Source organism: Amphibalanus amphitrite, unplaced genomic scaffold (genome assembly GCF_019059575.1).
Source record: "Amphibalanus amphitrite isolate SeventyFive unplaced genomic scaffold, NRLGWU_Aamphi_draft 000587F_arrow, whole genome shotgun sequence".
NCBI classification, from domain to species: domain Eukaryota; kingdom Metazoa; phylum Arthropoda; class Thecostraca; order Balanomorpha; family Balanidae; genus Amphibalanus; species Amphibalanus amphitrite.
Window position 1 is genome coordinate 1 of NW_024882081.1, and position 143,163 is coordinate 143,163.

Below are 143,163 nucleotides of genomic sequence, written 5' to 3' on the forward strand. Positions count from 1 at the left end.
TCTCTCTCTCTCTCTCTCTCTCTCTCTCTCTCTCTCTCTGCTCTCTCTATCTCTCTCTCTCTTCTCTCTCTGTCTCTCTGCTCTCTCTCTATCTCTCTCCTCTCTCTCTCTCTTCTCTCTCTCTCTCTCTCTCTCTCTCTCTCTCTCTCTCTCTCTCTCTCTCGCTCTCTCTCTGCAGCAATGTCTCAACACTCTGCGGCAACACGTCATGTGTAGTGTCCAGCGTTGTGATCCAAGTGCAGGCGGTCTAATCGCCTGGCGGCCAATTGAAGAGGCCAGTACTAGTAGGATACAGGCTGACCGAAAACCACCCGTGGCGCCGTCAGTCCCGACTGTTCCGTCGGCCTCACAGGCGCCCTTACAAATCATACGATCTAACAGGCTCCTTACAAACCACACGGCCCCACAGGCTCCTTACAAATCACACGGCCTCATAGGCTCCTTACAAATCACACGGCTCCACACTCCACAAGCTCCAGTCCTTACAATTGTTAGCTACGCTCACCAGTGAAATAATACATTTACCTTGTTGCGTTATAAGAAGAAAGAACAGTTTCTGGGGATGGCAGACCGACATTTGACTTTGCCGGTGCTCTGACCCGCTTTGGCGACTTTCCTCCTCCTAATTTCCTAGTCCAGCCGCTGTGCGACGTCCGACCATCCGCGGGGTCGGTGGAGGAGGCACCTCCGCCCGCGCCGTCCCCCGTCTGCTAGCCACTATACACTGTTCGGCGTCCACAGTCCACCGTCCACCGCCCACCGTCCACTCACCGTCCACCGTCCACCCACCGTCCGCCGTCCACCGTCCACCGTCCACCGTCCACAGTCCACCGTCCACCGTCCACCGTCCACCCACCGTCCACCGTCCACCTACCGTCCACCGTCCACCGTCCACCCACCGTCCACCGTCCACCCATCGTCCAGTGTCCATCGTCCACTGTCCACCGTCCGCCCACCGTCCACCCACCGTCCACCGTCCACCGTCCACCGTCTGCCGTCCACCGTCCGTTCCACTGTCCCCGCTACCGATCCTCTCCCGGGAAGTGCCATCGGCGGACGGTTCCCGTGGTTCTCGGCGCCGGTTCCCATGGTTCTCGGCCCAGCCAAATAGGGAAACACGGCCGGCGACGGACAATGGTAGGTAGGCCGCGCCTCGGCCGGCGTTTTCCGGCGCCCGGTCCCCCCTCCGACGTCACTGGGGGCGGCCGTGCCGAAGACGAGCCGCACTCTATATAAGAGTCCGGCAGAGGTCCGGGGGCCGCCAGTGGCTGGCACAAAGCCACCGAGACGGGTACGGCGCACAGTGACCACATTGGGTGAGACAACTGAGTGAGTGAGACGGCTGGGTCGGCTTCCGCTAACGGGGACTCGTGCGACAGAGTCACGGGGCTGGGAACTGAGAGACCCTTGCTAACAAAGGCCGAAGCAAGGAGTTAGGGAGTAAGGCAGTTCGGTGGCAGTTAGTGAGTGAAGGAGTGAGTGAGTGAGTGAGTGAGTGAGTGAGTGAGTGAGTGAGTGAGTGAGTGAGTGAGCGGGCGAGCGACGGGTCCCGGTGCTGAGAGGGTGTCGGTGTCCCCTCTCCAGCGCTCGGTGACAGCGTCGGCCCTCAGATCCGGTCCTCCCCGATGTTGGAGGCCCTCAGATCCGGTCCTCCCCGATGTTGGATGCCCTCAGATCCGTGCCTTCCCGATGTTGGAGATCCACAGATGTATCTCATCAGTCATCAGTCCACGACTGCCTCTGAGGGGAGCGGGACTGTCTCTGTGGGGAGCGGGACTGTCTCTGAGGGTAGCGGGACTGCCTCTGAGGGGAGCGGGACTGTCTCTGTGGGGAGCGGGACTGTCTCTGAGGGTAGCGGGACTGCCTCTGAGGGGAGCGGGACTGTCTCTGAGGGGGGCGGGACTGTATCTGAGGGGAGCGGGACTGTATCTCAGGGGAGGGGGACTGTCTCTGAGGGGGGAGGAGAAGCACTGTCGTCCTGTGTTGGCTAGTTCCTGTTATTTGTGGAGTTGCGCTTGTCTTACATACCTAATATGCCCGCTTCCCTAATCGTCCAGCCACCTACTCTGCAAATTCTAGAGGTTCTTGTGCTGAATGTAGGTAACTGTATGAGCACAGAGCACTCTCTGCTGAGGCACAGGTATTTGGCTACCGTTTGTGCTTCTGCTTGAACTTGTATGAAAGAATACGTTAAGTAAAAAAGGAGATGGAAGAGAAATGTGAAGCCTGCTGTGTGTGTAAGAGAACAGGAAGGGAGAACCCAAGTGTCATGCTACTCGAGAGTGACACATTGTTAAGAACTACATGCAGTCATTGACGGATCCAGAGAGCTTGTCCTTGGCGCTGCGCGAAGGGGTACCTATACCTAGGTAACCTAGGTATCTTTCTCCCCCCCCCCCCCGGAAAAAAATCCTAAAAGTTATGAAAAAATTGAATCACTTCCTTTTACTTTGCAGTGGAAGTAGGTACAAACAATTTGTCTGGTAAAACTTCCTTAGTTTATTGATTACTTTATATTTTAGGGAACAGGCAAATTTTCATCAATTTCTGCGACGTAGCTGCTGCCATAAATAAATACGTCCTCCCTTGTATCCGACAGTGGCTGCGTGCAGTGACTAAAAGTGTTACTGAGAGTTCCGTTTTCTGTCGTCAGATGGCAGTGTGATCTACCGGCACCCCCAGTCGCGGCTGCTCGGTAAAATGGCGAGTCTGGTCGGATTCAAGTCTCCGGCGCCCCAGCTGCAGGCGGACCCCGTAGCAGGTGAGTGAGCGGCTGCGACTGCAGTGGACTCGCTGTGCTGTCTCAGTAGGCGTCCCAGGTCAGTGAGCGGCTGCGACTGCAGTGGACTCCCCGTGCGGTCAGCAGTGCAAACGGGTATTGTTGGGTGCGACCTACATATGATCAGTTGGGCTGTCCCGACCGACGTCACTCAGGGTATAGGTATAGTCAGTACCTAGTAGCCACAGGGGTGGTAGGTGGGCGCTGACCTTTGCTGACCTTATGGGTAATCTCTGCTAACCTCTCTTAATCTCTGTTGACCCCTGCTGATCTCTGTTGACCCTTGCTGACCTCTGTTGACCTGCAGTGCTGGATCATAAGCTGGACCAGGAGGAGCGGACGATGAAGAAGGATAACCGACGGTGGCGCGTCATCATCTACTTCACCGTCACCGTGTGCCTCATCATCTTCGGACTGGTGGTGAGAGAGCCAGAGGGGAGGGGGAGGGAGGGAGGGAGGGGGAGAGGCGCGTCATCATCTACTTCACCGTCACCGTGTGCCTCATCATCTTTGGACTGGTGGTGAGAGAGCCAGAGGGGAGGGGGAGGGAGGGAGGGAGGGGGAGAGGCGCGCCATCATCTACTTCACCGTCACCGTGTGCCTCATCATCTTTGGACTGGTGGTGAGAGAGCCAGAGGAGAGGGGGAGAGGGGAGGGTGATAATGGCGGCGAGAGACTGGAGAGACGGTATAAACAGTAGTTTGGGAAATATGGATGTAGTCAAATCTGACGCCACGCTGCGTCCAGCTTTCGCTCCCCTCCGACTGACACCGTCTCCTCCAAGTGTAAACCCTCCTATTCCCACAAACTGACGCTCCGCCCGGCCCCATCATCTGACACCCCGCCCCCGTCCGGCAGCTGGCGCAGGTCATCTCGTCGGTGACGTCATCGGGCGGTCAGCTGCCCAATGTTGACGTCACGGAGGCGGCGGCGGCGCTGGACGCGCCGCGTCACGAGCCGCTGCTGGCCGGCCTCGGCGGCGCCGACGGTCGGCAGCGCTCCCCGGCGCAGCCAAAGGCGGGCGGCGACCCGAGCGACACCTATACGGCCGACTCGGGCGACATCTATGTGACGGTGCCGGGCGGCCGCGCCGAGGACGACTACGTGCTGACGGTGGCGCGCACGGCCGGCGGTCAGCTGGACATGGCCGTTAAGGCAGAGGGAGCCGGCTCCGCCGCGCACGCCGCCGCCATCGAGAGCGCCCTCCAGGAGGCCATTGTGCTGGGCGAGCGGCAGCAGGCCGAGGCCGTGGCCGTGGCCGAGGCGGAGGCGGCGGAGGCGGAGGCGGTAGCGGAGGCGGAGGCAGAGGCCGAGGCGGAGGCGGAGGCGGCTCTGCAGCCCGAGGCGCGGGCCGGGTACGTCGCCTACGTCCCCGTTCCGCTCGGCGGCGAGGAGACGCCCACCACGGCGACCACCTCGACCACGCGCCGGCCGGAGCCGCAGCCGCAGCCACGCCGGCCGCTCTTCGTGCCGGTGATGTTCCAGGAGCGGCAGGCGGCGGGCCGGCCCCAGTTTGTGCGCCGGCCGTCGCCGGTGCTGACTGCGCCGCGGCCGTCGCTGCTGCGGCCGCCGCCGCTGCCCTCCGGACAGACGGTGCAGCGGCCGAGCCTGCCGCCGCCGGCCGGCCACTCGGCGCGGCCGCAGCTGGCGCTGCTGCTGCGGCGGCCCGGCGCCGGGTTCCCGGCCGGATTCAACGCCCACCAGGAGGCCAACCTGGTGCGCCGTCCGGTACCGATCGGCCCGCTGCCGCTCAGCGTCCAGGGGCGCACCGGTGACCTGGTGACCTCTGCGCGCCCTCTGACTTCCGTGCCGCCCACCCTGCCCAGCTCTGTGGCGCTGAGCAGGCTGCTCGGGCCGCGCTTCCCGCCGCGCCGACCCGTGACCCCCGCCGGGCTGCGGCCAGGCCCCTTCCGTCCGCCAATCAGCGTGGCCCCGCCGCACCAGCCGGCCAATCAGCGTCCGCCTCACTCCAGTCGCCGTCCGTTCCCGCCGCCACCAGCCAATCACCGCCCGTTCCCGCCGCCGCCGACCAATCAGCGCCCGTTCGCGCCTCCGCCGACCAATCAGCGCCCGTTCGCGCCTCCGCGGTCGCACGGTGTCCCAGTGGGACCGAGTCCGGCCGGCCGCCGGTTCCCGTCCGCTGCCTCGGTGCCGCTGGTGGGGAACCCCCAGTACAGCTACCCGCGGACGGCCACCGGCATCCAGGACATCCTGAGCTACATCAGCGGCGACGCGGCGCGCAACGGCCACGGCGCCTACGGCCGGTTCAGCAGCGGGCCCGTGTCGTCGGCCGGGCAGCGCCGCGACGGCCCCGTGTACCCGGCCGGGTACCGCCGGGACCGGCTGGCGCTCGGCTCGGCCGGCCGGCCGCTGCAGCTGATGCTGGACGTGTACCCGGTGGATAACTCGGACAGGTACGGACAGCAGCCGGCGGCGCCCACCGTCTCCAAGGTGGTGTTCCACCAGTACCCCGACGGTACGCTCGCGCCGGCGTCTGACCAACAGGTGGCGGGTCAGGGCAGCTGGCCGCAGGTCCCGCAGCCTCCCCAGCACCGGACCGGACCCTCCCCGGCCGTGGGAATCCCCGCCAGGGTCTCTAAGGTGGTGTACCACGAGTACCCAGGTGATCGGTCCGGCATGCAGTACCTGCCTGGACCCCTGGGCGGGGCTCAGTACCTCCCCGGGCCCCTGGGCGGGGCGCAGCTCCTCTCTCGATCCAGGGTTGGGCCGCAGTTCACCGTTGGGTCTCAGGGTGGGCCTCAGTTTCTATCTCGATCCATGGTTGGGCCACAGATTACCATGGGGCCTCAGAGTGGTGCTCAGTTCCTTTCTCGATCTCTAGGCCTGCCACAGTTTACCATGGGTCCTAAGAGTGGTTCTCAGTTCCTTTCTCGGTCCCTGGGTGGGCCTCAGTTTGCCGTTGGACCACTGGGCGGGCTCCCGTTTATTCCCTCACCCCTGGGAAGGCCCCACCCTATGGAGGTTCTGATGCTGATGGGATCCTCCGCGCCCCTGACATCGCAAAACCTAGTGAGGGGATCCCAGACCCACCTCCCCACTATTTCCAAAGTCGTTTTTCACGAATACCTTGATAACAAGGAGGAGCCTGCCTCCGAGGAAGCTCAGGTGACACAGACACCTACCGCCCAGGCCCAGGCTGAAGCTCAAGCTCAGGCCCAGGCTGAAGCTCTAGCTCAGGCCCAGGCCCAAGCACAGGCCCAAGCACAGGCTCAAGCCGAGGCCCAGGCACAGGCACGGGCCCAGGCTGAAGCACAGGCCCAGGCCCAGGCCCATGCTCAAGCCCAAACCCAAGCCCAGGCACAGGCACAGGCACAGGCCGCCCAGGCTAAAGCCCAGGCACAGGCCGCTCAGGCTCAGGCTCAGGCCGCCCAGGCAAGAGCTCAAGCTCAGGCTGAGGCCCAGGCCCAGGCCAGAGCTCAAGCTCAGGCTGAAGCCCAGGCTCATGCACAGGCCCAGGCCAGAGCTCAAGCTCAAGCTGAGGCCCAGGCACAAGCCCAGGCCAGAGCTCAAGCTCAGGCTGAAGCCCAGGCTCATGCACAGGCCCAGGCCAGAGCTCAAGCTCAAGCTGAGGCCCAGGCACAAGCCCAGGCCAGAGCTCAAGCTCAGGCTGAAGCCCAGGCTCATGCACAGGCCCAGGCCAGAGCTCAAGCTCAGGCTGAGGCCCAGGCTCAAGCCCAGGCCCAGGCCAGAGCTCAAGCTCATGCTGAGGCCCAGGCTCATGCTCAGACCCAGGCCAGAGCTCAAGCTCAAGCTGAGGCCCAGGCTCACGCCCAGGCCCAGGCTCAAGCCCATCCCCATCCCCATCCCAATCCTCATCCCCATTCCCAGGTCCAGGCCCACGCCCATCCCCAGGCGTAGGCCCAGTGCCCCCAATCATCTGGCGGCGATGTCTCGGAGTTGTCGGGGCGGCCCACAATCCCCGGATGGAGAGTGTCCGTCCACTGATCAGCACGGGCTAGCGCATGTGGTGGCAGGCGGTAATATCACGCGACAGGACAGGCCCACTGGCGCTGTGTTTGCGTTGGAAACAGGTGGCTGGCTCGGCGCATCACGTGACCATTGGCACGGGTGCCGTGCTGGTCGGCGTTTTAGCCACGTGACCGTTCGTTTTTATCTTCCGGTCCCGTTGTGACGGTTGGTCTGTCCCACTGTGATGGTTTGGCTGTCCCGCTGTGATCTTTTGGCTGTTACCCAAAGTGTAACCAAAGGTTCCAGTACCGCCCGTTCTCCCGTGGTAGACAGTGTTGGGAGAGCCGGGCGCACAATCCTACCATATAAACGCGCACTGACTCGCACAACGTGGTGCCTTCTCGATCAAACTGTCCGCGTTATACTGTCCGCCCGAGCTGAACCGTGCTGTCCGAACTGACGGCTCTCTTCTGTGCCTCTATCGGAATGTAGAACCAATACACGAAACCGGCGACCCCGTCTTCCATCTGTCTGTCTGTCTGTCTGTCTGTCTGTCTCACTGAACGGCGGGATGGCAGCGCGACTGGCTGCGTCTCACTGAACGGCGGGATGGCAGCGCGACTGGCTGCTTCTGTCTGTCTGTCTCACTGAACGGCGGGATGGCAGCGCGACTGGCTGCGTCTCACTGAACGGCGGGATGGCAGCGCGACTGGCTGCGTCTCACTGAACGGCGGGATGGCAGCGCGACTGGCTGCTTGCATGGTCGAGCGTCTATTGGGAGGCTGGGTCACACATCAGGGACACGGTCCGGCCGGCCACGTGGCAAGCAGGACACCTCGCACCACCAGGTACACGTGTCACCTCACACTGGGGCCCCAGCACCGGTCCTGACATGTCACGCCGGATCCGGTACTCCACGCAACCTTCTGCCGGACACCGGCTGCGTCCCTCTTCACACTGACTGAGCTGCGCCCTCTGCCGAGCACGGAGAGGTCTGCCCCTCCATACACTGCATCTTCTACCGGGCACTTTCCCGTCTATACACTACACCTTCTACAGCACACTTGTCCCTCTATAATATACGAGTATATCTTCTACCGGACATTTATCCCTTTATAAACACTGCATCTTCTACCGGACGCTTTGCCGTCAATAGATACACTACACCTTCTACAGGACATTTGCCCCTCTATATGTAGGTAGGTAATATATATCTTCTGCCGGACATTTGTCCCTTTATAAACACTGCATCTTCTACCGGACGTTTTGCCGTCAATAGGTACACTAAACCTTCTACAGGACATTTGCCCCTCTATAACCCGGCCGGGCCCGGGGGGTAATCCCAACCACCGCAGCCCGGGGGGGGCCTTTTTCGCCCCCCCCCCTGTCTAACTCCGGAAATAAGGGAGCTACGGAAACAAAAGCGATACCAAACGAAAGGTCCTTACGAGACGATTCTAATGCACCTAAAATTTTTGACCTCAGGTCAATTTTCAAGGTCAGAAGTCAAGGTCAAAGGCCAAAACCGGCACATGTGTAGTGATCTCAAAGTAAGCCTTCTAGAGGACGGCAGGCTGCATCAAACCGACAAAATTGGGTGTCAAACGAAAGAAGAGAATCTGAGGATTCTGAAAATGTGCTCCAAATCAAAGGTCAAGGTCAAGGTCACGCTCAAAATTGACCTCAAACTTCAAACAAAAAACCTCAAACTTGGCACTTTTTCGCACATCTTGCGTGCTAACTTCCAAGATGTTTTGAAATGTTTTGAGGCTTATCAGTTCCCTATTTGTGGTTCATCTTACGATACAAGGCTGCTCAAAGGTCAAGGTCACAGAAGAGTATCCCTGCTAGAGGCTATTTTACTGATTCAAGTTAGTAATAATAAATAAGACAATTTTGCCATCCGGAAGCTCTAAATGAAGGCTTAGAGGAAAATAGATGCCAGATTCGTGATCAGCGGGTACAAATCCATCATAAACGACCTTTCATGTGTCAAGGTCAACCAGAGGTCATTCGAGGTCACATGAGGTCAACATGAAACTTGACCTTTTCCGAACAAAATATATATCATTCGACGCGGCTTGACAAGGCGAATGCGATGGTACCACTGCCGTAGCTCTAGGACCATTTTTGTCGAAGTTATTTGCGAAAAACTAAAACCACATTTCGGGGTCGTTGACCTGACCTCTGACCTCAGGTCACCAAAACTATTTTTCTATTTTTCTCTAGGTCAAACGCTACACAGCCGTGCTCGTAATTTGTCTTTATCTCTAAAACTCTATTTTTAGCAGCTATTTGAAGTTTGCGTCTGTGACCCCGAAGTTTGCCGTGCAGGGGTCTAGAAAAAATGGACCTTGTGACGTCATCAAGGGGGCTAGGTCCAAATTTTTTTTATTTCAGAAGATGTCAAATTGATGGGAGAAAAGGTACTGAAAGTTTCGCCTTCCTATCCCTAAGCGTTCGGGAGTTATCGCAAATATTCGCCAGGGGGGGGGCGAAAAACGCCCCCCCCCCCGGGCCCGCGAGGGATAATATATATCTTCTGCCGGACATTTGTCCCTTTTTAAACACTGCATCTTCTACCAGACGCTCTGCCGTCAATAGGTACACTACACCTTCTACAGGACATTTGCCCCTCTATATGTAGGTAGGTAATATATATCTTCTGCCGGACATTTGTCCCTTTATAAACACTGCATCTTCTACCGGACGTTTTGCCGTCAATAGGTACACTACACCTTCTACAGGACATTTGCCCCTCTATAATATATATGTTCTGCCGGACATTTGTCCCTTTATAAACACTGCATCTTCTACCGGACGTTTTGCCGTCAATAGGTACACTACACCTTCTACAAAACATTTGCCCCTCTATAATATATATCTTCTGCCGGACATTTGTCCCTTTATAAACACTGCATCTTCTACCGGACGTTTTGCCGTCAATAGGTACACTACACCTTCTACAGGACATTTGCCCCTCTATAATATATATGTTCTGCCGGAAATTTGTCCCTTTATAAACACTGCATCTTCTACCAGACGCTCTGCCGTCAATAGGTACACTACACCTTCTACAGGACATTTGCCCCTCTATATGTAGGTAGGTAATATATATCTTCTGCCGGACATTTGTCCCTTTATAAACACTGCATCTTCTACCGGACGTTTTGCCGTCAATAGGTACACTACACCTTCTACAGGACATTTGCCCCTCTATAATATATATGTTCTGCCGGACATTTGTCCCTTTATAAACACTGCATCTTCTACCGGACGTTTTGCCGTCAATAGGTACACTACACCTTCTACAAAACATTTGCCCCTCTATAATATATATCTTCTGCCGGACATTTGTCCCTTTATAAACACTGCATCTTCTACCGGACGTTTTGCCGTCAATAGGTACACTACACCTTCTACAGGACATTTGCCCCTCTATAATATATATCTTCTGCCGGACATTTGTCCCTTTATATACATATACACTACATCTTCGCTCGGACACTTACACGCTCGGACCTCTATACACTGCACCTTCCACTGGGCACACGATTAGGTGCACTTCCTTCCCCCATCGCGCAGTGATCACTGTGTAAGGTACTGTGTAGGCCTGTTTCTGGCCAATGCACTCACAGCACTTACTATCCACTACAGTTTGAAGTAGTCTGTTTCCGATCAGTGCTCGCAAAACTCGGTATCCAGTACTGTATAAATGATTCTGTTTCCGGCTCGCACGAGTCAGTGCCATTATATTCGCACCCGTATGCTAAAGTTTCATGGAGTTTTCAGTGAGACAGGGGTGTTTTTGAGAGTAGCTGCGCAGGTTTTCATCGAGCTCTGAGGGAGTGGAGCTGACTTTTTCTCCCAAGTCCCAGGGCATGGCTGTGACACATATTAGGCCCACGCCGCCTTCCCTTGGTATGACCCACACGGCTGCATGCGAAGAAGCCCACATGGGACCAGCATGGGTTTTGAAATTCCACTATAACCCAGCTGGTGCTCCTTCGCGGCCTGTACGAGAGTCGCAGTGGAATGCCAAAACCTCTACCTGTTTTCAAACGACTAGACCTGTATGAAAGAGTGTGTCCTAGCCATCTGCACCTTCTCTGTAGTCTGTACATCGTTATCGTGTACATATAAGCAGGCCGGTGTCTACAGACATCCCTACCATGGGTGTAGGAGCGCCAAAAATATTGGTGAAGGATGTCACCTGAACCTTCGGAGAAGGTACAGGACCTTGCCGCAGTGGAGGGGGGGGGGGGAGAGAATTTCGCAAACCCCTCCCGTTTTTTTTTTCTTCTCGCAAACATGTCTCACGCCATTATCATCTAATTAACCCTCGCCGGCCGAGGGGGGGCGGGTGCCGCCCCCCCCCCATAGGGTTTTTTCGCGATAGCTCCGAACACGCTGGCGATAGAGAGCTGAAACTTGGCATACCTGACCTTTGATCCAAGCCGCATCTTTTGACACCAACCGCATTTTTGGGTCAGGTCAGGTCACTGACCTATGACGTCATAAGTGAACCTCTGCACGGTCTTCAGATGTCGCAACTTCGCAACGCCCTCACTGCCAGAGGAGATGTCACAGGGAAATGAAACTTGCAGGATCTAGTATCCATTATGAGTCTCACAACTTGTATATCTCGGATTTTTCCTAAAGGTCATATGAGGTCAGGTCATTTTCGTGACCTCACCATTATAAGTCAATGGGGAAAAATTCAAACTGCTATTCTGGCGCCGGGAACGATCTCCAACTATCTCAAGCACACAGAATCGTGATTTTATGCACTCCTTGCAAGGTTAGATGCGTCACTTTTGCAATGTTGACCTTGCGTGACGTCATTTATGACGTCATCAAGGTCATATTAGTTTTTCGTCAATAACTCTTGATCAAATTGAGCTAGCGAGCCGGGAAAGCCACCAATGGACTCAGGAAGACCTGCCGAATCGAATGATATGCGACATGATCCCTTTCGACGAACTTCGTGACCTTGGGGTGCTGACCTGACCTTGACCTGAGGTCAACACCCCAAGTTGACCTGACCCGGACAAAAAGTATATCATTCGACGCGCCTGAGCGAGACGAACACGATGCTGCCAAAATCGGCGCTCTGCGGCCGTTTTTTGCGAAGTTATTCACCAAAAACTGAACCGTACCTTGGGGCACTTGACCTGATCTCAGAGGTCACCGGTTGACCTAGGACCTTAAAATCGGGTACCAATCTCTGCGTCTCGTAACGGCGCACACGCTCGTTTTTTCCGCGACGCGCTAGCTCCACCAGGGGCGAAACGGCGAGGGGGGGGGGTCGTACCCGCCCCCCCCCCTCGGCCGGCGCGTATGTAGAAAACCAATAGGTCCGGCGAGGGTTAAAGGGACCCTCGCACCTTCAAAAAAAAGTTAATGAAATGGCATGAAAGTGATGTCGCTCGGTTCAGAAAGAGCAAAAACGAATATCTACCAAATTTCACCGAAAAATATTCACCAGTTTTCAAGATATTAGACTTTTACTTTTGTTTACATTTTTAGGATCTTCGCTGTTCCTAGCGACTTCATTTTGGAAGTGCGGCGTTCGCGGCAGATGTTGCGCGCAAATAGCATATACCACCACTGCTTTACAAAGATGTTAGTATAAGGTTTTAAAATCGCTAGATCACCGCTGACGTCACAAATTCTGAGGGGGCATCTTAATGCATTAGCCCCTTAGAATCCAAAAAATGCAAGTTTAAAATTTCATACCTCCGAATTAAAGCATTTTTCGATGTTGTAAGTGCCCACACCGGTATTTGCAGGCCATGGCCACCAATTTGGCTATCTCAACTCAAAACTAATGTTAAGCTGAGATGGTCACTTTAACGTCCAATTTTCAGTACATGCCTAAAATTGAATTTTTAGGTATCCAAGCATACCTTTGGATACCTACCAAAGGTATCCAAGCATACCTTTGGAACCTAGGCTAAAGGTATGCTCCACTGCTCTTTTTATTCGTGACCAAAGGCTTACAAATTTCCCACGAGTAAAAATAAGCCAATTTATTTTTATATTCACGGCATTTACTGAGGTAAATTTACACGTTTACCAACTTCAATACAGTTTTCGGCTTTACCTATAGCCTATAGGTACTAGGTAGTAGGTACCTAAAGCCGAAAACTGTATTGAAGTTGGTAAAACTTAATTGAATTTTGTATCATTTATTAAATGGCGTGAATTGTGAAGAAGGTGGGCATAACGCTTCATAAATGAAAGGATGGGCTAATTGGGTACCTGTTGCCGTTTTAGCCTTTTTGTGCATCCCATTCGGCATTGCTTTTCTTTTTTTAACGTTAGATCCGAGATCGACCGTCGAACCCAGTCGTTCTAGCATTGGTAAAGACCCTCACCTGCATTGCTCAAGATTGGTGAAGGATCCTTCACCAACAGGGACGGCGCCACGGATTTTGCCTTGCGGGGGCAGGTTTTCAGAAAAAGGGCCCAAACAAGATGGGGGCCCAAACTTTCCGAAATATCGTCAATACCGTCAATACTATGCAAGCCTTTATTTGTACCTTGACCTACCATTCCCACCACCGTTGCCTTCTACACAATAACTTTTGTGTTAAAAGACACACTCTTAACCCTCGCACGACCAGGCCATTTCTCATAACACGAACGACCAGGGGGGGGGGGGGGTTGTTACGACCCCCCCCCCCTGGCGTTTCGAAACGGAAGGTCGTAGAGCTTAGCGGAAAAAACCAACGGATTGCTCTCAACGAGATCTCGCGATTGGTGGTATATTTTTTGGTCCTAGGTCAACATTTGACCTACTTTTGACCGGTCAAAGGTCAAATTTTCGGAAAAATAGACTTTTTTCAACTTTCGGCGGCGATTGCGGCAAAACGGTGGGAGATATCGACTTGAAACCTTCATTATCGTGTTCCTTGATCATTTCTCTATCGTTTGGTATGTATTTCGTTTCCCTAGCTCAAAAAATGGCGCGTTGGGAGCGCCGGAAGTCGGCAAGGTCACAGTCGGCGGCAGAAATTCGAAAAATCAAAATTTATATTTTTGAAATCTGATTGTATTTTTGGATTTGAGAGGTCCATTTGCTCCCTATAGAAGCTAATATTGCTGCATATTCCCATTGAGGTGACAAGAATTAGCAAAATAGTGGTTCGGGCGCTTTTCAAAAATAGTACCGGACGCTGTTCCTCTTGTGACGTCATAGCTCCGTGACCTGACCTGACCCGGTCAAATTTCTTATACCATATGATAGCCAATACTTGCCCCAACATGCATGGGAAGTTTCATCACGATCCATCAACCGATGTCCGTACCACCGGCAGGAAACCTCGGGCGTTGGCACTCAGTTTGTGAAAATCCGGCCGGAGGCTGTACCTCTTATGACGTCATAACTCCGTGACCTGACATGACCCGATCAATTTTTTCGGCAAAAGATGCGCAAAGGTTGCCCCAGAGGGCATTGAAAATTTCAGCCCGCTACGACAAGCCGTTTAGCGTGCACTTCGAAAAAACCTCAGGGGGGGGGGTTGATACAACCCCCCCCCCTAGGCGTTCTAGGGTTAACCCTCGCCCGTATTGGTGTTTTTCTAGCCACGAACGTATGGGCGGGAGTCCGTTGCCCCCCTTGCCGTTTCGCCCCTGATCAAGCTAGACCTTCGCAGAAAAAAACGAGCGTGCTGCCCGTGACGAAAGGAAGCCGATGATACCCAATTTTAAGGTCCTTGGTCATCGGGTAACCTTCCAGGTCAGGCCAATGACCCAAAAGTCGGGAAAATCGGGACATGTTAGAACGTCGTAAAGGATGGCTGCTATGGTTTTTTCGAGGTGATGATCACGAATATCATGTAAGTGATGAACCTAGACGATATCTTCATGCATTTATTTAGGCCAGGTCGGGTCAGGTCAAGTCAGCTCAACCAGTAAGGGGTTTGCCGCGTATTCGAAGTAGGTGGCAACCGCCTATGACAGCTTCGTAACATGTTACGAAAGCACCAAAATTACTTCGTAAATGTTCAAATGGCTGCTAAATTTGAATTCAGCTCAAAAAACTAGCCTATAAACATGTAAAACTCGAACAAAGTGAACCGAGGTCATCAAAGGTCAATGAGCTGACCTGACCTTCCGGTGACCTTGTCACCCACCCTAATTCATGGAAGCAGCATCATATCCCATGTTTGAACGCTTGAAACCACGAAAAGACTGCAAACGCGCGGCTCATGCGAGCCGACATACGCTGAATCGCGATTCCAGCCAAACATGGTCTAAAAAAGTAGGTCACAGGTTAAAGTTCATTAGGGTCAGGATCATTAAATCTTTAGGATAGGTGTAAAATTGATCAACGCGAAGGTATTGAAAGTTCCGTCTCGATCAGCCGCTCTTTACGCGAGTTATTCGCGAAAAACCGAGGGGGTCCGTTCGACAACAGGCAAGACATTGTTCGTGTGGTAACATGAATAGGTAACTGTATTTAGGGCCTTGTAGGTAACCTTTTTTGTTGGAAGCTGTTTACTATCCTGACCAACGAATTCCACGTAAACAACCTGAATCAGCCTGAGCAGCCAAAATTCTGAACAAAAGCGTGTTTTCAATACTCGAGTTTATCATGCCCCGCCTCCCGGCTGGAAAGTGACTCGGACGGACAGAGTGGCTCAAACAGGAGCTCGGCTCGACAGGGCCGGCCCAAAAACACCGTTACACACATGACACAGGAGCGGCGCCTGGGGTAATGCGATTAGGTTGACCTTAAAGGGACCCTCCCACCTTCAAAAAAGTTAATGAATTGGCATGAAAGTGATGTCGCTCGGTTCAGAAAGGGCAAAAACGAATATCTACCAAATTTCATCGAAAAATATTGACCGGTTTTCAAGATATTAGACTTTTACTTCTGTTTACTTTTTGGGATCTCCGCTGTTCCTAGCGACTTTATTTGAAAGTGCGGCATTTGTTGCGCGCAAAGCAGCATATACCACCGCGTGCTACAAAACGTTTTAGTCAAACATTTAACGGACGTTCGAAAGCCTGATACGTCATCAGATTCCCGTAATGGTTGAGAGATAGGGACCACGCTGGTCCCACCCTGCAAGTAAAGGGAAGAAATTTCTTGAACACCATAAAGCTGCGGGGGTTGCGACCAGGGTAAATGGTGGTTTCTGAGCCTGGCCGCAAACTTGGCTATCTCAACTCAAAACTAATGTTAAGGTGGGAGTGTCCCTTTAAGGCCCTCGCATGAGTGGTATGGGCCCTCTCAAGTATGGTACGGTTGACCCCGAAGGTTGACCGGCGGTCAGGGTTTAGTGCGGCGTACTCGCGGGCGATTTCGATATCATAGGGACCCTATGAGGCCTAGTTTCTATGTTCCCCCGAGACTGGATATGGGCCCTCTGAGGTCTTGAATGGGCATTCAGAGACCTGTTACGCCCCATTAGGCCTAGTATGGACAATCTGAAGCCTGGTATAGGCACTTTGTGGCCTGGTCCCCATTAAGTCTATTATGAACCTTCTAAGGCCTAGTAGAGGTCTCAGAGACCTGGCTTGGCCCCTTGAGACCTGATATGGTCCTTCTGAAGCCTAGTTGGGGCCCCTGAGGTCTGGTATGGGCCTTCTGAAGTTCGGTAGATCCTCAGTTTGGCATGGCCATTGGAGCCCGGTAAAGGCCCTTTTTTGACTGGTAGGGACCCTCAGAGGCTTGATATGGGTCTTTTTATACTACTAGGGGGCTCCTGAGGCGGCCTGCTATGTACCCTCTCAGACATTCTAAGGACCTTACCAGACCTTTTAATGGCCCTCTCAGTACTGCTGCACTCTGCAGGCCCTCGCATGAGTGGTATGGGCCCTCTCAGGTATGGTGCGGGCCCTCCTAGTCATTGCAACAGTCCTCTCAATACTGCTGGGGGCCCTTCCATGATTGTCATTGACTGACATAACCCTCAGTAATATGTCAAGGTACGGGCCCTCACATTACTTGCGATGGCCCCCTCAGTACTGTTATGGGCCCTCTCAGTACTGATATGGGCCCTGTCACGGCTGGTATGGGCCCTCTCAGGCATTTTACAGGCTCTCGCACTCCTTCCAAGGGCCATCTGAGCACCGCTGCGGGCCCTGTCATGACTGGTATGGGCCCTCCCCTTCTCAGACATAATATGTTACTTACCTCCCAGACCTTGCCTGGGCCCTTTCAATATTGAATGGGCCCTCTCAGACGTGGCATGGGCCCTCTTTGGCCCGGGCCGTTTCTACAGCCTGGGAAGATAGGACAGGGCCACAATCACCCAAGATACAAAATAAATGATTTTCTTTCACTTTTTTGTGCTTAATTGGGCCCTTTTCCAAAAACATGGGCCAAAGCCCGTAAGTTTTATCTTGGCGGCGGCACCTTGAGAAGGCCCCTTTTGGCTTAATTCCCCACTCCTGAAGTCATTTCTACAGCTCTGCCCAGAAGTCTTCTTTCTGCACAGTCAGAGAGTATTCCGCCCATACCTGACCTGCTGGCTGAAAGAGGGCCCCAGTGTTCAGAGTTGGGGGGCGGCTGCCCCCTCTGCCCCCCCTGTGGCGCCGTCCCTGTTCACCAATCTAAAACTTTGGTGAAAGGTATCCTTCACCAAAGAGATACGTTGCTACACCTATGATCCCTACTGATTTGCCATAGTGCAGACTTCCGTGCACTCGACATACTGCCGGGGCACAGACCGCGTCACTGAAAGTTAGTCACGGTGCGGTCGGAGCCTGGACTATGTAGACTAGAGCCTATAGCTCGTTTTTAACTTCGACACTCATTGTAAAAATAGCTTTGAACATAGCACGAGAATTGCTAGCTTAAGCTAAATTAGGTACTGAGAAAACTGACTAGCGCACATTGTTTGGAGATGTGATTTATTTGCTTATATAAAAATCAAAATGTCTGTACGTATGTATGTATGTAACGCGTCAGTTCCCTTTGGCGGGCTGTTGCGGGGCGACGGCGCGGGTTGCGGGGCTGAAATTTTCGCGCCGAGTCGGGCACGTGCAACCATTTGTCGTATTAAATTTTGGAGGGGGTGGGCTCGCCGGTTTGCACGTGGCGGGTGCATCTTTGCGAAATTTTGGCCGCGGCCGGCTTCGAGCAGAGAGCACGTGCCGTAGGCTAAGTTTCTTCGCTTGCAAAACTGAGCGATATCAGAGCCGGCAGGTCATTGACCTTTGGCAACGAACACCGGCGCAGGGCACCACCGGCCAGGAGTCACCAAATTTATTCTGGCAATAACTCAGCCGCAACTGGGCCGATTTGAATGAAAATGGATTTATTACGCTGCGCGTAATGCTGGAAACCTAGTTTGCCTATATAAAAATCAAAACGTCTGTACGTATGTATGTATGTAACGCGTCAGTTCCCTTTGGTGGGCTGTTGCTCCGGAACGGTGCGGGCTGCGGGGGTGAAATTTTGGCGCCGAGTCGGGCGCGTGCAACCATTTGTCGTATTAAATTTTGGTGGGGGTGCGCTCGCCGGTTTCCACGTGGCGGGTGCATCTTTGCGGCATTTTGGGCCGCGGCCGGCGCCGATCAGAGAGCACGTGCCGTAAGCTCAGTTTCTTCGCTTGCAAAACTGAGCGAAATCAGAGCCAGCAGATCGTTGACCTTTGACAATGAGCACCGGCGCAGGGCACCGCCGGCCAGGAGGAGTCGCCAAATTTATTCTTGCAATAACTCAGTCGCTACTGCCTACTGGGCCGATTTTAATGAAAATTGATGCATTACGCTGCGCGTAGGGGAGAGTGGGGTAATTTGGCCGGTGGTGTAGGTAAATTGGCCGCCCCCACCTGTACGAAAGCTGATAAAAGTGAATGAAATAACTTAGTCTCTATTCATTTGTCATCGGCAGAAATAGCTCGAGAACAAATGTCAAAACTTTCCCCCTCTCAGTTTTATTCAAAATTAATAAAACGTGAATTTCGTTAGAAAATGGTAACTTTTACTTCCGTTTAAAAGTTTGTATAACATGTAGTATTTGGGCTGTAAGTAAATTCCAACATTATAGCGCCATTCTTGAGGGTGTTCAGCGGTTCCAAGAGCAATTTCATCTAGTTCTGTACAGCCATGACGACTTTATAGACAAACATTTTCAGAATGGCAATGTGGGGTTATTTGGCCGGGACTAGCGGGGCAACTTGGCCGGTGCGCTCAGAGTCACTATGCTGGGACGGCCGAGTTGTCACGGTCAATTATACCATAAAGGACATAATTCATGACCAACGTTGACTACCTTCATGCCATATTTCCTATTGGACAGCTGTAACGACATGTGACGTCATCAACGGTTACCTAACGTCTTTTTTTTGCTAATAAATACTTACAGAAAAAAGATACAGCCGCGCAAGTGGTCTCATTGTGTTCAGCTCGTCAAGGCGCATCGAATGATATACATGATGACCTTGAACTCACGTAACCTTGCGGTCAAGCGACCTGAGGTAACGTGACCTGAAGCCAACATTTGACCTTGACCTTTCGAGGTCAACACATACATGTTTCGATGCGGAATGACGAGAGTATCACGATGGTACTTTTAGTTTTGGCCTATCTTGATTACTTCAAAAGCTATTCGTAAAAAAACTGTCATCGCATTTAGAGCCGCTTTTTTTACTATTTTCGACCCCTGTGACGGCTGAGTCAACCTCCAAAATGCTTCAAATGCGTCGTAGGTCACGCGTCATTGCTGAATGTGAAGCTGACTCGCCGATAACAAAAATCATGGCCTCAAACTAACACCGGCCAAATTGCCCCACACCCCCGGCCAAATAATCCTGCTAGTGGGGCAATTTGGCCGCTTTGCAGACCTTTGTAATACGTCACAATTTCAATATAAGTATTCACCCTATCATTTTAAGTTTACTGTCCAGGAAAGTAAAATGTATGCCACACCTGTCAGCGTTGAGAAAATGCAGAAAGGTGTTGTCGATTTTTAGTTACATCGTTTTCTAAAAAAAAGCGGCCAAATTACCCCACTCTCCCCTAATGCTGTCCCTCTAGTTACTCTTATAAAATTCAAAATGTCTGTCTCTGTATGTATGAAACGCGTCAGTTCCCTTTGGCGGGCTGTTGCTCCAGGTTGGTGCGGGCTACGGGGTTGAAACTTTGGCGCCGAGTCGGACGCGTGCAACCATTTGTCGTATTAACACGCGCACCGACGGGGGGGGGCGGATATCCGCCCCCCGTCATAATCATTTTCGTGATTTTTAGGCACTTCTAAACATCGCATGTAGGTAAACAAAAATGGCAGCATTATATTCCTGGGACAAAGCTCGTCTAGAAAAGTGCATTATATGTAAAAAATGAAAAATAAATAAAAATGACTTTTCGTAGCCCTGTCTTGGTTATGTGTACCTAGTAGGCTGATGTGTATTTCGGTACCTATAAACGATTTTTTTTATGTCGTTTCAATACACACTAATGACCAGGACAGTAGTGAAGTAGCGATGTCAATTATGGAAAATCGTGATAACGATACCAAACCAAATACCAACAATACCCATGGAAAAATACCGAAACCGAACCGACTTGGGAATATGAGGGGAATACCAACTTTTTACCAAATCCTCAGCCTCTTTTACATTAGTGGGGATTCATAATACCAACAAAATAATAAAGGCAAATACCAAGGGGTCATCACTTCCAGTCCATCTGAGCCCCAGTTGGGATGGCTCGCTGCCCCGGGAGCAGTGCTTTGGTGGCTCCACAGCCGCTGTGAGCTCCTGAAGGACTCCTAACTGAGGGAAACGCCTCCCTGCAGCTGGGAAACAGACTGTGACTGCAGAGAGGTGGCCTCATGGAACTACAGACGGCTGACCTGATCTGATGGCCACTGACCTGATCTGATAACCGATAAGCCTACCCATGACTTCTGAGCTGACTGATAAGCCCTGAGTTAGCCTGATGAAGGTCGACCTGACCCGGTGACCTCTCAGCTGACTGGTGACTTCTGACCTGCTGGCCACTGACCTGACGTGATGGCCACTGACCTGACCTGATGGCCACTGACCTGACCTGATGGTCACTGACCTGACCTGATGGCCACTGACCTGACCTGATGACCACTGACCTGACCTGATGGCCACTGACCTGACCTGATGACCACTGACCTGACCTGATGACCACTGACCTGACCTGATGGCCACTGACCTGACTTGATGACCACTGACCTGACCTGATGGCCACTGACCTGACCTGATGGCCACTGACCTGACCTGATGACCACTGACCTGACCTGATGACCGCTGATCTGACCTGTTGACCACTGACCTGACCTGATTGCCACTGACCTGACCTGATGACCACTGACCTGACCTGATGACCGCTGACCTGACCTCATGACCCTATTCTCGGTACTCGTCCGCAGGTATCAGTCGTCCAACTTCTACCTCGGTTCAGGTCACCGGGGCCGGAACCGGTTCGACAGACAGAACCGCGACGACCATACCGTGTACAACAATCACCACAACAATGACAATAGCTACAACAATGACAACAAGTACAACAGCCAGGAGAATAACAATTACCGTAACAGCTACAACAGAAACGATAACAACAGGTATAACAGCTACAACAACAATTATAATAGCGATTTTAATTATTACAACAATGACGGCTATCGAAACTCAGACAATAGGGAGAACGACTTCCATAATGATAGACACCGTTATCAATCCAACAATAACGGCCACGCCAACAATGGTGACTACTACGATAACGGCGGCTACTCTAACAATAACGGCTACTCCAACAACAATAACGGCTACTCCAACAATAACGGTTACTCCAACAACAATAACGGTTACTCCAACAACAATAACGGTTACTCCAACAACAATAACGGCTACATCAACAACAATAACGGTTACTCCAACAATAACGGCTACACCAACAATGGTGGCTACTCCAACAATAACGGCTACTACGACAACAGCGGCGGCCACTCGGGCGCCGGCGGCACGCCGGGTGGGCCCGGCGGACAGCACCGGTTCAGCCCCAGCTACCTCGAGGACACGGGCAGCCAACGGGGGAGCCGGCGGGACGGCTACCCGGGGAGCCGGTCGGACGGCGGAGAGGGCGGCTTCGGCGGCAGCCAGGACGACCTGCACAAGGTGAGTGCTGACGAACCGCCGCGCCGAACCGAAACCGAGACAAAACAAATGTGTACTTTATAGCCAGCGTCACCGACAAATTAGCTAGAGGGTGGTAAACATAAGAAATATTTATTTAACACGCAGGAGACATTGATGCGCGCATCTTTACATTGTCAAGAACGCTTTTTAACAAAATTCTACAGATGTTCAGAGAAGTCACATCTAAACCAAATAACTGATTGCAATGATCCAAATACGTGCAGAGTGCAGACTGACTATTTCAGGCTCTTTTGATGAGTTCAGGTTTGCTCTACTAGAAAATTGGACGAAGTCTAAGAAGTAGAGAAAATCGCGGAACCCTTTGAATTGGGCTGTTTCTGTTTCTTTTACCTTCTTTTTGTTCACAGATTGTACTGCACCTGAACATCTACTCCCAGCGGCCGGAGCAATACGGGGGACACACGTCCAGCAGCAGGTACGGGGACAGTAATACGGACAGTACGGGGACAGTACGGGGACAGTATACGGAGGACAGTACGGGGACAGTATACGGAGGACAGTACGGGGTCAGTACGGGGACAGTATACGGAGGACAGCACGGGGACAGTACGGGGACAGTACGGGGACAGTACGGGAACAGTACGGGGACAGTACGGGGACAGTACGGGGACAGTACGGGGACAGTACGGAGACAGTACGGGGACAGTACACGGGGACAGTACGGGGACAGTACGGGGACAGTACGGGGACAGTATACGGACAGTACGGGGACAGTATACGGGGACAGTACGGGAACAGTATATAGGGACAGTACGGGGACAGTACGGAGGACAGTACGGGGACAGTACGGGGACAGTACGGGGACAGTACGGGGACAGTATACGGGGACATTACGGGGACAGTACGGGGACAGTACGGGGACAGTACACGGAGGACAGTACGGGGACAGTACGGGGACAGTACGGGGACAGTACGGGGACAGTACGGGGACAGTATACGGAGGACAGTACGGGGACAGTACGGGGACAGTACGGGGACAGTACGGGGACAGTACGGGAACAGTACGGGGACAGTACGGGGACAGTACGGGGACAGTACGGGGACAGTATACGGAGGACATTACGGGGACAGTACGGGGACAGTACGGGGACAGTACGGGGACAGTACGGGGACAGTACGGGGACAGTACGGGGACAGTACGGGGACAGTACGGGGACAGTATACGGAGGACAGTACGGGGACAGTACGAGGACAGTACGGGGACAGTATACGGGGACAGTACGGGGACAGTACGGGGACAGTACGGGGACAGTACGGGGACAGTATACGGAGGACATTACGGGGACAGTACGGGGACAGTACGGGGACAGTACGGAGGTCAGTATACGCAGGACAGTACGGGGAGAGTACGGAGCACAGTACGGAGGTCAGTATACGGAGGACAGTACGGAGGACACAGTCCAGCAGCAGGTCAGAGTACGGAGGTCAGAAACCGAAGGTCGGGTGTCAGGTGTAAGAGAATAGAGAGCAGCCGGCAGAGGACAGAAATCACAACCACGAGCGGAAGGAGATGTGAAAAGGAGGAGTGAAAGAGGTAAGATTGGACTTTCTAACTGAACTGGGATGCAAACATGAACATCTCTTAAAAAGGTAATTGTTCATTTTCCTTTTTTAGACCTAGTTACCCTTAATTGCTGTTAGCACTGTTTTGAGAGACATGTTTAAACATATAATCAAGTAAAGTAACCGTAGGTACTCTCATAGTTAATATCCAAAATCGTAAGAAAAAGGCCTGATGATTCCGAGGAGCTTTCGGCTTACGCCTTCTTCAACTCACTCTGCTTTATTTTCCTTTTTGGCGCAAACACATTGAAATTCAAATCGATAGCAGCTGCAGTTAGGCACAGGCACTTCTCCTAAGGGTTTCATAACATTACATAGGAGTATTATAAAACAATTATATAATATATTACCAAATATAATAGATACAATTACAAAATATTTCCTTACATAGGCTGCAGAGTACAAATATATACATTTACAATGAAACTAATACTGCCTGATTAACCCACGCGGGGCTGGGGTCTCCAGCCGAACGCGCGGGGCCGGGGGTGGGTAAATTTTACTCCCCCCCCCCGTTATCTCCCGAACTAATGGTCCGATTTGGAAAATCCAAACGCCAATCGAAAGATCTCATCACGAACAACTAAAAACATGTACTTAATTTAGAGTTTGAGTTCAAGGTCAAGGTCAGGTCAAGGGTACAAATTGCAAGTTTCTACAGTATCAGTATCGGCCTTGCACAGTAGTTGCCGAAGAATGGACTGAGACTGATTGCCCAAAACATGTTCTTTTTTTCACAAATATATTTACATAACTGACAATTACATAGCAGTACATAAAGTACACAGAACCGGACACCTGTCGCACGCCCGGCCAGCGGACCGGTCCCAGGTAAAACCTCAGGGGCGGTCACGGATGGGAACGGGCGGGGTGAAAATCTGGCGACAGCTCAGCGTCCGAACCTCGCCCGCCCTATATGTCCTGTTATTACGCTCGTTGTCCCTGTTGGTGAGATGTGTAGCTAATGAGACAAAGTTTTTGATGCACCTCTACCTTCTTCTTTTCTGTATCGGCCATGCCCACTCGCATATTACCAAACTCTGCCCTTGTCATAAAATCACAGAATGAAAACATATCAGCTATTCCTATACCATGCTGTGCCACTTTTGTTCTGTAAATATAATATTTCCCTAGCAAAAACAGTCCCTGAATAGCAGCTGCAGCATCAGCCATATGAAATGTCTCATTTTCCTCGAATCCAACAATTATTGCACGTTTGCTTAGAACAACATTGTAATGCAATCGCTCCCTGACCCTGCTCACCATTGCTCTCCAAACACATTGTACCTGTTCGCACTCAGCAAAAAAGATGCAGAAGCGTCTCTCTATCTGCATTGCAGAATGTACACAATGGACTTTCTTCAGTGAATTTTGACACGAAAACGTTTGTCGTTAATATTCTGTGTACTAATCTATCCTGGAACCATCTAAGAGTATTATTTTTAGTACAGCTCGCAAATCTGTTGTAAATGAGGTCCCATTCTAGCTGACACTGTAGATCATTATTCCATTTTATTTGTGATTTTAAACCATCCCGTGTTTTAAAGTACTTATGCTGTAGCATTGTCTTATAGTATATCCTACATCCTCCCTTACATCCTAAGAGAGTTGCCAACGCTGGCTGCATTTTAGGTCCAATGTCATGAGGTGGCAACTCCCCCGTATATGCTGTCCTTATTACTCTAACAATGCCCGCGAATTCAAGCTGTTGGAGACGCAAGCCATAAGTGTTGTTTATTTCAGCAATATTCATAAACCTTCTTTCATCCGTCGAAATGTCACCTACATTGGTAAAACCAGCTCTGTATAGACGGCCATCCCACATAACTTTGTGATTACGCTTGAAGAAGGAGGACAAAAACAAAGGTTGCGTCTTAACATTTTCCGGTAAGACTTCAAAACACTTTTTGAAGGCATCCCATTTACTAAAAACCTCCCGCCAGAACGGACAAAACATGTTCTTAGGCTACCAAGAAAATATTCGTTGCAAACAATATCATTCAGAGGTCAAGGTCAAGGTCAGGTCAGGTCAGGTCACCAAAAACAAAATATAGAAAAGGGCATGTGCGACACATGTTTTATGGGTAATTTTATTCATATAATTCAATAGGCACACTCAATAGGTGATATGGACCACATCTGGATGAATTTCAGGTCGAGGTCAGGTCAAGGTCAGGTCAAGTGAAGTCAAATTTTGAGTTGGTTGTTAAGGCCTAAAAAGGTGGCTATCTGATGCAGTTTTTCACGGCGAAACGAATGGTGCTATTTTTGCTTCCATACGAGGTCTAGAACTTAAAAAAAATCATTTTTTAATTGTTTGTCGTGACGTCATAAAATTTTGAATAACTCCCACATTTTTGAACCGATTCTTCTAAAAATTGGTATGTACCATTTCTCTGACATATATTCTGTTTTTTTTTCGATACACGGAAAATTTTGGATTTTTTAATTATTTTCCCAAAAAAGTCAGTTTTTTGACGACCCCCCCCCCCTCGCCGTTTCGCCCCTGGTGGAGCTTGCGCGTCACGGAAAAAACGAACGTGTGCGCCGTTACGAGACGCAGTGGTTGGTAGGTATCCGTTTTAAGGTCCTAGGTCAACCAGTGACCTCTGAGGTCAGGTCAAGTGCCCCAAGGTACGGTTCGGTTTTTGGTGAATTACTTTGCAAAAAACGGCCGCAGAGCCGCGATTTTGTCAGCATCGTGTTCGCCTCGCTCAGGCGCGTCGAATGATTTACTTTTTGTTTGGGTCGGGTCAACTTAGGGTGTTGACCTCAGGTCACGGTCAGGTCAGCGCCCCCAGGTCACGAAGTTGGTCGAAAGAGGACATGCCGCATATCATTCGACTCGGCAGGTCTTCCTGAGTCCATTGATGGCTTTGCCGACTCGCTAGCTCAATGTGATCGGGAGTTATTGACGAAAAGTAACATGACCTTGATGACGTCATAAATGACGTCATAAATGACGTCACGCAAGGTCAACATTGCAAAAGTGAAGCATCTGACCTTGCAAAGAGTGCATCAAATCACAATTCTGTGTGCTTGAGATAGTTGGAGATCGTTCCCGGTGCCAGAATAGCAGTTCTCATTTTTCCCCATTGACTTATACCTACCTAATGGTGAGGTCACGAAAATGACCTGACCTCATATGACCTTTAGGAAGAATCCGAGATATACAAGTTGTGAGACTCGTGATGGATACTAGATCCTGCAAGTTTTATTTCTCTGTGAAAGCTCCTCTGGCAGTGAGGGCGTTGCGATGCTGCGACATCTGAAGGCCGTGCAGAGGTTCACTTATGACGTTATAGGTCAGTGACCTGACCTGAAAATGCGGTTGGTGTCAAAAGATCCGGCTTGAATCAAAAGTCAGGTATGCCAAGTTTCGGCTCTCTATCGCCAGCGTGTTCGAAGCTATCGCGAAAAAACCTATGGGGGGGGGGGGGTGGCACCCGCCTCCCCCCTCGGAAGATGCAATCGACTTGTTGGTTCACAAGCCGGCCATGATCGTGTAAAATGGCTTCATCGTAGATCGATTAGTTTCTGAGATATAACCGGAAATGTAAGAGTGCAAAACCTACCTACCGCTTAATCTCGCGAGAGCCGTACTTGTTTGCTTACTTCTGTTTCTTTCGAATCTAATTAAGATCTTTAGACGCTTCTGTTATTTGTCGACCTCACCACGCTGACCAGTGACCCGTCTCCGGCACCTGACCCCCCCCCCCCCCCCCTCCTTCCCCGCAGCCGCCGACTCAGTCTCGACATTCCCCTGAGGCGCCAACAGCTGACGGCGCACGCGCTCTACGACGCCATCTTGGCAGGAAAATGGCTGCCACCGGACGACCAGCCGCACTTTGAGTTTCTACAAGGTCAGACTCCGCCAGCGGGGCAGTCAGACTCCGCCAGCGGGGCAGTGGCAGTCGGTGGCGGATCCGGCAGTGCCTACCTGTTAGACGCTGACTGTCAGCGGGATAGGCCTACTCACTTATTAACCCTCGCACGACCAGGCCATTTCTCATAACACGAACGACCGAGGGGGGGTTGTTACGACCCCCCCTGGCGTTTCGAAACGGAAGGTCGTAGAGCTTAGCGGAAAAACCAACGGATTGCTCTCAACGAGATCTCGCGATTAGTGGTATATTTTTTGGTCCTAGGTCAACATTTGACCTACTTATGACCGGTCAAAGGTCAAATTTTCCGAAAAAAATCAAACTTTTTCAACTTTCCGCGGCGATTGCGGCAAAACGGTGGGAGATATCGACTTGAAACCTTCACTATCGTGTTCCTTGATCAATTCTCTATCGTTTGGTATGTATTTCGTTTCCCTAGCTCTAAAAATGGCACGTTGGGAGCGCCGGAAGTCGGCAAGGTCACAGTCGGCGGCAGAAATTCGAAAAATCAAAATTTAAATTTTTGAAATCTGATTGTATTTTTGGATTTGGGAGGTCCATTTGCTCCCTATAGAAGCTAATATTGCTGCATATTCCCATTGAGGTGACAAGAATTAGCAAAATAGTGGTTCGGGCGCTTTTCAAAAATAGTACCGGACGCTGTTCCTCTTGTGACGTCATAGCTCCGTGACCTGACCTGACCCGGTCAATTTTCTTGCACCACACGATAGCCAATGCTTGCCCCAACATGCATGGGAAGTTTCATCATGATCCATCAAACAATGTGGGTATCACCGGCAGAAAACCTAGGGATTCGGCGCACACGTTTGGTAACTGTCGGCCGGAGGCTGTACCTCTTATGACGTCATAACCCGTGAGTTGCTGGGGGGGGGGCGTTAAACGCCCCCACTTTTTTCGCCGGGCCATAGCATAAAAACGGCGCGCCGCAGGCGCGCCAAATTTTGGGTACCTGTAGGGAATTGATTGAAGTTTATTGTGACAAAGTTTCAAAAAAATTCGGTCGGAAATTTTTTGAGATATCGAGGTTTTAGTGACGTCATGATTTCTGAGTTTTCGACCAAAAACGGCATATATTCAAAAAATCATATAAAATCACAGAATAGACATACAGACATGCCGTAAACGCCATTAGACTGCCAATACCATGATCAATCAAATACCTAGCTATCTTCGATTATTGATTATTGTTCCGCATTTTCCATAATCTTGAACTGAATCTTAGCAATTTTTCGTGACTACTTCACGACCATGATACATGCATTTCCTAAATTGAACTTTTTGAGCCAAACACGTACACATATGATAAAATGAATGTCACCATCGTGTTCTACGCCCCAAATTAGGTACCTATAAAACATGTGTCACAGGCTGCGAATATCAGTTTTGATTTTCGGGGATATGTGCCTACCTGGTTGACCTGACCTTGACCCTGACCTATGCTTGACTGACCTCTACATGGAGCTGACACTTTTGTAGGCCTTATAAGATGGATTGTGCACCGTTTTGACAGAGTTTATGGCGAGAGGCGCCCATTGCGAAGTCCTGAGGTCCACGCTACTGAAAGCCCGATTTCAGGTGTTTGACCTGACCTTGACCCGACCTGTGACCTCAAAATTCAATTTTAACGTACTCATCTAAAGCGTCTCGTCGCGCTCTTTCGTTTGCCGCCTCGTGCGTTTCGCTGCGCCTATTGGTTCTCGAGTTATCGGCTGGGGGCGTTTAACGCCCCCCCCCCCCCCCAGCAAACGGTGGGTGGCGAAATACCCCAGCAACTGCCGGGATAACTCCGTGACCTGACATGACCCGATCAATTTTTTTTCGGCAAAAGATGCGCAAAGGTTGCCCCAGAGGGTATTGAAAATTTCAGCCCGCTACGACAAGCCGTTTAGCGTGCACTTCGAAAAAACCTCGGGGGGGGGGGGTTGATACACCCCCCCCTAGGCGTTCTAGGGTTAACCCTCGCCCGTATTGGTGTTTTTCCAGCCGCGAACGTATAAGGGGGGGGGGGGGTCCGTTGGACCCCCCCTTGCCGTTTCGCCCCTGATCGAGCTAGAGCTTCGCGGAAAAAACGAGCGTGTTGCCCGTGACGAGAGGAAGCCGATGATACCTAATTTTAAGGTCCTAAGTCATTGGTTGACCTTGCAGGTCAGGTCAATGACCCCAAAGTTGGGAAAATCGGGACCTGTTAGAACGTCGTAAAATGTGGCTGCTATGGGTTTTTTCGGGGCGCTAATCACGAATATCATGTTAGTTTTGATCACAGATGATGTCTTTATGCATTAAGTCCAGGTCGGGTCAGGTCAGGTCAGGTCAACCAGTAGGGGTCCTGCCGGGTATTCCTAGTAGGTGTCAACCGCCTCTGATAGCTTCGTAACATGTTACGAAGGTACCAAAACTACTTCGTAAACGTTCATATGGCTGCTAAATTCGAATTCAGCTCCAAAAACTAGCCTAGAAACATGTAAAACTCGAAAAAGTGAACCGTGGTCACCAAAGGTCAATGACCTGACCTGACCTTCAGGTGACCTTGACACCCACCCTAATGCATGGGGGCAACATCATATCACATGTTTGAACGCTTGAAACCACGAAAAGACTGCAAACGCGCGGCTAATGCGAGCCGACATACGCCGAATCGCGATTCCGGCCAAACATGGTCTCGAAAAGTAGGTCACAGGTCAAAGGTCATTGGGGTCAGGGTCATGAAATTTTCAGGGTAGGTGTAAAATTGATTAACGCGAGGGTACTGAAAGTTTTGTCGCGATTGGCCGCTTTTTACGCGAGTTATTCGCGAAAAATCATGGGGGGGGGTCCGTTCGACCCCCCCCCCCCTATACGGGCGAGGGTTAAAGCATTTCCAGATCCAAAGAGGTGGTAGGTATTGAACTCATTGGACGCTGCAAGAGAGATATAGGTACCTACTACCTACCTAGGTACCTACCTAAAAATATTTGCCAATCACCATAAAATGTTTCTCAACTTGTGCCCTACTCTGCGTTGCCTTGTAGCGCACTATGCAATGCAAATTACAACATTTCTTATTCTCCGTGAAGTTGGTACCTATTGAGTTGTAAAAAAAACAAACAATATAAATAAATAGGTACCATAGCTGCAGACAAAAATCGAAATTCACTAGAAAAACGCGTCTTCCACATTATCGTAATCATCAATCAGCATTTGAGTGTGCGGCGCGGTGCATGACGAGTGCCGCCGCGCCCTCTTCATCCGCTACCTGCTGCTCTGTGGGCGGCTGCCTTCCCTGCTCCCCTCCCTCTTCCACTCCTCCGCAGAGCCGGGCGCCAGCGGGCGGACCTCTGCCGACCCCTCCCTCACCCTCTGTGTCACAGCCGACCCTTCCCTCACCCTCTGTATCACAGCCGACCCCTCCCTCACCCTCTGTATCACAGCCAACCCTTCCCTCGCCCTCTGTATCACAGCCGACCCCTCCCTCACCCTCTGTATCACAGCCGACCCTTCCCTCACCCTCTGTATCACAGCCGACCCCTCCCTCACCCTCTGTATCACAGCCGACCCTTCCCTCACCCTCTGTATCACAGCCGACCCCTCCCTCACCCTCTGTATCACAGCCGAGCCTTCCCTCACCCTCTGTATCACAGCCGACCCCTCCCTCACCCTCTGTATCACAGCCGACCCTTCCCTCACCCTCTGTATCACAGCCGACCCCTCCCTCACCCTCTGTATCACAGCCGACCCTTCCCTCACCCTCTGTATCACAGCCGACCCTTCCCCCACCCTGTGTATCACAGCCGAGCCTTCCCTCACCCTCTGTGTCACAGCGGACGCCTCCCTCACCCTCTGTGTCACAGCCGACCCCTCCCTCACCCTCTGTATCACAGCCGACTCTTCCCTCACCGTCTGTATCACAGCCAAGCCTTCCCTCACCCTCTGTATCACAGCCGACCCTTCCCTCACCCTGTGTCACAGCCGACCCCTCCCTCACCCTCTGTATCACAGCTGACCCCTCCCTCACCCTCTGTATCACAGCCGACCCCTCCCTCACCCTCTGTATCACAGCTGACCCCTCCCTCACCCTCTGTATCACAGCCGACCCTTCCCTCGCCCTCTGTATCACAGCCGACCCATCCCCCACCCTCTGTATCACAGCTGACCCTTCCCTCACCCTCTGTATCACAGCCGACCCTTCCCTCACCCTCTGTATCACAGTATCACAGCCGACCCTTCCCTCACCCTCTGTATCACAGCCGACCCTTCCCTCACCCTCTGTATCACAGCCGACCCTTCCCTCACCCTCTGTATCACAGTATCACAGCCGACCCTTCCCTCACCCTCTGTATCACAGCCGACCCTTCCCTCACCCTCTGTATCACAGCCGACCCTTCCCTCACCGTCTGTATCACAGCCGACCCTTCCCTCACCCTCTGTATCACAGTATCACAGCCGACCCTTCCCTCACCCTCTGTATCACAGCCGACCCTTCCCTCACCCTCTGTATCACAGTATCACAGCCGACCCTTCCCTCACCCTCTGTATCACAGCCGACCCCTCCGTCACCCTCTGTATCACAGCCGATCCTTCCCTCACCCTCTGTATCACAGCCGACCCCTCCCTCACCCTCTGTATCACAGAGCCGGGCGCCAGCGGACGGACCTCTGCCGAGCCCTCCCTGGAGGAGGAGCTGCCCAAGATCCTGGCGGCGCTGCGGCGCCGGCTGGAGGAGGCGCCGCAGACGCTGCTGGAGCTGCAGCCGCCCGCCGGGGAGGACGGCCACGGAGGACACGACGGGGACCGCTGGGACGAGGAGGCACTCTGGAGAGAGGACCACCGACACGCAGGGGACTATCAACACGGAGAGGAGCACCGAGCTAGAGAGGAACATCAATACGGAGAAGACCACCGACACATTATATGGGACCAGCAGTACGGACAGGACCACCGACCTGGAGAGGAACACCGGCACGGAGAGGCCTCGTGGGACCACGGGAGGTGGCAGGACCACCACTCCACGGCGGACCCCGGGCAGCCCGCCCCCGGCGGACAGTATGACGTCAGCGCGGCCCCCGGCGGCGGACAGTATGACGTCAGAGCGGCCCCCGGCGGACCGCGTGAGCAGCCCGGTCCGGGCCACGGCGGACCGCGTGAGCAGCCCGGTCCGGGTCACGGCGAGGAACAACGGGGCAGCGAGAACCACATCAGGTGAGGATGGAACACATAGGTCTGGGACTGGGACTGGGTCCGGGGACTGGGTCAGAGAGGACGGTGTATGAGAGGACGGTGCTAGTGGAGGCTGGATTAGGAGATGGGATCGGAGAGGACTGGGCTAGGCGACTGGATTAGAGGGATGGGGACTGGGTCTGGGAGGACTATTTATAGTCACCGTGGTAGGACTAAGACTAGGGACTGGGTCTAAAAGGGGACTCATCGAGAGCCAGTGGTCGCTGAAGCTACATTAGATCACCGATTCCTTTCCCTCTGCCGGCAGCTGGACCTCAGTTCAAAAGATCAACGACCTCACGGAGGGTTACCTGCGGCCTGACCAGGTCACCCGGCCGCCGGTGACGTCACGGCCTACCCTGGTGACGTCACTGGCGGCGGCGGCCACCCACGAGCCGCTGCCGACGCCGCTGGCCAGTCGGCGGCGGCCGCCGTCTGCAGATGGCGCTGGCGACCAGGCTACGAGTGGGAAAGAGGGCGCTGGTAGCGCTGGTACGGACAGCGGTCACGGCAGCATGCTGGCGAGCCCGACCGCGTAATGAGGGGACATCGGCAGTCAGTCGGGTTTTCGTTACTGCTATGCGGATAAAACCTCGCTGGTGAGGACGTACTTGAATTATATGCTCCGCTGTTATCCACGTTAGAGTGAGGGGGGCAAGACTTTCGAATAAAACGAAAAAAGACGTGTCCGAAAATCATAAATTAGTGTCTCCAGCACGAAGGTCCCGTCAGTGAAACAAATGTCATGCATCATGCAGTTACCGTCGATTGATTGATCAGTATCAAGTATGTATATGTCAGATGTGTTGGACGCGCTTCACGCTCGTTCCTGTGCCCGAGTGCTGTGTGTGATCGGCCGAGGCTGACCGCTGGGCAGTGTGTCGTCAAAGGTCACACTCACTCCATCTGTATGGTAAAATACACCGAAATCGGGATTTAAGAATAGCCCGGTGTACTGCCTCTGCCAGCGAATCATACGAAACTGATTAAAACCGGTATTAATGACGTAGACGATATATTGAACATGACACAGCTGAGACACACGCACATAACTGAACCATTTCATTACAAAGTGGCTACAGCTGCCATGTGACGTTCTGCCCTTCGCAGCGGTGAATTGTAGCGGCCAGCGCATTACCAAAGTACACAACAACCCCACTGCCGAGCCTAGGGACTGTCACAGCCGACCGGACATCACAGAGCAGTGGTGACAGCACAGCCCTGGCTGCGGCACACCGCCCACCTACAGCACAGCCCTGGCTGCGGCACACCGCTCACCTACAGCACAGTGGCCGCAGCACACCGCCTACCTACAGCACAGTGGTCACAGCACAGCCCTGGCTGCGGCACACCGCCCACCTACAGCACAGTGGCCGCAGCACACCGCCTACCTACAGCACAGTGGTCACAGCACAGCCCTGGCTGCGGCACACCGCCCACCTACAGCACAGTGGTCACAGCACAGCCCTGGCTCCTAGCTGCGGCACACCACCCACCTACAGCACAGCCCTGGCCGCAGCGCACCGCCCACCTACAGCACAGTGGTCACAGCACAGCCCTGGCCGCGGCACACGGCCGCCGGAGTTCACAGCACGCAGTGGCCGCAGTGCCGCCCCCTGCAGTCGGCACAGCTGCTCTCTCACCGCAGTGCCGACCCCTGCAGTCGGCAGTCCTCTCGGCGCGGCGGCACACGCTGCGCGCGCAGCAGGCGCGAGCTAGGACCGGAGCGCCGGCGGCCGTCCGCCACCGGCTCCAGTCTCCGGTCTCCGGCAGGCGCCAGCTCGGACCCGTCTGGAAGACAGGGAGGCGCCGTCAGCCGGACTCGGGGCGGACAGGGCCGGCGGACGGACCCGCCCCGTCAGCAGTCGACTGTCGTCACAGCGCCTCAGTAGCAGAACTGACTGGTGGAAATCATCACAGCGGAGGTACAGAGATCAACAACGGCGCCACACATCGTCCGGTGCTCATTGAACATAACAAGCAAATAGCTCACCCTTACGTTTGCTGATTTCATCTGCACCATTCTAAAATACAAAACAATGCGTTCAAGGTTAAGATGGCAGCTAAGTAATGTCGCCCTTCAATCTTCAATACGGCGCGGCTCGCCGCTGCCGAAGGTAGTACGTACCCGAGTTAACGCGGCAGTCAGACGAGCCGATAGGTCCGCCCGGCGCCCGGCGGGTCCTCCAGGGTAGCATCCATCGGCCCCTAGTGGCAGCAGTACAGGGCCGGTGTGGCCTCCGCCGCGGCTGGCAGCCTCTGCCCGGTCCCTCCGGGGCCGATGTAGCCTCTGCCGCGGTGTCTGCAGGGAGGGCCGCAGAGAGGGGGACGGGTCAGACGGGCCGACCAACGGTCGGGGACACCGGGACCACTGGGCGACATCAGGAGTCGGGCGTCGTCAAAGCGATCAGTAGCAGAACTGACTGGGTAAGTCATCACTGAGACTACACAGGAGGGCCGCGGCCGCTCCGCGCGGCGAGTGTCGTACCTGCGTCACCGCGCGGCTGGGTCGGCGGCCGGACGACATCCTCAGAGCGTCAGCGGGGACAGACGCAGTTCAGCCGTCTGCAGACCGCGGACAGACGCAGTTCAGCCGTCTGCAGACCGCGGACAGACGCAGTTCAGCCGTCTGCAGACCGCGGACAGTGTGTTCAACCGTCTGCAGACTGCGGACAGACGCAGTTCAGCCGTCTGCAGACCGCGGACAGACGCAGTTCAGCCGTCTGCAGACCGCGGACAGACGCAGTTCAGCCGTCTGCAGACCGCGGACAGACGCAGTTCAGCCGTCTGCAGACCGCGGACAGACGCAGTTCAGCCGTCTGCAGACCGCGGACAGACGCAGTTCAGCCGTCGGCAGACCGCTGACAGACGCAGTTCAGTCGTCTGCAGACCGCGGACAGACGCAGTTCAGCCGTCTGCAGACCGCGGACAGACGCTGCCCGGCCGTCTCTGCAGACTGCTCCGTCCGTGCCAATTCTGCTCTGGTGGCGAACAGTCCATCTGCGGGGGTGCCAAACACAGTCAGTGAGGTAGAGTGCGGTAGGAGACAGCCCTCCGGCCACAGCACAGCCATCAGAAGTTGAGTGTCTTCAGAGCAGTCAGTAGCAGAACTGACTAAATGACTCATGTGAAACACAGCAGCTTAGAACAATAAAAGGTCGATATTCAGAAGTCCGATTCACTTTCCAGACATAAATTTTGTATATTCTTACAGTATGGCACCCTGCATCCAGATGATACATGTGGCGCCTCATGGAGGTGCTTTTGGGACATCAGACAGTGTCCAAAGCTTTTTCAACCTGGTCCGGCCTGGGCATAGAACAACACTATATAGGTGGTAGTGAAGGCTACAGGCTACCTTTCAGCACAATCAAGCTTTTCTCATGTATTATGTGTTAACCCTCGCCCACAAATGGCGGGGGGGGGGTTGCCACCCCCCCCCCCCCCCGGTAGTCTTTCTGCTCTGCACTGCACTCAACATTTTTAGAGCTAGAAGCCTGATTTTTGGTATAGCTGCTCCTCTATCCTTTCTTGATGTCAACTGAAAATTTCAAGTTTCTGTGGTTTTTGATTTCAGAGATATGACCTTGTTTTCCAGGTCATGTCATGACCCAAATGACCAATTCTCAACATCTTGCTTTGGCTATGGGCCTTGTGAGCTTTTGACACCTTGATTTCGGCCTTTTTTGCCAGTCTTACCTCCCACCTATCATGGAACATGTTGTTTGACGACGTACAGATGTCAAGGTCAGGGTCAAGGTCAACCTAGGTCATCTAAAATAATTTCGTTTTAGGCAAGCTGAATTTACTTTTTGTGAAGTTTTTATTTACTGCATTTTTGGTAAAAGCTTGTCAGATCATGATTTCATGTAATATGGACACATAAACACTGGGTGCACACATCAGTATACACACAGACACACACAGACATACAAACACATATCATATAATCTTTTAACAATTTTCTTTCAAAACACAAATCCATTTATTGAATGGCCAACTAATTGTGACGCCCAGAACCTGCAGAAAAGGGTAAAAGCATGGATGAAAGAAACTGGATAGGAAACTCCTATTCCTTCAACATTACGGGCAGCGTTCCGGGCGATCGACCTGCCACCTAGCGTTCGGTAAGTATCGGGACTGGAAACTCCCGCCGTTCAGCATTACGGCCTATGGGGGACGCGGGGCGGCATGTTTTGAAACGGGTATTAGACCGCAATGCGGATTTATTTTTAGGTTTAGAAGCTATTTACGACAGACAAAATTGATCAGGCTATCGAATGATACCAAAACTATTATTGTCCGTTCCGCACAAAAGTCGTACACGAGGGCCGAATACAGGCGACCTTGAAAAAGGGGGCCATTTCTAGTGTTTTTCTCTTACGCGGCACCGGTGAACGCTTACGCGGCGCCAGTGAATGCGCGGCAGACGCGGCTCCCGCTGCCGCCGCGCGTGCCCTCGGGCACTTACCGAAGGGAACGCAATCAGCTGTTAGTTTCCAATCCAGGTTCTCCTTCATCCATGGTAAAAGTATACATTGAGCCAGAGTGACTGTTATATAAAAGATAAAATTTTCATATTCTTACATTATTTGACATCCTGAATCCAAAAATGATACTTATGTCTTGCAAAGAAAAAGAGAAAAACATAATCAAACCTGACCTAACCTTACCTATTTACCTACAACCTACCAACCTACAACCTAAAAACCTAAAATCTACAAACCTACCAACCTAAAACCTACAACCTAACCTAACCTAAAACCTAAAATTTTTGCTGTTACATATTTGTATCAACAGCGTCACAATTATCCACTAGGGCCTAATATATACTAATACCCAGAAAAGCAGTTTTCCTATCACCTTTTTTTGTCAATTAGCTGAATTTAATCAAATCACACTAATTCCTAGTGGAAAATGGAAGCCTTTTCTTTCCGATAAGTGAACGTGATACCGCAAGTACCAGCTTGTGATACCGTTTTTAGCCCTTAGTAGTGGGGCCGCAGTTATGCCCATATATGGTCATCAAAAGTCCATTCACTGACCAATCTATTTTTTATGTTCGCCTTGTAGTTTCCCCAACTGAGTAGCGAGGGCTGCCCATATATGATGATCAAAAGTCTATTTGTTGACCAATCAATTTTAAGATCTTCGCCTCGTAGTTTCCCAAACTGATCTCTGGAAACAAACAAAAACAACTCACCGAAACAACTCAATAATTTAAGTTACCTCTGGCTCTGAGAGGAATCTAGCCTTGGCTAGGCCCAAATAACAAAATACTGAAGGAGGGGGAGCGGACCCACCCTCCACCGCGACGCGCTGCCGGAAATAGGATGTTTGGAGACTCTGAGGCGCTGTCTTTGATCAAAAACACTTTTTGCATTTAACTTGAAAAATGGTAAAAAAGGTAAAAAATTTGAAAAATATAAATATTGAAAAATGATTCACAATAAGATAAAACGATTTAAATGTTATCTTCATTGGTAAACAAAATATTTTTTAGTGTTTGTGATTAGAGCAGCCACTTTCCAAAATAGCGAGCCAAAGAACCGGAAGTATTTTGTTATTGATTTGCTGCAGAGCATTCCTGATTAGATTCCGCCCGCTCCTGCATGCACAATACTTCACTCAGACTTTTTGGGTCAGAAAACGCCACAAAATCGCCACAAAAACGCCGTGACTCGAAGTCTCGCTCGCTTATGATTTTACTGATTGTAAATAAAGGAGTTATGGTCCTAAAATCCATGAAAAATGGCATGTCTAATTCAAGGATTATCAGGGACTATAATTTTTGTTGTTGTTTTTTTGTTTTAAATTTGCTTGATCAGATTTTAAAACATTATAACAGTTTTAAAAATTCAGGCAATTTCTTCAAAAAGTTGGATCGATTTATATTTACATTTACAGAAACTGCGCACAAAAGTCGTCACATGTTATATTCGCTACAACAAATACGCAGCTGTAACAGTAGTGGCGCAGTAGCTGACCGTATTTGTTGCTGTTTACGTTGTTTCGGAGGCGGGTCTGTCGTGTTTCAGGTCGCCCCTCGCGATTTTGCGTTGCTGTGCTGATTTTACGTGCATTAGGTCGCCGTTCCTGTGGAGCAGAGACCGCCGACCGCCCAGGCTGTGAGCCCGCTGTGAGACACGTCGCTGTCGCTGGTCGCCGCTGATTCGTCTGCAAAATGTCTGCCTCTCCGATGGCCCGCCAGTCGATGAGCCAAAACATCCCCACGAGGAGCGTGCAGCTGGGCCACGTCAGCGAGCTGCCGCACGACTACAGCTCCACGCCCGGCGGCACCATCTTCTCCACCACGCCCGGAGGTGAGCGCGCCGCACCCTTGAGGGCTGAGGCTGTACTGGCACCCTGCGGGCCGCACTGGGTCTGAGCGAGCCCCTCACCCGTGCCGGGGACTGCAGCCTGTTCCCTGTGCCACTGGGCACTTCTCTGTACTAGTACTGGCAGCATGTTGTAGGGAGTAGACTCCTGGCTGTGACACCACCTTACTGGATGCTGTAGCATAGGCATCCTGTACTGGTAGCGTTACGAATCATGCCACAGGGTGTCATACCATGTACTGGGTCTAAGCAAGCAGCCCTTTGTCATATTGGACTGAAGCACACTGTTTGGCACTAGAACCTGAATCTGATCCTGCTGCTCGATTCTGTTCGTATTCTCAGGAGTAGGAGAGCTTTCTTTAGTTGCAGTCATATGGTGGCAACAATGGATGTGACTCATGAGAAGGAAGCCACTCTGCATCACACTTTTACCAGCATAATGCTGGCACATATGATGACAATGGGACATGCTGTATTTGTTAAGCTGTCATTAAAATTATTGAATTTTATGCTGGTATGCACTATGCACCAGAGTAGGTACCTAATGCACAATGCCTTATTCCTGTCTGGATAATTGATGGGTCACCTCTTACCTTATCTAGACATGACCTGTGGGAAGGGCAGGCATACCGCAGACCATGCTAGGCTGAATAACACTGATGTTATAGGATTTTTTGGCAGGTTTTACTGTTAGGTACTCCTTACAGTTAAATTGCTCAATAGTTAGGTACCTACTGTTAGTGTTTTTGCCTTTGAAACTAATAGTTAAAAATTTCATGTAGGCATATACCCTTGATTTGATTTTCCATGTGTTGGTATTGCTTTGAAGTGGTAGCTTGATTTGACCATAAAATTACCAATGCTGGGTTCATTGATAGTGTTGAGTTGTGTTAGCAGAATGGGAGGGGCAGCACTTGGCAAAATGCCTACTTCTTTCTGTACTGTTTTTTGGCTGGGGCTTTACTGCACCTGCAGGAATCATTCATTAACTTACTTGCTAGAACTGTTTGAAACAGGGCTCATTTTTTGTGCAGAAATAAATAATATTCGTTTTTCACACCATCAGTTGTTGCTGTGATTTTTGCATAAAGCTTAAGCCCATTCGCGAACCAAAACATATGGAAACACGGGTTGATCATACAAGGAAACGCTGCATCTCAGGCCATATTTTTGGGGCTCACAGAGTGATCACAATTAATCTTGAAAATACCTATTATCTGAGGATGGACTCTGGAGATACATGCACCATACCCCCGGGCGATGATCCAGCATTGTTCGGGCGCCGCTCCCCACCCGTTCTGCCCCCCCCCCCCATCAACTGCGCCTTCCGTCGGACTTGTTCCGTCGTCCCGGCCGACAGTCGGTGTGCCGCGCGGCGGCTCCCCCCCCCCCCGGGTCCATGACGTCAGAGGGGGGGGCGTGTTGACGCCGCCGCTCAAGGTCATGGGGAGGACCCGGGCAGCGCCGGTGAAGGAGGGGGATGGAGGTGGGAGGAAAGGGCACATTACGAGACTCTTAATCATCTTCCCCTCTTCTGAATGCTTGAGACGAGGTGTTAGTATCACTGATGTTAGTTGTCGGACTTTCGTCCCCGTCTTGAGTTGAGATGTTAGTTTCACTAACTAGCTGGGCCACATTACCAGAATGTGAAACTAACATCTCAACTCAAGACTGGGACGAAAGTCCGACAACTAACATCAGTGATATTACCTTGTTGTGTTGTCTCTGTTCCAGAATGATATCCCGGGTCTCCCCTATCCCGGCAGTTGCTGGGGTATTTCGCCACCCACCGTTTGCTGGGGGGGGGGGGGCGTTAAACGCCCCCAGCCGATAACTCGAGAACCAATAGGCGCAGCGAAACGCACGAGGCGGCAAACGAAAGAACGCGACGAGACGCTTCAGATGAGTACTTTAAAGTTGAATTTTGAGGTCACAGGTCGGGTCAAGGTCAGGTCAAACACCTGAAATCGGGCTTTCAGTAGCATGGACTTCAGGACTTCGCTATGGGCGCCTCTCGTCATAAACTCTGTCAAAACGGTGCACAATCCATCATATAAGGCCTACAAGAGTGTCGGCTCCATGTAGGGGTCAGTCAAGCATAGGTCAGGGTCAAGGTCAGGTCAACCGGGTAGGCACATATCCCCGAAAATCAAAACTGATATTTGCAGCCCGTGACACATGTTTTATGGGTAATTTGGGGCGTAGAACACGATGGTGGCATTCATTTTATCATATGTGTACGTGTTTGGCTCAAAAAGTTCAATTCAAAAAATCTTCCCCTCTTTTCTCCTTAAATATTTTCTTCCCTCCTGTCGTCTCCCCTCTCCTTTGCTCTCTCTCTCTCTCTCTCTCTCTCTCTCTCTCTCTCTCTCTCTCTCTCTCTCTCTCTCTCTCTCTCTCTCTCTCTCTCTCTCTCTGTCTCTGTCTCTGTCTCTGTCTCTGTCTCTGTCTCTGTCTCTGTCTCTGTCTCTGTCTCTGTCTCTGTCTCTGTCTCTGTCTCTGTCTCTGTCTCTGTCTCTGTCTCTGTCTCTGTCTCTCTCTCTCTCTCTCTCTCTCTCTCTCTCTCTCTCTCTCTCTCTCTCTCTCTCTCTCTCTCTCTCTCTCTCTCTCTCTCTCTCTGTCTCTCTCTCTCTGTCTCTCTCTCTCTCTCTCTCTCTCTCTCTCTCTCTCTCTCTCTCTCTCTCTCTCTCTCTCTCTCTCTCTCTCTCTCTCTTCCTCCCCTTCTCCCCTTTCCCTGTCTCTTCTTCCCTCTTTCTGTCCTGCTCCGGGGAATGCTATTTTGTGCGTAGGCCGTAGTGTCACCACTGCCCGGTCACTAGTGTGGTTTGTTACTGTGGTTCTCGCTGCTGATCGCTGTGGCCGGTCACATCACGGGGACATGCCCAACAGGACACACATCTCCTCCCCGCGTGTGCAACTGTCCCACAGACCCCACCCCGTCCGACCTGCCGTACCTGTCCCACCTGCCGTGTCTGTCCCACCCTTATCCCACCTGTCCCACCCCTATCCCACCCCTGTCCCACCTGTCCCACCCCCTATCCCACCTGCCGTACCTGTCCCACCTGCCGTACCTGTCCCACCCCCTGTCCCACCTGTCCCACCTGCCGTACTTGTCCCCCCTGTCCCACATGTCCCAACCCCCCTGTCCCAACCCGTCTCACCTGCCCCACCTGCCGTACCTGTCCCCCCTGTCCGTACCTGTCCCACCTGCCGTACCTGTCCCACCTGCCGTACCTGTCCCACCTGCCGTACCTGTCCCACCTGTCCCACCTGTCCCACCCGTCTCACCTGCCGTACCTGTCCGACCTGTCCCAGATACTGCCCTACCCGCACTCCATGCCATCAGCCCCCCCCCCCCCTGCAAACAGCTGCCCCCCGGACATACATACTGACCCACTTCTGGGCTACTCGCGGCTGGCAACCCGTCTGGCAACAACTGGCAACCCGTCTGACAGCTGATCCCACCGGCGACTCCGCTGCCAGGCCAGAGGTGCCAGTTTCGCGGAATTGTTGACCGATGGCTGCCCTGCCAGAGGTGCCAGTCTTGGGAAATTGCTGACCCAGGGCTACCCTCTTTGACGGAGCCTTGCGGCATCAGTTTTGGAGGGTACACTTCAGACGCTGCCGTGTGATCGTCCGATGTCCAGTCCACTGTTTACCCTCTACATAGGTTTTCTGCAGGAGTCCCTCCCCGACGTCCCCAGCGTCCCTCTGCATCTGCCCAGCGGCCCTCCGGGACCCTCCGTCTCTGCCCAGCGGCCCTCCGGGACCCTCCGTCTCTGCCCAGCGGCCCTCCGGGACCCTCCGTCTCTGCCCAGCGGCCCTTCGGGACCCTCCGTCTCTGCCCAGCGGCCCTCCGGGACCCTCCGTCTCTGCCCAGCGGCCCTCCGGTACCCTCCGTCTCTGCCCAGCGGCCCTCCGGGACCCTCCGTCTCTGCCCAGCGGCCCTCCGGGACCCTCCGTCTCTGCCCAGCGGCCCTCCGGGACCCTCCGTCTCTGCCCAGCGGCCCTCCGGGACCCTCCGTCTCTGCCCAGCGGCCCTCCGGGACCCTCCGTCTCTGCCCAGCGGCCCTCCGGGACCCTCCGTCTCTGCCCAGCGGCCCTTCGGGACCCTCCGTCTCTGCCCAGCGGCCCTCCGGGACCCTCCGTCTCTGCCCAGCGGCCCTCCGGTACCCTCCGTCTCTGCCCAGCGGCCCTCCGGGACCCTCCGTCTCTGCCCAGCGGCCCTCCGGGACCCTCCGTCTCTGCCCAGCGGCCCTCCGGGACCCTCCGTCTCTGCCCAGCGGCCCTCCGGGACCCTCCGTCTCTGCCCAGCGGCCCTTCGGGACCCTCCGTCTCTGCCCAGCGGCCCTTCGGGACCCTCCGTCTCTGCCCAGCGGCCCTCCGGGACCCTCCGTCTCTGCCCAGCGGCCCTCCGGTACCCTCCGTCTCTGCCCAGCGGCCCTCCGGGACCCTCCGTCTCTGCCCAGCGGCCCTCCGGGACCCTCCGTCTCTGCCCAGCGGCCCTCCGGGACCCTCCGTCTCTGCCCAGCGGCCCTCCGGGACCCTCCGTCTCTGCCCAGCGGCCCTCCGGGACCCTCCGTCTCTGCCCAGCGGCCCTCCGGGACCCTCCGTCTCTGCCCAGCGGCCCTTCGGGACCCTCCGTCTCTGCCCAGCGGCCCTCCGGGACCCTCCGTCTCTGCCCAGCGGCCCTCCGGTACCCTCCGTCTCTGCCCAGCGGCCCTCCGGGACCCTCCGTCTCTGCCCAGCGGCCCTCCGGGACCCTCCGTCTCTGCCCAGCGGCCCTCCGGGACCCTCCGTCTCTGCCCAGCGGCCCTCCGGGACCCTCCGTCTCTGCCCAGCGGCCCTCCGGGACCCTCCGTCTCTGCCCAGCGGCCCTCCGGGACCCTCCGTCTCTGCCCAGCGGCCCTCCGGGACCCTCCGTCTCTGCCCAGCGGCCCTCCGGGACCCTCCGTCTCTGCCCAGCGGCCCTCCGGGACCCTCCGTCTCTGCCCAGCGGCCCTCCGGGACCCTCCGTCTCTGCCCAGCGGCCCTCCGGGACCCTCCGTCTCTGCCCAGCGGCCCTCCGGGACCCTCCGTCTCTGCCCAGCGGCCCTCCGGGACCCTCCGTCTCTGCCCAGCGGCCCTCCGGGACCCTCCGTCTCTGCCCAGCGGCCCTCCGGGACCCTCCGTCTCTGCCCAGCGGCCCTCCGGGACCCTCCGTCTCTGCCCAGCGGCCCTCCGGGACCCTCCGTCTCTGCCCAGCGGCCCTCCGGGACCCTCCGTCTCTGCCCAGCGGCCCTCCGGGACCCTCCGTTGCCTGCCCAGCGGCCCTCCGGGACCCTCCGTTGCCTGCCCAGCGGCCCTCCGGGACCCTCCGTCTCTGCCCAGCGGCCCTCCACGGCGAGTCGAGGTGCCGCGACTCGGGAACGGCCGAGGAGGATTCCTGGTCCGTCAACAGGGGAGCGGGGACCGCTGAATAGGTCACCCCTAAACAGGGACCTTTGAGCAGGTCAGCCCGGGCCGCGGGGTCCGTATCCTGTACCGCCAGGTCTCGCCGACCTCCGCGGCTCCGCCGGGCACTGCTCGCAGTGCCGGGGCGGCGTCTGTCCGAGAGCAGAGCCGGGGCGGCGTCTGTCTGAGAGCAGAGCAGGGGCGGCGTCTGTCCGAGAGCAGAGCAGGGGCTTCGTCTGTCCGAGAGCAGAGCCGGGGCGGCGTCTGTCCGAGAGCAGAGCCGGGGGGCGTCTGTCCGAGAGCAGAGCCGGGGCGGCGTCTGTCCGAGAGCAGAGCCCAGGGCGGCTTCTGTCCGAGAGCAGAGCCCAGGGCGGCGTCTGTCCGAGAGCAGAGCAGGGGCGGCGTCTGCCGGGTCTCATCAGGGGGCTGCACACTGCACACAGTGCACATCACCACATTTGCAGACTGGGAGGGGGGGGGCGGTACCGGCGGCCGTGGAGGGGGCGTCTGCAGCGGGGAGGAGGGGGGGGGTGAAGACAGCACTAGTCCCAGCAGCACTGGTAGCCCGTCCCTCCCGGAGAGCCGGCGGAGGGCGCTCAAGGACGACTCTGGTAGCCAGGGGTCGCGGCCGGAGCGGCGGCAGTCGGTGCCGCGCTGGGCCCGGCCGGGGCGCGCTGCGGGCCGCCCGGGACCAGGCCGCGCTGCCGCCACTATCCACTCTGCCACCAGCTGCCGTTACCCTCGGGCACAGCACGAGCGACTCCGGTTAGGGTCGCGGGATGTCCCTCATACTCCAGCATCCATTCTCAGTGTACCCGAGACGGCAGTGCGGGTTGAAATGCACTGAGCTCCGCTCCGGGCCGGCAGGAGGGACGCTGCACGCGCGGCAGAGGCGCGCCGGCCCGCCCGCCAGGTCGAGCATTCTGCTCTTACGACCACCGCGGCAGGCTGGGCGACCTTTGTGTGCCACGTGACGCACGCCGGCCGCTCAGGCCGTGCGCACGGCCCGGTCACGTGATAGGCGATACACCTGCGCCGGCCGCTGCCACGTGACTGACTCCGGAGCGGGGGGGGGGGGGACCTGCGGTCTGGGATCAGCTCCCTGTCGCGGACGGCGCAGTAGGAAGCACCCCCGGCCGTCGGTTCGGCTGGGCCGAGCGTGCAGACTGAGCTATCCGCTCTAATAAACTGGACTTGACCCTCGCCGGACCTAACGGTTTTCGCTTTTCTACATACGCGCCGTCCGAGGGGGAGGGGTTGGTACGACCCCACTCGCCGTTTCGCCCCTGATGAAGCTAGAGCATCGCGAAAAAAACGAGCGTGTGCGCCGTTACGAGACGCAGTGACTGATTTTAAGGTCTCAGGTCAACCGATGACCTCTGATGTAAGGTCAAGTGGCCCATGGCTCGGGCTCGGTTTTTGATAAATAACCGCAGTGGCCGCAGAGCCGCGATTTTGGCACCATCACGTTCGTCTCGCTCAGGCGCGTCGAATGGTATGCTTTTTGTTTGGGTGAGGTTAAGTTGAGATGTTGACATCGGGTCAAGATCAGGTCAGAGCCTCCAGGTCATGAAGTTGGTTGAATGGGGTCATATCGCATATCATTCGATTAGGCAGGTCTTCCCGAGTCCATTGGTTGCTTTCCCGACTCCCTAGCTCAATTTGATCGGGAGATATTGACGAAAAACTAATGACCCTAGTGACGGTCAAAAATGCAAGAATTAAGCATCTGACCTTGCAAGTGACGTCATAAATGACGTCATGGAAGGTCAGCAATGCAAAAGTGAAGCATTGGACTTTGCAAGGAGTGCATGGAATCACGATTCTGTGTGCTTGAGATAGTATGAGATCGGTCACGGCGCCAAAATAACAGTTTTCATTTTTCCCCATTGACTTATAATGGTGAGAATGATATCACGTGACCGACCTGACCTCATGTGACTTTTAGGAAAAATCCGAGATGTACAAGTTTTGAGACCCATGGAGAATACTAGAACCTGTAAGTGCCATCTTTTTGTGAGAGCTGCTCTGGCGCTGAGGGCGTTACGAAGTTGCGGCATCTGAGGAGGCCGTGCAGAGGCTCACTTATGACGTCATAGGTCATTGACCTGATGTGACCTGAAAATGCGTTTAGTGTCACAAGATCCGGCATGAATCAAAGATCAGGTATCTCAGGTTTCAGCTTTCTATCGCCAGCGCGTTCGGAGCTGTCGCGAAAAAAGCAATGGGGAAGGGGAGGCGGCATCCGCCCCCCCCCCCTCGGCCGGCCAGGACTAATTTCCACTCCTACTGAGCCATTCCGGCCGGCCCATTCCGCGGCGGCGCCAGAGCGGCCGTGGTGGCGGCCGTTGGCGGAGTGACGCCGACCACTCCGTGACGAGTGCTCACAGTCCACAGGCCACCCGTGGGGAGGCGATCCGTTCACAGTCCACAGGCCGCCCGTGGGGAGGCGATCCGTCCACATTCCACAGGCCACCCGTGGGGAGGCGATCGGTCCGCCCGTCTGCAGACGCCGGTGGGCGGCTCGCCAGGCTGACCGGCGGCACGGTTTGCACGCTCCGTGACGACTGTGGCGCAGCAGTCAGCTGCTGTGACGGTGGTGGCGCAGCAGCCAGCTGCTGTGACTATCTGGGATCGCAAATCACCGAGTTTGCGCTTTGGGGCGTGAACACATTCATAGAAAACTATGTTAGAGTGAAGAGGGGTTGGCGATCCGATCCGATGCTGCAGTCCGTTGTAGCTAAGCAGACAAGTGATGGTAGGACAGTCAAGCGCTGAACTGGGTTAGGCCACTCAGAGTCGAGTCCCGGAAAGTCCAGAGTCAGAACTGGGAAACATGAGACCGGTGAGAGTTCAGCGGGGACCGGGGCTGCCCGTCGGAAAAGTTCCGAGTAAACGCTCGTCCCGAGGCCAAGTCCAGCGTAATTATCTACTCTGCTTTTTTCGTCTTCAATTTCTGTTTCTTGTTCATGATGAACCGGTTCGAGGGCCAGTGAGTTTGCTAATTGGATACTAATAAGCGCAATGTTTCCTCAAATCTCGCGATAATCATGTGGGGTGCAGCAGAGATTTATAAGCTTTGTTGCCTGTTCTGCTGACATGTCTTCTGATGTAATCTCGCGTCACCCAGTACATTTTTCCAGCGGCCAGCGCCACGCCCATAGCGCCTATTCCCTCTGTTTGCAGCAGAGTACACTGTAAACCAAATCTACAAGTTGGCTCCTTGTTACAAGTTTGGTTCCAATTCGCATAGGCGTCACCTTGTCGATTCACCAGCCCCAGGCTTGTTGGCTAACAAACTAACAGTTTGTCTACAAGTTTGGTTCCAATTCGCATAGGCGTCACCTTGTCGATTCACCAGCCCCAGGCTTGTTGGCCAACAAACTAACAGTTTGTCTACAAGTTTGGTTCCAATTCGCATAGGCGTCACCTTGTCGATTCACCAACCCCAGGCGTGTTGGCCAACAAACTAACAGTTTGTCTACAAGTTTGGTTCCAATTCGCATAGGCGTCACCTTGTTGAGTACTAGTCTGGGCCTTGTGAACCTACCAACTTCTGGATAGGCATAGCCGTTTCCTTGTCGGTTCAACAACCCCTGGTTTGTTGATGAACTAGCCTTTGACTGGGCATTGCTAGTTTACAAATTGTCAACAAGTAAGTGTACTAACGCTCAGTTCGAACTTGTTCTTCCTTACAATCGCTTTGTTTGCGTTGATAACCTTAAGAACTTACGATTCGCGTTCGTTTTCAATTGCCACGATACTGATTCAGGAAATATTTTCTATACGGACAGGTCATTTTTTGGCTGGAAGTGGTGCACAAAATCATGACTGGCATCAGTTATTGCTCAAAGGCTTGTGCTGACAAGAAACGAAATACTGATGGGTTATATAATCGATGAATGCATACACCACATCCATTCGGAAGTTTCTGGAATCATTAGTATTTATTACGGTCACGTACCTACATCACGTAGTATGTAATTAATACTATTGACTGGAGACAATTCCAAGTGCATATTTTCGAATGGATGTGGTAAATGCATGAGGTATAAGGTATACCTATCGTGCACCGTCAGCATATAAGTCTTTGAAGCAAGAACTGCTGCGTATGTGGAAGAACATGGTTTTGTGCATCGCATCAAGCCAGAAGTATAACATGCCCGTATGACGAATATTTCCACATTGACCATAACAATCATGGCAGTTGCACGATCACGCAGATAATTCGAATAAAGCATGATCGCCAACCAGATTAGCTTTTACAGCCTATATATGTCCATCAGTTAAGTTAAAAATACAAAGAGTTGAATTAAAGGCAAATAAATGTATTTATATATAAAAAACACCGACCGCAAAACATCTGCTCACATGTGCATGCAAAGGTCTGACCCACTTACATTGCGCGCGCAGGGGAAGGGAGGCGTCTCGACCGCGGGTATAGGCACGATTAGTGCGTCCCGCAGGCCAGAGCGGGCCTCACTCACAGCACGAACACCACAGTTCACATATTTCACTTTTTACTGCACAAATGCTGGAACAGCCCTCGTCGCTGATCCATGCTGCACGGCGGCCGCGCGACAACTGCTGGTTTGAACGGTTTGAAACCGCCGCGCCGGGGCCGGACGGCGACCGCTGATTGGTCCGCCAAGTCTGACGTCACGGGCGCAGCTGACCATGTGTATGCTGACCAGCTGACCAGTACAAGTTAGGCGCCGGTTAAATAACCATGCGGCAACAAGTTTCCAAAACTGGTTAAGAAACAAACGTTGAAACAAATGTAGAGTTGGTCTGGATACTGAGAAGTTGGTGTGCATAGTAACTATTGACTCGTAGTTGTCATCTGACAAGCAATGCACCAGACAACGGCTTGTTTGAAAAGTATCAGTTGGTAAACATACCAAGAGATGATTGGTTATATTACACAAGACTTGTCAATTTGGTTTACAGTGTAGTCGGGACCAAGGCTATAGAACTTCGTCGGGACAAGATCCAGTTTATCACAGGGTAATCGGGCGCGATCCCGCCGCCACGCCTCCAATGACGTCATGCCGGCGTGCCGTGACGTCAGTGGGGTCGGTAGGAGCGACTCCTCCAAGGTCGCAGCGCGGCTGGTCGTCTCTGTACCGACGGGGTGGCAGGTGACAGCGGGGGCGGCCAGGAGTTGTCGACAGGGGTGGCAGGTGACAGACGCAGATCACGGAGCTGCCACTGCCTCGGGCTGAGGATGGCGGGAGCTCCACTGGGCGCTAAGCTATAGATCCAGAGACTCAAACGTTACAAAGGATGCGGGGAGGACAGCGACTAATGGCGCGTTGTTCGGCCAAAACTCTGGCTCCGTCACACCTCCCCACCCAGTGCACGCGTCCAGGCCTCCTAGAACGTGTGCACTGGATGGTGAGGACCAGACAGACCAGACCGATGCAGAATTTAGAGGTTCGGAGGTTCAGCGCTCCACACTCACAGTGTGACGCCTGCATATCATCAACAGTGGATTGCACGTCCTCTGCCTGACCCCGCGGGAGGGGCCTTTATGAGCCAAAAACACCCGCCCGAAACCCCAGTAACAACACGCATTCAGGGGGGTGGCTCCCCAACCCCCAATAACATACTGTCAGGGGATGGCTCCCCAACCCCCAATAGCACACTGCCAGGGGATGGCTCCCCAACCTCCAGTAACACACTGCCAGGGGATTGCTCCCCAACCCCAATAGCATACTGTCAGGGGATGGCTCCCCAACCCCCAATAGCACACTGCCAGGGGATGGCTCCCTAAACCCCAATAACACACTGCCAGGGGATGGCTTCCCAAACCCCAGTAACACATAGTCAGGGGATGGCTCCCCAAACCCCAGTAACACATAGTCAGGGGAAGTTGCTCCCTAAAACCCAGTAATACATAGTCAGGGGAGGTTGCTCCCTAAAACCCAGTAACACATAGTCAGGGGAGGTTGCTCCCTAAAACCCATTAACACATAGGGGAGGTTGCTCCCTAAACCCCAGTAACGCACAGTCTGGGGAGGTTGCTCCCTAAAACCCAGTAACACTCAGCCAGAAGGAGGGCTCCCCGAACCCCCGGTAGCAGGTGCCCGGGGGAAGAGTTTGGCACACGGAGCGCCGCCTCGTCCCGACCCGGCCGGCTATACGAGTGTTAAGCCGCCGTCCGACCGTCCCTCAGCCGTCCCTGTAGCCGTCCCTGTGGCTGTCCCTGTGGCCGCCCCTGTGACTGTCCCTCAGCCGTCCCTCAGCCGTCTTTGTGGCTGTCCCTCATCCGTCGCTGTAGCCGTCCCTCAGCCGTCCCTGTGGCCGCCCCTGTGGTTGTCCCTCAGCCGTCCCTGTTCCCGTCCCTCAGCCGTCCCTGTGGCCGTCCCTCAGCCGTCCCTCAGCCGTCCCTGTGGCTGTCCCTCATCCGTCGCTGTAGCCGTCCCTCAGCCGTCCCTGTGGCTGTCCCTCATCCGTCGCTGTAGCCGTCCCTCAGCCGTCCCTGTGGCTGTCCGTCATCCGTCCCTCAGCCGTCCCTGTGACTGTCCGCCATCCGTCCCTCAGCCGTCCCTGTTCCCGTCCCTCAGCTGTCCCTCAGCCGTCCCTGTGGCTGTCCCTCATCCGTCCCTGTTACCGTCCCTCATCCGTCGCTGTGGCTGTCCGTCCGGGGCCGCATAGAGCCGTCAGCCCTCAGTCTACGCCCGGATACAGCCGTGTCTGTGGCCCGGATAGAGCCGTGTCTGTGGCCCTGATAGAGCCGTGTCTGTGGCCCGGATAGAGCCGTGTGTGTGGCCCGGATAGAGCCGTGTCTGTGGCCCGGATAGAGCCGTGTCTGTGGCCCGGATAGAGCCGTGTCTGTGGCCCGGATAGAGCCGTGTCTGTGGCCTGGATAGAGCCGTGTCTGTGGCCCGGATAGAGCCGTGTCTGTGGCCGGATAGAGCCGTGTCTTTGGCCCGGATAGAGCCGTCCCTGTGCCCAGATACAGCTGTGTCTGTGGCCCGGATAGAGCCGTGTCTGTGGCCCGGATAGAGCCGTCCCTGTGGCCCGGATAGAGCCGTCCCTGTGCCCGGATACAGCTGTGTCTGTGGCCCGGATAGAGCCGTGTCTGTGGCCCGGATAGAGCCGTGTCTGTGGCCCGGGTAGAGCCGTGTCCATGGCCCGGATAGAGCCGTGTCTGTGGCCCGGATAGAGCCGTGTGTGTGGCCCGGATAGAGCCGTCCCTGTGGCCCGGATAGAGCCGTGTCTGTGGGCCGGGTAGAGCCGTCCCTGTGCCCGGATAGAGCCGTGTCTGTGGCCCGGATAGAGCCGTGTCCATGGCCCGGATAGAGCAGTGTCTGTGGTCGGATAGAGCCGTGTGTGTGTGGCCCGGATAGAGCCGTGTCTACTGTCTGTGCCCGGATAGAGCCGTCCCTGTGCCCGGATAGAGCCGTGTCTGTGACCTGGATAGCGCCGTGTCTGTGGCCCTGATAGAGCCGTGTCTGTGGCCCGGATAGAGCCGTGTCTGTGGCCCGGATAGAGCCGTATCTGTGGCCCGGATAGAGCCGTGTCTGTGGCCGGATAGAGCCGTGTCTGTGGCCCGGATAGAGCCGTCCCTGTGCGCGGATAGAGCCGTGTCTGTGGCCCGGATAGAGCCGTGTCTGTGGCCCTGATAGAGCCGTGTCTGTGGCCCGGATAGAGCCGTGTCTGTGGCCCGGATAGAGCCGTGTCTGTGGCCCGGATAGAGCCGTATCTGTGGCCGGATAGAGCCGTGTCTGTGGCCCGGATAGAGCCGTCCCTGTGCGCGGATAGAGCCGTGTCTGTTGCCCGGATGGAGCCGTGTCTGTGGCCCGGATAGAGCCGTGTCTGTGGCCCGGATAGAGCCGTGTGTGTGGCCCGGATAGAGCTGTGTCTGTGGCCGGGATAGAGCCGTGTCTGTGGCCTGGATAGAGCCGTGTCTGTGGCCCGGATAGAGCCGTGTCTGTGGCCCGGATAGAGCCGTGTCTGTGGCCCGGATAGAGCCGTGTCTGTGGCCCGGATAGAGCCGTGTCTGTGGCCGGATAGAGCCGTGTCTGTGGCCGGATAGAGCCGTGTCTGTGGCCCTGATAGAGCCGTGTCTGTGGCCCGGATAGAGCCGTCCCTGTGGCCCGGATAGAGCCGTGTCTGTGGCCGGATAGAGCCGTGTCTGTGGCCCGGATAGAGCCGTGTCTGTGGCCGGATAGAGCCGTGTCTGTGGCCCGGAGCCGACCCGCCGCCACGCTCCGTCTGTTGCCAGGGGCTCCCCCTCCTTCCCGCCCTCCCTCCCGGTGTCTGCAATCTGCATCTCATGCATGGCGGCGGGGCAACAACGCGAACGGACCGGAGGACGGGACACTGACACCGGACACTGGGACACCGGGACACCGGGACACTGGGACACCGGGACACCGGGACACTGGCACCGGGACACTAAGACAGGGAGACTGGGACCACCGGGATACTGGGACAGGGACACTGGGACAGGGACCCGGCACCCTGGGAGCCTTCATATCCCCCAAATTAAATGTGCCACGTAAATGCCACAGCAGAAATTTAGTCGGTTGTAGGTAAGGTTACGTCAGGTAAGGTTATGTTTTGTTCTGTATTAACTGGAAATACATTAGTGGCGCTCGTGGGACGTTGATTTCGTGGCATATTTATGTGTATTGTTTTTTTTTTTTTGCTCCGCCAGCCTAAAGCCAGTCTGGAGCCGGGGGTCATTACATCTGGCAATTTTGGCCAGGAACAAAGTTTTACGTTAAGCCGGTTTATGTGAACCCGGAAGCAATAGCAACGTGGGAGCCTATCCTTAGTGTGTGTGAGCAAATCTAATGGGGGAACTTACTTTTGCCGAAGTGCCGAAAAAGCCGGAACAAAACACAGATGAAGAAACGGTAACATTTATTTACATCACATATTCATACACTTGTGTAAGGTGTCAGTGTACTGGTGTGGGGTGTATTGGTCCGCGCAAAGTGACGGTGGATCCATCAAGCCTGACCGAGAGAGGGGCTGCTTTAATTTGAAAGTCACCGACCAACTGACCTAGGGAATGGACGAGGATGTTAATTGCTTTGGTGACCCAAATTTAGCAGGCCCTTCCTCAATCAGGCTCGATGGATCCACCGTCACTAGGGTTGTTCAAAAAAACCTAATTTTGGAAAAGTATATGGGCTCATGGCTCATGTGGTGCGGTATTCTTTTCTGAGACCAATGATGCCATTTTTACTGAAAAGTATTAACTGTTAGGGGCTCCTCAAACGGCTTAAAGAGGACCATGTTACGCCCGCCGACCGACCGGTGTCAATAAGGGCGAGAGTTCGACGCCGCACTGCGGCGGCAGCGCCTTATCGGCACCGCGCGCCACGACATCTGCCGGGCGGCCGGCTGGGCGGTGGGAAGTTATAAGTGCGTGGTCTTATTGCACACGATCGGGGTGAGCTATCCCATGTTTTCGGGGCGGAAAGTTTCAGTGCAGCATCGGTGCGTCTGCCACGGTGGTCTGTGTCGATGGTATAGAAAATAACTCAAGCAGAGCTCAGAAAAGAATGAATGATTCCGGGTAGTTGCCTCGAAACAATCCGTTTCAAGAATACAGCTGCCTTCTTTACGTACCGTATCACTTGTTAATTCTTCAAAAAGCAAACTCTGAGCAATAACACACCTCTTTGCGTTGCTGTTGACAATTTACGTTAGTTTTTGACGGTGGCTCGCACCCCCAATATGCTGCCGCGCAACTTTATTCCAACGGCGAAACGGCAACTTCGCGAGAATCGAAAATTCACGATATACGTACAGCAGGGGCTGGCAATGCAGTATGCACAAGGACAGAATATGGAGGAGACCCGACAGTCATCGGCCCAAGTTTGGGGGTGGCTTTGACGAGCATATGCGTCACCAATGTCATTATTCAGATACGTTGATGTCAGATGCTGGGGCAACAGAATCGACGCCAGGTGTAACTTAGATTAGCGGGTCGAAAGAAAACATAACATGTCTGGGAATGACAGAGTGGCCACCCTGACAGTGTGACGAAGTAAGACATGAGTAGAGACATTAGCCGGAGTACCTACTCATATAAATCAAGCGCCGTTTATCCAATCCTTCGAGCATAAGCGACGCCGGCAGTCCGGCCAGGGCGGCCGTGCCCACCGATGCCGATCAAGACCCGAATCCAGACCCGGCATAGAACACAGCTCTGCCCTGACGTGACACATTACCCCGGTGTGTCACTCATGACGGATAGACCAATGCAGGAGCCTTGCCAGCTCCTGTTGTACCTACTTCGTTAAATTTTCGATTCTCGCTAAGTTGCCGTTTCGTCGTTGGAATAGAGTTACGCGGCAGCATATTGGGGCTGCGAGCCACCGTCCAAAAGCAACTTAAATTGTCAACAGCAATGCAAAGAAGTCTGTTATTGCTCAGAGCTTGCTTTTTGAAGAATTAACAAGTGATACAGGCAGCTGACCTGTATTCTTGAAACGGATTATTTCGAGGCAACTACCCGGAATCATTCATTCTTTTCTGAGCTCTGCTTGAGTTATTTTCTATACCATCGACACAGACCACCGTGGCAGACGCACCGATACTGCACTGAAACTTTCCGCCCCGAAAACATGGGATAGCTCACCCCGATCGTGTGCAATAAGACCACGCACTTATAACTTCCCACCGCCCAGCCGGCCGCCCGGCAGATGTCGTGGCGCGCGGTGCCGATAAGGCGCTGCTGCCGCCGTGCGGCGTCGAATTCTCGCCCTTATTGACACCGGCCGGTCGGCGGGCGTAACATGGTCCTCTTTAAGCCGTTTGAGCAGCGCCTAGCAGTAATACTTTTCGGAAAAAAGGGTATCATTGGACTCAGAAAAGAATACCGCACCACATGAGCCATGAGCCCATATACTTTTCCAAAATTCGGTTTTTTTGAACAACCCTAACCGTCACTTTGCGCGGTACTTTTAAGACAGACTGTACAGTATAACTATACACCCGTCGGCTCGGAGTTGTGGCCCTGATCGGACGGTAGAAGTGGCAGCTCCTATTGATCATGCATCTCGAGCATTGGCGGCCCAGCGCGGTGACCGGCCGCGCCGCTGTTGCCGTGCGTGTCTGTGTGTGTTGACCGGTCGGGCCACGGTCGGGTGCACGGGCACCGGGCCGGCGCAGCTCAGACGCCGAACGGTCACGCGCAGTAAAACGCGGCGCAGTGGCGTCCCCGTCGCAGATACAGTCTGCGCATCACAGTCGCTGATTTGTGTGCAGGGAAAAGTGCCAATAATTAGAGCAATGAAGATGTGAAACTTGGTGATGAGGAATGCGCTAGATATGCGTCACATGTTTAGTGTATAATTTCTCCGGTAACCCGGCCACGTGCGCCGTGTATCTCCTGTCGGCCGTCGGCCGTTCCGACGCCTCAACGCTGGCCGCTCGGAGCCCGCGAGCGTCCGACGCCATGGCTTCAAGGTCACCCAGAGGGGCGGGGAGGGAGGCGGGGCGGGGCCGGCCGGGCCGCGCACCACGCCGCCGCCGCGCTGACGGGGACCCGAGTCTCGGAAACGAGCGCGGCTCGCCGGTGGTCATGGCGGATAAATGATGTCGTGTTGGTCTATGCGAAGGGCATGCTTCCCTGAAAGGGTCTCTAACTGTGGACGCTGTGGGATGGACGAGTGCCCCGGATTTCCCTGGGATTCGTCAGTGGAGGGGTTTCCGGTGGTGGATTGGAACGAGCCGAGATTCCCGGCCCGAATCAGACAGACATCCAGCACCTGCCCGATTTCCACATCAGGTGGCTCGGTGGAATTTGGCGACGGAGTCGTGCAGAGCAAAAGAGACGATAATCAACAAAGAATTATTCAACTAACTTAGCCTGAATGAATAAATTGAAACTCCCGCCTGGAGCCACCACGCGCATACGCTAAAAGACAGGATGTGGACAGGCCACTAGATAAGGTCCTGCATTTCGGGCTGCGTGACCTGCCCAGCGGCGACGTCTCGTCTTCCTGCTCTGTGGGGCTGCGCTACCTGGGGCTGCGCTAGCTGGGGCTGCGCTAGCTGGGGCTGCGCTAGCTGGGGCTGCGCTAGCTGGGGTCACTTTCCATCAGCCTGCGGCTCGGGCTGCCTCAGCCGCCAGCCTCCATTGGTGGCTCGAGAAGACGTCTCGGGCTGCCGCCAGTCTCCACCTCCATTGGTGGCTCGAGAAGACGTCTCGGGCTGCCGCCAGCCTCCATTGGTGGCTCGAGAAGACGTCTCGGGCTGCCGCCCACCTCCACCTCCATTGGTGGCTCGAGAAGACGTATCGGGCTGCCTCAGCCGCCAGCCTCCATTGGTGGCTCGAGAAGACGTCTCGGGCTGCCCACCTCCACCTACCTCCATTGGTGGGTCGAGAAGACGTCTCGGGCTGCCGCCCACCTCCACCTCCATTGGTGGCTCGAGAAGACGTCTCGGGCTGCCTCAGCCGCCAGCCTCCACCTCCATTGGTGGCTCGAGAAGACGTCTTGGGCTGCCTCAGCCGCCAGCCTCCATTGGTGGCTCGAGAAGACGTCTCGGGCTGCCTCAGCCTCCACCTCCATTGGTGGCTCGAGAAGACGTCTCGGGCTGCCTCAGCCGCCCGCCTCCATTGGTGGCTCGAGAAGACGTCTCGGGCTGCCTCAGCCGCCAGCCTCCATTGGTGGCTCGAGAAGACGTCTCGGGCTGCCTCAGCCGCCAGCCTCCATTGGTGGCTCGAGAAGACGTCTCGGGCTGCCTCAGCCGCCAGCCTCCATTGGTGGCTCGAGAAGACGTCTCGGGCTGCCTCAGCCGCCAGCCTCCATTGGTGGCTCGAGAAGACGTCTCGGGCTGCCTCAGCCGCCCACCTCCATTGGTGGCTCGAGAAGACGTATCAGCTCTGCGTGGCTTACCCACACAGAGCCTCTGGAAGGATGATTGTTTGTCGTTGTTGTAGTAAGTTGGCCAATTTTTACTTGGCACTCGACAGTTTACTCGAGACTAGACAGTTTTCTTTGGATTGTGCAGAAACGGAAAAAGGAGAGGCGTAATCGGAGGGTTTCCGATGGAAGCTGTAGAGTTCCAGTGGGGAGTATGTGCCTGTGGCTGTAAGCCCGCCTGGCTGGATCCGTCAGAATCTGCTCCAGGAGGAGGGCGCCGCGCCGATCAGCGTGGCTGCCGAGATGGCACCGTGCCAGGGCGGCCATGTTTGTGTGGCGCACGCGCTGTGACGTCACTCAGCCCGCCGGCAGCGCGGGGGGGGGGGGGCGGTGGAGCGCGAACCAGCCTAAAGTTCAGGCTGCGCTCTCAGCGTTTTTTTCGGTTTCTGCGGGATTTCGGTTTCCGCGTCCTTTCGGTTTCTGCGTTTTTTCGTTTCGGGCGGCCTCCGCGTGGACGGTGTTGTTTATAGCATAATTATGGAGAAGTGATCAAATTGTTTGATTAATGATTATTCATGATAAATATTATCGTGTTTTTGCAAAATTTTTATGAATTAATTGCTTAAATATTTTTTTTTTAACAAATAACAAGAATTTATTTTCGATCATAATCATTTGTCAGCCTAAATACAATTATAGTATTTGAAGTAGAATGAAAAGTTTTGAAACACATCTTGTCTTTTTTATTCATGATTTACACCATTGTCATTATTTTCATTTGAAAATCTTCCATCGTCACAATATCATAAGCAACAAGCACTTCTAATAATTCATCACTAAAACGAAATCCCGCAGAAACCGAAAAAGTGCACAGCTCTGAACTTTTTTTTCGGTTCCGACTCGTCGGTTTTTGCGGGTTTTCGTTCCACGGGAAGCCAGACTGGCAGTGTAGCTTGTGCAATGCATTCGCTATGAGGCGAACTACACGACGCGAACCGAAATCGCGCAGAAACCGAAAAAAAAACGTCGGAATTCATGCTAGTGTAGCTTACCCCGCGTTCGATATCTCTTGGACGACGAAGATTCTACGCCGTCCGGCCAATCACGTTCCATAACCGCAGCCGGGCCCCCGCTGGCCTTGGACGGGATTGGCCGGACGACGTAGAATCTTCGTCGTCCGAGAGACATCGAACGCGGGATAGGCTTTAGGAGTTCGGACCGGACGGCCGGGGAGGACGGGTCCAAGATACCTAGGGCGGATCGGCCACGTGCGGAACACAGGACAACATTGAGTGGTCATATAACACAGGACAACATTGAGTGGTCATGTAACACAGGACAACATTGAGTGGTCATGTAACACAGGACAATATTGAGTGGTCATATAACACAGGACAACATTGAGTGGTCATATAACACAGGACAACATTAAGTGGTCATAAAACACCGGACAACATTGGGTGGTCATATAACACAGGACAACATTGAGTGGTCATATAACACAGGACAACATTAAGTGGTCATGTAACACAGGACAATATTGGGTGGCCATGTAACACAGGACAACATTGAGTGGTCATATAACACAGGACAACATTGAGTGGTCATATAACACAGGACAACAGTGAGTGGTCATGCAATACACTCAGGACAACATTGAGTGGTCGCGCAGCACAGGACAACATTGAGTGGTCATATAACACAGGACAACATTGAGTGGTCATATAACACAGGACAACATTGAGTGGCCAGGTAACACAGGACAACATTGAGTCGTCATGTATCACAGGATAACATTGAGTGGCCACTGACCATCTACCTAGCACAGGACAACATTGAGTGTTCACGGTGGTCCTCAGAAGTGAAAGGCGGTCAAATACCACTCCACAGACCTACGCACCCATGCTCTGTTGTAGTATAGGGCTGGTATATAGGGCCTTGTGTTGTAGTACGGTCGTGAACATCCCATGCTCTGTTGTAGTAGGGTAGTGTGGGGTAATTTGAACATATTTTTACGTCTTCTCCGTTGTACCAAATTCCATTTCAACCCTGGATGAAGAAAAACTGCTTCAGTAGCGCAAGTGTCACTTGCTTTCACCATGCAAGCCTCATTTTTGGACGAGCTGAGCATACCTTGAATAGCATAGCCTCACTTCTCCACCAAGTCACGGTGTGTTCAAATTGCCCTACCGTGGGGTAATTTGAACATACTGCCTTTACCTGTCATAAAAACGATAGTCTCGCCAGCACCGATGTTGTTTGACCCATAAACAAATAGGCAGAACAATTCTAAACATACCTTCACTTGAAAAATCAACACAACAGCAAAAATAACAGTTGCAGAGTATCAATATCTGCACGCTGCACACCGGTCAGTTGACAGAATTCGCCCCTCTTCAATTAACAGAACGTCTATCATTTTTGTTCGATAAAAACTCTCCCAACCGTACTACATCTGTTTAAGTGGTGCCAATCGAAACCTGGACATTTGGAGTTCTGATTTCGTCCAATGTCCAATTCGGAATTGGTTGGACAAAGGTAGCAGACTGGACAACATTGGACGATGGCTTGCTACACTTCAGCGCTTTTTATAAAGTAATCGTGCATAGCATTGATTCGACGAATGGAAAGCTTGTTAAGCTCTCAATATAATGAACACTTCTCGGCTGGTAAAATTACATGATAAGCAATATAAATGACGGTTTTGCGTGTTGATAGCTGCATAATTTTCGGACATATTTGGACAAATAGTTGACTTTAACATTTTTGGACGGAAAATCAACAAAAATGCCGGACATTAGACGGATATTAGACGTAAATTTTCTAAAACTGGCATCACTTATCTGCTACTGCCTTGGGTCGAAAATATTGGCAAAAAAAAACTGGGAGCGCTGTTTTTTCGGAGCTATCCCTGTCTTCATTCAACTTCTCACACTATGTTCAAATTACCCCACGCTAAAAGTTATTTTGCCATTTTAAAAAACAGGGTTCAAAAGCAAATTTCTTGGATTGAAGGCACTGATTAGGTCATTATACAACAAAAGCCGTTGCGTATTAGGCGCTAGCATTGCAAGATTTTGCGCTGCAATGAAGTTGCAATGACGTGTTGTTAGGCGTTTTTCCTTGCGAAATTGATTTTTTACACTGTGCGTCAACATCTTCATTCCCTGAAACTTTAAACCCCCTTCATATGATAGCCCTTTTAGTTACGATAATTTCTCTCATTGGTCTTATTGTCATGCCACTTATGGATTTTCCGTAATTTTCTGTTATTCACACTATGTTCAATTTGCCCCACATGTTCAAATTACCCCACCCTACCCTATAGGGCTGGTATATAGGGCCTTGTGTTATAGTACGGTCGTGAACATCGCCGTCGGGATGGGACCGTTTGCTATAACAGTATAACGAAGAGCTGGGGACCAAGTGGCCCGGTTCGGGTGCCCTCGGGCCGCGTCACGCAGACCTGTCTCCCGGCGCAGTTCCGCTTCCCCCGCCGCGGCGCCTGTGTCTGACGTCTGTGTGGAGTGTGGAGGGTGGACCCAGCCGCCCCCAGACACCACTCCGTGCCCTTGTGTGCCCTCGGGCGGCCGCCCGTGGCGCAGTTCTGTACGCAGTTCAGTGCGCGTGAGTCGGCCCGGGGGAGGGGAGGAGGGTCGATGCGGCGTGGTCCGCGCTGAGGGACCAGGGCTGACTGGGCGCTGGTCCAGTCGCTGGGCGGCCTCTGTTTAACCGGCTTACCGGTGCTATGCGATTATCGCGGAGGGGCCACCCATGTTGCCGGAATTCCTATAGCCCACACCAGAGCTGGGCATTGCGCAACTAAGTCCGCAACTCCGCAACTCCGCAACTTGCGGACTACCCTCTTGGTAGCGGAGTTACGGATCGGCTACCGAGCCCAAAAAAGTTGCGGAGTTGCGAGTTGCGGAAGCGAAAAATTCTAAAGCGCAACCGCTACCGGGGCCTGACCGGGGCCGCCACCGCTGGTGGGGGCGCCACTGTACTCTTTGCACTCCACTGCACACTGCACGTGTTTCCAGGCTAATTTTTGAAGCTGATTTCGAATTTAATGACCGTTTGAACATTTACGAAGTAGTTTTAGTGCCTTAGTAACATGTTACGAGGCTTTCAGTGGTGGTAAACACTGGATAGGCGGTAGGACGCCTACTGGTTGACCTGACCTGACCTGACCCGACCAGGCCCAAATGCATGAAGACGTCATCTTTGATCAAAACCAACATGAAATTTGTTATCAGCGCCCCCCCCCAAAAGCATATAAGCTTCACTTTACGAAGTTCTAGCAGGTCCGATTTTCCCGACTTTTGGGTCATTGACCTGGCCTGGAAGGTCAACCAATGACCTATGACCTTAAAATTGGGTATCATCGGCTTCCTCTCGTCACGGGCAACACGCTCGTTTTTTTCCCGCGAAGAGCTCTAGCTCGATCAGGGGTCGAACGGCAGGGGGGAGGGGGTCCAACCGACGTACACGTTAGACGCTGTAAAACACCGCACACAGCGAGGGTTAAAAAGGAAATAGTTCACTTTCACGAAATTATTTTTTTTGCAACGGATTTATGATTTTTTATGTTCAAAATAATCAGCAAAGAAAATAAAACCTTTTTATAACAAAATATTATTTTCTATATTTTGATATAGGAAGAACTTTTCAGTTTCTGTAAGGCACACGCGATCCAGTATGAAAAGAGCATGGGTCCCGAAAATTCTTCAGAAACAGAGAAATTATCGCAGCCACCGGCATTTGGGCGATCTGCTCGATCTGATAATGTTCCCCTGAATGTCCTAATTGATCAGTACGAGAATTTCTCTCGAGTTCTCGTAGATAATTTCTCTAGTTTCTGAAGAATTTTCGGGACCCATGCTCTTTTCATACTGGATGGAAATATATGCAAGGCACACATCCTCAACGCAAGACACCTTTTTCGGGACGAGAAATAGAATATCTTTGCCTAGGGTGATCGTTGGGCTGTAAAAGCTCCTGATTTATGCTCGTCTCAGCCCAAGCTACGGAACTGCTATTCCAGTTCAAAACCCATGTTAAAAAGTGAACTATTTCCTTTAAAGGGACCCTCCCACCTTAACATTAGTTTTGAGTTGAGATAGCCAAGTTTGCGGCCAGGCTCAGAAACCACCATTTATCCTGGTCGCAACCCCCGCAGCTTTATGGTGTTCAAGAAATTTCTTCCCTTTACTTGCAGGGTGGGACCAGCGTGGTCCCTATCTCTTAACCATTACGGGAGTCTGATGACGTCATCAGGCTTTCGAACGTCCGTTAAATGTTTGACTAAAACGTTTTGTAGCACGCGGTGGTATATGCTGCTTTGCGCGCAACAAATGCCGCACTTTCAAATAAAGTCGCTAGGAACAGCGGAGATCCCAAAAAGTAAACAAAAGTAAAAGTCTAATATCTTGAAAACCGGTGAATATTTTTCGATGAAATTTGGTAGATATTCGTTTTTGCTCTTTCTGAACCGAGCGACATCACTTTCATGTCAATTCATTAACTTTTTTGAAGGTGGGAGGGTCCCTTTAAGTCAAATGTTATGGTCGCCAGCACGGGGCCGGGGGCGGGGGGGAGGGTGTTTGGACACCCCTCCGTAAGGTTTTCCGCAAATATATAAAAAAGGCGGTGGCAGCGCGGCTGTTTTCGACACTGCTATTAACACATCCTTTTCACACATTGTATCAACATGTCAGACCCAGGTCACCTCAGGTCAGGTCACCAGGTCAAGTCAAGGGACCCAATCTCCGAAAAAAAATTAAACACCCGCCCTAGCAATACAGGACAATAGGTATAGCAATATAGATACACCTATTGACCGATCACTTTGAAACTGTCTGCATGTGACAAGGGTAACAAGATATAGATACAAAGTGTATTGTCTCATATTTTTTTTATATTTGTGACTTAAGGTAAGGTCAACTGTGTGACCTCTCCATTATAAGTACCTAAATGGGATGAAAATACAACTCGTCCGGATTTGCGGCAAAATGATCCTTAACAACTAAAACATGCAAAGAGTAGCACTGGCAGGTCATTTACGTCGACTGGTGTCGCAATGACTTGCGCATTGAGCATTATAGGTCACGTGACGTCATCAGATGTCACCAACAGTCAGGTCAGTCACCAACAGAGGTCAACCAAAGGTACTACCTGTCAGACATAACACTGCACAGGACTAAAACTGATAAAACATAGGAACCTAATAGAGGTTGGTAGCGGAGTTGCGGAGTTGCGGAGTTGCGAGTTGCGGTTTTACGATCTGCAAAATAGTTTCGGAGTTGCGATTGCGCTTTGGGTATCTTAGGTTGCGGAAGGTAGCGGTAGCGGTTTCCAAATTTCGGTAGCGATGCCCACCTCTGGCCCACACTTACTGTTCCCATGGAGCGGGCCGTGAGAATATGATTTCATTTCATGTCGGCTGTCACGCTGCGGGTGGCGGCGCGCGCTTCTGCATGGTATTCCGCGTATCCACCATGACCTGACACCATGGTCCGCGCCGGCGTCACCGCGCGCGGGACTCGACTCGCCGCCGCCGCCGTGTCACCGCGCGCACCCCCCGCCCCCGGGCGGCACGGTGGGCAGGTCCCGGGAGCGTGGTCCCTTCCCTCTGGGTGACTAGCTACCGTCGCTGTCTTCCATGGGATTCGGCAGGGTGGGATCTTCATTCAAGGTCACTGCCGAATGCGTACATAGATAGAAACGAAAAACATTTGAAATAGTGTGACACTGAGCTACGAGGGTGTGCAGTTTTATGAAATCGTTTTCATCGTGGGTGCTATTACATCCATTCAGAGCGTACAGAAATAGTGGCGCCGCTGAACCAGGTCTGTCAGTCGGTCGGCGCGGCGCCGACCGACGGAGGGATCTCGGCGCCGGCTCACAGCGGCCGAGCGGCGGCGGCGGGCCACGTGGGAACCTGCTGCGTAGATTCCTCCCCCCCCCCCCTCCCCCCCCCGACTCCTGTCAGCGGCCAGCTGTTCGCAGAGGTCCTCAACCCTCGCCCGGCGGTGGTCCCCAACCCTGGCCGGTGCGGCAGGGCTCTTGATATGTGCCGCCAGAATCGACATCAAGCGTTACAGAAATGTCGCCCGCCTCATGAAATGTGGTCGTTACCGGTCCTCGTTCCAGTTGTTTCGTTTTCTACTCTGTTGCGGAAAACTGGATCTTGCCAACAAATGGGCGACGGTTCCACACCGCCACAGTGACAGATAACACTGTTGAGTCATTGTGACTGTGTCTGCGTGTGAGCGTGGTTCATGGTCAGCTGATCCGTAACAAATCACCATGTGACGTCATCATCAGATAATTTAGGTAGATAGTGATTGTATATGTTTGACTATGAATCTGCGATTCGCCCACTGCACGACTTCTGCTGGGTCGGGGGCTGCTGGTGCCGCCGGCTGTCCGGCGCCCCGCCCGCGCTGGGGTCGGGGGCTGCAGGTGGGGCCTGCTGTCCGGCGCCCCGCCCGCGCTGGGGTCGGGGGCTGCAGGTGGGGCCTGCTGTCCGGCGCCCCGCCCGCGCCGGCGGAGCTCAGAGCCGGGGTCGGGGCTGACTCAGATCTGACTCGAGTCGTCGGCCGCGGCCACTGCCTCGTAGCCAGCTGCTGTGATGGGGGTGTACACTGTAAAAAAATATTGACTAGCCCCTCGTCAAATGATTCGCAACGCTAAATGTCGGGGGTACAGACTAGTTTTGCATCCTACTTTTGACACACGCTGCGAGCCCCTGGCTTGTTTTGTGTTCGTCAGATGACAGTTACCAGGTGTCGGTTAGTTTTTACCACGTCCCAAAAATAGCTGGAGTGTGTCTGCCTTGTTTTAGAAGCAGGTCCTCGTTAATGCTGTGTATGATAACAAAGTACCTAGTAACAATAATAACGAAAAACAATGTCAAAACGAGGGCGGCTTGTTTAGTGACGATGTTCAAAAGAAGCATCGTCTTGTTCCTACTTAACGAATGAAGCTCAAACTAGGTCAAAACTAGGGGCCCAACTAGGCCCTAATCAACCCATAGTCAGATGACCAGCAGATCCTACGCCGCCCAATCCAGTCATCGAATTTGCCAGCGAATTCGTTTGAAGACCATCATATTATTAAATATCGGTTGTCTTCAAATGAAATCCTTTACCAGTTTGATGACGAATTCATCCGGCCCATTCCAAAAACGCTCAAGATAAAATGAAAGTGTATTTCTGAAATAATGTGCTTTCTTGCAATGCACCTTTCGTATATCAAGCGAACCTTTCACTTCCAGCGCCCGTTTACAGTTATCAATCGAATCAGAAGCATGCACATACCTATCGATAGATCTGAACCTAAGAACACAGAAGACATTTTGTAGAGTACCTGTCTGAGCCTATGCAGTGGAGCCCGTGAGCCGCCCAACCGCAGCTGCCTCATGAACTTGATGATAGGTCTGAACCTCAGATTGGCCAGAGCTTGGCCGTCAATAACCAGCTTATTTATATCCACAGTTGTAGTGACTTAGGGTTTGGAATTTGCCAAACCTAAGTTTTGATTACCAAGAGAAGTTTTGTGCTTCTTGCACTTGCCTTTTCTTCATAACTTTGGCGGAAATCGTCGTAGTGAAACTTCAGTGTTCCGTTAGCTGTCGGTTCTTGAGAGAGTTGGCCAGGCCGGACACCGGGGGCGGCTCCACAACTTTCGAAAAATTAAACCTAAGTCCTATTGCACTGCATGGAGAGCATTCATTTAAAATCGCTCTTGTCCCCCCCCCCCCTCGCAACTTTGCAAACGTCTCTGCGCGATTTGGTTGAGAATAATGGCTTATGGCAAGTTATTGAATCAGAACGTCGATCATTGCAGGTCATATATCGGCAAGCAATTCTTCATAACTAGACACTGCACAAATGGAAACGATACAGGTTTGCCCAGTGATAAACACTCGCACTTCACAGACGCGCGCACCCCCGACCGAACGCGGCACGGCACAGCGCAACTGGCGCCGGGAAGCCGGGAACGCATTAAGTGAAGGTTTCACAGGTGCGCAACTTTATTGCGAACAATAAAAACCTACCGCAAACGATTAAAAAAAAGGTTTTAGGGCAATCGGAAATACAAATGTATTGACTTATAGAAATAAAATTGTCATTCACCATCCAAATAACCCAACAATTTATTTGCCGTAAAAAGTGTCTGGAAATGGAAAGTTGCAAACATGATTCAGCAAGTAGGGAAACGCAGCAGCTACCTGGCGAATAATCTCAGGCTGGTTTAGTGACGAGTGCATTGCTACGGCTTGTTCCTCACCCTTCACAGATTACTATGACAAAACTACCCCTAGTATTTTGATCATCCTGAGGCTGGTTTTCACCTAATAATTTGATGAGGGTCTTCCTCGTTTCGGATTGAGGCGAAAACAAACGTCAAACAACCTTAATAGTTAATTCAGCACTTCAAAACAAAGGTACACCTAGGGTATCATTACAATACCGGATCATAACGATCTGGATAGTTCTCAGCCTGTAAGCTAACTAAGCGGTAACTAGTCAAGTGGTAGGTACCGGAAGCATTGACAACCTGGTGACTGTTTCGAGACCCTTGTTTTGACACATAGCTCGTCAATATTTTTTACAGTGTACTCTCACTCGTCTGCCAGCCGAACGGCCCCCGCTGCCGCTTCAGCCGCGCGGCTCCGCGGAATCGCCCCCGTGTCACTCTGCAGGTCGCCGGAATCGCCCCCGTGTCACTCTGGGTCGCCGGTGATGATGATGATGATTTGGAGTGACAGGGCGCACCAGCTGCGAGGCTATATCGCGCCCATTTCTTATTTGACTTCCTCAGTGTCGGGCGTTAAAAATCACCTGAAGGCCAGAGGCCGCAATAAACGAAAAGAGGCGAGAAGAGTCAAGCAAAGAGGACTCGTCACCTAAGACTGCTCTCAAAGAAAGTTGGGCTCCGCGCAGGCCCAGAAACTTCAGCCGCTCAGCTTCCAGTCTTGGACACTCCAGAAAAACGTGTCGGACGGAAAGTCTGTCGCCACATCTCGCACAAACAGGTCTTGGGCCGACGCCAATAAGGTGTCCATGGGTACCGAAAGTGTGTCCTGTGCGAAGCCGACAGAGGATGACCTCCTCTCGACGCGACTTGCGTGACGCAGACAGCCAGGTTGCCAAACCCGGTTTGATGCGTAGCAGCTTGTTTGTCTGACATTTGCTCCAAGCCTCCTGCCACTTTCCGCGGAAGAATGAGCTCACCGTAGGGAAAAAGTCCCTGGCCGGTAGAGGGAACCGGCGGGAGCAGGGCTGCCGCGCCGCATGGTTCGCAGCACGGTCCGCCCGCTCATTGATGATGATGATTTGGAGTGACAGGGCGCACCAGCTGCGAGGCTATATCGCGCCCATTTCTTATTTGACTTCCTCAGTGTCGGGCGTTAAAAATCACCTGAAGGCCAGAGGCCGCAATAAACGAAAAGAGGCGAGAAGAGTCAAGCAAAGAGGACTCGTCACCTAAGACTGCTCTCAAAGAAAGTTGGGCTCCGCGCAGGCCCAGAAACTTCAGCCGCTCAGCTTCCAGTCTTGGACACTCCAGAAAAACGTGTCGGACGGAAAGTCTGTCGCCACATCTCGCACAAACAGGTCTTGGGCCGACGCCAATAAGGTGTCCATGGGTACCGAAAGTGTGTCCTGTGCGAAGCCGACAGAGGATGACCTCCTCTCGACGCGACTTGCGTGACGCAGACAGCCAGGTTGCCAAACCCGGTTTGATGCGTAGCAGCTTGTTTGTCTGACATTTGCTCCAAGCCTCCTGCCACTTTCCGCGGAAGAATGAGCTCACCGTAGGGAAAAAGTCCCTGGCCGGTAGAGGGAACCGGCGGGAGCAGGGCTGCCGCGCCGCATGGTTCGCAGCACGGTCCGCCCGCTCATTGCCAGCTATACCAACATGGCTGGGAATCCAGCAAAAAGTCACTGAGGTACCCTCTCGGTCGAGAGCCGTCAAACGGAGAAGAATCTCCTGTACGAGGGGGTCAAGTGGATAGAATTGTGTCAAGGACTGGAGTCCGCTCAATGAGTCGGAGAGGACAAGATATGACCGAGCGGGATGAATCTGGATAAAACATAGAAGGTTATCGCCCCCGTGTCACTCTGCAGGTCGCCGGAATCGGTCCCCCCGGCTGTGTCCTCGGTCACCCGGGTAACACTCTGGCAGCTGTGTCATAGCTGGCTCCCTCGCTAAACCAGCCACATTCCCTGAAAAAGGGTGAACGCTATAGGGGACAGAGATGGTAACTGAGTACTGACTCCCCAGGCCTGTGAGATAAGGAGGCTGATGTTCAGAACACATCGTACTCGTACCGCGCCTGGAACTGCGGACTGCACACATCGTACTTATACCGCGCCTTGGACTGCGGACATTGTACTTGTACTGCGCCTGGGACAGCGGACATTGTACTTGTACCGCGCCTGCCACAGCGGAGTTTTGCGGTCTGCGTGGCCTAGTCGCCCGCTGACCACAGTTTCCCCCACTGGAGTCGCCCGCTGACCACAGTTTCCCCCACTGGAGTCGCCCGCTGACCCGCTGGCCGAGGCGCTTCGGCGAGCGCCGGCATCCGCGGCGGTGGCTACTGCTTCTATCAGACATACGCAGTGGTAGCTAGTAGCTACTGCTTCTACCAGACATACGCAGTGGCAGCTAGTAGCTACTGCTTCTACCAGACATACGCAGTGGCAGCTAGTAGCTACTGCTTCTACCAGACATATGCAGTGGCAGCTAGTAGCTACTGCTTCTACCAGACATATGCAGTGGCAGCTACTGCTTCTACCAGACATACGCAGTGGCAGCTACTGCTTCTACCAGACATACGCAGTGGCAGCTACTGCTTCTACCAGACATACGCAGTGGCAGCTACTGCTTCTACCAGACACACGCAGTGGCAGCTACTGCTTCTACCAGCCATTTACTGTGAGATCCGCAGTAGCAGCTGTCCCCATGCCAGACATTTACTGAACATTCTGCGGGCCATTGTTCCGGCATTGAGCAACCCTGACTTTAATATAGATGTATATCATTATTCGGTCACCGTAGCGTGGAAGGTCACCGTAACGCATTTTCAAATATACACAATGTTGTGCTTCCGTAGTTATAACGCGAATGCGAATTTTGATGTGATGTATTTTATATCACCCTCCGCCTGGATACAATCTTCTGGCTCATCCGAGGGCGCCTCTGTGAAATCACGCTCCCCGTATCTGTGCGTGCCATTACGGGTGATATCCGCGGCGCACCCTGCAGCCGGCCGGAGGGGGTCATTGGCCTGCAGTCAGCCCCCGCGGCGGCCTTGGCAGGCGCTGTGACGGCGCGTGTTGATAGGAGCGCCCCCTGCCCCCCCCCCCCCGCCGGCGGGGGGGGAGGGGGTCAGAGGTCGCTGCCGGCTCGGCTCAGCGGCCAACGGTCCATGGGCTCCCAGCGTGCTGACGTAGTCCCTACTCTCTGTGGCCGGGTGGTGGGGATGCCGAACCCGTGGGTGCTGGGGACAGGGCTACCCAGTACCCAGGCAGGCAGTGGATAGATGCGGTCTTTGTGCATTCTGCCTCGCTCCTAACCAAACTCTGAGCGCTGGTGCTTTTGGAATACCTGCAGATGCTCCTGGGTGTGTGCCTGAATTCCCAATTAATAAGGCTCGAGATGCTGCGGTGCATTATAGAAGTCTTGAAGCATGATCGGTGGTCTATGTTTCCTTCATTCATGATATACTTTTCTCCTATCCTACCGTCCTTGGTAGTTCACAGAGGCCGCCATTGTTGTGCGGTCGGTCGGACTGCGGTTTTATTTACTACTACCCGTCCAATGTTAGTGTCACACTCTCAGTGTATTTGCCGTCAGTAAGTACGCAGTGTCAGTAGTCTCGTGCCCTCTTTCCGTTCGAGGTCAGCCGGGTGGTTTGTCTGTACCCGCGGTCTCCGAGTGGCGGCCTCTGATTGTATATCTGGTATCGGCCTCAGCTGGCAGTGGTATCGACGGTTGTCGACCTTGTTTGTATATTCCCTCGTGTACCTGACCCTGACAGCGCAGAGTTATCCGTCTGACGGTGTACTCCTCTCCGCTTACGTGTATCGTGTATTCCCTGCACTGGTGTAAATTTACTCCTTCTGACAGTGGCCTGGTGAAGCATGCGCTGTGTAACGGTGTACTTCCATCCGTCAGATACCGTATCGTGTGACCCGGGGGTCATAATATACGCCTTCTGACGGTAAATTGGTAAAGTGTGCCATGTGTAAAGATGTCTTCTTTCCACCAGTTACCCCTGTAGTGGTTTAAATATGCCCCTCTGATGGTGTAGGGTAGCCTGGGGCAAGACGCCCCAGATAATTTATTTTGCTACATAACTTTTGTCCCACATGACCTGGAAGGCCAAATTTGTGCTCAATGCGTTCTTTGGACATTTTACTTTAAATTCCACCCCTCAAATTCATTCACTTATGATCGGACTCCCAGCTAGGAAGTGGTTTGTGAACCAACTGCAAATAGGGCGTTTTGCCCCAACCCCAGGGCAAAACGCCCCACGGCCTGGGGCAAGAAGCCCCATACTCTAGATTAAAGATTAAGCATGCTAGTTGACTAAATCTTATATGAAAGGTCCGTTAGACCTTGGGAGGCATGGCACTGAAGTTAGCACATTCCATCCTATCAGGTGTTCAGCTACGACACTATTGTATGAGCAGGTTTTTCACCTGCCTCATAAGGCAAAATAATAAATTATTGCAATGCAAATGTTAACAAAATACATCCTTTGTCATCCAGTTGCTGAGAAAAGTACATGTAAATGCATAGAAACATACCGTTCGCCAGCTACCGAATATTAGGAAGTGGGTAGTCCGAACAACACATGAGGTAAAACGCCCCATGGGGCTTTTTGCCCCGCGACCTACTGGGGCGTTTTACCCCATCACGTAGTGCGGTCAGAGAACAACGCCTTGCACTCCAGGAAGACATAATTTAACACGAACCAACCCGGCATTATAAGCGTTAGACAATAGTTGTTCAAAATGCATAAAAGTCGTTAACCTGATGTGGACGATAAAAGAACGCCATGATGCATAATCTGACAACAAAACATAAAAATCACTCCAAAAACACATTTTTGGCTATATCTCCCTAAAGAGTCATCACAATTTATTTCCAGTCTGCTCATATAATGATCGTATAGTGCACGTTTTATAGAAGAGAGGATGTTTCCCCAGAACCTTGCCAGTTCCGAGAAACATCGGTGAGGCGTTTTACCTCGGCGGGGCGACTTGCCCCGGTCTACCCTACTCTCCGTCTGACGGCGTTGTCATCTCCGCCAGGTACCCTGATCGCTTACTGCGTGTACCGGTGCAAATGTACCGCGTCTGACTGTGCTATTGCAAATACTGCGGTGTGCTAGGCTGACTGCACTGGTGTCAGTTAAGTTTTACCCCGTTTGATGGTGTACCCCCACAGACAGATAACCGAATCGTGTACCCTGCACATTGTGCAAGTATAATCTTTCTAACGGTGTACTCTTATACCAGGAACACCCTTATTATGTACCCCGTTTATTAGTGTAGAATACCCCCTCTTACGGCGTTCTCCCCCCAGCCAGGGATCAGTATCGTGTACCCCTTGTACTGCTGTCGATATACACTGAGAAAATTTAAAAACGGGGTGGGGTGTTTTTGCAGTGTATGATGAGTGTCAGACACTTTTAAATGTGTACTGTAACACTTATTACAGTGTCATGAAGCCTGTCATACACGGTTAAAGGTTTAGACACCCTTAAAAACTCCCTTGGGTATGCAGAATAACCACTTACCCATGGGTACCCATACCCCATGGTGGTTACCCATGGTAACCACTTACCCATGGGTAAGTGGTTATTCTGCATACCCAAGGGAGTTTTTGAGGGTGTCTAAACCTTTAACCGTGTATGACAGGCTTCATGACACTGTAATAAGTGTCACAGTACACATTTAAAAGTGTCTGACACTCATCATACACTGCAAAAACACCCCACCCCGTTTTTAAATTTTCTCAGTGTACGCACTCGAACGGCGCACTCTACTCCACCCGTGTATCGTTTACACCGTGGCCCGTGTACTAGTGTTGATATACCCCTCTGACGGTGTACTCCCCTCCGTTAATGCTCGAATCATGTACCCCGTATATTGGTGTAATTATACTACTAACGGGGTACCCCCGCCATGAAGGTACCCATATATTGTGTACACCGTTAACTGATGTAAATATGCCCCCTGGCGGGGTTCCTCCCTCTGTCATGTACCCGTACCGTGTACCGGTGTAGAATTAGATGTCCTCTGTCTGTGTGAAGTAGTACTGGTGTAAATATGACGGTGTACTGGTGTAGATGTACCCCCACTAATGGTGTACTTTGTTCGCCAGGTACGCGTATCGTGTACACGGGCCAGTTCCTGAAGGCGCTGCGCGACTCGCCGCTGGCGCGCACGCCTCCGGCCGCCATGGCGCACGTGCCGGGCGTGACCAAGCTGCCGGCGGACGGTGCGGCGCCGGGCGCCGCCGGCCACCGGTCGCCCGCTCACGAGGGCACCGAGCACGCCGCGCCGGCCGACAAGAACGGTGGGCGAGCGAGGGGTGGAGGTGGTACTGTGACGAGGAATGGGGAGATAAAAAGTCCGGGGAAAGGGAGGGGGCGAGTGTCGATGATTTTCATTGGTGATGTTTTAGTTCTACGACTTTCAGTGGGTCGGTTCTGGCAGATTGGCTGTGAGATTGTCGCATGTTGTCGGAAGGTTTTCTATTTCCCTGTTTACTAAAGATGGCTGCGTAACAGCTGCAGACCACTTGTTATCACCGCGAGTCGTTCGTTCAGTGTCCCGTGCCCTGGTAACTCCAGGTGTCTGTGACACCTGTACCGGCGCGGGTACTACTGACTCGCGACCAATCGACACGGTGCATCTGAGTAGTGAGATGTGGTCAGTGCCGGCGTCTCTGACACTCCGCTCGTTTTCAGACGGGGACGATCCGCAGTTCGAGATGGACATGTAATCTCCCCCGACCGGCCACGGAGGGCGGCGCTGCACCGCCGACAGCGCCACCTGTGAGCGCCGGCGGCAACCTACACCTGCGGCCGCCGCCGACAGGTGACACTGGGAGCGGCGGTCCGCTCTCGGCACAAATGGGCGCCGCCGCGGACCGCCTGTGATTCAGCTGTAAATTGGCGGCGTCCGGACCCGGCGCGGGACCGGGTCCGGACCCGGCCCGGGCCCGGGTCGTGGTGCCTTCCGCCGCTGACCGGGGCGCCGATGCCAAATGCAATGGGACAGCCGGGGGCGGGCCCGTCCGTCTGTATCGCCTTGTTGACGTTTGACCGCGGCCGTGACAGCAGTTCAGTGAGCGTTCAGTTCCGTTGCGTTTCTCCTCCCTGCAGTGCGGACTCTGCCGGCGGGTGTAGGAGCCTCAGTGACAGCGCCGGGCCTCCGCGAGGTCCCGGGAACTCTAACAGTCCGATCCGCCGCCGTTTGGTGACGTTTTACACAATGTCAGTCAGTTTTAGACAGTCTTCCGCGCTAGGCGCCGCTCGGTTTCTCTTTGTGAGCATGTGTTGCGGCATTTCCTTTGGTTTGGCTGGTCCTTGTTTGGGTGCCGATCGCGCCGTACCAGTTAGATCCGGATGGTGCTGGTGCAGTCCAGTCTGCCGGCTTCTGCTGCTATGGTCGGGTCAGTGCAGGTTTCTGTCGGTTTGTACCGGTATGGTCTGCGCTGTACTGGTCACGGCTGGTTTGTACTGGTTTTGTCCGGTCTGTACCGGTGTGGTATGGTTTGTGCGTGCGCCTCTGTTGCCCTGCGCTCGTCCTCGTCGCCTGGCTAGAGCTGAAGCCGACCTCTCAGCTTCTGACAGGCGCTCCAGCACTCAGCTGGCGACCGACCTCAAACGCCCAGTGACGTCGCTGTCGCAGCGCGGCAGCCGGCCGCTGCGGGTGACCACCCCGAGCCGTCCCCGGCCAGTGCGGGAGGGGGCGAGGGTGGTGTGGGCGGCCGGGGCGCCGTCTCGGTGTCTGTCTCTCTGGCCGCCTGCGGTGGGTTATAGTGTGTCTGTGCGGGCTGATCGCCCATAGTGTGCAGTTTGGCGCAGCGCAACTGACCGCGCAGTTTGTGTCGGAAATACAGGCGCCGGGCGCACAGTACACCACCGTCTGTGTGTGATCAGAGAGCAGCGGGACACAGTACACCACCGTCTGTGTGTGATCAGAGAGCGGCGGGACACAGTACACCACCGTCTGTGTGTGATCAGAGAGCAGCGGGACATAGTACACCGCCGTCTGTGTGTGATCAGAGAGCAGCGGGACACAGTACACCACCGTCTGTGTGTGATCAGAGAGTAGCGGGACACAGTACACCACCGTCTGTGTGTGATCAGAGAGCGGCGGGACACAGTACACCACCGTCTGTGTGTGATCAGAGAGCAGCGGGACATAGTACACCGCCGTCTGTGTGTGATCAGAGAGCAGCGGGACACAGTACACCACCGTCTGTGTGTGATCAGAGAGCAGCGGGACACAGTACACCACCGTCTGTGTGTGATCAGAGAGCAGCGGGACATAGTACACCGCCGTCTGTGTGTGATCAGAGAGCAGCGGGACACAGTACACCACCGTCTGTGTGTGATCAGAGAGCAGCGGGACACAGTACACCACCGTCTGTGTGTGATCAGAGAGCAGCGGGACACAGTACACCACCGTCTGTGTGTGATCAGAGAGCAGCGGGACACAGTACACCACCGTCTGTGTGTGATCAGAGAGCAGCGGGACACAGTACACCGCCGTCTGTGTGTGATCAGAGAGCAGCGGGACACAGTACACCGCCGTCTGTGTGTGATCAGAGAGCGGCGGGACACCGCCGTCTGTGTGTGATCAGAGAGCAGCGGGACACAGTACACCGCCGTCTGTGTGTGATCAGAGAGCGGCGGGACACAGTACACCACCGTCTGTGTGTGATCAGAGAGCAGCGGGACACCGCCGTCTGTGTGTGATCAGAGAGCAGCGGGACACAGTACACCGCCGTCTGTGTGTGATCAGAGAGCGGCGGGACACCGCCGTCTGTGTGTGATCAGAGAGCAGCGGGACACAGTACACCGCCGTCTGTGTGTGATCAGAGAGCAGCGGGACACAGTACACCACCGTCTGTGTGTGATCAGAGAGCAGCGGGACACAGTACACCACCGTCTGTGTGTGATCAGAGAGCAGCGGGACACAGTACACCGCCGTCTGTGTGTCATCAGAGAGCAGCGGGACACAGTACACCACCGTCTGTGTGTGATCAGAGAGCAGCGGGACACAGTACACCGCCGTCTGTGTGTGATCAGAGAGCAGCGGGACACCGCCGTATGTGTGATCAGAGAGCAGTGGGACACAGTACACCACCGTCTGTGTGTGATCAGAGAGCAGCGGGACACAGCACACCGCCGTCTGTGTGTGATCAGATAGCAGCGGGACACAGTACACCACCGTCTGTGTGTGATCAGAGAGCAGCGGGACACCACCGTCTGTGTGTGATCAGAGAGCAGCGGGACACAGTACACCACCGTCTGTGTGTGATCAGAGAGCAGCGGGACACAGCACATCGCCGTCTGTGTGTGATCAGAGAGCAGCGGGACACCACCGTCTGTGTGTGATCAGACAGCAGCGGGACACCGCCGTCTGTGTGTGATCAGAGAGCAGCGGGACACAGTACACCGCCGTCTGTGTGTGATCAGAGAGCAGCGGGACACAGCACACCACCGTCTGTGTGTGATCAGAGAGCAGCGGGACACAGTACACCACCGTCTGTGTGTGATCAGAGAGCAGCGGGACACCACCGTCTGTGTGTGATCAGACAGCAGCGGGACACAGTACACCACCGTCTGTGTGTGATCAGAGAGCAGCGGGACACCACCGTCTGTGTGTGATCAGAGAGCAGCGGGACACAGTACACCACCGTCTGTGTGTGATCAGAGAGCAGCGGGACACAGCACACCACCGTCTGTGTGTGATCAGAGAGCAGCGGGACACCGTACACCACCGTCTGTGTGTGATCAGAGAGCAGCGGGACACAGTACACCACCGTCTGTGTGTGATCAGAGAGCATCAGGACACAGTACACCACCGTCTGTGTGTGATCAGAGAGCAGCGGGACACAGTACACCACCGTCTGTGTGTGATCAGAGAGCAGCGGGACACAGTACACCACCGTCTGTGTGTGATCAGAGAGCAGCGGGACACAGCACACCACCGTCTGTGTGTGATCAGAGAGCAGCGGGACACAGTACACCACCGTCTGTGTGTGATCAGACAGAGAGCAGCGGGACACAGTACACCACCGTCTGTGTGTGATCGGAGAGCAGCGGGACACAGCACACCACCGTCTGTGTGTGATCAGAGAGCAGCGGGACACAGTACACCACCGTCTGTGTGTGATCAGAGCAGCAGGACACAGTACACCACCGTCTGTGTGTGATCAGAGAGCGGCGGGACACAGTACACCACCGTCTGTGTGTGATCAGAGAGCAGCGGGACACAGTACACCGCCGTCTGTGTGTGATCAGAGAGCAGCGGGACACAGTACACCGCCGTCTGTGTGTGATCACGAGAGCAGCGGGACACAGTACACCGCCGTCTGTGTGTGATCAGAGAGCAGCGGGACACAGCACACCGCCGTCTGTGTGTGATCACGAGAGCAGCGGGACACAGTACACCGCCGTCTGTGTGTGATCAGAGAGCAGCAGGACACAGTACACCACCGTCTGTGTGTGATCAGAGAGCAGCGGGACACAGTACACCACCGTCTGTGTGTGATCAGAGAGTAGCGGGACACAGTACACCACCGTCTGTGTGTGATCAGAGAGCAGGGGCGTTCCATGACAGATCGACCAAGCCATAACACCCTACCTCTCAGATTTTGATGAAATTGCGTCTAGGGGGTTATCTGTACCGTAGATTCTTAATCTCCTATTTTCAGCGTTATACTACAAACGGTTTACGAGTTATAGCCAGCGGCATTTTTCAAAATGCTCAGAGTAACCCTCTTTTTGACTCACATTATATAAAGATATGGCCTGTAACTTACATTAATATGTATATCATTGGAATCCTCATTGACTGTAGAAAAATAATCAATCAAAATATTTTGAAAATTTTTATTATCTCAACATTTTTTTAATTAATATATTTTTTATTTTTTATTTTAAAAATGTGGCCATTAAATTTTTGACAAAAAGATGATGCCAAAAGATGCCTCTGGATATGAAAATTTAACGTACAAAAATTTAGAGAGGTGTTTTGCCTTTAACTTTTTATATAATTTTCTATTTACGGCAATGTTAACCCGCGTCCCAGTGGCGGTCTCAGCCAACTTCGCCCTAGTGGGGGGGGGGGGGGGGGGGGCATATGTTACCACCCACCTCTAACTCAAAAACTAAGAGGGCTAGAAAGACGCGGTAAAAAGCAGTCGATAGCTCTCTTTCGGTCATTTTTCACCTTAGAGCAATATTGGGGTCACCAGAGGTCATCAAAGGTCAAAATTTGCCAATTGTCATTATATTTTTCAGAAAACATGCCGCTATCTCAGGAACTATGGTAGCTAGAAAAACGCATGGAAAAGCAAACGATAGCTTTTGAACTCTTCTTTTGAAAGGGTCATTATCAATATTGACCTCAGGTCAACGGTTTAGCCTCCAGAGGGCAAAAACTCCAAAAATAGCTGTTTTTACGAAAAGTGTTTTTCGACAATAACTTTCGACTACAAAAAGCCACGACATTTCTTTTGCCAGAATCGTGTTCCCCTCGCCGAGACGCGTCGAATGAACCATATGACCGAATGAAACCAGTTGACCTTTCAAGGTCGAATGACCTTAAAAGGTCAACTTGAAAATTTGACCTCAGGTCAAGGTCATGACCTTACCGGAAAAGGTCATGCTGCATATCAGTCGATGCGTCTTAACAAGATAAACACAATGAGACCATCCCCAGCGTTCTATCTCTTTCCAATCGCGAGTTATTGGCAAAAAACTGTTTGTAGCCTCAAGTGACCTCGGATGACCTGTCTAGAGGCTATGAGCAAAAATGACACTTTGGTCATCACGAGTGGACTAAATCATTGTGATTCTGAAATATTTGGACTGTTCCGATCCGTACACACGGATCTAGAGGCATTTTCATTTTTCTCCATTGACTTGTAATGGAAAGGTCACGCCACTGACCTGACCTTAGGTCACGGATATAAAAAATCCGAGATATACAAATTGTAGGCGCCCATAACAGCATGCACGGAGAAAATTTAAAACACTGCTAACGGTGTAAGTGGTTAAACTGCATACCCACGGGTGTTTTTGAAAGGTGTCAGATAACACTTATATGAGCGTCAAGATACACCATTGTACTATCCCTAAGGGTGTCCAGTTTCTGTACTGTGGTGTCATACACCCCAGACAAGGGTGCGTTTCGACTCCCCTCAGACACCCTATTTACACTTATAATGGTGTCACCAAGATAACACCCGTAGGGATACTGGGGGGAATAATCGCTTGGGTGTGTGTTAAACTGCATACCCACGGGTGTAATTTAAAGGTGTCACAACACAACGCTTATAACGGTGTCACCAAGTTGACACCCATAGGGATACTGGGGGGAATAATCGCCTGGGTGTGTGTTAAACTGCATATCCACGGGTGTAATTTAAAGGTGTCACAGCGCTGCTTACACTTATAACGGTGTCACCAAGTTGACACCCACAGGGAGCCCACGGGCTCCCTGTACATGATACAGCGTTATGAAATTACACACAGAATGTAGGTTGCAGGGAACAAATGCCACCACATTGCATCGCAAATCAGTCTAGCAGCACGGATACGCGGAGCATAATAGAAATAAGCAGAATCCAACTCCCTCCCCCTCTCCAGTGGGGTTACGAATTCGGATAAATATTAAATACCCAAGCAGGGTGCGTGTTAAATTGCACACCAACACAAGAGAAAAAAATCTGAGGATATATTTTTCGGACATTAAAGAACCCCTATCGGGAGTATGCCGCCATCCCCCCCCCCCCCCAGCGGCCAGTACCATGTCTTTCGGAATCCGCAGCAGTGCCATTGCTAGCCAAGAATAGCTCACCTTTGCTAAAACTGGAGCTCTTCGAGTACCAAGACACCACTCACGATCACTTCTAACTCACTTGCACACACTTATACTCCCAACACACCGTAATCCCACCAGCGCCTCCGCCCGCAGTCGCGCACGTTTCAAACTATAGTATGGCGGCCGGCCGCATGGAAGCCAACGGTTGAACATGGGCTACTATAGGGCTGCATTATGTTCCCAATATTTTCCCGACGCGTTTTCTTTGAAGTATGGTATATGAATTTATTTATTTATTATCGTGGATTTGTTTATTTGATGTAGTTGAAGCAAATCCATTAGAATATAAATGCAAACTCTGTACACCATACAGCACAGCAGCGCCATCTACCCAACTGCACCCATAGGGAATTTCAAGGGTGTCTGACACTGCAAAGACAGGCTGACGAAGAAAGACGAACGTCTTTCGAAAGCTCCCGTAACTAATAAACGAAGCTGGTAATTTGAATATTTGTATGCTAGAATGTCTCTGTCCCAGATAAACAATAACATTTATAACTACATGAAGTACCAAGAGAATACGAACGGTGTTAGTCATCCCCTGGCTCAGACCCCCTACGGCTCAGACCCCTACGATAATACTAGCTAACACTTACATTTCATAACACTTCAATACCTACATTGTGATGTGATGTGATATGATACCTATCATTGTGTTCTTTCAAGTGTCACTGACACCTTCAACGGTGTTTAAGTGATGACATGACACTTTCAATACCTACACCCAGAGGGTGTTTTGTTCTCTCTTTGACACCTGCAAAAGGAGTGTTGAATGGGATCGACACTTCGATTGGGTACATCCCAAGTGTGCTTTTCAAGTGTCGTGTGACACCTTAAACGGTGTTTAAGGGATGACATGGCACACTCAGTACACCTAACGGGTGTTATGTTTTCTCTGTAACACCAAAAAAGGTGTTGGATGGGAGTTGAGACACCTCGATTACACCCCAAGTGTGTTATTTCAAGTGTCATGTGACACCTTAAACGGTGTTCAAGCAATGTCATTACACCAATAACGATGTTCAACGGGGTAATGACACTGCTATGAGTGTTGAATGGGAGTTACGACACCTCGATTACATCCCAGGTGTGCTCTTTCAAGTGTCGTGTGACACCTTAAACGGTGTTTAAGTGATGACATGACACTTTCAATACACCCAGAGGGTGTTTTGTTTTCTCTTTGACACCAAAAGGAGTGTTGAATGGGAGCTACGACACTTCGAGTACATCCCAAGTGTGCTTTTCAAGTGTCGTGTGACACCTTAAACGGTGTTTAAGGGATGACATGGCACCCTCAGTACACCTAACGGGTGTTATGTTTTCTCTGTAACACCAAAAAAGGTGTTAGATGGGAGTTGAGACACCTCGATTACACCCCAAGTGTGTTATTTCAAGTGTCATGTGACACCTTAAACCGTGTTCAAGCAATGCCATTACACCAATAACGGTGTTGAACGGGGTAATGACACTGCTATTAGTGTCATGATACACCATTAATGGTGCTTAACACCCATAATACACTGATAAAACACCCGACCTGTGTTTTATATTTTTTCAGTGTGCAATCCACCAAGTTTCAAACCTTTCTGACAAACACTGCAGGCTGGACATGATTGCAAACTTTTTTTAGGCTTGGTCAGTTAACTTGACCTGGTGACCTGACCTGACATGACCTGGGGTCAAAAATTTCACACATTGTCCAAAATTGATGTACCAAAAGCTACCCCAAACCGCGCGGCGCTACGCGTCGCGGTTTTTTATTCACACGCAAAAAACGCGACAGGGTGGTAACATATGCCCCCCCCCCCCCCACTGCACTATGGTTGGAAACGGCCTCACGGATGGCCGTGGGCAATTTCGGAATATATGTATATTTGGGGTGTCATTCTGTTTGAAATTGATGAAATGTTTTGAATTGGGCAGAAAAAATTATTTAGTTGCGCATTTAGTCTCCATTATCGTACGTGGAATCGGGAGTTTCTAATAGTGGCTTTTTTGGTGCGCCGTCAAAGGTTTAACCCTCGCATGTGTAGGGGGGGTCGGATGGACCCCCCCATGGTTTTTCGCGAATAACTCGCGTAAAAAGCGGCCGATCGCGACGAAACTTTCAGTACCCTCGCATTGATCGATTTTACACCTACCCTGAAAATTTCATGACCCTGACCCAAATGACCTTTGACCTGTGACCTCTTTTCCGAGACCATGTTTGGCCGGAATCGCGATTTCGCGTATGTCGGCTCGCACTAGCCGCGTGTTTGCAAGCTTTTCGTGGTTTCAAACGTTCAAACATGTGATTTGATGTTACTCCCGTGTGTGTAAAGGTCACCTGAAGGTCAGGTCAGGTCATTGACCTTTGGTGACCTTGGGTGACCTCGGTTCACTTTTTCGAGTTTTACATGTTTCTAGGCTAGTTTTTGGAGCTGAATTCGAATTTAGCAACCATTTGAACATTTACGAAGTAGTTTTGGTGACTTCGTAACATGTTACAAAGCTGTCAGAGGCGGTTGACACGTATTACGAATACCCGTCACGACGCCTACTGGTTGACCTGACCTGACCTGACGCGACCTGGTCTAAATGCTTCAAGACATCATCTGTGATCAAAACTAACACGATATTCGTGATCAGCACCCCGAAAAAACCCTTAGTAGCCACACTTTACGACTTTCTAACAGGTCCCGATTTTCCCGACTTTGGGTCATTGACCTGACCTGGAAGGTCAACCAATGACCTAGGACCTTAAAATTGGGTATCATCGGCTTCCTCTCGTCACGGGCAACACGCTCGTTTTTTCCGGGAAGCTCTAGCTTGATCAGGGGCCAAACGGCAAGGGGGGTCCAACCGACCCCCCCCCCCCCCTACACATTAGAAGCTGGCAAACGCCGCACACATGCGAGGGTTAAACAACCGCGCTGGTGATAGCATGTGAAGTACCTCCATGACGTTGTAAAACTGGATTATTATATATCAAAATAATCCTTGTTATGTTGGCTATCGAGTGGAGTGACTCTTTTCCCCATGCGTGTTCAAAATCAGGAACGGCATTGCATTCTGTTTGCAGTGTCACCACAGCAATATTTGCAAAATTACGTTTATGTTTCATTGGACATACAAAAAGTTCTCCATCCACCTCCATTGAGCTTTTTGGCAGAATAAATCTCTGATCAATTCTGCGTAAGGGGAACGTAAAAGCAGACTGCGCACTTCTGCGCAAAATCGTCCGTGAAGCTTCATCTCCCGAGGCGTACCTACCCGTCGCTTCGTTAGCACCAGGTCGGCTCGTCAGTCTTGCAATCGCTTATCCTTATAAATGATGGTAAGAAGCAGGGTTGCGGAGTCGTGGTGGCGCCAAATCCGACTCCGACTACGACTCCGACTCCTGACTCGTTGCCATGACTCCGGCCGACTCTGTCTCCGACTCCGGACCCCTGCCAGTGTTTCGGAGTCGTGATGGAGCTGTTCCGATTCGGACCGACTCCGACTTCCACTGCGGGCTCCTGACCGACCCCGACTCCGATTCCGACTCCTGGCTCGTTGCCACGACTCTGGGCGACTCTGACTCCGACTCCGACTCTGACTCCGACTCTGACCTCGACTCCGCACCCTTTTTAAGAAGTAACTGCTCGCCCCTGCACCTGGAGTATGGATATCGTGCAAACGTGTATGGATATCCTGGAGTATGGATATGGATATCCACCGACAGAGCAGACATACAGACATGCTGTAAACGCCATTACACTGCCAATACCATGGCAAATCAAATGGCTATCTATGGTTTTTGATCATCGTTCTACATTTTCCAAAATAATGAACTGAATGTTGGCAATTTCTCGTGACTACTTCACGACCATGATGCATGCATTTCTGAAATTGATCTTTTTTCAACCAGCCACGTACTCGTATGATAAAATGAATGTCACCATCGTGTTCTACGCCCAAAGTACCCATAAAACATGTGTCATGCATGGGCTGCCAATAGGTACCAGTTTTAATTTTCGGGGTTATGTGCTTACCTGATTGACCTGACTTTGACCCTGGCCAGTGGCCTATGTTTGACTGACCCCTACATTGATCTGACACTCTTTTAGCACTTATATGAAGGGTTGTGACAGTTGTGACAGTTGTGACAGGTTGTTTAGGACCAACTGATGACTGAATTTATTTATGACCAACTGATGACGATATAATCGAAACGCGAAACGCGAGGCACCGATTGCGAGGTTCTAAAGTCCATGCTACTGAAAGCCCGATTTCAAGTGTTTGACCTGACCTTGACCCGACCTGCGACCTCGAAATTCAACTTTAAAGTATTCATGTGAATCGTCTCGTCGCGTTCTTCTTTCGTTTGCCGCGCCTCGTGCGTTTCGCTGCGCCTATTTGTTCGCGAGTTATCTCGGCTGGGGGCGTTGAACGCCCCCCCCCCCCGGCAAACGACGGATGGGGAAATACCCCAGCAACTGCCGAGTTAATCTGACGCATGTTTTGTCATTTGATCGTCATTTTATTTCTTACTTTTTTGCCCAATCTAAAAAAAAAATCATAAACACTCTTTCTCCAAATTTTTGACCCTTTATGACCAATAGTAAGACACTGTGCGTCACTACGTTGATATTTCTCGCCCTAAAGCATAACAACAATATCCATTCAGTAATAGCAGTATTCAAAACATGTTCAAAATGCCTCGCGATATCGATAACATAACGAAAGACATGGGCGACTTATAACATACTTGCAATGATGACGTCACACACGCGTGACGTGACGTGACCTCGTCATTTCTGAGTTACTGTATGATGCACGAAAGACACTTGTATACCTATGCAAAGTTTCATCGCAGTCGGTCTACGCATTAACAAGTTATGGGCAAAACATTTTTTCGCGTTGACCCCCGGCCATCCGTGAGGCCGTTTCCAACCATAGTGCACTGGGGCGAAGGTTAACACGCGCAGTGGAAGGGGGATTTCGCCCACCCTTCCTGTTTCTCGCCAATAACTCGCGCCGCAAACATAATATTAATGTGAAATTTTGGATACCTGTTCAAAATTGAACTGCAGATCTCCTCGTGCAAGAAATAAGAAAATTGGGTCACAACTTTTGTAGTAATAGCGGTGTAAAGTCAAACATCCTGCCGCCGCGGCGGCCGGCGCTAGCCTTGCGCTAGCCGTTACGCGCCGCCTGAATTGTAGACTGTGCCGGGGCGGGACGGTTCCGTCTTTACATCGCGCTCCTTACCGCTGATTATATTCGATTCGCGTCAAATTTTGTGAGAAGACTGAGAAATGTACAGGCAATCTTATGGTCAAATAATTTTGAAAATCGGTTGGTAACAACTTTAGTTATGAGTGTGTAAACACAAAATTGTGATTGCCTCGTTTCCCGCGTCGGCCGATCCCGCTTCAGCGGGCGACATCTTACCCTTAGCAGGCTTCCAACTGCCATATTTATTGTTGGATTAACTAGAAATTCACCATACATACTCCCAAATGTATATTCTCTCGTATAGTGAAAGAAAAAAGAAAATCGACCGGTAATTTTTTGAGTTATCGGCGTGTAAACGCTCATAACAGCCGAGGCTGTGTTAGGGTCAAATGAGGAGAAGGCTTACCCTAGTAATCGCATGAAGTTCGCTCTGTCCATGTAATAATGGGCTTTCAGTGAGTTTGCTTATTGAATATGCCACACACAAAATATATGCAGACAAAAGTGCGGCATTTGGAAGCAATTCATTGCAATTGCCTGGGGCGTGACCAGGTCAGAGAGGGTGCAGGTAACAAAATTACAAGTACAGGGACCCGCAGTTGCTACTGTACAGCGACCCTGAGTAAATTGTCCCAGCACCCTCACAGGGAACAACGATAAGCTGTCAGAGGGTACTCACAGGAAACCTCAGCTGCTCTTGTACAGGGACCAGCAGTCGATATCATTGTTATCGGTTGTTACTGGACAGGACAGACGGTTAGACTTGGGGTTCGTGTACAGTAGCAACTGCGAGTCCCCGTACCTACGTGAAAACTGGCCGGGATTGTATTCTGTTTTCCTGGAACTGGAAGCATCTCAAACGTTTTGGATTAATGTATTGCAAGGTATTAAGTGGCTTGGGATGCTCCATATTTCACTAACATTCACTTCCATAGTATTTTTATTTCCACCTGGCCGAAGGTTTGATGTGCAGCCCCAACAGTTTCTCGAGATCGTTTGCAACGCTGTAAGGCTGGATAGCTCAAATTGACATACCTTCCTACCTACCTGAGCATTGACTTAAGCCGGATTTTTTTTTTACGCCAACAGAATTTTGAGGCTGAGGTCAACTTACTGACCTATGACAGCACAAATAAATCTCGGAACGATGCAAAAAGTTGCAGCCTTACAGCGTCCTCAGTGAGCCTTTTGCAGGGGATGAAACTTAAGTAACGGCATATAGTAACGGCTCTTGAGATTTCACATCAATTCCTCCAACTTTCCTAACTTTCACCCGAGGTCAAGCTGGCCACGTGACTTCACTATTACAAGTCAATGGGAAATATTGAAACATTGAAACTATTATTTTGATGCCGGAAACGATCGAAGCCTGTCATCAATTATCAAACACCTGTAATCGTGATTTCATACACTTTGCAGAGGGCGATTCTTAGGGTTTGCATTGGAGACCTTCCATGACGTCGTATATGCTAGTACTTTGTATGGTTGTTTTAGGTCATCGTTTTTCTTTTTGTCAATAACCTTGATTGGAATTAATCTCGCGAGTCGAATAAGCCACCAGTGCGTGAACTCACGGAACCCTGCTGAACCTAATCATATGCCTAAAATAGCTGCTTTCATGACAAGCATCTAACACACATTTACTGATATTGGATGCGATTTGGTCAAATTTGGTTCATAGTTGATTCTTAATTGCTTTAGCTTAGGTTGCACTAGTTGCTTATTGACCTTATTTATCATATTATCAGACGTTCCTTTTAAATCAAACATTTGGACAAAATTACGTTATGAAAATAGCTACAGAAAAACAGATTTGGCTAGATTCGTCTGACATCCGCCATGAAAACGGCTGATACATGGCCTCATTTGACCAGCTCATCTTGACCTCAGCGGTTTTGATGCGACTTCGACCTGAGGAAAACACCTTAACCCGCGCACCGACGGGGGAGCGGATATCCGCCCCCCCCCCCCTGAGGTTTTTCGCGAATAGCGGGAAAACCGCGGCGCGTAGCGCCGCGAAATTTGGTATGACTATTCCCTTATCAATTTTACACATGGTGTGCAAGTTTGAACCTCCTACCTTTCAAGGTCAGGTCACCAGGTCACTTTGAATGACCCAACCTCAAGTCACTTTTTTGCAACTTTGTCACCGTGCCAGAGCTACAGTAGATGTCGGAGGCCTTTGAAAGTCGCAGGATGTTATTAGGTCATTAGTAGCTACAATTTGTTTATCTCGGAATTTTGATATCGGTGACCTAAGGTCAGGTCAATTTCGCGACCTCCCCATTATAAGTCAATGGGGGAAAAATCAACTCCCTGTTTTTACCACTAAAACGGGTCGGAATGGCCCCATATACCATACATGACTTCATATACGATCAACCTTCACTACCTTGAGGTCTGTTTTGCTGTTGGGCAGCTGTGAGGTCATGTGACGTCATCAAAGGTCACCAAAGGTTTTTGGCCAATAACTCCGTACAGGAACAAGATACAGACGCGTGGATGGTCTCATTGTGTTCAGCTCGTCAAGACGCATCGAATGATATACATGATGACCTCGAGGTCACGTGACCTGAGGTCAACCTTTGACCTTGACCTTTCGAGGTCAACATATATATCATTCGATGCGGATTGACGAGAGGATCACGATGATGCCCTTAGTTTGTTCCTATCTTGACTAATTCGAAAGTTATTCGAGAAAAACTCTCTCCATATTCAGCGCCGCCATTTTGACTTTATCGACCCCTGTGACGTCATCGTTGACCTGACCTGAAAATGACCTTAGTAAAAATTGTAGATCTTGACCGTGCGTATCTGATGCCGTTTACCGCTTGTCGCTATCTTGCTTCGTTCTCGAGATCTCAGGGGGGGGGCGGTCATCCGCCCCCCCCCCCCCCCGTCGGTACTAAGTTGGCGCAGACCCCCGTCGGTGCGCGGGTTAAGCTGACCTCTTCCAAATACAGTTATATCATTACGGTCAACTGGTGACCTCTGTGGTCAGGTCAAATGCCCTGAACCAGGGATTAATTTTCTGTCAATAAATCCCAAATGGTCGCAGCATCGTCATTTCAGTACCTGACACTAATCTGGCACCATCGTGTTTGTGATGCTCCGCCGGGTAGAATGGTGTGCTGATATTTTGGAAAGCTCAGCTTAACGTGCTTACTTCAGGTCAAGGTCAGAACGAAGTCGTTCAGGTCACGAGTCTGGTCGATTGAGATGATTCTGAGTACCTACATTGATGACCCTTCCCTCAATGCCCTCGCCCCTCATTTTGTTTGGAATCAATTGACGAAAAATTATCACATCAAACAGCCTTAGTGACGTCACAAGTGACGTTGCGTTTTTATGTCGTCACGCAAGGTCCAGGAGCAAAACTGAAACATCGGACCTTGCAAAGAATGCGTGAAGTACATTCTCCCCGTAAATAATTGTTGGCAATGAGGGCGTTTCGCTATTGCGACATTTTTAACATTACATAGACTCACTTATTTGACGTAATAGTTTAGTGAATTGACCCTATATAAAGTTCGTTTGGTGTCACAAGCTAACTCGAAGATAAGTTATAATAATAAGTAGTATTGTTTTTTATCTCGACCTTCTCCTTGTTGATAGATAGCCAAATATTAACAGACATAGGTTACATTTGCAGTCGGGCACAGCCCATCATCAGATGTATATTGTTTCAAATACACCAAAAACGATCACAAATACACTTAAATAAATTCATTTTTAACAGCTCGTGAAAACCTTCACCCGATGTCTACTCCTATGCACTGCCAGTGTGCATATTTTAGTGGGCCATCTTTCGAGCAGGAAAACAAAATCGGTGACGGAGTACATACAGTTACATAACATTAAACACCTAACAGGCACACTTTGCACCCCTATATCCTGAGTTACAAAATCGATGCATTGACAGCTATAACACACAATTTTAACACGGCGACGGCAGCAAATTTTCGCACAGTTACACGCTACACAGAATGAGTCGAATCATCACATGGGAATACACAGAACGATCACATGGAGGGGGGAGGGTTAGTCTACCCCATCAGCCGCCAAGATGACAAGTTGTCATTTAACACTGGCTTACGGTCCCTAATGTACAGGGACTCAGATATTTTCCTGTCTGGGTGATCCCTCGTTTTCTTCAGGACCCTCACTTCGATAGGAGGATTGGCGAGCTTGTCAGCTTTGGGTATTCCTTAGTGACGTCACAAATGCCAATCCTCCTTACACGACACACGTGGAGGTCCTGAAGAAAACGAGGGATCACCCAGACAGGAAAATCTCTGAGTCCCTGTACATTAGGGACCGTAAGCCAGTGTTAAATGACAACTTGTCATCTTGGCGGCTGATGGGGTAGACTAACCCTCCCCCCTCCATGTGATCGTTCTGTGTATTCCCATGTGATGATTCGACTCATTCTGTGTAGCGTGTAACTGTGCGAAAATTTGCTGCCGTCGCCGTCTTAAAATTGTGTGTTATAGCTGTCAATGCATCGATTTTGTAACTCAGGAGATAGGGGTGCAAAGTGTGCCAGTTAGGTGTTTAATATTATGTAACTGGTTACTGTATGTACTACGTCACCGATTTTGTTTTCCTGCTCGAAAGATGGCCCACTAAAATATGCACACTGGCAGTGCATAGGAGTAGACATCGGGTGAAGGTTTTCACGAGCTGTTAAAAATGAATTTATTTAAGTGTATTTGTGATCGTTTTTGGTGTATTTGGAACAATATACATCTGATGATGGGCTGTGCCCGACTGCAAATGTAACCTATGTCTGTTGATATTTGGCTATCTATCAACAAGGAGAAGGTCGAGATAAAAAACAATGCTACTTAAATATTATGCTCCTTGCTAAAGCACTTAGAGATAAGTTATAATAACTTTCAGCGCTCTATCGCCATTGCGTCCCTAGCAATGATAAGAAAACCGTCAGAGGCGAATTGTACTCGCTCCCACGGCCACTGCGGTTTAACCTCGCTCTCTTGAGAACAATACGTCATTATGACGTCTTTGACTATTTGGGACCTAGCTTAGCTTGCGTAGGTGTCCTAAGTCTCTTTAGAAAAAATCACCAGAGTTGCAATGAGCTCTCGATCACATTTGACCGTTCTCAGTTCGGACCAGTTGACAGTTATTTTTATTGTTTCCACTGTACGACGAAATTCAATGTTGGATAGCGACCTTAAGAGGAAAAACACCTTTTTAATATTTTCATCATTCAATGGCAATGCGTTGAGAAGACTTTAACTGCAAAAATAAATTGCAAAAAAAGATGGCCACATTCTCAAAATTTGATTTTTACAAATAAATTATATGTAAAGAAATTAAAAATCGAAAAATTTCCAAAAAATTGATATCAAAAAAATATTTGTTTAATTCCAATTGTGGGGATATGCAGTTTTATATGAATCTTATGAGTATTTAGCTAAATATCCGCGGATGAAATTTATAGTTTTTATGGTAGTCATTAAATTGCCTGGGGCAATATCTCCCAAAGTATTCGACGGATGTGATTGAAAATGTCACAACACGAATCGACGGGCTAGATAACCACATAGCCGAAATTTCATTAAAATTGGAAAGGTAGAGTGTTATTTAGCGATTTTTTTGGTCGATTTGTCGTGGAATGCCCCAGCAGCGGGACACAGTACACCGCCGTCTGTGTGTGATCAGAGAGCAGCGGGACACAGTACACCACCGTCTGTGTGTGATCAGAGAGCAGCGGGACACAGTACACCACCGTCTGTGTGTGATCAGAGAGCAGCGGGACACAGTACACCACCGTCTGTGTGTGATCAGAGAGCAGCGGGACACAGTACACCACCGTCTGTGTGTGATCAGAGAGCAGCGGGACACAGTACACCGCCGTCTGTGTGTGATCAGAGAGCAGCGGGACACAGTACACCGCCGTCTGTGTGTGATCAGAGAGCAGCGGGACACCGCCGTCTGTGTGATCAGAGAGCAGTGGGACACAGTACACCACCGTCTGTGTGTGATCAGAGAGCAGCAGGACACAGTACACCACCGTCTGTGTGTGATCAGAGAGCAGCGGGACACAGTACACCACCGTCTGTGTGTGATCAGAGAGCAGCAGTACACCACCGTCTGTGTGTGATCAGAGAGCAGCGGGACACAGTACACCACCGTCTGTGTGTGATCAGAGAGCAGCGGGACACAGTACACCGCCGTCTGTGTGTGATCAGAGAGCAGCGGGACACCGCCGTCTGTGTGTGATCAGACAGCAGCGGGACACCACCGTCTGTGTGTGATCAGAGAGCAGCAGTACACCACCGTCTGTGTGTAATCAGAGAGCAGCGGGACACAGTACACCACCGTCTGTGTGTGATCAGAGAGCAGCGGGACACAGTACACCACCGTCTGTGTGTGATCAGAGAGCAGCGGGACACAGTACACCGCCGTCTGTGTGTGATCAGAGAGCAGCGGGACACCGCCGTCTGTGTGTGATCAGACAGCAGCGGGACACCACCGTCTGTGTGTGATCAGAGAGCAGCAGTACACCACCGTCTGTGTGTGATCAGAGAGCAGCGGGACACAGTACACCACCGTCCGTGTGTGATCAGAGAGCAGCGTGACACAGTACACCGCCGTCTGTGTGTGATCAGAGAGCAGCGGGACACAACACCGTCTGTGTGTGATCAGAGAGCAGCGGGACACAGTACACCACCGTCTGTGTGTGATCAGAGAGCAGCGGGACACAGTACACCGCCGTCTGTGTGTGATCAGAGAGCAGCGGGACACAGCACACCGCCGTCTGTGTGTGATCAGAGAGCAGCGGGACACAGTACACCGCCGTCTGTGTGTGATCAGAGAGCAGCGGGACACCACCGTCTGTGTGTGATCAGAGAGCAGCGGGACACAGTACACCACCGTCTGTGTGTGATCAGAGAGCAGCGGGACACAGTACACCGCCGTCTGTGTGTGATCAGAGAGCAGCGGGACACAGCACCGTCTGTGTGTGATCAGAGAGCAGCAGTACACCACCGTCTGTGTGTGTCGAGGTCTGACCAGACAGCAGCGTAGACTGACGAATAGACCGGCGGAGGAACAGGCTCCGGCGGCGACGCTAGTTACGGAGCTCGAAGAGAAGGGACTCGGCAGAAACAGCCGACATTATAGCAGTAGGGTGGCTCAGCATCACGGAGAACTGCAACTACTCACTGTGTTACAAATAGGAGAACATCCTCTGTGCCCATTGAAGATATAGTTAGCTGAGGTGATGGACGATGTCGGCGGCCTCACCGGCTGAGACTCTGCCGGTTCAACACGTCCCCCCGTGCGGGTGCTCGGACGCCGCCCGGGCTCACCAGTACCTGTCCGACGCGCCATATACTTCTGAGCAGATCGGCGGTCCATGTGGCGCCCTCTGCCCCGGCCGATGTCAGAGATCATTTCACCCGGTCATTTCAGTTGTATTCATTTCACTGACCGTCCTCCCATGGTGGCAGCTGTAACAAGAACTCAGCTACCGTGCGAGTCCCGAGTCCGGACAATACATAGAGCTGTGCCAGTCCTCCCACAGCGCGGAGACGGGTAAATCACGCATCATTCTCAGACATTGCGGGCCCACTGCCGTAGCCCTCGACAATCTCCAGTACTGTCGGGTCAGTGCGTAAAGGGATAATAAATAGGTATGTTTACTACCCACTACAACTCGTCAGTAACAACAACCCTAATAATAAAACGAATTCACCCGTGATGCATTTAGTGGACTAGTAAGCGACTGCGACACAATTCATCGTGAAAAACATGGCGCGTCGTTCCACGCCCCCAGCATATACCTACCCAGTCCCTATCACAAATCAATCACCGAGCGGCACAGACGGCAGTATCGCCGCGTCTTGGATCACTCGTCCTAAGGTTGATACACGAAAACAGCCCACCCGTGTCATGTCAGATATAATTCACACGGGATCCGCTGGGCGCTGACTGATTCCACCCCTACTACTCATTGTCCCTATACCTAATTTGGCCTGTTTTCCACAGCTGGCCAGTCAGCCGGACCGCCCCGGGGTGCACTCACTGGTCCCGTACTCGCCTAGCCTCCCTGTGGTCTGTCGGCGCCCTCAGAATCACAGACCTCACCTGGCGCACTGTCACCCCTGCCAGGCGCGGCTCCCCTCTGATCGCCCCCTCCGGCGCCGCCTCCCACGAACCCGCCGCAGTGGTGGCCCAATCAGGCACCTCGCCTTCACTCCAACCCGCTATATGTAGGCACCACAGGCGCAGGTGTACCATAGGTATCGATCAACATTGGCCCCGAAATACCCGCAGCACTTCCCGCGTTCTCCACACATTCCCAACAACTCATCCCCGACACTCTGCAGCGCCCTCCTCCCGGGGGTTGGGCCACTCTGCAGCGCCCTCCTCCCGGGGTTTCGGCCACTCTGCGGCGCCCTCCTCCCGGGGGTTCGGCCGCTCTGCAGCGACCTCCTCCCGGGGTTTCGGCCGCTGCTCGCCCGAGTCGGCCGCCGCCGCTCAGAAGTGCGTGCCGCCGTCGCTCAGGTCGCCGTCGGCGCTCATCTCGGCCCCGAACAGCGGGTTCTGGGTGGCGCCGCCGCCGAACGGCGACCCGCCGCTCCCGGCGAACGGCGACTGGCCGGCGGCCGGCTCGTCGTCGTCGTCCGGCTCGAAGGTGGGCATGTGGTGGCGGCTGTTCTCGTCGAACACGCCCGGGTCCACGTCCAGCCGGTCGGCGGGCTCCGCCGCCTGCTCCGACTCCGGCTGGTAGGCCGGGTTGGCGTGCGAGACGGGCTGGCCGCGCCGCTGGCCCGAGCTGGCGAACTCAGGGGCGTCCTCCACCCCGATCAGCACCGAGTCCCCACTGGACACACTGGGGGAGGGGTTCAGATCAGCACCGAGTCCCCGCTGGACACACTGGGGGAGGGGAGGGGGTCCGATCAGCACCGAGTCCCCGCTGGACACACTGGGGGAGGGGAGGGGGTCCGATCAGCACCGAGTCCCCGCTGGACACACTGGGGGAGGGGAGGGGGTCCGATCAGCACCGAGTCCCCACTGGACACACTGGGGGAGGGGGTCAGATCAGCACCGAGTCCCCGCTGGACACACTGGGGGAGGGGAGGGGGTCCGATCAGCACCGAGTCTCCGCTGGACACACTGGGGGAGGGGAGGGGGTCCGATCAGCACCGAGTCCCCGCTGGACACACTGGGGGAAGGGGAAGGGGGTCCGATCAGCACCGAGTCCCCGCTGGACACACTGGGGAAGGGCATAGAGGGTCAGATCAGCACCGAGTCCCCACTGGACACACTGGGGGAGGGGAGGGGGTCCGATCAGCACCGAGTCCCCACTGGACACACTGGGGGAGGGGAGGGGTCCGATCAGCACCGAGTCCCCGCTGGACACACTGGGGGAGGGGAGGGGGTCCGATCAGCACAGAGTCCCCACTGGACACACTGGGGGAGGGGGGTCCGATCAGCACCGAGTCCCCACTGGACACACTGGGGGAGGGGGGTCCGATCAGCACCGAGTCCCCGCTGGACACACTGGTGGAGGGGAGGGGTCCGATCAGCACCGAGTCCCCACTGGAAACACTGGGGGAGGGGAGGGGGTCCGATCAGCACACAGTCCCCACTGGACACACTGGGGGAGGGGGGTCCGATCAGCACCGAGTCCCCGCTGGACACACTGGGGGAGGGGAGGGGTCCGATCAGCACCGAGTCCCCGCTGGACACACTGGGGGAGGGGAGGGGGTCCGATCAGCACCGAGTCCCCGCTGGACACACTGGGGGAGGGCATAGAGGGTCCGATCAGCACAGAGTCCCCACTGGACACTGGGGGAGGGGGTCCGATCAGCGCACCGAGTCCCCGCTGGACACACTGGGGGAAGGGGTCCGATCAGCACCGAGTCCCCGCTGGACACACTGGGGGAGGGGAGGGGGTCCGATCAGCACCGAGTCCCCACTGGACACTGGGGGAGGGGGTCAGATCAGCACCGAGTCCCCGCTGGACACTGGGGGAGGGGGTCAGATCAGCACCGAGTCCCCACTGGACACTGGGGGAGGGGGTCAGATCAGCACCGAGTCCCCGCTGGACACACTGGGGGAGGGCATAGAGGGTCCGATCAGCACAGAGTCCCCACTGGACACTGGGGGAGGGGGTCAGATCAGCACCGAGTCCCCACTGGACACTGGGGGAGGGGGTCAGATCAGCACCGAGTCCCCGCTGGACACACTGGGGAGGGCATAGAGGGTCCGATCAGCACAGAGTCCCCACTGGACACTGGGGGAGGGGGTCCGATCAGCACCGAGTCCCCACTGGACACACTGGGGGAGGGCATAGAGGGTCCGATCAGCACAGAGTCCCCACTGGACACTGGGGGAGGGGGAGGGGGTCCGATCAGCACCGAGTCCCCGCTGGACACACTGGGGGAGGGAAGGGGGTCCGATCAGCACCGAGTCCCCACTGGACACACTGGGGGATGGGGGTCCGATCAGCACCGAGTTCCCACTGGACACTGGGGGAGGGGAGGGGGTCCGATCAGCACCGAGTCCCCGCTGGACACACTGGGGGAGGGGGAGGGGGTCAGATCAGCACCGAGTCCCCGCTGGACACACTGGGGGAGGGGAGGGGATCAGATCAGCACCGAGTCCCCACTGGACACACTGGGGGATGGGAGGGGGTCCGATCAGCACCGAGTCCCCACTGGACACACTGGGGGAGGGGGAGGGGGTCCGATCAGCACCGAGTCCCCGCTGGACACACTGGGGGAGGGGGTCCGATCAGCACCGAGTCCCCACTGGACACACTGGGGGATGGAGGTCCGATAAGCACCGAGTTCCCACTGGACACTGGGGGAGGGGAGGGGGTCCGATAAGCACCGAGTCCCCACTGGACACACTGGGGGAGGGGAGGGGGTCAGATCAGCACACAGTCCCCACTGGACACACTGGGGGAGGGGAAGGGGTCCGATCAGCACCGAGTCCCCACTGGACACACTGGGGGAGGGGAGGGGGTCCGATCAGCACCGAGTCCCCACTGGACACACTGGGGGAGGGGGAGGAGGTCCGATCAGCACCGAGTCCCCACTGGACACACTGGGGGATGCGGGTCCGATCAGCACCGAGTCCCCGCTGGACACACTGGGGGAGGGGAGGGGGTCAGATCAGCACACAGTCCCCACTGGACACACTGGGGGAGGGGAGGGGGTCTGATCAGCACAGAGTCCCCACTGGACACACTGGGGGAGGGGAGGGGTCCGATCAGCACACAGTCCCCGCTGGACACAATGGGGGAGGGGAGGGGGTCCGATCAGCACCGAGTCCCCGCTGGACACACTGGGGGAGGGGAGGGGGTCCGATCAGCACCGAGTCCCCGCTGGACACACTGGGGGAGGGAAGGGGGTCCGATCAGCACAGAGTCCCCACTGGACACACTGGGGGAGGGGAGGGGGTCCGATCAGCACCGAGTCCCCACTGGACACTGGGGGAGGGGGTCCGATCAGCACCGAGTCCTCGCTGGACACACTGGGGGAGGGGGGTCCGATCAGCACCGAGTCCCCACTGGACACACTGGGTGAGGGGAGGGGGTCCGATCAGCACACAGTCCCCGCTGGACACAATGGGGGATGAGGTCCGATCAGCACCGAGTTCCCACTGGACACTGGGGGAGGGGAGGGGGTCCGATCAGCACCGAGTCCCGCTGGACACACTGGGGGATGGGGGTCCGATCAGCACCGAGTTCCCACTGGACACTGGGGAAGATGGAGGGGGTCCGATCAGCACCGAGTCCCCGCTGGACACACTGAGGGAGGGGAGGGGGTCCGATCAGCACAGAGTCCCCACTGGACACACTGGGGGAGGGGAGGGGGTCCGATCAGCACCGAGTCCCCGCTGGACACACTGGGGGAGGGGAGGGGGTCCGATCAGCACACAGTCCCCACTGGACACACTGGGGGAGGGGAGGGGGTCCGATCAGCACCGAGTCCCCACTGGACACACTGGGGGATGGGGGTCCGATCAGCACCGAGTCCCCACTGGACACTGGGGGAGGGGGTCCGATCAGCACCGAGTCCCCGCTGGACACACTGGGGGAGGGGGTCTGATCAGCACCGAGTCCCCGCTGGACACACTGGGGGAGGGGAGGGGGTCCGATCAGCACCGAGTCCCCACTGGACACACTGGGGGAGGGGAAGGGGTCCGATCAGCACAGAGTCCCCGCTGGACACACTGGGGGAGGGGAGGGGGTCTGATCAGCACCGAGTCCCCGCTGAGGACACTGGGGGAGGGGGGGGGGGGGGTCCGATCAGCACAGAGTCCCACTGGACACACTGGGGGAGGGGAGGGGGTCCGATCAGCACCGAGTCCCCGCTGAGGACACTGGGGGAGGGGGGGGGGGGGTCCGATCAGCACAGAGTCCCACTGGACACACTGGGGGAGGGGAGGGGGTCCGATCAGCACCGAGTCCCCACTGGAAACACTGGGGGAGGGGAGGGGGTCCGATCAGCACACAGTCCCCACTGGACACACTGGGGGAGGGGGGTCCGATCAGCACCGAGTCCCCGCTGGACACACTGGGGGAGGGGAGGGGTCCGATCAGCACACCGAGTCCCCGCTGGACACACTGGGGGAGGGCATAGAGGGTCCGATCAGCACAGAGTCCCCACTGGACACTGGGGGAGGGGGTCCGATCAGCGCACCGAGTCCCCGCTGGACACACTGGGGGAAGGGGTCTGATCAGCACCGAGTCCCCGCTGGACACACTGGGGGAGGGGAGGGGGTCCGATCAGCACCGAGTCCCCACTGGACACTGGGGGAGGGGGTCAGATCAGCACCGAGTCCCCGCTGGACACTGGGGGAGGGGGTCAGATCAGCACCGAGTCCCCACTGGACACTGGGGGAGGGGGTCAGATCAGCACCGAGTCCCCGCTGGACACACTGGGGGAGGGCATAGAGGGTCCGATCAGCACAGAGTCCCCACTGGACACTGGGGGAGGGGGTCAGATCAGCACCGAGTCCCCACTGGACACTGGGGGAGGGGGTCAGATCAGCACCGAGTCCCCGCTGGACACACTGGGGTGGGCATAGAGGGTCCGATCAGCACAGAGTCCCCACTGGACACTGGGGGAGGGGGTCCGATCAGCACCGAGTCCCCACTGGACACACTGGGGGAAGGCATAGAGGGTCCGATCAGCACAGAGTCCCCACTGGACACTGGGGGAGGGGGAGGGGGTCCGATCAGCACCGAGTCCCCGCTGGACACACTGGGGGAGGGAAGGGGGTCCGATCAGCACCGAGTCCCCACTGGACACACTGGGGGATGGGGGTCCGATCAGCACCGAGTTCCCACTGGACACTGGGGGAGGGGGAGGGGGTCAGATCAGCACCGAGTCCCCGCTGGACACACTGGGGGAGGGGGAGGGGGTCAGATCAGCACCGAGTCCCCGCTGGACACACTGGGGGAGGGGAGGGGATCAGATCAGCACCGAGTCCCCGCTGGACACACTGGGGGAGGGAAGGGGGTCCGATCAGCACCGAGTCCCCGCTGGACACACTGGGGGAGGGGGAGGGGGTCAGATCAGCACCGAGTCCCCGCTGGACACACTGGGGGAGGGGAGGGGATCAGATCAGCACCGAGTCCCCACTGGACACACTTGGGGATGGGAGGGGGTCCGATCAGCACCGAGTCCCCGCTGGACACACTGGGGGAGGGTGTCCGATCAGCACCGAGTCCCCACTGGACACACTGGGGGATGGGGGTCCGATAAGCACCGAGTTCCCACTGGACACTGGGGGAGGGGAGGGGGTCCGATAAGCACCGAGTCCCCACTGGACACACTGGGGGAGGGGAGGGGGTCAGATCAGCACACAGTCCCCACTGGACACACTGGGGGAGGGGAAGGGGTCCGATCAGCACCGAGTCCCCACTGGACACACTGGGGGAGGGGAGGGGGTCCGATCAGCACCGAGTCCCCACTGGACACACTGGGGGAGGGGGAGGAGGTCCGATCAGCACCGAGTCCCCACTGGACACACTGGGGGATGCGGGTCCGATCAGCACCGAGTCCCCGCTGGACACACTGGGGGAGGGGAGGGGGTCAGATCAGCACACAGTCCCCACTGGACACACTGGGGGAGGGGAGGGGGTCTGATCAGCACAGAGTCCCCACTGGACACACCGGGGGAGGGAAAGGGGTCCGATCAGCACCGAGTCCCCACTGGACACACTGGGGGAGGGAGGGGGGTCCGATCAGCACCGAGTCCCCACTGGACACACTGGGGGATGGGGGGTCCGATCAGCACCGAGTCCCCGCTGGACACACTGGGGGAGGGGAGGGGTCCGATCAGCACCGAGTCCTCGCTGGACACACTGGGGGAGGGGGGTCCGATCAGCACCGAGTCCCCACTGGACACTGGGGGAGGGGGTCCGATCAGCACCGAGTCCCCGCTGGACACACTGGGGGAGGGGGTCTGATCAGCACCGAGTCCCCACTGGACACACTGGGGGAGGGGAGGGGGTCCGATCAGCACCGAGTTCCCACTGGACACTGGGGAAGATGGAGGGGGTCCGATCAGCACCGAGTCCCCGCTGGACACACTGAGGGAGGGGAGGGGGTCCGATCAGCACAGAGTCCCCACTGGACACACTGGGGGAGGGGAGGGGGTCCGACCAGCACCGAGTCCCCGCTGAGGACACTGGGGGAGGGAGGGGGGTCCGATCAGCACAGAGTCCCACTGGACACACTGGGGGAGGGGAGGGGGTCCGATCAGCACCGAGTCCCCGCTGAGGACACACTGGGGGAGGGGGGGGGGACTGTCAGTGTGCTACGTCCGCGCACAGGGGCGCTACTAAGTCGTCGCGATAATCAGGCGAATTATCACCGCCAGAAACAGCTGACGTGTTAGAGCAATCTGCGGCGGGCGGCAGTCCACATTTGAATATTTCTTTGACCTCCTCCTCTCCTTCTAACTACACTACGCGGTACGTAGACCGCCCTTCCCCCTAACACGTCACACTGAGCCCCTCTGTACGCTAGTCAGACGCGCTCACATTTATACCTCCTCCGTCCCCGCCCCCGGGCTCGTCTCCCCGCCCGCCCACCCCCCGGCCCCGTGCCCCCCCCCCTCAACTCCGCGCGCGGCCCGGCCGTCCGTCCCGACTGACTCCGTACCCCGGTCGTCCCTCTGAACTCCGTACCCCGGTCGTCCCTCTGAACTCCGCACCCCGGTCGTCCCTCTGAACTCCGTACCCCGGTCGTCCCTCTGAACTCCGTACCCCAGTCGTCCCCCTCCCCCTGACTCCGCACCCCGGTCGTCCCCCTGAACTCCGCACCCCGGTCGTCCCTCTGAACTCCGTACCCCGGTCGTCCCTCTGAACTCCGTACCCCGGTCGTCCCTCTGAACTCCGTGCCCCGGTCGTCCCTCTGAACTCCGTACCCCGGTCGTCCCCCTGACTCCGTACCCCAGTCGTCCCTCTGAACTCCGTACCCCGGTCGTCCCTCTGAACTCCGTACCCCGGTCGTCCCTCTGAACTCCGTACCCCGGTCGTCCCCCTGAACTCCGCACCCCGGTCGTCCCTCTGAACTCCGTACCCCGGTCGTCCCTCTGAACTCCGTACCCCGGTCGTCCCTCTGAACTCCGTACCCCGGTCGTCCCTCTGAACTCCGTACCCCGGTCGTCCCTCTGAACTCCGTACCCCGGTCGTCCCCCTCCCTCTGAACTCCGTACCCCGGTCGTCCCTCTGAACTCCGTACCCCGGTCGTCCCCCTGACTCCGTACCCCGGCCGTCCCTCTGAACTTCGTGCCCCGGTCGTCCCCCTCCCTCTGAACTCCGTACCCCGGTCGTCCCTCTGAACTCCGTACCCCGGTCGTCCCTCTGAACTCCGTACCCCGGTCGCCCCTCTGAACTCCGTACCCCGGTCGCCCCTCTGAACTCCGTACCCCGGTCGTCCCTCTGAACTCCGTACCCCGGTCGTCCCTCTGAACTCCGTACCCCGGTCGTCCCTCTGAACTCCGTACCCCGGTCGTCCCCCCGGTCGTCCCTCTGAACTCCGTACCCCGGTCGTCCCTCTGAACTCCGTACCCCGGTCGTCCCCCTGAACTCCGCACCCCGGTCGTCCCTCTGAACTCCGTACCCCGGTCGTCCCTCTGAACTCCGTACCCCGGTCGTCCCTCTGAACTCCGTACCCCGGTCGTCCCCCTCCCTCTGAACTCCGTACCCCGGTCGTCCCTCTGAACTCCGTACCCCGGTCGTCCCCCTGACTCCGTACCCCGGCCGTCCCTCTGAACTTCGTGCCCCGGTCGTCCCCCTCCCTCTGAACTCCGTACCCCGGTCGTCCCTCTGAACTCCGTACCCCGGTCGTCCCTCTGAACTCCGTACCCCGGTCGCCCCTCTGAACTCCGTACCCCGGTCGCCCCTCTGAACTCCGTACCCCGGTCGTCCCTCTGAACTCCGCACCCCGGTCGTCCCTCTGAACTCCGTACCCCGGTCGTCCCTCTGAACTCCGTACCCCGGTCGTCCCTCTGACTCTGACCCCGGTCGTCCCTCTGAACTCCGTACCCCGGTCGTCCCTCTGAACTCCGTACCCCGGTCGCCCCTCTGAACTCCGTACCCCGGTCGTCCCTCTGAACTCACCTGCCGGCGTCTGCGGCCCGCTCCTCTGTGTCGTAGATAGGGTTGGCGCCCTGGTAGACGTTCGTGCCGGGCACGGCCAGACCGGCCGCCTGCATCCCCGAGTCGCGCGAGCCGAACGCGTTAATGGAGAGCGCCTTCACCTGGCGGCGCAGCCTGCCGCAGACACACCGGTGGTGATGGCGAAATACAGCCGTGGTAATGGGGAGACACAGCGGTGGTAATGGAGAGACACTGCGATGGTAATGGAGAGACACACCGGTGGTGATGGGGAAATACAGCGGTGGTAATGGCGAAATACAGCGGTGGTAATGGGGAGACACAGCGGTGGTAATGGACAGATATAGCGGTGGTAATGGAGACACACAGCGGTGGTAATGGAGAGACACTGCGGTGGTAATTGGGGGATACAGCGGTGGTAATTGGGGGATACAGCGGTGGTAACGGAGATATATAGCGGTGGTAATGGAGAGATATAGCGGTGGTAATTGGGGGATACAGCTGTGGCTATGGAGAGACACAGCGCAGTGGCGGTGGAACACCTTCAATTAACCCGCGCCCTGTAGGGCTACCGGCGGACCCTACGACCTGTACGGGGGGGGGGGGGGCTTTTCGGCCCCCCTTAAGATCTCGGAAATTTACCGGCCGAGTTTCAAATTTCAAACAGCGTTCGATAGCCCCACCGCGGAACTACCTTGTGACCTAATTTCATTGACATAGGTCAAACCGATGACGTCACAGGTCAGGTCAAAGGTCGGATTTTCACCGTTCACAGGCATTTCAAGAAATGTGTTGTGAAATCGAGGAAATTGGTAAGTTATTGGAAACCATCGATAGTACATTGTTCGTCAAACACATACTTCGTTATCTGAGGTCACTGATACCAGGTCAGGTCACAGAGGTCAGGTCACTACTGGGGGGTCACAATATGAAAGTGTCGTGTGATACATGTTTTATGGTACATTTTACATGACAAACGCAATTATGTGGGTCAGGCACTCAGGCAGCCTTTGGGGCCAGCTTAGGTCACGTTTTGGTGAAGGTCAGGTCAAAGTCAGATCAAATTAGGTCAAATTTCAAAGTTGATATTTTTGCATAAAATGGGTATCGATTCGACGCAACTTGTCACGGGGAGTCCAATAGTGGTCTTTGTTTTGCCCTACGTGGTTTAGAATTGCCAAAAATGGAGCTTGAAAATTTGACGTCATCATTTTGAACAGTTTTTTCGCTACACCTAACTTGGCCAAAAAATGAGATATCGAGCAGAAATTTGGTATATAAATAGAAGACGGTAGGTACTATCACATATATTCCGTTTTTTTTTTTCGAAACTCAAAAAACTTTTTGGATTTTTGGCTAATATATAAAAAAATGCATTTTTGATTGTTCGGGGTCAGAACTTAAAAATTTCAAAAATCCGAGATGACAGTTTTGTAGCCCTGTCAATTCTATACCTTTAATGTCCTGACCGTTTTTCTGTATCTTAAAGGCTGTAGGCCTGACAGCTCTTCTTCCGAAGGTCTTTTTACGGTCGAAAATGGCAGAACATGACGTCATTCTGACGTCATTTGTAACCAACCTATCATAGCCTCTAAAAAATTGTTTTGTCACAATGTGTAAAATTGATTCCCGGAGGAGTCCTGAAAGTTTGGTGGCGATTCAGGGCTGGTAAAGTGTTATGTCTTATTGACGTCGTCGGGGACACAGTAGGGTAGCCTGGGGCAAGACGCCCCAGATAATTTATTTTGCTACATAACTTTTGTCCTACATCACCTGGAAGGCCAAATTTGTGCTCAATGCGTTCTTGGGACATTTTACTTTAAATTCCATCCCTCAAATTCATTCACTTATGATCGGACTCCCAGATATGAAGTGATTTGTGAAGCAACTGCAAATGGGGCATTTTGCCCCAACCCCAGGGCAAAACGCCCCACGGCCCGGGGCAAGAAGCCCCATACTCTAGATTAAAGATTAGACATGCTAGTTGACCAAATCTTATATGAGAGGTCCGTTAGACCTTGGGAGGCACGGCACTGAAGTTAGCACCTTCCATCCTATCAGGTGTTCAGCTATGACACTATTGTATGTGCAGGTTTTTCACCTGCCTCATAAGGCCAAATAATAAATTATTGCCATGCAACTGTCAACCAAATACTTCCTTTGCCATCCGGTTGCTGAGAAAACTACACATAAATGCATAGCAACTTACTGTTTGCCAGCTACCGAACATTAGGAAGTGGATAGTACGAACAACACATGAGGCAAAACGCCCCATGGGGCTTTTTGCCCCGCGACCTACTGGGGCGTTTTACCCCATCACGTAGTTCGGTCAGAAAACAACGCCTTGCACTCCAGCAAGACATAATTTAACACGAACCAGCCCGGCATTATAAGCGTTAGATAACAGTTGTTCAAAATACATAAAAGTCGTTGACCTGATGTGGACCATAAAAGAACGCCATGATGCATAACCTGACAACAAAACATAAAAATCACTCCAAAGACACATTTTTGGCTATATCTCCCTAAGGAGTCATCACAATTTCTTTCCAGTCTGGTCATATAATGATCATATAGTGCACGTTTTATAGAAGAGAGAATATTGCCCCAGATCCTTGCCAGTTCCGAGAAACATCGGTGAGGCGTTTTACCTCGGCGGGGCGACGTGCCCCGGTCTACCCTATCAGTAAAAGTTCAAGTACCGGGGGTCAAAATTACCACATTTAGGTAGTAAACTTTTACAGTAATAAATAACTTTCAAATAAAGCAGAAACTAAACGCAAGTAATAGATATCATTGAATCCACAACGTATATCCCCTTTAACAAGGACATAAAAAGCCCCTACCTAATACATACCTACAACATGGTTATGAACAATTAGTAGCCACAACTCACTTCCGTTAACAGCAAAAATACCGTCGACAGTTGCTAGCGAAAACCAGATCAAACTAGATGATCAAACACATACTAACAGACGCTTAGACACCGACCCCGCTGTCGGCTGTGCTATTTCAAGCGGGGTTGATTGACGACCAGTTGTAGCCAGCTATACGACTAGACAAACGACTAGATTCGGAACCGGGGTCAGACCGGTTGGACATGGTAAATTCATGCGGGGTCGATAGTTTCTAGCCGGCGTCGTTGTGAGCTACCGATACAATAGCGACACCTATTGCATTTGTTCGACGATCGTAGCGCCCCCTACCCTTTCCGGGTTCTTCGTCTGTTACGCTAGCCGCTGACCGAGTGATGCCGTGACATTTAATTAACAAACTGGAAATTTCGAAGCGCGAGTCTGATAAGCAATTTAGTACCTATGACTGCTCGTAAAAAAAAATAATATAGAAATGAAACCTAAGGAAACGCACATCGTAGTTGCATGCAGCCTGCATACATGAATCGTAAAAAGGTCGGGGTCATTTTTTGCTCTCATTTTTTGGTCGGGGACGCAATTTGCTTTTTTAACAGCCCTGGGCGATATCTCCAGCCGTTTAGGAGATATCAACGGAGAAGGACAGGGGGCCGTTTCGGCCCCCCTACGGGCCTCGGGTTAAACGCGCACCGACGGGGGGCGGATATCCGCCCCCTGAGGTTTTTCGCGAATAGCGGAAAACCGCGGGCGCTACGCGCCGCGAAATTTGGTACGACTATTTTTTCATCAATTTTACACATGATGTGCAAGTCTGAACCTCCTAACTTTTAAGGTCAGGTCACCAGGTCACTTTGAATGACCCAACCTCAAGTCACTTTTTTGCAACTTTGTCACCGTGCCAGAGGCCAGAGCTACAGTAGATGTCGGAGGCCTTTGAAAGTCGCAGGATGTTATGAGGTCATTAGTAGCTACAATTTGTTTATCTCGGAATTTTGATATCGGTGACCTAAGGTCAGGTCAATTTCTCGACCTCCCCATTATAAGTCAATGGGGGAAAATCAACTCCCTATTTTTACCACTAAAACGGGTCGGAATGACCCCATATACCATACATGACTTCATATACGATCAACCTTCACTACGTTGAGGTCTGTTTTGCTGTTGGGCAGCTGTAAGGTCATGTGACGTCACCAAAGGTCACCAGCGGTTTTTTGCCAATAACTCCGTACAGGAACAAGATACAGCCGCGCGGATGGTCTCATTGTGTTCAGCTCGTCAAGACGCATCGAATGATATACATGATGATCTCGAGGTCACGTGACCTGAGGTCAACCTTTGACCTTGACCTTTCGAGGTCAACATATATCATTCGATGCGGATTGACGAGAGGATCACGATGATGCCCTTAGTTTGTCCCTTTCCTGACTTATTCGAAAGTTATTCGAGAAAAACTCTCCATATCTAGCGCCACCATTTTGACTTTTTTGACCCCTGTGACGTCATCTTTGACCTGACCTGAAAATGACCTTAGTAAAAATTGTAGACCTTGTTCGTGCGTATTCGATGCCGTTTACCGCTTGCCGCTATCTTGCTTCGTTCTCGAGATCTCAGGGGGGGGCGGTCATCCGCCCCCCCCCCGTCGGTACGAAGTTGGCGCAGACCCCCGTCGGTGCGCGGGTTAAGGGGGGAGGGAACACTGCTGACTTTTGGTCCCATTCTTTCCACGCAACGCCCATCGGGCCAATGTTAAAATGCCAAAATCAAAGGGGGCACGTTGCCCAGTGCCCCGTTCCGCCGCCTATGACACAGCGGTCCAATTCGAAAAGCAGCGGTAGTTACGGAGACACAGCAAGGTAGGTAATCGAGAGACGCAGCTGCTGTTATGAAAATACAGCGGTAGAGATGGAGACACACAGGGTGGTAACGGAGAGAAACCAATCAGAATGGAGACAAAGGTCGCGACTGGTGCGGTGTATCCTCTGCGCGGTCCTCACTTGTGTGCATATCCCTGGCCGGTCCTCACTAGTGTGTGTCCCCAGGCGTCCTCACTGGTGCATGTGTACCTAGTTGTGTGTGTGTGTGTGTGTGTGTGTGCCGCGGTCCTCACTTGCGCGTGTGGATGCAGGAGGTGATGCAGGTGAGCGCCAGGATGCCGCCCAGCACCGAGCCCACCACGATCAGCAGCATCTGGAAGACGGTGTCGTTGTCGTCCGGAGGCTGCACGGTCGTGTCCCCGATGGCCGTCAGGTTCAGGTTCAGCTGGCCCAGCGACTGCAGCAGGTTCTTGGTGACGTCACCCTGGAACTGCAGGTTGATGATGACGCTGGCCAGCACCGGCTCCGGCAGCGCCATGTCGATGAAGTGAGTGATCATGTTGGTGCAGGGCTGCGGCCCGTCCGGACACTCGGTCACCGTCTCCACGTTGGCCACGTAATCCTGGCCGTCCACCGAGAACACGTCCGTCAGAATGTCGGCCACTTTGTCCTGCTGGTTCTGCGGACAGAGAGACAGGGGAACTGTCAGAGCGGCGGCTATACTGTCCTGCTGGGCCTGTGTACAGGGAGACAGACAGGGGAGCTGTCAGAGCGGCGGCTATACTGTCCTCCTGGGCCTGCGGACAGGGAGACAGGGGAGCTGTCAGAGCGGCGGCTATACTGTCCTGCTGGGCCTGCGGACAGGGAGACAGGGGAGCTGTCAGAGCGGCGGCTATACTGTCCTGCTGGGCCTGTGTACAGGGAGAGACAGGGGAGCTGTCAGAGCGGCAGCTATACTGTCCTGCTGGGCCTGCGGACAGGGAGACAGGGGAGCTGTCAGAGCGGCGGCTATACTGTCCTGCTGGGCCTGCGGACAGGGAGAGACAGGGGAGCTGTCAGAGCGGCGGCTATACTGTCCTGCTGGGCCTGCGGACAGGGAGACAGGGGAGCTGTCAGAGCGGCGGCTATACTGTCCTGCTGGGCCTGTGTAGAGGGAGAGACAGGGGAGCTGTCAGAGCGGCGGCTATACTGTCCTGCTGGTTCTGCGGACAGGGAGAGACAGGGGAGCTGTCAGAGCGGCGGCTATACTGTCCTGCTGGGGGATGGGGGGGGGGCAGGGGATGTGAGAGGACACCGATAGTTCTGTGGTTTTAGTGAGTTTGTGAAATAATAGGTACGGCAAATATTGAGCTTAGTTGTGATGTTACTTAGGTACTACAAAGTTTTAGAAGAGTTGCCATGTTGTAGGTACTTGTAACACATAGTTAGTCACGACGTTCCTGATAAGCTGCTCCTGCTGGAGATCACAAGCTAGTAATGTTATGTTCTAGTAATCTTGCTACAGTCCTGTGCTTTAAACCTTGAGAAGGTGATACATTGAACTCTAATAAAACAGCAACAGGAGATCCACGGAAACAGGACAGTAATAGACATTAGCAAAAAGGCAATGCCAAACGAAAAAATGCGTTGCCTGCCCAAGCAAACTACCAATGACAGCCTCCAATTCAGCTGTGGCGGAAGGGGGGACTAGACGATCCACCAGCCAGCACTGGCGGATGGCTGGAGGAGGACTAGACAATCCTCTGGCGAACACCGGTGGAGGGGGGACTAGACAATCCTCTGGTGAACACTGGTGGAGGAGGACTAGACAATCCTCTGGCGAACACCGGTGGAAGGGGGACTAGACAATCCTCTGGCGAACACTAGTGGAGGGGTGACTAGACAATCCTCTGGTGAACACTGGTGGAGGGGGCATTAGACAATCCTCACCTCGACGAGCGCAGCCTGGTTGGCGAACACGAATTTGACGCGATCGGCCTCCACGATGATGAAGATGCGGACCGAGGTGGTGTCGCTGTGGCCGGCGGTGTCCGTGGCCGACACGTCAAAGTCGAAGTAGCCGTCCATGCCGTCGCTGACGTCGAAGTTGAGCTGCAGCGCGGCGGTGTCGGGCGAGTTCAGGCGGAAGGGCTGGCTGATGTTGGAGATGCTGGGGTCGCTGGCGGTGAACTCAGACACGATGGCGTAGGTGGTCGGGTCGTCCAGGTCGGCGTCGTCGCTCTGCAGCCGCAGGATGGTGGTCTGCTGGTCGCCGGCCGCGATCCCGCCCATGAAGCGCCGCTCGCCGAAGCTGGGCGTCACGTCGTTGATGTCGTCCACGACCACGGTCAGGCTGAGCTGCGAGGGGTCCGACGGATCGAACACCTCAACGTCCGGCGGCTGCTTGTTCTCCCGGGTTGTCTTCAGGATCAGGCTGTAGCGGTCCTTGGTCTCGCGGTCCAGCTCCTTCAGGTTGCGCAGCTGCGGCGTCTCGGCGCTCGAGTTCACCAGTTCGAACGTGTCTCGGTCGCCGCCCACCAGGAAGTAGAAGATGATGTCCGTCTGGTCGTCATCCTGCGCCTTGGCCGTGATGTCCTTGACGTCGGCCTTGGTGTCGTTCCCCTCGGTGAAGTGGGTGTCGTTGTTGTAGCGCTCGGTGAACTCGGGGGCGAACTCGTCCACGTCCCCCACGGTGACGCGGATGTGGACCATGCTCTGCAGTCGCGGCGTGCCGCTGTCCAGGGCGGCGGCGTGCAGGTCGTACTGGGAGTTGGGGCCCTCCCGGTCCAGCTGACCGCGCAGCATCAGCGACTGGCAGCCGCTCTTCGGCTCCAGCGCCAGCTGCCGAACAGCCGGACAGAACGTCAGCCGCCGAACAGAACATCAGAGGCTGGCACACTTAGCCTGACCCTGGTTGAGCTGGTAAATAACTGCAAGTATAAATACTATAAAATATAAATAACTGCGAAAAAACTGGCTTTAAATAAATATGTAAGTAGCGAACAATACCACCAACTACTACTTGTACTGAGCATTTACAGCAACCCTCCCCAAAAATGTAATTTCTAGAATCTAGTTTTATTAGATAGTTCGATTTTCGCGGGATCTGTTATCCTGCTGAAATATACCACATTCCAGGAATGTTTCTGTGTGTCTATCTACACACAGAAACATTCACACAGAAACATTGTAGTGTTTTGCTGCCCCTGGAACTGGTGTAGCTCTAGTCTCTACTGCCGCCGGCTGAACGCTTATACATATGTAGAGCATATTCTTGGCGTCGCCAGGCGGCTGTCCCTAAAGTTTTATAGCCACTACCAAAAAAGGTGTGTATTTAGTCTCGGCAGATGCCTCATGCCTACCAGACTCAATATAGCTTGGCAGACTAGCTAGCCTTGGTAAACATCTGTAAGATCCGCCAGACATCTACCAGCGCCAATAGATGTCTAACAGCCCGGCGGATATCTACCAGTCCCAGCGTATGTCTACCAGCCACGGCGTATGTCTACCAGCCACGGTGTGCGTCTACCATCCCCAGATTACGCGTCCACCGGCCCCGGCAGACATCTACACCCAGCCCCGGCGGATGTCCTCGGTTAATATCTACCCAGCCCCGGCGGATGTCCTCGGTTAATATCTACCAGCCCCGGCGGATGTCCCGGTGTACGGCCCTCTCTCAGTCCCGGTGTACGACCCTCTCCCGGTGGCCCGGTGTACGGCCCTCCCCCAGTCCCGGTGTACGGCCCTCTCCCAGTGGCCCGGTGTACGGCCCTCTCCCAGTGGCCCGGTGTACGGCCCTCTCCCAGTCCTGGTGTACGGCCCTCTCCCAGTGGCCCGGTGTACGGCTCTCTCCCAGTGGCCCGGTGTACGACCCTCTCCCATTCCCGGTGTACGACCCTCTCCCATTCCCGGTGTACGGCCCTCTCCCAGTGGCCCGGTGTACGGCCCTCTCCCAGTCCTGGTGTACGGCCCTCTCCCAGTGGCCCGGTGTACGGCCCTCTCCCAGTGGCCCGGTGTACGGCCCTCTCCCAGTCCCGGTGTACGGCCCTCTCCCAGTCCCGGTGTACGACCCTCTCCCAGTGGCCCGGTGTACACCCTCTCCCACTCCCGGTGTACGGCCCTCTCCCAGTCCTGGTGTACGGCCCTCTCCCAGTGGCCCGGTGTACGGCCCTCTCCCAGTCCCGGTGTACGGCCCTCTCCCAGTCCCGGTGTACGGCCCTCTCCCAGTGGCCTGGTGTACGGCCTCTCCCAGTCCTGGTGTACGGCCCTCTCCCAGTGGCCCGGTGTACGGCCCTCTCCCAGTCCTGGTGTACGGCCCTCTCCCAGTGGCCCGGTGTACGCGGCCCTGTCCCAGTGGCCCGGTGTACGACCCTCTCCCAGTCCCACTGTACGGCCCTGTCCCAGTCCCGGTGAACGGCCTCTCCCAGTCCCGGTGTACGACCCTCTCCCAGTCCCGGTGTACACCCTCTCCCAGTCCCGGTGTACGACCCTCTCCCAGTGGCCCGGTGTACACCCTCTCCCAGTGTCCCGGTGTACGGCCCTCTCCCAGTCCCGGTGTACGACCCTCTCCCAGTGGCCCGGTGTACGACCCTCTCCCAGTCCCACTGTACGGCCCTCTCCCAGTCCCGGTGTACGACCCTCTCCCAGTGGCCCGGTGTACGACCCTCTCCCAGTCCCGGTGTACGGCCTCTCCCAGTGGCCCGGTGTACGGCCCTGTCCCAGTCCCGGTGTACGACCCTCTCCCAGTGGCCCGGTGTACGACCCTCTCCCAGTGGCCCGGTGTACGACCCTCTCCCAGTCCCACTGTACGGCCCTGTCCCAGTCCCGGTGTACGACCCTCTCCCAGTGGCCCGGTGTACGACCCTCTCCCAGTCCCACTGTACGGCCCTGTCCCAGTCCCGGTGTACGGCCTCTCCCAGCCCCGGTGTACGACCCTCTCCCAGTGGCCCGGTGTACGACCCTCTCCCAGTCCCGGTGTACACCCTCTCCCAGTCCCGGTGTACGACCCTCTCCCAGTCCCACTGTACGACCCTCTCCCAGTGGCCCGGTGTACGACCCTCTCCCAGTCCCGGTGTACGGCCTCTCCCAGTCCCGGTGTACAACCCTCTCCCAGTGGCCCGGTGTACGACCCTCTCCCAGTGGCCCGGTGTACGACCCTCTCCCAGTCCCGGTGTACGGCCTCTCCCAGTCCTGGTGTACGGCCTCTCCCAGTCCTGGTGTACGACCCTCTCCCAGTGGCCCGGTGTACGACCCTCTCCCAGTCCCACTGTACGGCCCTCTCCCAGTCCCGGTGTACGACCCTCTCCCAGTCCCACTGTACGACCCTCTCCCAGTGGCCCGGTGTACGACCCTCTCCCAGTCCCGGTGTACGACCCTCTCCCAGTCCCGGTGTACACCCTCTCCCAGTGTCCCGGTGTACGACCCTCTCCCAGTGGCCCGGTGTACGACCCTCTCCCAGTCCCGGTGTACGACCCTCTCCCAGTCCCGGTGTACGACCCTCTCCCAGTGGCCCGGTGTACGACCCTCTCCCAGTCCCACTGTACGGCCCTGTCCCAGTCCCGGTGTACGGCCTCTCCCAGTCCCGGTGTACGACCCTCTCCCAGTGGCCCGGTGTACGGCCCTCTCCCAGTCCCGGTGTACGGCCCCGGTGTACGGCCCTCTCCCAGCCCCGGTGTACGACCCTCTCCCAGTCCCGGTGTACGCGGCTCTCTCCCAGTCCCGGTGTACGGCCCTCTCCCAGTCCCGGTGTACGACCCTCTCCCAGTGGCCCGGTGTACGGCCCTCTCCCAGTCCTGGTGTACGGCCTCTCCCAGTCCCGGTGTACGCGGCCCTCTCCCAGTCCCAGTGTACGACCCTCTCCCAGTGGCCCGGTGTACGGCCCTCTCCCAGTCCCGGTGTACGCGGCTCTCTCCCAGTCCCGGTGTACGGCCCTCTCCCAGTCCCGGTGTACGACCCTCTCCCAGTGGCCCGGTGTACGACCCTCTCCCAGTGGCCCGGTGTACGGCCCAGTGTCGCGGTCGGCTCTCTCCCGGTGGCCCGGTGTACGGCCCTCTCCCAGTCCTGGTGTACGGCCTCTCCCAGTCCCGGTGTACGGCCCTCTCCCAGTCCCGGTGTACGACCCTCTCCCAGTCCCAGTGTACGGCCCTCTCCCAGTCCCAGTGTACGACCCTCTCCCAGTGGCCCGGTGTACGGCCCTCTCCCAGTCCCGGTGTACGCGGCTCTCTCCCAGTCCCGGTGTACGGCCCTCTCCCAGTGGCCCGGTGTACGGCCCTCTCCCAGTGGCCCGGTGTACGACCCTCTCCCAGTGGCCCGGTGTACGGCCCTCTCCCAGTGGCCCGGTGTACGCGGCCCAGTGTCGCGGTCGGCCCTCTCCCAGTGGCCCGGTGTACGGCCCCGGTGTACGGCCCTCTCCCAGCCCCGGTGTACGGCCCTCTCCCAGTGGCCCGGTGTACGGCCCTCTCCCGGTGGCCCGGTGTACGGCCCTCTCCCAGTCCTGGTGTACGGCCTCTCCCAGTGGCCCGGTGTACGCGGCCCTCTCCCAGTCCCGGTGTACGGCCCTCTCCCAGTCCTGGTGTACGACCCTCTCCCAGTCCTGGTGTACGGCCCTCTCCCAGTCCTGGTGTACGGCCCCGGTGTACGACCCTCTCCCAGTCCCGGTGTACGACCCTCTCCCAGTGGCCCGGTGTACGGCCCTCTCCCAGTGGCCCGGTGTACGGCCCTCTCCCAGTCCCGGTGTACGCGGCTCTCTCCCAGTCCCGGTGTACGACCCTCTCCCAGTCCCGGTCTACGACCCTCTCCCAGTCCCGGTGTACGGCCTCTCCCAGTCCTGGTGTACGGCCCTCTCCCAGTGGCCCGGTGTACGGCCCTCTCCCAGTCCTGGTGTACGGCCCTCTCCCAGTGGCCCGGTGTACGACCCTCTCCCAGTCCCGGTGTACGGCCTCTCCCAGTGGCCCGGTGTACGGCCCAGTGTCGCGGTCGGCTCTCTCCCAGTCCCGGTGTACGGCCCAGTGTCGCGGTCGGCTCTCTCCCAGTGGCCCGGTGTACGGCCTCTCCCAGTCCCGGTGTACGGCCCTCTCCCAGTGGCCCGGTGTACGGCCCTCTCCCGGTGGCCCGGTGTACGGCCTCTCCCAGTGGCCCGGTGTACGGCCCAGTGTCGCGGTCGGCCCTCTCCCAGTGGCCCGGTGTACGGCCCAGTGTCGCGGTCGGCTCTCTCACGTAGAACAGCGTGGCGGCGTCATCCGGAGTCGAGCCGTCCAGGTTGTAGGACAGCCGCGCGTTATCCGTGTCCGGGTCGTCCGGGTCGGAGGCGCACACGACCACCGCCGTGCCGTTGGGCATCACCACCGGCACGGCGTCGCCCTTCTGATACGTGTCCTCGGGCACCTCCAGCTCGAAGCCGTCACCGGGCGACGTCACAGTCGGCGCGTCATTGATGTCCTTGACGCGGACCTGCCGGGGGACAGGGGGACGGGGTGAGACGGGCAGGGTGTGCCGTGCGGGACCAGGGGTCAGACGGGCAGGGTGTGCCGTGCGGGGACCAGGGGTGAGAGACGGGCAGGGTGTGCCGTGCGGGGGACGGGGTGAGAGACAGGCAGGGTGCATGCCGTGCGGGGGACGGGGGGGGGGCAGGGTGTGCCGTGCGGGGGACGGGGTGAGACACAGGCAGGGTGTGCCGTACGGGGGACGGGGTGAGACGGGCAGGGTGTTCAGTGTGGGAGACGGGGGGCAGGGTGTGCAATGTGGGGAGAGCGGGGGGCGGCAGGGTGTGCCGTGCATGGGACGGGGGCCAGGGTGTGCACTGGCAGTGTGGGGACGGGGGAGACGGGCAGGGTGTGCCGTGCAGGGGACGGGGGGCAGGGTGTGCCGTGTGGGGGACGGGGGGTAGGGTGTGCCGTGCAGGGGACGGGGTGAGACACAGGCAGGGTGTGCCGTGCGGGGGACGGGGGGGCAGGGTGTGCCGTACGGGGGACGGGGTGAGAGACAGGTAGGGTGTGCAGTGCGGGGGACGGGGTGAGACGGGCAGGGTGTGCAGTGTGGGAGACGGGGGGCAGGGTGTGCAATGTGGGGAGAGCGGGGGGCGGCAGGGTGTGCCGTGCAGGGGACGGGGGCCAGGGTGTGCAGTGTGGGGACGGAGGAGACGGGCAGGGTGTGCCGTGCAGGGGACGGGGGGCGGGGTGTGCCGTGCGGGGGACGGGGGGTAGGGTGTGCCGTGCAGGGGACGGGGTGAGACACAGGCAGGGTGTGCCGTGCGGGGGACGGGGGGGGGGGGCAGGGTGTGCCGTACGGGGGACGGGGTGAGAGACAGGTAGGGTGTGCAGTGCGGGGGACGGGGTGAGACGGGCAGGGTGTGCAGTGTGGGAGACGGGGGGCAGGGTGTGCCGTGCGGGGGACGGGGGGCAGGGTGTGCCGTGCGGGGGGCGGGGGGCAGGGTGTGCCGTGCGGGGGACGGGGTGAGACACAGGCAGGGTGTGCCGTGCGGGGGACGGGGTGAGACACAGGCAGGGTGTGCCGTGCGGGGGACGGGGTGACACGGGCAGGGTGTGCCGTGCGGGGGACGGGGTGACACGGGTAGGGTGTGCCGTCGTACCGTATCGTACTTGACACTGGTGTGTGCCGTTGTTGTACCGTTCCTGGTACCTACTGGTGTGTGTGGTACTGGTGTGGTCCGTTATTGCAGTGTGCCAGATACCTGGTATGTACTAGTGTGTGCGGTACCACTCCGGCTACTGGTGTGTGCTGTATCGTACCTGGGGCATTCTACGATGTGTTTGACCTCGTGACCTCGTGACCTCGTGACCTCAGGTCACGTCACGTGACTTTTATTCGAGGGATGTATTTTTCTGCTTTTTTTCTCTTGAAAAAGTAACTTTTATTTGTCTCCCTTACATGGTAAAATTTGGGGAGATAGGTTATTTTTTATAAATATTTTAGGTTAAACCTCGCCCGTATAGGGGGGGGGGGGGTCGAACGGACCCCACACCCTCGGTTTTTCGCGAATAACTCGGCCGATCGCGACGAAACTTTCAGTACCCTCGCTTTTATCAATTTTACACCTATCCTAAAATTTTCATGACCCTGACCCTAATAACCTTTGACCTGTGACCTACTTTTCGAGACCATGTTTGGCCGGAATCGCGGTTCGGCGCATGTCGGCTCGCATTAGCAGCGCGTTTGCAGTCTTTTCGTGGTTTTCAGCGTTCAAACATGGGATATGATGTTGCTCCCATGCATGAGGGTGGGTGTCAAGGTCACCGGAAGGTCAAGTCAGGTCATTGACCTTTGATGACCTCGGTTCACTTTTTCGAGTTTTACATGTTTCCTGGCCAGTTTTTGGAAATGAATTCGAATTTAGCAACCATATAAACATTTACGAAGTAGTTTTGGTGCCTTCGTATCATGTTACGAAGCTCCCTCCGGACGCTGCTCAACTGTCGGCTCACTCTGCTGCCTGGGCTTACGCTGCCCTGCGGAGCTCAGCCACGGGCGACGGGATGTCAGCTCCAACTGTCGCGGCCTGTGCTGCCGATCGGGCCTCAGTCCCTGCCGGCGCCGGATGGGACGCCGACGTCGGCCGCTGCCGATCCGTCTGTGGTCCGCCGATGGTCGGACTCGTGCTGGACTCGTGCCATAACTACCTCCGATGCGACTCGCGACAAGCCGCCGACGTCCATCTCAGTCGCCAGAATGCTGCCATCTGGGCCCTCGTTGCTGTCGGCGAGAGTCGCACTGCGAGTGGCCTAACCTCGACCTCCACTGACCTCGGTCCCTGCCGACACCGGTGGGACGCCACGTCGGCCGCTGCAGATCCGGCTCTGATCCACCGCCGATCAGACTCGTGCCATACATACCTACCTCCGACTTGATTCTCAGCAAGCCGCCAGCGTCCGTCTCAGTCGCCCGTCACAGTCACCAGGATGCTGCAATCTGGGCTCTCGTTGCTGACGGCGCGAGTCGCTCTGCGAGTGGCCTAACCTCGACCTCCGCTGACCTCGGTCCCTGCCGACGCCGGTGGGATGCCACGTCGGCCGCTGCAGATAATGGCCCTGCTCTGACTTGACGCTCTACTGGTCGTGGGTGCTGCCGGCCCCGCCTCAAGCGCCGGTGATGCTGCCGTCTGAACGCCGCGAGAGCGCGCCGCGCTCCCGATCACGGCGGAGGCTGCCACGGACCGTGCTACCGCCCGGCTCAGGTTCATCCCGGCGCCGGCGGACTCCTGGCGCGCTGGGCGCCCGGCCTCGATGTGCGCGAAACAAGCCCAAGCCCCCGCCCCTATGACCCATCCGGGCCAACCCGGGACTGGCCCCTCCTGTGAGGGGCCGGTCGGCCGGCCGGGCGTGCGGAGCGCCGACCTAGACGGGTCGACGCTTCGCTCGCCCGGTCGGTGGTTAGGGGGCACCGTCCGGGGTTGCTTGCCGGGCGGTGCGGGCGGGGGCTGGCGGCCCGCCTGGAACGCCGGGGAGGTAGCCATCAGATCTCCCCGGCTGGGGAAGCATCCCCCAGCTCTCCCCAGGGCCGTGGACGGCACCGTCCCGGCCTGGCCAAGCGGGCCGCCGATGGTGAGCAGTGGGGACCGTCGTTTGGGCGATCACACTGCCCCGGTGGTGGCGTGAGGGGGATGTGAGGTTTCTCCTCAGCTCATTCATTGTATGCACTGTGTGAAAATAATGGCGATGGCGCTGCTCTTACCTACAACCTACCTAACTACTAACACTGACTGACCACTCTTACAATACTAGCATGTACATATCCTAAATCCAACCCCCTTCCACGAGCAGCGCCATCTATCTATTAGAACTGCCATGTACGCCATCTGTTTTCTGTTCCATGGGCTGCTCTCACTCGCTTTCTCTGTACCTACCTGTTCAAAATATACCACAGGTGGGAACCGGAAACCGAGCTGTCAGAGGCGGTTGCCACCTACTACGAATACCCTTACCTACTGGTTGACCTGACCTGACCTGACCCGACCTGGCCTAAATGCATGAAGACATCATCTGTGAACAAAACTAACATGATATTCGTGATCAGCACCCCGAAAACCCCTTAGCAGCCACGCTTTACGACTTTCTAACAGGTCCCGATTTTCCCGACTTTTGGGTAATTGACCTGACCTGGAAGGTCAACCGATGACCTAAGACCTTAACCCGGCAGGCGGTGGGCCTCCCGGCCACCTTCCGTGCGGTGGGGGGGGGGGCATTTTTTGCCCCCCGTATCTCAGAAACTACTGGACGGATCCGGAAAATTCAAAGGGCGTTCGATAGCCCTGTCAAATTTGTCGAAGGAAACCAAATTTCATTGACCTCAGGGTCACTGATGACATCACAGGTCAGGTCAAAGATAAAATGTTTCACCGTTCACGGGGCTTCTTGGGAAAGCGCTATAACACCGAGTAAAACGCATTTTGTCGAAAATCAGCGATAGGGCGTCACTTGTCTAGTACATATGTTGCTATTAGAGGTCACTGGTCATACCAGGTCAGGTCACAGGTCAGGTCACCGAAGGTCACCAAGGGTCACCACATGAACCCAACTTTACTAAGGTTGTGCGATGCATGTTGTATGGCCAATTTTTCTTTTCCAACTCAATGGTGCTGGTTATAAGACCATCAGGTACGGTTCAGGTCACTTACTGGTGGAGGTCAGGTCAAGGTCAGGTCAAAAAGGTCAAATTTCAAAGTTGTTAGATTTGCATTAAATGGATATTGATGCAGCTCGTCACGGGTAGTCTAATGGTGGTCTTTGTTTTGCGCTACGAGGTCTAGAATTGCTAAAAATTGAGTTTGAAAATTTGACGTCATCAATTTTGAACAGTTTTTTCGCTATAACTTGGCCAAAAAAAAGAGGTATCGGTCTCAAATTTGGTATGTAGATAGAAGGCAGTAGGAACTGGGGCATTCCACGATAGATCGTACCACTTTTTTCCAATTTGACACCCTCATCTCTCGGAATTTGACGAGAATTGGTCTCAGGGGTAATGAGGGGCTCTGAATCCACCTGTAACAATTTCAGGCTTATCAGATAAGTATTTTTTAAGTTATGGTGTATAACATTTTTTCGATCCTGCTTTGCAGCGCTAAGTTTGGCGGGCTGTAACTCTAAGACGGATTATTCAAATGCCAAATGTTGAATAACATTGAACATGCAATGAAACAGATATTAATATGTATTTTTGAAATTTCGAAAAATACGCTATTTTTGATATATGACATATCGAGTTTTCTTTCATTTGTATTTTTTGTACTTTGGGACCAAATTTTTTGGAATTTTTATTTCTTTAAAAAAACATTTGGCTCATTGTTAACCCCGCGCCCCACTGGGGGGGGCTATTTATAGCCCCCCTCCCATTTTTCTGCAATAACTTCCAAACCGCTTGACGTATCGACGCCAAACTTTCAGTACCTTAGGCTGCATCAATTTGACACCTTGTGTCAAAATTTGAACCTCGTACCTACTATAGGTCGGCCGGAAATGGCGTCAGAGTGACGTCATGTTCGGCCGATTTCGACGCAAAACATTGAACCACGGCAATCGCTCCCAAGAGCTCAGTTTTTAAGCTAGATCCAATTGCTTTGCATGAGAGGACTCAGAATAGACTGCGCTATCAAACTGCTATCTCGGATTTTCGAAATTTTGAAAATTTTGAAAACTTTATATAATAATATCCAAAATTTATATTTTTACATTTTTTCAAAACGTTTTTGACTTTTCGAGAAAAAAACGGAATATATGTGATAGGACGCATTATTATGACTAACTCTAGCAAGTTTTAGCTAAATATCTTTAAAAATGGCCATGTTTTACGCATTATTGCAAAAAATCATAATAATTAATTTAACAAATCAATTTTCAGGACATATTTGACATCGTACGCCAATATAAATAGCACCATCGTGTTCCTTAGCTCAAACTGCATCCAATAGACACCTTTTTTGTTGAAAAATTTAAACTTCAAAATTTGACCTTTTTTGACCTGAAAGTGACCTAACATAAGCTAAATTCGACTCAAAATGACCTCGAATGACACAGACGACATCAAATTCGAAATCTCTGACCTAAATGGACCATAAAACATGTGTTACGTGACCGACGCATGATATAATATTTTCGTGACCTGTGATGGTCTGACCTTGACCTGAAAATCAAAGTACAAGTTTGGTACCCTCAGGGTAACTAGAGCATCTGTTCCCGAGTGTGTGGTCCAATAATGAGCCGGATCTGACTTGTAAGACGGCGGCCAGAGCCCAAAACGTGATCAAGCCAAAATGCTAATAACTTTTACTTTGACCTGACCTGTGACGTCATCGGTGACCTGGAGGTCAATGAAATTAGGTTTCGCTCGACAGTTTTTCCGGGGCTATCAGACGCCGTTTGAATTTTGACGATCGGCCCAGTAGTTTCGGAGTTAGGAGGGGGGATATGAATAGCCCCCCCCCCCCAGTGGGGCGTGTTATACGCAGACCCCAGTTGGGCGCGGGTTAACCCGCGCCCCGTTGGGCTCTGCCGAGCAACGCGCCCCGTTGGGGGGGGGGGGCATTTTGGCCCCCCTAAGATCTCGAGAACCACGCAACGTAGCGACAAGCGGCAAACGGCGTTGGATAGCCCTATCAGGGAACTACCTTGTGACCCAATTTTATTGACCTAGGTCAAACCGATGACGTCACAGGTCAGGTCAAAGGTCCAATTTTCACCGTTTACAGGCATTTCAAGAAATGCGTTGTAAAATCGAGTAAAATGTATTTCATTGAAAATCATCGATGGGGAAATGTTCTTCAAACACATATTTTGCTAGTTGAGGTCACTGATACCAGGTCAGGTCACTGAGGTCAGGTCACTGGGGGGTCACAATATGAGTGTCGTGTGATACATGTTTTATGGTCCATTTTACATGACAAATGCGATTATGTGGGTCAGGCAGCCTTTGGGGCCAGCTTAGGTCACGTTTTGGTCAAGGTCAGGTCAAGGTCAGGTCAAATAAGGTAAAATTTCAAAGTTGATATTTTTGCATAAAATGGGTATCGAATCGATGCAGCTCGTCACGGGGAGTTCAATGGTGGTCTTTGTTTTGCCGTACGAGGTCTAGAATCGCTAAAAATTGAGTTCAAAAATTTGACGTCATCATTTTTGAACAGTTTTTTCGCTATAACTTGGCCAAAAAACGAGATATCGATCTGAAATTTGGTATGTATATAGAAGAGCGCAGTGAATATCATATATATTCCGGTTTTTTCGAAATTCGGAAAAAAATTGGATTTTTTTTAGTTTTTCTAAAAAATCAATTTTTTTGAAATTTTTTTGGGTCAAAAACCCAAAATTTTGAAAATCCGAGATAGTAGTTTTGTAGCGCCGCTTTTTGTCTATTAGACCATATAAAGAACTTTGAAATTGCTTGATAACTGTAGATTTGGTGAGCGTTTCAAGATTGCATGTTTTTTGCTCATTTTTGTTCGAACACGACCTCAGTTTGACCTCAATAACTCCTGACCTAAGGTGACCTAAGACTTGAAATTTGGTGTGAAGGTGTCAAATTGATGCCCGGAAAGGTACTGAAAATTTGGCGGCGCTGCGCGCCGCCGTTTTCTTGCTATTCAGGAAAAACCACAGGGGGGGCTAAAATGGCCCCCCCAACGGGGCGAGGGTTAAGAAGTATGCAAAAAATTAGGAAGGTGTTCTTTCTATAAATGTATTTATTTTACGTCACGATAACGGTTTCGAATAGCGATTTCGGGAGGGGAGCTTACAAATGGCGTGGTAAAGCCGCCTAGTGACATCACGGGTTACTGAAATTTCAATTTAAGTCTGAGTCATCTGAAAAAAAAGTGAAAAGAGGGTTCATCCAACCCTCTTTCCTATAAGCGCGAGGGTGAAAAAGGCTGTTTGGTTCTGACATTGTTTTGGACGCCAATGACCAAGGCTGTCCGAGATGAAAGCTACAGGACGCATACATGGTGTCCTCCAGAGGTCTCACAACTTGCATGTCTGGGAATTTTTCAAGGTTACATGAGGTCAGGTCAGTCACGTGACATCACTGTTATAAATCAATGGGGAAATATAAAAAACTGTTATTTTGGCGCCGAGAATGATCTAAAACTATCCCACGTACATGGTATCGTGATTTCATGCACTCCTTGCAAAGTTCAATGCTTTACTTTTGCATTGTTAACCTTGCGTGACGTCATTTATGACGTCACTAGGGTCGTACGAGTTTTTCGTCAATAACTCCCGATCAAATGGAGCAAGAGGGTCGGGAAAGCCACCAATGGACTCGGGAAGACCTTCCGAATCGAATGATATGCCATATGATACCCTTTGCCCAGCTTCGTGACCTGAGGGGCTCTGACCTGACCTTGACCCGAGGTCAACTACTTAAGTTGACCTCATCCTAGCAAAAAGTATACCATTCGATGCACCTGGAGTACAATGATGCCAAAATCGCGGCTCTGCGGCCATTTTTTTGCGAAGTTATTTACTAAAAACCGAACCCGTAACTTCAGTCACGTGACCTGACTTCAGACGCTACCGGTTAACCTGAGACCTTAAAATCGGGTACCAATCGCTGCGACTTGTAACGGCACACACGCTTGTTTTTTCCGCGAGGCTTTAGCTCTATTAGAAGCGAAACGGCGTGCTGGGGTCGTATCAACCCCTCCGAAACACATTTTGCTTGCGGGAAAATGAGGAACTTATAGAAAGAACACCTTTTTAATTCTTCGCATGTCGATTTGCAATGACATGAAGTTTATTTTGAAAAAATAAAAATGTGAAAAATTTTGGTCCCAAAAGTCATTAGAGGCAAATGAAAAAAGATTATGGTTTTTGTTCAATAATGAAATTTTTTCTTTGGAATTTTTAAAAAAATTATATTTATTTTTTTTATTCATCGCAAGCTTAGTGTTGTTTACTTTTTGTTGGTTGCTTAACCCGTTCTTGAGTTATAGGCCATCAAACTCACCGTTACATACCGAAGTTAAAAAAATGTAATGCAATATAACTCAAAAAGTTTTGATCTGAGAAGTCTGATATTTTGCCAGGCGTCTTTGGGGCCTATGATTACCCCTAGGACCAGGGCTGGTAAAAAAGCAAATTGCGTCCCCGACCAAAAAATGAGAGCGAAAAATGACCCCGACCTTTTTACGATTCATGTATGCAGGCTGCATGCAACTACGATGCGCGTTTCCTTAGGTTGCATTTCTATATTATTTTTTTACGAGCAGTCATATGTACTAAATTGCTTATCAGACTCGCGCTTCGAAATTTCCAGTTTGTTAAAAATGTCACGGCATCAAGGCGGCCGCACACTGGGCCATTCGGCGGGCGAGATTCCGCAAAAGCGGAATGTCGCGGGCGACATTCCTACAGCGGCTTTGCGCTTGTTTTCAGCAGTTTACAGGACCATTCGGCGGTGCGATTTTCTACTTAGTATTTTCAGGAACTTTATGTGAAACATTTTATGATTACGGAGCGAGCGAAGCGAGCGGAGTCTTACGTAGAATAACGGAAATTTCTGAGTATGAGCGGCCGGCCGGCCGGCCGGCCGTGGTCACGCTTCTGCGACGCTTATATCTCAGCAACCACTTGACCGATTTACATGCGGTAATTTTTGTAGGGTAGCTTCATTCCTTCTACCAAGTATTGGACTATTCCCGATGCATGTGGGTGACCCCTTATGCACGTGCCACGTGCAAAACGAAGAGGTGTCACTTTTGTAATTGTTGCAATATCTCGGTAACTACTTGGCCGATTGCGCTGAAAGTTGGCATGTAGGTAGGCACCCACTAGGCAATGCACATCCATGTGCCAGAGTTGGGGTGCTGCTGCACGTGCGCACGTGCAGGGGTCGATTCCAGATCTCGAGAACGGCTGGACCGATGACGCTCAAATTTGGTACATGGTTGGGGACCGGTTAGTAGGGTGTCGTGCAAAAGTCAGTTGGGACCCATTTTGCACGTGCGCACGTGCAGGGTGCCGCTTCCAGATCTCGAGAACGGCTGGGCCGATTGTGCTCAAATTTGGCACATCGCTAGAGATCAGTTAGTAGGGTACCGTGCACAAGTCAGCTGGAAGTACCCCCTCGAAATTTCGCACGTGCAAGGGTCACCCTCTCGCTCGCTCCGTTAGTCGCCCCAAAAGGCGTTATACTGGTAAATATAAACGAATGCAAACTAAATACATTTAAGCAAACACAATATTTGCTTATTTAACCCTCGCCCATGTAGGGGGGGGGGGGTTGGTGCAACCCCCCCCACCTGAGGTTTTTCGGAAATAGTGCTAAAACGGCGGCGCGCAGCGCCGCCAAATTTTGGGTACCTTATGGGGCAAACCTTGCGCATCTTTTGATAAAAAAATTTGACCGGGTCATGTCAGGTCACGGAGTTATGACGTCACAAAGGGAACAGCCTCCGGCCGGATTTTCACAAAATGAGTGCCAACGCCCGAGGTTTCCTGCCGGTGGTACGGACATCGGTTGATGGATCGTGATGAAACTTCCCATGCATGTTGGGGCAAGTATTGGCTATCATATGGTATAAGAAACTTGACCGGGTCAGGTCAGGTCACGGAGCTATGACGTCACAAGAGGAACAGCGTCCGGTACTATTTTTGAAAAGCGCCCGAACCACTATTTTGCTAATTCTTGTCACCTCAATGGGAATATGCAGCAATATTAGCTTCTATAGGGAGCAAATGGACCTTCCAAATCCAAAAATACAATCAGATTTCAAAAATTTAAATTTTGATTTTTCGAATTTCTGCCGCCGACTGTGACCTTGCCGACTTCCGGCGCTCCCAACGCGCCATTTTTAGAGCTAGGGAAACGAAATACATACCAAACGATAGAGAATTGATCAAGGAACACGATAGTGAAGGTTCCAAGTCGATATCTCCAACCGTTTTGCCGCAATCGCCGCGGAAAGTTGAAAAAAGTCTATTTTTCCGAAAATTTGACCTTTGACCGGTCAAAAGTAGGTCAAATGTTGACCTAGGACCAAAAAATATACCACCAATCGCGAGATCTCGGCGAGAGCAATCCGTTGGTCTTTTCTGCTAAGCTCTACGACGCTCCGTTTTCAAACGCCAAGGGGGGGGTCGCACCAACCCCCCCCCTGCATGGGCGAAGGTGGCAGATCGCCGTTTACGGGCGAGGGTTAATGCGATTATGCTATATTTCTGTACAATAAAGTTTTGAATATCTATTAATTTGACATAATTTCTGGAGGAAGTTGCAAAAAAATAAAGCTCGTGCTTAATGTAAACAACCGTGCTTGTCGACAAATGCAAGAAACCTAAAGACAATTGTGGAGAGGAATGTGGCACGGCTGAAAGTAGCCGGTCGCCACTTGAACCGCTAGCAGTGTATACCGCTAGTAGTTCACCTCTCGTTGTGAGAGGGAGTGAACTACTAGCGGTATACACTGCTAGCGGTTCAAGTGGCGACCGGCTACTTTCAGCCGTGCCACATTGGTGACCCCGACGTGATATGAACACGCAACCTTCTGATATACATAGTAACCCATTATTAGAATAACCAATGAAGTGTATCAAAACCATTTAATATGGGGAAAGAAGTGCCGCTACGATTTTTATCAAGTGAAGGCTATTTCTCGGCTGCTCCATCAATAGTTGGTGAGTTTCAAGTTCCACAATTTCGGGTGTCCGCGGCGTCGCCGCGGAAAAAGCTGAACCGGTCCAGCTTTTTCCGCAACTCCGCGGCTGTTCGCGCGCATGCGCACGCCACCCGCGGACAGCTAGCTGGCAGCGGTCGGCTGATAATTTTGTCGTTTCGGCAGCTGATTCGGCGTCCACGAAAGCGTAATGTCGCCACGGAATTGCGTTTTTGCGGAATGTCGCCCGCCGAATGGCCTAGTGTGCGGCCGCCTTCACTCGGTCAGCGGGTAGCGTAACAGACGAAGAACCCGGAAAGGGTAGGGGGCGCTACGATCGTCGAACAGATGCAATAGGTGTCGCTATTGCATCGGTAGCTCACAACGACGACGGCTAGAAACTATCGACCCGCATGAATTTACCATGTCCAACCGGTCCGACCCCGGTTCCGAATCTGGTCGTTTGTCTAGTCGTATAGCTGGCTACAACTGGTCGTCAATCAACCCCGCTTGAAATAGCACAGCCGACAGCGGGGTCGGTGTCTAAGCGTCTGTTAGTATGTGTTTGATCATCTAGTTTGATCTAGTTTTCGTTAGCAACTGTCGACGGTAGTTTTGCTGTTAACGGAAGTGAGTTGTGGCTACTAATTGTTCATAACCATGTTGTAGGTATGTATTAGGTATAGGGGCTTTTTATGTCCTTGTTAAAGGGGATATACGTTGTGGATTCAATGATATCTTTTACTTGCGTTTAGTTTCTGCTTTATTTGAAAGTTATTTATTACTGTAAAAGTTTACTAAATGTGGTAATTTTGACCCCGGGTACTTCAACTTTTACTGGTACTGTGTCCCCGACGACGTCAATAGGACATAACACTTTACCAGCCCTGCCTAGGACCGATTTTCATTAAAATCTGAGAGATGAGGGTGACGGGCCTGGTACGATCTATCGTGGAATGCCCCAACTATCAAATATCTTCCGGTTTTTTCGAAATTCAAAAAACATTTTTAATTTTCCGGCTATTATATTAAAAAAAATCTAATTTTTATTTTTGGAGGTCAAAATCCAAAAAGTTCAAAATCCGAGATAAAAGTTTTGCAGGCCTGTCAATTCTACACCTTTTATGTCGATAGATTTTTCTGTATCTCTAAAGTTGTAGGCCTGACAGCTATTCCCGCGAAACCACTTTTTGGGTCGAAAATGGCAGAAATGACGTCACTCTGACGTCATTAGCGGCCAACCTATCATAGCCTTTGGAAAAATTTTTGGTCACAATGTGCAATATCTATTCACGGGAGGGTACTGAAAGTTTGGTGACGATCGGCGAAGTGGTTCTGGAGATATATCGAAAAAAAACTAAACGGGGGGAGGCAAAAATGCCCCCTCTACCACCTGGAAGGTTATAATTGTGTATCATTGGCTTCTTCTCATCACGGGTAACACGCTCGTTTTTTCCGCGAAGCTCTAGCTCGATCAGGGGCGAAACGGCAAGGGGGAGTCCAACGGACCCCCCCCCCCCCCCCCCTATACGTTCGCGGCTGGAAAAACACCAATAAGGGCGAGGGTTAATTTTCTAGTTGAAGGCTTTATTGTAATTTTCCGCCCGGCCTTGGCCTTGGTGATTGCCCCTAGTTGAGGTAGTGCCACGAAACTGAAAGAAGCGTATTGGGCATCATGAGAGGAGGCCAACTACAACCGGTCTACTACAACTACAACCGCCGTCACCTTCCGTGACGTCATTTATGACGTCAAAAGAGTAATAAGAGTTTTTCGTCAATAACTTCCGGTCAAATTGAGCTACCGAGTCGGGCAAGCCACCAATGGACTCAGGAAGACCTGCCGAATCGAATGATATGCAATATGACCTTCGACCAAGTTCATGACCTGGGGGCTCTGACCTAACCTTGACCTGAGGTCAACACCTTAACCCGCGCCCCAGTGGCGGTCTCGGCCAACTTCGCCCTAGTGAGGGGGGGCATATGTTACCACACACCTCTAACTCAAAAACTAAGAGGGCTAGAAAGACGCGGTAAAAAGCAGTCGATAGCTCTCAATACGTACGTTTGAAAGTATTCAGGTCATTTTTCACCTTAGAGCAATATTGGGGTCACCAGAGGTCATCAAAGGTCAAAATTTGCCAATTGTCATTATATTTTTCAGAAAACATGCCGCTATCTCAGGAACTATGGTAGCTAGAAAAACGCATGGAAAAGCAATCGACAGCTTTTGAACTCTTCTTTTGAAAAGGTCATTATCAATATTGTCCTCAGGTCAACGGTTTAGCCTCCAGAGGGCAAAAACTCCAAAAATAGCTGTTTTTACGAAAAGTGTTTTTCGACAATAACTCTCGACTACAAAAAGCCACGACATTTCTATTGCCAGAGTCGTGTTCCCCTCACCGAGACGCGTCGAATGAACTATAATTTGACCTTGAAAGGTCAACTTAAAAATTTGACCTCAGGTCAAGGTCATGACCTGACCGGAAAAGGTCATGTTGCATATCAGTCGATGCGTCTCAACAAGACAAACACAATGAGACCATCCCCAGCGTTCTATCTCTTTCCAATCGCGAGTTATTGGCAAATAACTGTTTGTAGCCTCAAATGACCTCGGTCCTCGGATGACCTTTCTAGAGGCTATCAGCAAAAATGACACCTTGGTCATCACGAGTGGACTAAATCATTGTGATTCTGAAATATTTGGACTGTTCCTATGCGTACACATGGATCTAGAGGCATTTTCATTTTTCTCCATTGACTTGTAATGGAAAGGTCATGCCACTGTCCTGACCTTAGGTCACGGATATAAAAAATCCGAGATATACAAATTGTAGGCTCCCATAACAGCATGCAATCCACCAAGTTTAAAACCTTTCTGACAATTCGTTTTTCTCACAGTCAATGACAATCCAAAAACAATGTAATAAGACCAGACGTTTCGACAACAAAGTGCCTTCGTCAGTGGAAAAACAAGATATAGGCTTTACATCGATAAAAAATATAGAAGACGACCAGCCTGCACGAAATACAGTTCTACTTTTTTGAAATACAGGTTATATCTAATCTCGCACTAAAATGTTGTATCGTTCTTCTGTCTAAACTATTCTGTAAGTCATAATCACAGCATTGACACATTGACACATTATAACAGAGACACTCCTATAGATATAGCTATTTGTTTTTTAGCACCATTTTCGCACCTATCCTGGACCAGCTGTAGAAGCCTTTGTCATTGACTGTGAGAAAAACGAAATGTCTGACTCTTCTCTTCTAATCTAATCTTTCTGACAAACACTGCAGGCTGGAAATGATTGCAAACTTTTTTAAGGCTTGGTCAGTTAACTTGACCTGGTGACCTGACCTGACATGACCTGGGGTCAAAAACTTCACACATTGTCCAAAATTGATGTACCAAAAGCTACCCCAAGCGGCGCGGCGCTACGCGCCGCGGTTTTTTATTCACACGCGAAAAACGCGACAGGGTGGTAACATATGCCCCCCCACTGGGGCGAAGGTTAAGTTGATCATGACAGACCTCTGCTAAACAAAAAATATACCATTCGACGCACCTGAGCGAGGCAAACACGATGCTGTCAAAATCGAGGCCCTGCGGCATTTTTGGTTGAAATGATTAATAAAAAAACGAGTCCGTGCCCTGGGTCACTTGAGGTAAACCCAGAGGTGACAGGTTGACTTGAGACCTTAAAATCGGATAATAGTCGCTGCGTCTCGTAACGGCGCACACGCTCGTTTTCTTCTGCGAGGCTCTAGCTCCATCAGGGGCGAAACAGCGGTGTTGACCTCGGGTCAAGGTCAGGTCAGGGCCCTCAGGTCACGAAGCTGGTCAAATGAGGTCAGATTGCATATCATCCGATTCGGCAGGTCTTCCTGAGTCCATTGGTGGCTTTTCCGACTCGGTAGCTCAATTTGATAGGGAGTTACTGACGAAAAACCCTTATTACCCTTTTGACGTCATAAATGACGTCACGAAAGGTGACGGCGGTTGTAGTTGTAGCTGACCGCTTGTAGTTGACCTCTCATGATGCCCAATACGCTTCTTTCAGTTTTGTGGCACAACCTCAACTAGGGGCAATCACCAAGGTCAAGTTGTTCGCCCGGGCAGAAAATTCCAATAAAGCTTTCAACTAAAAAAATAAAATAAAATATGTTAAAAAATAACCTATCTTCCAAAATTCTACCACGCAAAGGAGACTTGTAAAAGTTACCTTTTCAAGAGAAAAAAGCAAAAAAAAAATACTTCCCTCTAATAAAGATCACGTCACGTGACCTGAGGTCACGTGGTTACGAGGTCAAACACGAAAAATTGTAAAAACAAGGGTGTTGATTTATTACGGAGCGAGCGAAGCGAGCGGAGTCTTTCCTTAGATTAACGGAAATTTCTGAGTATGAGCGGCTCTTCAAAAGCTAATATCTTAGGAACGGGACATTCGATTGACAAGCGGTCTTCTTTACTGAATGTCACTTGGACGTAAAAGTTCTGTGGTGTGATGGCCACCATGCGTTCTTGCTAACCACCGCACGTGGCGCGTGGTAAAGTTGGACATTTTTAAGAACCCCCAAAATTGCAACCTCAATAACGGCACAACGGTTGGGCCGATTGAATTGAAACTCGGTACACAGTTAGGTCTCCATCAGATAATTCATCTGCATGTGTTAAGGTTGGGGTGCTGCTGCACGTGCGCACGTGCAGGGGTCGTTTCCAGATCTCGAGAACGGCTGGACCGATGGCGCTCAAATTTGGTACACGGTTAGGGACCAGTTAGTAGGGTGCCGTGCACAAGTCAGTTGGGACCCATTTTGCACGTGCGCACGTGCAGGGTGCCACTTCCAGATCTCGAGAACGGCTGGGCCGATTGTGCTCAAATTTGGCACATCGCTAGAGACCGGTTAGTAGGGTGTCGTGCACAAGTCAGTTGGAGGTACCCCCTCGAAATTTCGCACGTGCAAGGCCCACCCTCTCGCTCGCTCCGTTAGTCGCCCCATAAGGCGTTATACTGGTTGCTATGTTCATTGTGAACACATCTATACCTTAATGCCTTGCATTTTCGCTTTATTTCACTTCGATAGGTATAAGCCATCAACTATCGTCATGTTTCGTGACCTGTGAGAAATGCCGGAGGCTATAACTCCGTAATGCTTGCTCCAATCAAGCTGAAACTTGCAGAGCTGAAATCAGCACATCAGATAACCCTCGCCCATTTAGGGTTGATGGAACCCCCCCCCCCTGACGTTTTTCTTAGCTACACGCCGAACCATTTCAGATAGCCTGCTCAAATTTTCAGTACCCTCTGGGGCGTCCGTTGCGCAACTTTGGTATTTTTTTGTCAAGGTCATGTCAGGTCACGGAGTTATGACGTCATAAAGGGAACAACCTCCGGCCAGATTTACGCTAAATTGGAGATTGCTTCACATTGGTATAAATGCCGACTGACCTGACACACTGATGGATTGTTTTAGAATCACTGAATCACAACTGACTGATTTGACATTGGCACAATGTCCGTTGACATTTTGAAGGTTACTAAACGTCAAGGTAAGGTCAGTGACCTTTGTTGACCTGTAATGACTTCTTGCACTTGTATGCCTTTTTGGGGTATTTTGAAGCCCTGAATTCGAATATGGTATCCATTTCAGGCATCGTCGGTTGTTTCTTGTAGTTCATTTTGGGGTCAGAGTCAGGTCAGTGACGTCACACGCCTGACGTGACCCAGTGCACAAATGACCTCGCAGACTTCCGATGCTCCCAACGCATCATTTTTAGAGTTATGACATCGAAATACACACCAAACGATAGAGAATTGATCAAGGATCACGATAGTGAAGGTTTCAAGTCGATATCTCTTACCGTTTTGCCGCAATCGGCGCGGAAATCTGAAAAAGTTAGTTTTTTTCCGAAAATGTGATCTTTGACCGGTCATAAGTAGGTCAAATGTTGAACTAGGACAAAAAATATACCACCAATCGCGAGATCTCGTTAAGAGCAATCCGTTGGTCTTTTCTGCTAAGCTCTACGACGCTCCGTTTTCAAACGCCAGGGGGGGTCGCACCAACCCAGTGGCGGATCCAGGGGGGGGGGGGCAAAATGGGCATTTGCCCCCCCCCAAACGGCATGATTTTAACATTACGCCTATGGACGATGCATGGAAAGAATCGATAAATTTTTTTATGGTTTGCCCCCCCCCCCCAAACCTCTGAGCTGGATCCGCCTCTGCACCAACCCCCTGCATGGGCGAAGGTGGCAAAACACCGTTTACGGGCGAGGGATAACCCTATGAACTTATTTTGAACAAAATCTTAGATGTACCGTGTTAATTTTCACTTTTGCTTGTCGATCTATCATGGAATGCCCCACCTGGTACTGGTGCGTTCCGTTGTGGTATTGTACATGGTACTGGTGCGTTTCGTTTTTGTACTGTAGGTAGGTACCTGGTACTGGTGCGTTTCGTTTTTGTATATACTGTAGGTAGGTACCTGGTACTGGTGCGGTTATTTGTTGTGTTGTACCTGGTACTGGTGTGTATTGTACGTACCTGGTACTGGTGCGTTCCGTTGTTGCACCGTACCTGTTACTGGTGTGTGTTGTAGTCACCTTCCTGGTACTGCAGGTGTGTGCTGTACTGTACCTGGTACTGCTTTGTGCCGCTGTTGAAGGGCTCCTCGCCGTCGGTGGCTCCCAGGGTGATGTTGTACACGCCCCAGCAGTCCTGCAGGTCGCGGCCGGCGCGGACCAGCGCCTCCTTGCCGCTGGTCTCCACGGTGAACAGCTGCTGGACGCTGTCCGGGCAGCCCGTCTTGCTGGCCGCGGTGTCCAGCAGCCGGTAGGTGAGCGTGGAGGCCGGGCTGTCGGCCTGATCAGCGTCCGAGGCGGCCACACCAACCAGCTGCGTGTCCGACTTGGTGGTCTCCGGCTCCTGACGGACAGGTCACGTCACAGAGGTCAGCCAGAGGTCACAGAGGTCAGTCGGAGGCCACAGCGGTCAGTCAGAGGTCGCAGAGGTCAGCCAGAGGTCACAGAGGTCAGTCAGAGGCCACAAACCTCAACCGAAATAGACAAGAAAATGACAGACAAATCCATTCAGGTACGAACAAACAAGTGTCAAAGCTCTAGCTATTTCAACGAGGCTTCCTCAGCTACAATTACGTAGTCCCTCCCCTAGTCACGTCCTTTACATTATGTCCACACTTTCGTCGGTGAGGTAATAAGTCCCCTGGTCAAACCCGTAGCATTATGGCCGCACTCACGGCGCTGAGGTATTCATCCCCCGGTCGTGTCCCCAGTTTAGTGTTTGTACTCACGGCGCTGAGGTAGTTGCCAGGTCGTGTCCCCAGTTTAGTGTTTGTACTCACGGCGCTGAGGTATTTATCCCCCGGTCGTGTCCCCAGTTTAGTGTGTGTACTCACGGCGCTGAGGTATTCCTAGCTCGTGTCCCCAGTTAAGTGTTTGTACTCACGGCACTGAGATATTCCCCGGTCGTGTCCCCAGTTTGGTGTTTGTACTCACGGCGCTGAGGTATTCCCCGGTCGTGTCCCCAGTTTAGTGTTTGTACTCACGGCGCTGAGGTATTTGCCGGGTCGTGTCCCCAGTTTAGTGTTTGTACTCACGGCGCTGAGGTATTTATCCCCCGGTCGTGTCCCCAGTTTAGTGTGTGTACTCACGGCGCTGAGGTATTCCTAGCTCGTGTCCCCAGTTTAGTGTTTGTACTCACGGCGCTGAGGTACTACCCGGTCGTGTCCAAAGTTTAGTGTTTGTATTCACGGCGCTGAGGCATTCCCCGGTCGTGTCCCCAGTTTAGTGTTTGTACTCACAGCGCTGAGGTATTCGCCGGTCGTGTCCCCAGTTTGGTGTTTGTACTCACGGCGCTGAGGTATTTATTCCCCGTTCGTGTCCCCAGTTTAGTGTTTGTACTCACGGCGCTGAGGTATTTATTCCCCGTTCGTGTCCCAGTTTGGTGTTTGTACTCACGGCGCTGAGGTATTTATTCCCCGTTCGTGTCCCCAGTTTGGTGTTTGTACTCACGGCGCTGAGGTATTTATTCCCCGTTCGTGTCCCCAGTTTGGTGTTTGTACTCACGGCGCTGAGGTATTTATCCCCCGGTTGTGTTTCCAGTTTAGTGTTTGTACTCACGTCGAAGAGGTAGCCGTCCTGGTCGGGGAACTGGGGAGGCGAGTCATTGTCGTCCAGCACCGTCACCCGAAGCAGGTTCTCCACCTTGTGGGCGCAGTTGCCGTCCTCGTCACAGAAGTCGCCGGCAAACACCTGACGTCACACGCACAGAGTGAGGTGACGTCATCTACCTACAAACACCTGACGTCACACACACAGAGCGGGTTGACGTCATCTACCTACAAACACCTGACGTCACACACACAGAGCACTGAGCAGGGTGACGTCATCTACCTACAAACACCTGACGTCACACACACACAGAGCGGGGTGACGTCATCTACTTACAAACACCTGGCGTCACACACACAGAGCGGGGTGACGTCATCTACCTACAAACAACTGACGTCACACGCACAGAGCGGGGTGACGTCACCTACCTACAAACACCTGACACCGACAGACGCCTGACGTCACAGAGGGGAATGACGTCACCGACAAACAGCTGACGTGACACGGAGAGAAAGTAGTGACGTCACACGTCAACATCTTGCGTCATACAGAGGAGGTGAGGTCAGCGGTAAACACCTGGTCTTCATAGACTCTAGTGATCCTAATTCATTGTTTTCGAATTGCGACCACCACTCTCCTGGGCGTGGCCGGCGCCGTTTAGTGACGCTGTCGTTTAGAGTGACGCCGCCGCAGTTAAGTCTCTAACCTGGATGGTCATGACGAAGTTCTGGTCGGCCAGCACCTCCCTGTCGAGGTGAGCATCTTTCTTCACGGAGATCTCGCCCGTCTCACCGTCCACGGTGAAGTTCTTCATGGCGGCGGCACTCAGACTGTATGTGATTTTGTTGTACTCTGTACGGGGGAAAATGGTCAGAAAAGGAAAAATAGAAGAAAAATAGCATAAATAGAGCCTGGCTGGTTGCATTGGTGGCATTCATTGCATATGTACACTGTTCGCGGGACAGCCCGGCTGCGAGTCACTGCGGACCTGCACCCCGAGCGCACGGCACGCGACCGATTCACAGGTATACCGGCGAACCAAAGGCAAAACGTACCGGTGAACACGGTGAAAAGGGCACGGCAGATTGACGGTGACCGGCGGCTCTCTCGGGTCCAGCGTGCTCCCCCCTCTCTGTCTCTCCCTCTCTCTCCCCCTCTCTCTCTCTGTCTCGGCTGACCTGGACCGTCGTCGATGTCTGTGGCGGTCAGGGTGTAGACGGCGGCGCCCTTCACGTTCTCTGTGACATTGAGCCCATCCACGTCACTGGGAACCTCCAGCCACTCGGGACCGTTGTCGTTCTGATCGAGCACAACGATCGAGATCTGCGGCCACACAGAGGGGTGTCAGTGACGTCACAGTGACGTCAGCGGGGGCGTCAGTGACGTCACAGCGACGTCAGCGGGAGCGTCAGTGACGTCACAGCGACGTCAGCGGGAGCGTCAGACAGGTCAGCCGAACGCCAGGGACGTCAGAAACGTCACAGCAACTGACGTCAGTCAGCACAGCGACTCTACATAGACGTCATAGACGACTCTATAGAGACATCAGCGTTGGACGGCAAAAACTAGTTCAGCTGGTATATCTTGGAGCGACTCCCGTCTCGTTAGTGGCTCACCTGTTAATAAAAGCTCCTTTTTCAGTTGTCCTCTAAGCTCCTCAGATATCACCTTCCCTGAGATGAGCCACGGACCGTGCCATGGACGCGGGAACCGTGGGGGCAATGGGGGCATGCTGCCCCCACAACTGGAAGGCTGTGGGGGCGATGCCCCCACAACTAAAAGGCGTGGGGGCAACGCCGCCCCAACAACTTTACTGAATATTTTCGCTAAATATTGCTTTTGTTTAAGTTTTAAAATACATGTCTTTGGTAATTTTCAAAATAAAGTGGCCCAATGCGAAAATAAAAATGGGGTAGCTTTGTTTTTTGGACCCAAATTGCCATCCCCACCACGGCTGGATAAAATGGAATGAAGGCAAAAATAGGTGAGCCGACGAAATTTACTTAGCGTAAAAAATTCATATTTGGTAGCTCTGATATGGTGGCGTTTCTATCATTTCCATTAACCCTCGCCCCGTTGGGGGGGCCATTTTGGCCCCCCCCTGTGGTTTTTCCTGAATAGCAAAAAAACGGCGGCGCGCAGCGCCGCCAAATTTTCAGTACCTTCCCGGGCATCAATTTGACACCTTCACACCAAATTTCAAGTCTTAGGTCACCTTAGGTCAGGAGTTATTGAGGTCAAACTGAGGTCATGTTCGAGCAAAAATGAGCAAAAAACATGCAATCTTGAAACGCTCACCAAATCTACAGTTATCAAGCAATTTCAAAGTTCTTTATATGGTCTAGTAGACAAAAGGCGGCGCTACAAAACTGCTATCTCGGATTTTCAAAATTTTTGGTTTTTGACCAAAAAAAATAAAAAAATTGATTTTTTTAGAAAAACTTTGAAAAAATCCATAATTTTTCCGAATTTCGAAAAAAACCGGAATATATGTGATAGTCCCAGCGCTCTTCTATATACATACCAAATTTCAGATCGATATCTCGTTTTTTGGCCAAGCTATAGCGAAAAAACTGTTCAAAAATGATGACGTCAAATTTTTGAACTCAATTTTTAGCAATTCTAGACCTCGTACGGCAAAACAAAGACCACCATTGAACTCCCCGTGACGAGCTGCATCGATTCGATACCCATTTTATGCAAAAATATTAACTTTGAAATTTGACCTAATTTGACCTGACCTTGACCTGACCTTGACCTGACCTTGACCAAAACGTGATCTAAGCTGGCCCCAAAGGCTGCCTGACCCATATAATCGCATTTGTCATGTAAAATGGACCATAAAACATGTATCACACGACACTTTCATATTGTGACCCCCCCGTGACCTGACCTCTGTGACCTGACCTGGTATCAGTGACCTCAAATGGCAAAATATGTGTTTGAAGAACATTTCCCCATCGATGATTTTCAATGAAATGCATTTTACTCGATTTTACAACGCATTTCTTGAAGTGCCTGTAAACGGTGAAAATTGGACCTTTGACCTGACCTGTGACGTCATCGGTTTGACCTAGGTCAATAAAATTGGGTCACAAGGTAGTTCCCCGTTGGGGCTATCCAACACCGTTTACCGCTTGTCGCTATGTTGCGTGGTTCTCGAGATCTTAGGGGGGGGGGCCAAAATGCCCCCCCCCCAACCGGGCGCGTTGCTCGGCAGAGCCCAACGGGGCGCGGGTTAAAGTGACCATCTTACCTAACATTAGTTTTGAGTTGATATAGCCATATTGGGGTCCCTAGCTTGCAAGTGCCGATTTGGGCACTCACAACGAGAAATGTTTTAATTCAGAAATATTTAATTTCAAAGTCAACAGTTTTTGAATTTTAAGGGGCATGCATTTAATAATGCATGCCCCCTTCGACGGCGCAGAGATGAGGTCTGCAGCAATTTTATTATTTTATACGTTTTTGTTCTCAAAACTATTTGATTACGTTATTCGACATTTTGCGAAATGAAGTGGTCTAAATCCGAGGAGGAAATTTAATTTGAGGTACCTTGGTTTTGTCACCGGAAACGGTCTCAGCCACAGCCATGGCCCTTGCCTTGCCCCCACAACTTCAAACTAGTTGCCGCGTCCCTGGACCGTGCTAAGTTTGTCGTCTGTTCTCAGTTCTGCTCAGGTCAACAGACCCGGTGGCCGGCCTCCGCGCCACCCGCCAGCCGCTGGATGGGAGGGTGGGGGGCTACTCGTTACCCCCCTTATGTCTCCATTGATATCGTTCCAATGCGGAGAGGTAGATAAGCGAAACTTTGCACACATATTCCTGAATAATTAGCCGTAGTTCCGTCAAAATTTGGTGTCGATGTCATTTGAAATTGCCTCACAGTGACTTCGGAAGTCCAATTATAGATTGGCGTTACTTGTTGAGCCGAGTTTCCGATAGTTTTCCGATTCTTAGTTTCGGACCGATGACTGGTCAGGAACTAGTTGAAAATGTACTTAGATGTGTCAGGAGGAAAGCAGACGCTGTGAAGTTCATTTGCCGTTACTTCAGATGCCCCTGATGCTCAGTGACATCAGAAACGCTTATCGAAAAACATTGACAATTTATGACGTCACTGTGACTTTTTTTTTTATTCAGGCCTCCCTCCAACGGGCACTTGTGGCCCAATTACAGGAGGGCTCCTCCTCCTCCTGGCCCTTGTTCCCCCACCCCCCCAGGCTACGGCTGAAGTGGGAGCCTACCCCACACCTGGTGACACAGCCGGGGACGACGCCCGCGGAACGGGCGGAACCGGGAATCGAACCCGAAACCCGGCACCGCCCGCACCGCGGGTCGACGCCTTAACCGACTGCGCCACCAGGACTTCATCTTGAGTTCGCTTAAATATGGCCTAGATATTATTTTGAAGCTACACCAATTTTCAAGTTCATACCTTATCAGGCTTTGGAGATATCACATAAAACCTAACCCTCGCGGGCCGTTTGGAATGTTTGGAATGCTGGGTGCATGAATCGTCTGTGACTCGTGTACACGTTTGATGAGCGCTATTTTAGGACATATTTTTAGATAGTTTATGTGTTCGTCTTTTTTACAACTTGTATTGACGAGAGGGCAGAAAAGCCATGTTTTATGGAGCTCTTAATAAACCTGACTATGACTATGACTATGACTATGGCCCGGGGGGGCGTTTTTCGCCCCCCCCCCCCTGGCGAATATTTGCGATAGCTCTCGAACGCTTAGGGATAGGAAAACGAAACTTTCAGTACTTTTTCTCCCATCAATTTGACATCTTCTAAAGTAAAACAATTGGACCCAGCCCCCTTCATGACGTCAAAAGGTCCATTTTTCTAGACCCCTGCACGGCAAACTTCGGCGTCACAGACGCAAACTTCAAATAGCTGCTAAAAATAGAGTTTTAGAGATAAAGACAAATTACGAGCACGGTTGTGTAGCGTCTGACCTAGAGAAAAATAGAAAAATACTTTTGGTGACCTGAGGTCAGAGGTCAGGACAACGACCCCGAAATGTGGTTTTAGTTTTTCGCAAAAAAAGTTCGACAAAAATTGTCCTAGAGCTACGGCAAAGGTACAATCGAATTCGCCTTGTCCAGCCGCGTCGAATGATATATATTTTGTTCGGATAAGGTCAAGTTTTATGTTGACCTCATGTGACCTCGAATGACCTCTGGTTGACCTTGACACAGTTAAGGTCATTTATGATGGATTTGTACCCGCTGATCACGAATCTGGTATCTATTTTCCTCTTAACCTTCATTTAGAGCTTCCGGATGGCAAAATTGTCTTATTTATAATTACTAACTTGAATCAGTGAAATAGCCTCTAGCAGGGATACTCTTCTGTGACCTTGACCTTTGAGCAGCCTTGCATCGTAAGATGAACCACAAATAGGGAACTGATAAGCCTCAAAACATTTCAAAACATCTTGGAAGTTAGCACGCAAGATGTGCGAAAAAGTGCCAAGTTTGAGGTCAATTTTGAGCGTGACCTTGACCTTGATCCTTAATTTTGAGAACATTTTCGGAATCCTCAGATTCTGTTCTTTTGTTTGACACCCAATTTTGCCGGTTTGATGCAGCCTGCCGTCCTCTAGAAGGCTTACTTTGAGATCACTACACATGTGCCGGTTTTTGCCTTTGACCTTGACCTCTGACCTTGAAAATTGACCTGAGGTCAAAAATTTTAGGTGCTTTAGAATCGTCTCGTAAGGAACTTTCTTTTGGTATCGCTTTTGTTTCCGTAGCTCCCTTATTTACGGAGTTAGACAGGGGGGCGAAAAACGCCCCCCGGGCTGCGGTGGTTGGGATTACTCCCCGGACCCGGCCGGGCTAATGGACGGGCTACCTTATGCCCCCCCCCCCCCAGCGGCTCATGGGTTAAGTTTCCCGATTCACGAGGCGAAGTGTCTCATCTCAGTTGAATGTCTCACCTGAGTTGAATTGTCCCTCGAAGGCACGCCGGCGTCAGTGGCCTTCACAGTGATGTCGATGGTCGGGTCCGTCTCGCGGTCAATGGAGCCGGACACAAACAGCTGGCCCGTGTTCGGGTCAATATCCACCAGACCACCTCCACTGGAGGACAGAGAAAAACGTGTCAATATCCACCAACCACCTCCACTGCAGGAGAGAGACGTGTCAATATCCACCAGACCGTCTCCAAGAGAGTGAGAGTGAGAGTGAGAGTGAGAGTGAGAGTGAGAGTGAGAGCGAGAGCGAGAGCGAGAGCGAGAGCGAGAGCGAGAGCGAGAGAGAGAGAGAGCGAGAGAAAGAGAGAGAGAGAGAGAGAGAGAGAGAAGAGAGAGAGAGAGAGAGAGAGAGAGAGAGAGAGAGAGAGAGAGAGAGAGAGAGAGAGAGAGAGAGAGAGAGAGAGAGAGAGAGAGAGAGAGAGAGAGAGAGAGAGAGAGAGAGAGAAACATTGATATGTTTCTCTCTCCTGAGCCTGAGCCTGTCCCGTAGCTCAGTTGGTAGAGCATCGGACTCCCGGTAGTGAGAGCCCGGGTTCGAGACGCTCCGGCGCTCGATATATGAGACTCCTGACGGGGATGGTCTGCGGTTGGTGGGAGCAGCCGCAGCCAGTTGAAGTCAGTTGAGTGGGACAGGCCGTGTCCGGCTTTGAAGGGCACGTTAAACTTTGGCATCTAAATTCTCCCGTTACCCGGAATTGCGCGATCGGACGGTAGGGGTCGGGGTCTACGCAACAAGCTCTGCTTAGCGTGGACTCCGGCTCTGTCAATCCGTCCATTCAAACATTCGAGCTAAATTTATAAAAAAAAAAAAAATATCCACCAGACCAACTGCGACAGAAAGTCTGCGAAGGAAGGCCCTTCAAAGGAGAGGAAGGCTGTGAAAAATGATGAGCAATGATAAGGCAGATTTAGGGCATTTAGGGATCACTCGGAAAAAGTCACAGTTTACATAAAATGCACACCATGGGCCACAGGGGATAAGGCGCCCTGACACATTGTCAACGTTCCACTTGTGTCTAATGCATAGGGTAGCCTGGGGCAAGACGCCCCAGATAATTTATTTTGCTACATATCTCTTGTCCCACATCATCTGGAAGGTCAAATTTGTGCTCCATGCGTTCTTTGGACATTTTACTTTAAATTCCACCCCTCAAATTCATTTACTTATGATCGGACTCCCAGCTAGGAAGTGATTTTGAAACAACTGCAAATGGGGCATTTTACCCCAACCCCAGGGCAAAACGCCCCACGGCCTGGGGCAGGAAGCCCCATACTCAGATTAAACACGGTAGTTGAATAAATCTTATATGAGAGGTTGGTTAGACCTCTGGAGGCACGGCACTGAAGTTAGTACCTTCTATCCTATCAGGTGTTCAGTTATGACGCTATTGTATGAGCAGGTTTTTCACCTGCCTCATAAGGCCAAATAATAAATTATTGCAATGCAAATGTTAACAAAATACTTTCTTTGCCATCCAGTTGCTGAGAAAAATGCATATAAATGCATAAGAACTTACCCTTCGCCAGATGCCGAACATTAGAAAGTGGGTAGTCCGAACAACACGTGAGGTAAAATGCCCCATGGGGCTTTTTGCCCCGCGACCTTCTGGGGCGTTTTACCCCATTACGTAGTTCGGTCAGAGAACAACGCCTTGCGCTCCAGCAAGACATAATTTAACACGAACCAACCCGGCATTATAAGAGTTAGACAATAATTGTTCAAAATACATAAATAAAAGTCGTTAACCTGATGTGGACCACAAAAGAACGCCATGATGCATAATCGGACAACAAAACATAAAAATCACTCTAAAAACACATTTTTGGCTGTGTATTCCTCAAGAGTTATCACAATTTCTTTCCAGTCTGCTCAGATAATGATCATATAGTGCACGTTTTATTGAAGAGAGGATGTTTCCCCAGAACCTTGCCAGTTCCGAGAAACATCGGTGAGGCGTTTTACCTCGGCGGGGCGACTTGCCCCGGTCTACCATACAAGGGAAGTTCGATCCTGCTATGAAGGTATTGTTCAATGTTCATTGTCCAACTGTATGAGATGAAAATACTCAACGACCGGATCAGAAATCTATAAAAAAAAATCTACCGTGTCTGATAGAGCTCTCAGGTGTAGGAATCCAACGTGCCCTCTCCCTAACGCTGTAGGTTTAGTGGCGGGCTCCTGTGACGCTGAAAGTGCTGGAAGCGGGTTCCTGTGACAATGTATGTAGGGATAGGATGGTGGAAGGCTCCTCTCACCCTCCCAGCCAGCAATCCCAAATGGGGCGCACATGGGCTGGAAGTGGGGAATCTGCGAATATGGGCTGGGCTACATCTGGGTATGTTATGGGCATCCAACTGGGTCCCAGATTTGCTAAATGGGCTAACTTTACGTGCTAGACTTGGCCAGCGCCTCCACTGTGCTGCTACCCTGCCTGATCTGTGCCGCTACCCTGCCAGACTCCTGATCTGACAGCCGCCTGGGCACACCCCTGCCCGTGTCCCTGCGAGCAGTAGCGGCGGAACACCTTCAATTAAGGGAGGAGGGGGGCGCTGCCGACTTTTGGTCCCATTCTTTCCATGCAACGCCCATAGGGCTAATGTTAAAATGCCAAAATCAAAGGAGGGCACGGTGCCCCGGTGCCCTCCCCGTTCCGCCGCCTATGCCTGCGAGGTCGCTGATAATGTGTCGCCGGCGTTTGTTGTGTGGTGGGGCGGCCGCGGGGCGGCCGCGCTGGCAGTTGGTGACTATAAATAGACGCAATACGGCGCTGACGGACCGCTCGGGCCTTTACACTATTGTTAAAAAGTCTTCTCCTTTTTCACACTAGGTACGCTACGCATCCACGCTTCCATTCTCTACCGGCCGCCGGCCGCCTACCTGCAGTGGTAGCGTAGTGTAGTGGTTAGGGTCCCCGCATCATGTTCCGTAGGTCTTGGGTTCGAATTTCTGGGGATCTGGTGAGAGGCAAGGGGTACGCGGTTCTACCACGTGCGACCACATTTTTTTTTTTTTTGATTCGCGCAGAAATAGTGGACGACATAAGCTTAGGTACCAAATTCCAGTTAAAATCCATGTGTGCTTTTTGCATGTGTCTGTGAGTCCCCACTGGGAAAGCCTGTGTGGGACCCATATACATACATATATCCCAACTGGGTCCCATATGGGCCCCACTTGGGCTGCCCATGTGGGTCCCAACTGGGAAAGCCCATATGGGGCTCAATATGGCCCCAGGTGGGTCCCAAATGGGCCCCGTCTGGGGTGCCCAGATGGGTCCCACATGGGCCCCGTCTGGGGTGCCCAGATGGGACCCAGTTGGACGCCCATGACATTCCCATCTGGATCCAAGGTGGGGAGCCCAGATTGGTCCTAGTTTGGTGCCCACTTGGGGCCCATGTGGGCCCCACTTGAGAAGGCTGGCTGGGCTGTGAACCTGTAGGTGGTGGTGTCGGGTTCCTGTGGTGGTGGTGGTGGCGGTTCCTCTCACCCTGTGACGCTGTAGGTATGGTGGCGGGTTCCTGTGATGGTGGCGGGTTCCTGTGGTGGTGGCAGTTTCCTGTGATGGTGGTGGGTTCCTATGGTGGTGGCGGGTTCCTGTGACGCTGTATGTGATGGTGGCAGATTCCTGTGATGGCGGTGGCGGTGCCTCTCACCCTGTGAAGCTGAGGGTGATGGTGGCGGGTTCGTCTCACCCTGTGACGCTGTATGTGATGGTGGTGGCGGTGCCTCTCGCCCTGTGACGCTGTAGGTGATGGTGGCGGCGCCTCTCACCCTGTGACGCTGTAGCCTGTAGGTGATGGTGGTGGGTTTCTCTCACCCTGTGACGCTGTAGGTGATGGTGGTGGGTGCCTCTTACCCTGTGACGCTGTAGGTGATGGTGGTGGCGGTGCCTGTCACCCTGTGACGCTGTAGGTGATGGTGGCGGTGCCTCTCACCCTGTGACGCTGTAGGTGATGGTGGCGGTGCCTCTCACCCTGTGACGCTGTATGTGATGGTGGTGGGTTTCTCTCACCCTGTGACGCTGTAGGTGATGGTGGCGGTGCCTCTCACCCTGTGACGCTGTAGGTGACGGTGGTGGGTTTCTCTCACCCTGTGACGCTGTATGTGGTGGTGGTGGCGGTGTCTCTCACCCTTTGACGCTGTATGTAGGTGATGGTGGTGGCGGTGCCTCTCACCCTGTGACGCTGTAGGTGACGGTGGTGGGTTTCTCTCACCCTGTGACGCTGTATGTGGTGGTGGTGGCGGTGTCTCTCACCCTGTGACGCTGTATGTGGTGGTGGCGGTGCCTCTCACCCTGTGACGCTGTATGTGATGGTGGTGGGTTTCTCTCACCCTGTGACGCTGTAGGTGATGGTGGCGGTGCCTCTCACCCTGTGACGCTGAGGGTGACGGTGGTGGGTTTCTCTCACCCAGTGACGCTGTATGTGGTGGTGGTGGCGGTGCCTCTCACCCTGTGACGCTGTAGGTGATGGTGGCGGTGCCTCTCACCCTGTGACGCTGTATGTGGTGGTGGCGGTGCCTCTCACCCTGTGACGCTGTATGTGATGGTGGTGGGTTTCTCTCACCCTGTGACGCTGTAGGTGATGGTGGCGGTGCCTCTCACCCTGTGACGCTGAGGGTGACGGTGGTGGGTTTCTCTCACCCTGTGACGCTGTATGTATGTGGTGGTGGTGGCGGCG

At 53.1% G+C, this 143,163-nt stretch overlaps 3 protein-coding genes and 1 long non-coding RNA gene across 7 annotated transcripts in view; 2 read left to right on the forward strand and 2 right to left on the reverse strand.

The window, feature by feature from the left end:
* Positions 1–2,654: 2,654 nt before the first annotated feature.
* LOC122394363 lies at positions 2,655–33,116 on the forward strand. 2 transcript variants are annotated; one of them, XM_043391197.1, is made up of 8 exons: positions 2,655–2,761; positions 3,087–3,199; positions 3,638–5,193; positions 21,075–21,819; positions 22,209–22,276; positions 27,163–27,287; positions 31,937–32,504; positions 32,791–33,116. In XM_043391197.1, exons 1-8 carry the CDS (start codon positions 2,701–2,703, stop codon positions 33,059–33,061), a joined length of 3,507 nt encoding a protein of 1,168 aa, XP_043247132.1. In that variant the 5' UTR covers positions 2,655–2,700; the 3' UTR covers positions 33,062–33,116. The 2 variants fall into 2 exon arrangements, with proteins under 2 accessions (XP_043247132.1, XP_043247134.1); XM_043391199.1 differs by lacking the exons at positions 21,075–21,819; positions 22,209–22,276.
* Positions 33,117–33,527: 411 nt separating this feature from the next.
* On the reverse strand, positions 33,528–37,845 carry LOC122394354. 3 transcript variants are annotated; one of them, XR_006258847.1, is made up of 6 exons: positions 37,752–37,845; positions 35,011–35,522; positions 34,651–34,824; positions 34,054–34,313; positions 33,833–33,881; positions 33,528–33,765 (listed from the first exon to the last, which is right to left on the reverse strand). It is a non-coding gene; the product is annotated as an uncharacterized LOC122394354 (long non-coding RNA). The 3 variants fall into 3 exon arrangements; XR_006258848.1 differs by lacking the exon at positions 33,833–33,881 and adding an exon at positions 33,914–33,962; XR_006258846.1 differs by lacking the exon at positions 33,833–33,881 and having other exon boundaries at positions 33,530–33,765.
* Positions 37,846–38,455: 610 nt separating this feature from the next.
* On the forward strand, positions 38,456–74,302 carry LOC122394358 (eukaryotic translation initiation factor 4E-binding protein 1-like). The gene is made up of 3 exons (XM_043391192.1): positions 38,456–38,845; positions 72,535–72,729; positions 73,124–74,302. The coding sequence occupies exons 1-3, from the start codon at positions 38,707–38,709 to the stop codon at positions 73,156–73,158; spliced, it is 369 nt and encodes a 122-aa protein (XP_043247127.1). The 5' UTR covers positions 38,456–38,706; the 3' UTR covers positions 73,159–74,302.
* Positions 74,303–92,153: 17,851 nt separating this feature from the next.
* Positions 92,154–143,163, reverse strand: part of LOC122394362 (cadherin-23-like) — a 51,195-nt gene continuing 185 nt past the window's right edge. Inside the window, exons 2-11 of the mRNA XM_043391196.1 lie at positions 138,451–138,592; positions 133,677–133,821; positions 133,205–133,350; positions 132,508–132,639; positions 131,006–131,293; positions 112,982–113,215; positions 107,717–108,607; positions 106,081–106,466; positions 101,104–101,256; positions 92,154–93,345 (exon numbers count right to left, since the gene is read on the reverse strand). Of these exons, the coding sequence (XP_043247131.1) occupies positions 92,991–93,345; positions 101,104–101,256; positions 106,081–106,466; positions 107,717–108,607; positions 112,982–113,215; positions 131,006–131,293; positions 132,508–132,639; positions 133,205–133,350; positions 133,677–133,821; positions 138,451–138,592 (2,872 nt within the window). The 3' untranslated portion in view covers positions 92,154–92,990. The remainder of the gene's footprint in view (positions 93,346–101,103; positions 101,257–106,080; positions 106,467–107,716; positions 108,608–112,981; positions 113,216–131,005; positions 131,294–132,507; positions 132,640–133,204; positions 133,351–133,676; positions 133,822–138,450; positions 138,593–143,163) is intronic.

Excerpts from the sequence above, each read along its gene's own strand:
- LOC122394358 (XM_043391192.1), top strand. The coding sequence starts at position 38,707 with ATGTCTGCCTCTCCGATGGCCCGCCAGTCGATGAGCCAAAACATCCCC. Across the intron at positions 38,846-72,534 it reads CTTCTCCACCACGCCCGGAG|GTACGCGTATCGTGTACACG; the intron begins GTGAGCGCGCCG and ends TTTGTTCGCCAG. Across the intron at positions 72,730-73,123 it reads CGCGCCGGCCGACAAGAACG|ACGGGGACGATCCGCAGTTC; the intron begins GTGGGCGAGCGA and ends GCTCGTTTTCAG.
- LOC122394363 (XM_043391197.1), top strand. The coding sequence starts at position 2,701 with ATGGCGAGTCTGGTCGGATTCAAGTCTCCGGCGCCCCAGCTGCAGGCG. Across the intron at positions 2,762-3,086 it reads GCAGGCGGACCCCGTAGCAG|TGCTGGATCATAAGCTGGAC; the intron begins GTGAGTGAGCGG and ends GTTGACCTGCAG. Across the intron at positions 27,288-31,936 it reads GCACTTTGAGTTTCTACAAG|AGCCGGGCGCCAGCGGACGG; the intron begins GTCAGACTCCGC and ends TCTGTATCACAG.